Source organism: Lepisosteus platostomus, chromosome 13 (genome assembly GCF_059453375.1).
Source record: "Lepisosteus platostomus isolate fLepPlt1 chromosome 13, fLepPlt1.hap1, whole genome shotgun sequence".
NCBI classification, from domain to species: Eukaryota; Metazoa; Chordata; class Actinopteri; order Semionotiformes; family Lepisosteidae; genus Lepisosteus; species Lepisosteus platostomus.
Window position 1 is genome coordinate 674,903 of NC_142623.1, and position 125,221 is coordinate 800,123.

At 53.0% G+C, this 125,221-nt stretch overlaps 3 protein-coding genes across 8 annotated transcripts; all 3 read right to left on the bottom strand.

The window, feature by feature from the left end:
* Window positions 1-17,098: 17,098 nt before the first annotated feature.
* tinagl1 (tubulointerstitial nephritis antigen-like 1) lies at window positions 17,099-37,864 on the bottom strand. 2 transcript variants are annotated; one of them, XR_015925867.1, is made up of 13 exons: window positions 37,415-37,864; window positions 31,607-31,930; window positions 30,519-30,585; window positions 27,886-27,978; window positions 27,311-27,425; window positions 26,775-26,898; window positions 26,532-26,682; window positions 26,269-26,449; window positions 25,293-25,338; window positions 23,607-23,730; window positions 20,795-20,840; window positions 18,474-20,574; window positions 17,099-18,441 (listed from the first exon to the last, which is right to left on the bottom strand). XR_015925867.1 is itself a non-coding variant. In XM_088602436.1 (12 exons), the coding sequence occupies exons 2-12, from the start codon at window positions 31,902-31,904 to the stop codon at window positions 20,425-20,427; spliced, it is 1,395 nt and encodes a 464-aa protein (XP_088458562.1). In that variant the 5' UTR covers window positions 31,905-31,930; window positions 37,415-37,864; the 3' UTR covers window positions 17,099-20,424. The 2 variants fall into 2 exon arrangements, 1 of the variants encoding a protein (XP_088458562.1); XM_088602436.1 differs by having other exon boundaries at window positions 17,099-20,574.
* Window positions 37,865-53,567: 15,703 nt separating this feature from the next.
* kcnq4 (potassium voltage-gated channel, KQT-like subfamily, member 4) lies at window positions 53,568-92,209 on the bottom strand. 2 transcript variants are annotated; one of them, XM_088602437.1, is made up of 15 exons: window positions 90,919-92,209; window positions 73,749-73,839; window positions 72,709-72,835; window positions 72,355-72,530; window positions 71,575-71,700; window positions 71,346-71,456; window positions 71,134-71,229; window positions 70,485-70,573; window positions 69,449-69,574; window positions 68,795-68,815; window positions 65,233-65,474; window positions 65,039-65,141; window positions 55,158-55,289; window positions 54,626-54,764; window positions 53,568-53,913 (listed from the first exon to the last, which is right to left on the bottom strand). In XM_088602437.1, the coding sequence occupies exons 1-15, from the start codon at window positions 91,218-91,220 to the stop codon at window positions 53,701-53,703; spliced, it is 2,094 nt and encodes a 697-aa protein (XP_088458563.1). In that variant the 5' UTR covers window positions 91,221-92,209; the 3' UTR covers window positions 53,568-53,700. The 2 variants fall into 2 exon arrangements, with proteins under 2 accessions (XP_088458563.1, XP_088458564.1); XM_088602438.1 differs by lacking the exon at window positions 68,795-68,815 and having other exon boundaries at window positions 90,919-92,207.
* Window positions 92,210-98,571: 6,362 nt separating this feature from the next.
* nfyc (nuclear transcription factor Y, gamma) lies at window positions 98,572-120,518 on the bottom strand. 4 transcript variants are annotated; one of them, XM_088602442.1, is made up of 11 exons: window positions 113,220-113,413; window positions 107,688-107,797; window positions 106,719-106,790; window positions 106,171-106,284; window positions 104,199-104,294; window positions 103,088-103,264; window positions 101,445-101,522; window positions 99,675-99,833; window positions 99,411-99,518; window positions 99,165-99,224; window positions 98,572-99,019 (listed from the first exon to the last, which is right to left on the bottom strand). In XM_088602442.1, the coding sequence occupies exons 2-11, from the start codon at window positions 107,787-107,789 to the stop codon at window positions 98,897-98,899; spliced, it is 1,089 nt and encodes a 362-aa protein (XP_088458568.1). In that variant the 5' UTR covers window positions 107,790-107,797; window positions 113,220-113,413; the 3' UTR covers window positions 98,572-98,896. The 4 variants fall into 4 exon arrangements, with proteins under 4 accessions (XP_088458568.1, XP_088458565.1, XP_088458566.1 ...); XM_088602439.1 differs by lacking the exons at window positions 101,445-101,522; window positions 113,220-113,413 and adding an exon at window positions 120,403-120,518; XM_088602440.1 differs by lacking the exons at window positions 101,445-101,522; window positions 113,220-113,413 and adding an exon at window positions 114,268-114,691.
* Between the last annotated feature and the right edge of the window lie 4,703 nt (window positions 120,519-125,221).

Consider the following 125,221-nt stretch of genomic DNA (forward strand, 5'->3'; position numbering starts at 1 on the left):
TGGGCCGAGTTTGCTCCAGCTTCCTCCCTGCGGTCCAGGCTGCCTGGCGTCTCTACATTTTCTCGTGTGTGTGAACGTCCTGCAACAGAGTGGCGCCCCCCACAGGGACTGTCCCGCTTGGCGGCCTGTGGTGTCTCACCAGGATGAGGCAGCTGACGATGGGTCGTGGTGCGAGTGAGACACAGACCCTGCAGCCCGTGAGAGAGATGGAGGGCGGCGAGGTGGGCTCTGTGTTGGTGTGTCTGTTTGGGCTGCTTCTCATTTCGAGGTTTAATCTCGCGCTCCCAGGCAGCGCTTGCATTGATCTGTTCCAGATCGAGCTCCTGCTGCTGTCAGCTCCTGGCTGTCCAGCAGTGCTGCCTGGGAGATTTCCCTGGGGGCTCAACTCCAGCAGGGGGGGGCTAGCGGTGATTGAATTGGCTGGCCAGTCTGATGGACCTCCTCTGTGTGGACAGACACTGTCCCTGCCCTGGCCTGCGCAGGCCTGGCTCAGGGAGCTCCAGGGCACCTGCGGTGTGAGAGGAGCATCGGCAGTTTCCTCAAGAGCTCATGAAGGGTACAAACGAGACCAGCTACCCTGCCCATCTAGCTTGCTTGGTAGTTAGCAGTTCATTGAAAGGGATCTCATCCAGCTCTTTCTTGAAAGAAACCAGGGAATTGTCTTCAACGTGGCCAGGCATCTTGTTCCAGACCCCCACCACTGTTAGCGTAAACAAGTGCTTCCTGTTCTCAGATTTAAATGCTCTTCTGCGTAGTTTTCTGAAGATATCAGCTGGATTGACTTTGAGTGTCTTGAGTATCTTTGAGGATTTTGAGAGTATGTGATGTGATCAGTGTCCATGTGATTGGCGTGTTTAGTATGTGATCAGTGTCCATGTGGTTGGTGTCTGCGTGGTTGGTGTTCGTGTGGTTGATGTGTATGTAATCGCTCTCTCCCAGTGCTGGGGACAAATCTGGGAAACAGGGAATTCATCTGGAAAACGGGAAGGACTCCTTTACACAAAGAGTTGTGGGTGTCTGGAAAAGGCTCCCACCCAGGTGTTTGAAGCCAAAACTCTGAGCTGACTGATGCCTCTCCTTTCTTCTTAAGTGTTCTGGCATTTTAACAAGAGACAGGAAAAGCAGTTCTGCCTGTTACAGCCATTCCGGAACACATTATTCTATATATATATGAAATATAGATTTATATTTTATTACGTTCACAAATTATTTGCAATTTTTCTCCTTTCAGCGTTATTGCTTCTATTAGGATGTCAGAGTAAATGGAGGGAAGCCAGCCATAATCGCTGCCTGTTCCAGCTCCTGCTCTTTTTTCCTCAGTCCTGATCTTCTTGTCCTCTGACGGCCACCTGCAGATCGGATGAAAGAGATCTACGGGCCAATTAGCGCAGTTTTACTTCGCCCTGAGCAGCAGAGCCATTATCGGCAGGAGAAGCCGAGCAGTTAGATCTCTGCTTCACAAAGCCGGGCAGGTGTGAGCCCTGCAGCCCAAGAGTGCCCCATCCTCGCTGGTCATCTGCCCAGGGTCCGGTCCGTCCCCTCCGGTCCATGACCCCTCCCGGGACCCTCCATTACTGCATTAACCCCATCAAGGCTTGAAGCACCAGCGTTGAAAATGAAAAGAAAAGAAGCTGTTTTCAGCTCTTGCTGTCCCTGTTGATTAAAAGGCTCAAAGGCCCTTTTGTGTGAAGATTCAGGTTCTTCAGCAGCTCGGGCTGATCTGCTCGTGCTTGACAACGGCCCCGGTCCCGCAGACGCGCTCCATTCCGTGTCTGTTCTCTCGGAGGAGATGACAGCGCCGGATCAGCAGGGATGGAGAATTCTGGAAGCAGCTCCATTATGTAGCTCTTGACAAAGAAGTGACAGCTCTTTCATAAGACAGGCAAATGCATAAGAAAAAAATAACTCAATGAAAAGAAATTCAGAAGGGTCCTTAAAAGCGAAATTGACAAGTTTCTAATTTTTCACAGTCCTATAGTGCTTCTTGACATTTGGCCGCCAGTGTGATGCTGGCATGAGTCACAATGAAAATTGATGTGCAATCACTTCCCTGATGGACAAACCTTACTCGGGACCTAGTATTCCTTAAGCTTCCTGTCTCCTACGTTAAACTAGAGGTGGAGTTTTAAAATGGGAGCTGTCGATGGATCTTGCTATAGGTGTTCAAAGCTGCTCTGCACATGTTTCTGTGGGTGGGGTGGTAATTGAGCACTAGAGAAATTCTCCATGTGTTTTTCTGTTGTGCTCCAAACAAGTTACCTTGGAAAGTCTATCTTCATAACGCATGATTAACAATCAGGATGCAAGTCGCTCCCAGCATGGTGACACCCTTACTGTATCTGGTGAAGCAGGTCTGAGTCTAGTATCCGTCTCTGTGAACCGATCCAGCTCGCATTCCTCGAGCACTCCTGCTCAAGACCGGAGAGGCTGGAGAGGGGTGCTCAGACAGACGCAGCTCCGTCGGGGCAAGTGCAGCCTCCTAAAGTGTCCCATTCCCTGGGATGCTCTTCCCCAACAGTTATGGACCCCAGCTGGATGAGGACTGACAGGGCGCCACAAGCACTGCAGTCACAGCAGTGGAGTGTCCAGGTCCCCACAGCCACCAAGCAGCAGCCCGACGAGCTCCACACAAGCCCAGGAAAAAGAACAACGAGATCAGACTGATTTCTCGACACACATAGTGAAGTGATTGCAGACCTGACCTTTTACATCTCTGCATGTCCAAATCCTCCTGTAACAGATGGTTTCTTTAATCGATCTAGCCTTGTGTACAACAGAAATATTGCCTTTTTAAGCCTTTTGTTGTTGCTCGCTCTCCTCTGAAACCCAAGTGTGTTATGCGCATACAGATTGGGATTAGAGCAAGATCTGGCCTATACTTTGCAGCAGGATATTCTCTTTGTGTGGAGGCTCAGTGGAGTGAAGGAAGTTATTACAAAATAAAGTGTAATGAGACACACTTCCACTGCAGACAACACGAAGGTGGGGAATTTGGGTGGGATGTTATTCTCCCCTGGGAGACACTCAGTAACAGTGTAAAAGCAGACAGTAGGCTCTCTTAGAGGAAAGTGACAAACATCGGATGTCTGCTCTTTGTATTCTTGAAAGGTAGTAAGAGCAGTGAGGCTGCTCAGCACTTAACAGATTCTAATTCAAGTGTCACTGTCGAGCCCATTAAGGAACTGTTGACAATCACAGCAGATATCACTGTCAAACTAGTTTAGCCTTAGGCAATCAGACCACCACTCCTTTGTCAAGAGCAAAAAAACATGCAAAATCCCAGATAGTGATCAGCTAAGGAAAGAAAGCTGTTCTCTCTTTCACTAGGCCAGTCTCTTCCAGTTTAATTTACAATATCAGGTAATCACACAATATCACTCACTTTTAATCAAAGTTTTAGAGCCTCGACATAAAATGGTCTTCATTCTCGAGAATTCTGATTGTGGAAGAGAGGAATCACAAAAAATGTAACTATTCTCTACAGAAATCTGCTTAGAGCTGGGTTTCAGAAAACCTTCAAACAGTTTGAAATCGGCGAATCTGCTTTCTGTGACCCCCTTCATTTCTCATGCACAGCGTGTGCCCTTCAAACATGGGCAATTAGCATTTGCCAATTACCAGCAGCAGCGATTAGTCCCTTTAATTAAGAAGGCTTTGTGACCTTACCTTCAGAACTGCGCTCGTTTCCTGGCTGTTTGTTTTGCTCTTTGCTGAAACCCAGGGCGCTCGACAGTGACTCGGGAGCCACGTCTCTGTTAATCCATCTGGCTCTCTGGTTCTTGGTTCTTGCTGAGGAGTCTGATCAGGTTCATCAGGGATGTCAAGTTTATCCCTCTCATGAGTGAAGCAATGAACAGCTCTGTAACAGCAGCATACTAATCGACTGTAGAACCAACAACAGGCAGAGATATTGGCCTATAATTAGACCCCAGGAAATTACACAATTATTTATACATAGGGAAGCACAAAGATAATGAAAATTGGACTCAACATATTTGAACAAGATTTTCATAAAACCAATATAAATCAGGAAATTTTATTTTGAATTTGTATGAAAAATAACAGCATTACATACAGTAGCAAAACATCCATAAGAAGAAAGTTTCTTTCAATCCTTTTAACACAGACAGCTTGTTTGATTGCAGTCCAGGTGTCTCATCCAGCTGACTGCAGAAAGAAGGCAGAGAATCATCTTGGCCAACGTGGCTGGGCAGATTGTTTCACACTCCTTCAGTCCTCTGTGAGAGGAAGTGCCTCCTGTTCTGAGTTCAAAACGCACTGTTGATTCTTAACAAGTCTGCTTCAGGGCCTTTGAGGATTTTGACTGCTTGAATTGGGTCTCCTCATTGTCTTCTCTGTTCAAGACTGAAAAGGTTCAGTTCCTTCAGCCTGTCAGAGCAGGACTCTCCTTTAAGCCCCAGAACAAATCTGGTTGCTCTTCACTGAACTGATTCCAGAGCAGCAATGTCTTTTTTATAACACAGTGGCTAAAATTGTACATTGTTCTGAAAGAGGGCTAGTACAAGTTCCACATAACATCCATTGATTTAAATGCTATACTTTTTTAATATACAGTATGCAGTATTTCTCTGAGGTGTATCTAACTGTCAAAAAACAAGATTAATCTCAATTACATTATATTCCATTTATTCACTTTCCCCCTTTTCTGCTCCTACGTATGTGCATAATTATAGTAGCATTTGGGTTATTCAAAATTAATTCTTATATACTGTATGGGTGATAAAAAGCCTTTATTTTTAATGCATAGTGTCATGTGCATTTCAAATGGTTCCTTTATTATGTGAATCACATTAGTGCTTTTTAAATGTGCGCTGAAAGCACTGATTACACAGCAGTATTGCCTGAAAGAGGCTCTTTCACAGAGCAGCTCCTGCAGCACCAGTCCTGCTATCTGCAGGTGGGCCACGTCTTCAGCTCATTACCTCCCTGTTATTGTGCGATTAGAGCGGGTGACCGAGTGGTCCAGATCTCAGTGCAGACAGCACTTTGATGAGGAGGCTCAATAATCAAGTACTCTCTTCATTAATTTTAGCCCACATCATGACTCTCTCGATGAGCCACATGAAGTGATATTTTCAAAAACAGGCTTTGATTACTGAAGGACAATAAAATGAAAAGGGCAGTCTGCAGAAATCACAAATGAAAAAAATGTTCTATTGTCTTATATAGGTTCATGCATGACTTCTGAAAAATGACTTCTGGTGTCGAGATGCTGCGTTGTGCCGGCTCTCAGTGGTCTGCACAAACACCCCTGCGATGATCTAGATCTCTCATCTTTCTCTTTCCTCTTCTTGAGTTCTGTGTTGGGTGTGGGTGGTGGGGAGAGTAAAATGCGACCCTACTCTGAGCTCTAATTAATCCTCAGCAGACAGATTGTTTCACCGGGATGATCCAATAAGGATCACTAGTTTGCTTTAGACACCCAACTGCCTTCCCACCATCTGTAATGTTTCGGATGTTCATGTGTCCTTAAAGCTGGAGACTGTTCAGGAGATAGAAAATGCACTCAAATCCCTCAGCCTCCGAGTTTCAAAGATTTAATCTTCAGCTAAGGAGTTTCAACAGTGCCAATTGTTGTTGCTGTTTTCCCTAATTTGGAATCACCAGTTGTGCGTTTGTCAGCTAGGACCCCTGTGATCACACCCAGGCAGAATGAGGTGAAAGTGTGTCAGGATTCCTCCACCTCCCCAGTGTCATGAGTGACCCACTGAAGAAACAGGAAGATGGACCCTATGCGGTACCTTAGGGGGCTAGATGAGAGGTGAAGTCCGAGTCGAGTTCCAAGGTTCGTAGAAAGAGGCAGGAGAGAAGGTTTCCAATCCTGAATAGGGCAAGGCTGAAGTCGCAGTCGAAGCATGGTTAGTAACAAAGAGCAAGCAGAATCTAAGGTAAGGTAGGTGAACAGACAAACAACCCATACCAGGCAAAGAACTGGGGCTTCTGGAGGGTTGAAGTAGTGTGCAAGGGAGGAGGTGCGCTGATTGCTGGGGGGTCGTGGTTGGCTGATTGGCAGGAGCGGTGTCCTTTAGCAGGAGTGCTCAGGGCTGGAGTGTGATAAGTGCGAGTGCGCTTCCGTGTGAGAATGTGGTGGGGTGAAGGCGTGACACCCAGGGTGGCACAGAGACTGAAACCAGTGCTATTCTAGTGCAAAGACTGAAATCTGGAGGTTCTTTGCACAAAGCAGTGTTCATATCCTGCAAGAATGGACTAGACTCGATATTTCGATCCAATAACTACTAGAAACCCAATGAGCAAGCTGGATGACATGACCTCCTATCATTTGTAACCCTTTGTATATAATACTACAGACATCTCTGTGCACTTTGGGAGTCCAGGAATGCTACACAACAGTAATACAATAAAAATGCTGTAAACCAGATATCCAGGCTGGCACTGCGCACACAGTCCTGTTATTGTAGTGTTATTCTCACTTCATCAGCCTCTCTGCCAGCAGTAAAACCCAATTACCAGCAGCTTAGCTGCTAATTACCCTCTGAATCGGCCCACTTCCCAGCTCATCAGCCTGCAGGCTTCATCTGGGGGATCCGGCCAGGTTCTGTGCCCATTACTCGGAGAGAGCTGAAGAGCCCCAGCCTTCAAAGACTAAAGAACACATTAGTATAAGCGCAGTACGCCGAGCTCTCAAGTCTCACAGCACATTAGAGTACAAGGCACAGGCCAGGGGTGAAGAGAAGGGTCCCCTCCCTTTATAGTCCCCTCTCTTACCTGCGACCGGCGCAGAACATCGTCGGACTGTGACACACGCTCGTGACATTTTCAGTCACACCCTGTCCAGAACATTCTAACAGGGAGTACGTCGTCATTTCAGATCCCATAATTGCACTGTAAGGCCTGCTCTGTTTTTGAGTCATTTCCACTCTGATGGCCACGCTGGGTCAGAACCGGACTGTGTGATTGGGTCCATGCTGTGTAGCCCTGAAGCCTGGTGTAGCGGAGGTCGCTGTTGTCATGGCAGCCTGAGAGCGCCTGGGATCCAATCTGTGGCCGTGGAGCAGACGCCGATTTCACAGATTCTTTTGGGCCCTCTTGATCCAGGTGGCACAACGACACCGCCTGGGCACACACTCGCACACCCGCGCACAGACTCACACACCCGTGCACAGACTCACACTCGCACAACCGCGCACAGACTCACACACTCACACACCCGCGCACAGACTCACACTCGCACACCCGCGCACAGACTCACACACTCGCACACCTGCGCACAGACTCACACTCGCACACCCGCGCACAGACTCACACTCGCACGACCGCGCACAGACTCACACACTCGCACACCTGCGCACAGACTCACACACTCGCACACCTGCGCACAGACTCACACTCGCACGACCGCGCACAGACTCACACACTCGCACACCCGCGCACAGACTCACCCGCGCACAGATTCACACACTCGCACACCCGCGCACAGACTCACACTCGCACACCCGCGCACAGATTCACACTCTCGCACACCTGCGCACAGATTCACACACTCGCACACCTGCGCACAGACTCACACACTCGCACACAGACTCACACTCGCACACCTGCGCACAGACTCACACACTCGCACACCCCCGCACAGATTCACACACTCACACACCTGCGCACAGACTCACACACCTGCGCACAGAGACAAGCACCTCCGCAGGCAACATCCGCTCAGTCAGAGCGCAGCAGGACTTGATAATGACTGCAGGGGCAGGCAGAGAGTTGACTCTGGAGTTGACCCCTGGCTCCTCTCTCTACCCCCACTGCCGTTGAAAAGTGAGGAATTGTGCATCCGGAGAAATCCCAGAGGCCAGGAATGGCTGGTGTGCGCTCTCGCTCCTATTATCCCCCTCTCCTTCCGTTTCTGCTGAGACCTCATCACTGGCGCCAGGTCCTCTCAATCCTCCACAAGTCACTGTAGCAAGAAAGACGTCTCTTCAGAAGCACAGAAGAGCGTCTCATGGCTGGCAGAGGCTTATCTGCAGCTCCGCAGGTCTGTCGCTGCCCTGGGGACCCTGCTGTTTACACACCAGGCTCTGCCCATAGCAACGTCACCAGCGCTCGCTGGCCGCTTTCCTGGCACTGAGACCAGCGAGCCCAGCAGGTCCCAGAGACAGCAGGTGCTTTGAGAAGTCTCTCTCAGCAGGTGTGCGGATATCTGGAGAAGGCTGAACAGCAAGCATGCTGGTGTCAGTGATGTAGAATATATGTAATGTACTGTAGAGTGTGAGGCTACTGGAATAAACGCCCAGTTTTAAGCCTCTGTAAAGGCTTTGAGTGCTGCTCCTCACTGCAGCCAGCATGGGCTGCTCCAGCACACAGGCAAGAGCTCCGCAGACACCGGGATGGAGGAGCGCTGGGCTAGCGGTCCCTCGGGACACCTGGTGATCACGAGCACGCTGAGCAGGAGAGGCACCGCGCACGCCTCTGCCAGGACCCCTGGGCGAGGATCACAGCAGAAAGAGCGACCGCAGACTGAACTCAGAATATCCCCCAGCGGCACAGAGGGAGTCGAGCCCCTCCAGACCCCTCCAGACACAGGGACAGGAGCGCAGAACACTGCTGCCAGGCCCAGGCTGGGAGAGGAGCTGGGAGAGGCGTGGGCGGACTTCCCAGAACCAGGGTATTCCGTTTCCAAAGCCTCAGAGCTGCAGAGATGATGGCCGTGACCGTGACACAGGTTCGATGCAGCGTAGGACAGGGGGTCACCGGTCACCCCACACTCCCTGTGCAGGACAGGGGGTCACCGGTCACCCCACACCGCGACTGGCGACTGGCTCCCCTGAATTATCCCCTGGACTCACTTCCAGGACATTTCCCGGAGCATCCCGGAAAACATGAGGAAGAGTAGGAGCATGAGGAAGAGGAGACAGGTTCATATTACATTAAATCTGTGCGGTCTGTTTTTCCGCTTGGCATTTTTTTTAATTAAAGGGATTAGAATCTCATTATGGTGTGTAAAAAGCTCTCTCTTGCCGTAAGAGACTCCTCAGGATCATTCAGTTTTGGTGCTGAGAGTGGAGAGCTGGATATTTATTGTGACAGGAGTCACTAGCTAACGAGCTCCATCGCTCTTAGAGCTTGGGGCCCCTGAGATCTGCTCTCCCTCTGTGCACTGTTTCAGCACTGGCCTTGGTGACACACATAAGATGATCAGATCAGATAAGATCAATTTATTGGCCATATACAATTTCTTGCATTAGGAATCTGTCTTTTCTCATACCCCGGCTTGCTCTCCATGAGACACAGACAGGGAGAGAAGCTGGGGGTCAGAGCGCAGCGTCAGGCATTTATACAGCGCCCCTGGAGCAGCTGGGGTGACGGGCCTGGCTCAGGGGCCCAACGGAGCAGGATTCCTCTGCCACAGTGCCACCACTCTCCAGCCTTTCTAAGGAGAAAAAGGAGCTGTGAGGAAGATGAAATCCTGGCTCAGAGCTCACAGCCTGCAAGAACGTGAGACATCTTGAGACGTGCAGGGAGGGGCACAGCACCCTGATCCAGTAAGACACCCGCGACAGGCCAGGGCGGGCCTGGGACCCAGCAGGACCAGCACCAACCATAAGCCTCAGCAAGCATCACAGTCAGGGTTCGAGGGAATTTGCTTCCTGCTCCCAGGGGTGATGATGACGGAGGCGGCGAGGCTGGGAAATATCGGGGGCACTTCAGAAAAACAGCTTTCCAGCCGGAATCGAACGGCTGTCATGAGAGCAGCGATCCAGAGGGAATTATTGATCTCTGTATTATTTGCTTGCTTGTTAAAACAAACAGAAGGCGCAGGAGCGGAGAAGGCAGCCCCCGTTTCTGCTTGAACTGGCGGATTTAGAGATGGCCGGTCAGGGGGAAACTCGCTGAGCGACGCGCTCCCTGTGAAGCCAAGCTCACTGCTCACACGCCAGGCTGCCCACGGGCGGTCTGGACACGACGCGGGAGCCCACCACCTGCAGGAGCAGTGCCTGATCAGACCTCTTCTCTCCCAGAAACCTGCAGACATTTTCACCAGTTGACACAGCTGGGAGTTTTACTCGTGCAATTCAAGTGTGTTATCTCACCCGGGCTTCGGACCCACCACCTTCCAGTCCAGGGCCAGCGGCACCGCTGCCTGTGAAGGACACCAGTCGGTGGGTGGTGGCTAGCACTGCCGCCCCACAGCCCCCCAGCTCTGGTCAGCAAATGCAAACGGGCGTCTGTGAGGAGCGTGCGCGGTCTTCCTGTGGCCACAGTTCTAAGACTTGCCGCACGATACTGCACCAGTGTGTGGCTAATTGGGCAGAACAATGGTGATGCTCCTGCGCAGGAAGGCAGCTGTTTGATGTATAATGGATGTGTCTCGGCTTTGACAGGTCTCAGCATCTTCTGTGTCTTCCTCCTGCGTGATGCTTTCATCTCCCGAGCTGGGGATCCCCCCGCCCCCCCCTGCGGCTCAGTTCAAGGCCCCCATGGGACTCCCAGACGCCTGGTTTGTACGGGTACAGGGAATCCAGGAGCCTCCGAAGATGACATTTTCCCAGGCGAGGAAATGAACACCTACAGTATCTGCAGAGCCAGAAATGACCTTCACAGGCAGTGAGTGCGGCTCAGAGCTCCGACACCACGCTTCCCAGCAGGCTTGAGCAGCGGCACAGAGGCACACGGCCCTGACGGCTTGATTAGCCGCTGTCTCCCGCGCTGCGGGCTGGGGCAGGCCTGGGGAATTCGCTGCACGACAGGCAGGGGCGCGGCGCGGCCAACCAGAGGAAGCGCAGGGGCTGTCGGCACAGCAGGCCTGAGAGACCTACAGACTCGCACCCCCGGCCGCTTAGCGCATGGAGGGGTTATAAACATCTTACCCCCGACCCTCCCAACCTGCAGGGGGACTGGAGCTCAACTGTGCCTTTAGAGATTCAGCAGCCGGTCACCTGCAGCAGGCAGAGTCCACCCCTACATCTCAGCAAACAGCCCCTCTGCATGGAGGCTGCGAGCGTCTCCCCGCCAGGAGCCACACACTGTCTAGACTCCTGCAGATACTTCCTAGTCCGCTCCGGCTGTAACAGTATATTTCACATCAGGAAGCTGAGGGCCACTAGAGTGAGTCAGTGTTTTAGAGAGGGTTTACAGAATGCTGGTAGAAAGCATCCTTACTTTTGATATCACGGTGTGGTCTGGTAGCCTGAGTATTTAGAGTAAAGAGAACTTTGCCAGAGTTGTTGATCCTGGTAGTAAAATAATTGGCCAAGGGCAGGAACAGCTTAAAGAGCTGTATTATACTGCGGCTCAACGGAAAGCTCAGCTTATTGTTAATGATCCTCCCACCTTCTTCACTCACATTTCAGGGAGTCTTTTCGAATGCCCGAGGGCAAGAAAAAAATGTATTAGAGAAATCTTTTGTTCTCTTTACAGTCGGTATTTTAAACTCAGATAAGTGCCCGTTACCTGTATGGGGCTATGGGCTTATGGGTAAGGACAGTCTAATTTGGGCAGAGTGAGATGCGTGTTTTTGTGTGAGCAAAGGCTGTTGTTTGTAATCTGTATTTATTTTATTTTGAGTGTTATTTGTTTGTTGTAGTTATTTCTAGGGTGACGCAAAGGGCAAATTCCACTCCTTCAGATGGACAATGAAGGAGGACAACCTGAACACTGGGCTTTCAACAAATAAGCCCATCTAAAAGAAAGGAAAAATATACAGCTGTGACTAGGTGAGGCTTGAGGAACAGGGTGGGTGTCCTGGGTGAGAGATCACTGACATCACACCATCAGATTCAGTTCCTATTCCAGAGGAGCGGAGTCTGGCTGCAGCGCAGGCTCCCTCTAGTGGACCCCTGTGGAAACACTCTTTCCCCCATCCAGTTTGCAGTCCAGCTGAGATTTAAATGCCCAGTGCTAACGGACTAACTGATCTGCTCTCTTGTTTAGATTTCCTTTTACCCGTATCTGCATGCAGCCTGCAGCTTCAGAAATACTCAGACTTCAGGGATATTGCTTTCAGCTTCAGCACACACAACAGTTAGGTGCGAGGAAGAGTGAAAACAAATAACCTTAAAAAAATAAACCAGAAGAGCGCAGCTACTGTAACAGCTCTGGGCTCTACCGAGCGCAGACTCACTGTGACGCACTGGAAAACTGAGCAGTGTCTGAGTCCCTGTGTGGCTCTAGTGACAGGCTTGGAAATTACAGTCCTTCCAATGGACACTGGGACTGTTCCACCAGCTCACCCTTACTTCTGACGGAACAGCTCTCGATGGGTGCTCCGTTCCTGATGGACATTCACAGGCGGGAGTGGTAGTACAGCGTCCAGGTCTCCCTCCTGCAGAGGCTCAGAGACACATTTCACACAGGCCAGGAGCTCAGGAACTGTATTTTTCCACAAGTACAGCAGCTTCATTTGTGTTGCTGGGAACATAAAAAAACACGTCCTTCAAACATACATATAAACATATGAAAAAAACACCCCTCATATGTGCAGCAATTCGACAGATCACACAATTTTAAAAGAACAAGGCCAGCAGTCCAGTGTTTTATATATATTTGACGTTCCCTCTGATATATGAAATTATAAAACAGGCAAATTAATTATAAGGAAGCTGTAAAAAGAGGGAAGCAGGTGAGGCGATGTATCCATGCATCTCCTTTGTTATGGTGGAGGGTGGGACACAGGGAGACCCTCAGAATTCAGCAGCCTGAGACTGAGAGACCCCGCTGTCTTCACAGGAAGGGGCTGTATCCTGCAGTCAGGTGGTGAAGCAGCAGCCTGGATCCAGGGGGGCTGAGCAGGATCCAGGAGGTGTCAGCCCTCACAGGCTGCGACAGGGCTGGGCCCAGGTCCACATCCCATTCAAGGCCTTTAGATCTGTTGTGCTCCAGAGTTGAAGTCAGTCAGTCTGTGGTTAGGATCTGGACAGGGGCAACTCCAAGAGACGCTGGGGTACCCCTGGGGCTGGCTTGGGGTCCCCTGCTCACCTCTCCTCCAGGGATCAAAGGGACCCTCTGTTCACTGAAGACTCACATCTGCAGCACTCTGAGGATAAATAACATCAGCAAACAAGCACATGAATGTAGCAGGCAGCCGAAACACACACACACACCGCCTTCATTTTTCATACATTTGACTGGAGTTGCTTATGCTTAGAGTCTTCATTTTTTACATGAAAATGCAACAAAAAGGAACAGAAACACAAAATGAAAAAAAGGGGGCATAAAAAACACAAAATAAGCATTCAATTACGCTTTTATACAATTTCTAATTGCCTACTGCACCTCTGTTACTATAACACTCCTGAGAACATCTCTCTGTACAATCTCCATTTTTGTCCATCTTTTTACAAATATGTGCTGTTAATCTCTAATTCTGTTGGTAATATTTTCTGTCAGATATATTTCATTCATAGATGCCATCCACTTGTGAACACTAGAACTGTCATTACCTAATTGTTTAGAGTACTAAAATCTCCCAAAGGTGGGCACAGATGCTGGATGCTGGAGTACAGCTGAGCTGGGGACCCCTGACCTCACAGTGAAGTGTTATGAATGAAACGCTTGCTCTGTACAAGAGGAACAATACCCCACTTGGCCACAGGAGGGCAGCGCTCAGTAGCATTTTGGAGTCTCTGAGTACAAACATCAGGGCTAAACCATGGCCTACAGAGAGTACGACAAACACCTCCAGGAGCTCTTTATCACACAGAACCTCTAGTTTATGGAGGGAAACTCCAGCTCCAGCTCAGTGGGTGGATAGGAAGCTTTTAATTATCAGCTGTAAAAAGTCATGGTGACCCGACCCTGATGACCTCTCTAGATTAAGACACTGCACAGAGTAGAGAGACTCCTTATTCCTCATCCTAATCTGCTCAGTGCAAACTCGTTATCAACCACATTCCTGATCCACTGCACTGTCCTAGTCTGCACAGTGCAAACTCGTTATCAACCACATTCCTGATGCACTGCTCTGTCCTTATCTGCACAGTGCAAATTTATATCTACCATAATGCTGATCCACTGCACTGTCCTAGTCTGCACAGTGCAAACTCGTTATCAACCACACTGCTGATCCACTGCACTGTCCTAGTCTGCACAGTGCAAACTCGTTATCTACCACATTCCTGATGCACTGCTCTGTCCTAATCTGCACAGTGCAAATTTATATCTACCATACTGCTGATCCACTGCACTGTCCTAGTCTGCACAGTGCAAACTCGTTATCAACCACACTGATGATCCACTGCTCTGTCCTAATCTGCACAGTGCAAACTCGTTATCTACCACACTGCTGATACATTGCACCGTCCTAATCTGCACAGTGCAAACTCGTTATCAACCACATTCCTGATGCACTGCTCTGTCTTAATCTGCACAGTGCAAATTTATATCTACCATACTGCTGATCCACTGCACTGTCCTAGTCTGCACAGTGCAAACTCGTTATCAACCACACTGCTGATCCACTGCACTGTCCTAGTCTGCACAGTGCAAACTCGTTATCTACCACATTCCTGATGCACTGCTCTGTCCTAATCTGCACAGTGCAAACTCGTTATCTACCACACTGCTGATCCACTGCACTGTCCTAATCTGCACAGTGCAAACTCGTTATCTACCACATTCCTGATGCACTGCTCTGTCCTAATCTGCACAGTGCAAACTCGTTATCTACCACACTGCTGATCCACTGCACTGTCCTAATCTGCACAGTGCAAACTCGTTATCTACCACATTCCTGATCCACTGCTCTATCCTAATCTGCACAGTGCAAACTCATCAACCACACTGCTGATCCACTGCACCGTCCTAATCCCCAAAGTACTTTCATACTTTTCTTAATGTAAATTCTGTTTTCAGAACTCTCTTAATAAGGATAGGGTGCGAGAGTGCTGGTTTTGCACAAGCCCTGTGGCCAGGCAGTTTCTCTTCAGGGACACTGCAGGTAAGCACAGCACTGAGACACGCTCACACACCACGCCTCACACCCAGCAGAGCCCTGAGTTTGATCAAATTATGTACAGTAACAGCAGTAGGGATTAAATGACATAATTGCATCTGAGAAACTAAACTTTTGGTTAAATGGACTTTATTTTGCTTTCCTTAAACATGACATGAATTGTTTTCTAAACGTATTTTTTTGTAATTATGCAAAAGCACTTTGAGATGATTTCACACAACGAGACGCTGGGAGCCTGCCAGATTGCTGTTGTTGTACTCTAGGAAGTACAGCGCCTTCACCTTCCAGCATGGCAGCAGGCGAGAGCGAGGCTAATCAAGGAGCAGAGCAGTAAAGGGCTTTCGAGCGATCCCCGAGGTCCCACCGCCGCGGAACGGGCGAGCCGCGCACGGCGATGAGAATCCCAGCTGTGCGGCGGCACACCTCACTTCCACAGCCAATCACAGGCCGGATAGCCCATTGTCCACACCACCAGTGTTTACGGAATGCCTCGGCATTCCGGATTTCTGGAGGGGAAGTGGGTGATCATTCCAGAAAATCCCGAGACAATAGCCATGGAATAGCAAGAGAGCACAGAGCACAAATTGTTTTTGTGTTTAGGGTCTCAATAATTTTTTCCTCTTTTTTTATTTTAAGGTTAAAACTTTGGCAGTTGGGGACATTTTTTCAGAGTGACTCAGTTTCAGTTGAGGTAATGGGTACACCAGAGCGTTTCTTTTCAGTGTTCGTTTGTTTGGTTTTGCTTTGGATAATGGAAAACGGATCAGGGCTCTAGGCTGAAAGTCAAGTTGTTTATCTGCAGCTTCCCAGAGGGCACAGAAAGCTGTAACATCATACACACACTTCACAGCAGGGTGCACGGCTCCAGTCTCTGGGTTTTCAATCCTACCTGCCTCTTAATGATCTCATTGATCAGCTGATCTTCATCCTCACTGGGCTCTTGAACACTTGTCAGAGGGCTTCAGCTGCTGATGTCTTAAGGAGAGCAGAAGGACCCGCTGGATCCAAATCTTGGAGGACTGGAGCTGTCTCAAGCCAAAGGGTATTTTGGTTCCAAATGCTCAATAAATTATTGAAGTTAAATCAATTACTTAAGTTGATTATTATTAAAATGGCACTAGATCTAATGGTTACGTATAAAACTTGAACTTGAACACACACACACACACAACAGTCTGAGACACAAGCACACAGCTCTCACAGTCACGCAGTGACACACACACACACACACACACACACACACACACACACACCCACCTCTCACAGTCACGCAGTGGTGTCCTCCTAGACAGACACGTACTGCTCACCAGCTGCTCTGTGAGCAGTCCCACAAGCCCCACAGACAGGAATTTCCCCTTGAGCAGACCTGACCGGAGCGTGGCTCCGGCTTTAATCCTGCGCTAAACCTCAGTTCGGCTCTCTGCGCCGGAGTCCTGTCAGCCCCAGGGCAGCAGGCTGTGGTGTGAAAGGCACAATGGCCAGTGCAGTGCTGACACAGCTGTCCTGTCAGGATGGACACACAGACGCACACGGGCGCAACGACCCATCCCAGGCCCGTCCAGTGTGCTGCCAGACCCCCAGCTCTGTGTGTGTGATCTGGGCGCTCTCTCACAGTGCTCCCAGTTTAGGATCTCTGACCTTTTGACTGGACTGTACTGGTGAGCATTGAATGAGCCAGGAGAAAGTCAGCCTGAGCAGGGCCTGCCGTTCCCTCCTGACACACCTCCAGTTGTAACCCCACAGGGATTTACAAGCTACTGGAAATGTTTCTAGAGGAGGTTTCACTGTAGTGTACAAAGACACGAGTGACTGAAAAAGAAAGAGGACGTTTTCAAGCAGTACACAAGGTTAAAATGATTGAATTATTTGGAACAGGACATTTCAGACAAAAGTCCTTCAGCTGTTCAGAAAGAAATGACAGCTGATGAAACAGCTGAACAAGGACTTTTGTCTGAAACATCCCAAAGAAAATGTCCTGCCTGCCTGTCGGATTTTATAGCAGAATCTACGAGCAGACAGAAAATCAGGTTATGCTGAGAATCTTAGTGAATAAACACACTGTCACTGTAGTTTGTTTGGAAACCTGGTTTTTGGTTTGGAAGAAGGAAGTGAATCTTTTATCTTCAGAAACGAAGTGCTCTCAGGAGAGTCACAGAGAGGACGACAGGAGGGGGTTTAGGGTCTTTATTGGATAAAAAGGAAGAGCTTCAAAGTTTTACAGAGTTTGAAATAAAGGCACAGAAGCTGTTGTGTGTCTGTGGTTTGAATGAATAACTTTCCGAACGGGAGCTGTAACAGCTGACCCTGACCAGAGGCTCTCAAGGCTGGAATGTGTGTGAGGTCAGGGTGCCCCTCGGGTCAGCCAGAATCAGCCTCTCCACCTCCTGAAACCTCCCCACGCTGCCCACTGCTCAACCCCCACTGAAGAAGAGCTCACACCCCTTCCACCCCTCCAGAGCTCTCGCCACTGTGCTGCAACACTTCAAAAAGAACAAACATACAGTACAGCCGATATTAATGCTCCTCTATTTAAGACTGTATCTTGACACAGGTACTGGCAGCCATCAATTTAGATGATTTGGCCATTCTACACAATTAAAAGAAACATTGTTGACCTAATAGGACACTTTCAACCCAAGTATGCATTACAGCTATGAATCAGTGCCTCTCTCTGCTTCTGTTACAGGGGGTCTTCAGCTGCACAGATACAGGGAAATTAGACCGTTGAGAAACAAGAGCAGACCATCCAGCCTGCCTCCGTATTGAGCTGCCAGGAGCTTTCTGAATGTACAGCCTCAGGTCTTTTCTGAAGCTCCCCCTGCAGGAATGTCCTCTGCAGAAGAACACTTGTCCTGTTTGATAGGAAAGGTTGCAAATGACAGGAGGCCATTCACCCCAACTTGATAGACATCTTTTATATATATATACGTATATAGTGTATCTTTATATATTTAAATAGTGCATAGAAATATATTTGTCTTATTCTCTTTTAGACATAAAAAGTTAAAAACAGGGTGAAAACAGGTTCAATATCGACATCATAAATTAAACATAAAAAGCCTCATGTTTAGTTTTTTAAATCTGCATAAAATAAGCACAACCAACAAGCTGCACAATGCCCTGCACATTGTCTGTAATGTTGTTTGTGATGTGATGTTTCATGTGCATCATTTCACGTTTTGACTGGTCATTTATTTTCCACATCCTGAAGCAACAGGAAAGAAGCATTAATCAAATGACATCACATGACTGAAGGACTCTGTTGCCAGTATTGTGCACAACACTCTCTCTGCCCAAGGCTATTCCTCAGAGAGGCCCAGGGCCTCGCTCAGATGTTTCCAGTCGGCGTTCCAGGAGACTCAGAGAGAAACAGTACTGCCACCAGGGCTGTGCGTTCCAGACCCCCACCTCTCTCTGGGCACAGGAGCGCAGAGGACACTGTGCTACTCCAGTGTTGGAGACAAGCTGTCTGCTGCATTTCAGACATTTCAGACTCTGAGACCTGAGCACACCTCTGAAACTGCACACCTCTGAGGCTGCACACCTCTGAGACTGCACACCTCTGAGCGCACCTCTGAGACTGCGCACCTCTGTGTCCCCAGGCTGCTCATGCCTGTGGCGATGTCAGCCTGGAGATCCCCTTGGGCAGCACCACCACAGCCAAGCTGAGGACCAGGGTGCGGTCCTTCCCTGACAGACACATGAAACTTGGCACAGAAGTAGTCACCACAGGGATAAGCTTTAAAGATCTAACGATCCCAGAGCAGACAGACCAGTTCCATAGAAGAGTAATGCAAGTGCCCGGAGAGAGTGGAGATGACAAACAGCACTGGTTTGATGGGAGTGTTTCTCTGCACAGATGGGATGACGAGGACACTGAACAGACTGAGGCAGAAGAGCTCCCCACCAGCACCCGCTGGCTCCCCCACAGACAGCTGCTTGGATTTCCTTCCTTGGAAGAATAAAGCAGCGTCAGGGCTCAGGTGTAACAGGATGCAAGAGCAGGCTCTGTTCTCACTGAAGGCCACTCAGCAGCATCACAGTCAATGAGAAGACCTCTAGAGCACCAATAAGAGCAATGGCTCTGCACAGGTCATCACCACACTACAGAATGCAAACTCCAGTAAAATAAGACTAAATTCTAACTCAGAACTGTCTTCACATATATGAACTAAAGGGATGTTAGCTGGCCTTAACAAGAAGTGTGGTGTGTTTCTGGCAGTGGAGAGCTCTCTGAGCTCCTCTATGAGGTGCTGTGTATGGGAGGGGTCTACAGCACAAGACTGATGCAGAGGGAAGACCTCAGACCCATCCCCTGGCAGGGGGCCTCTTCCAGGTTTTATCAGATACAGGGCTGTCTTATAGAGGCCTATAACTGCTGCTCGTTCCAGACCTATAACATTATGTTAAGTTTGCTCAGGCTCAAATTTAAAATTACACAGAGTAATTTTGCCCTTTCAGTTCAGCCATACAAGTTGCATGAGAACCTATTTTGGGCAAAAAGCTGATTAATAAGCAACAGGAGACTGGTTGGCTAACCGTGCTGTTTAGCCCAGAGACTTTGTCTCAAAGCTGCATGAGACAAGCATGTGACCACTCCTGATCGTGTTTTCTGGGAGGGGTTTGGAGTGATCCTGATTGATGCAGCTCACACTTGGAACTGAAGAACATTTGAGAGGATTAGTACTGACTAAAAGAGTAGATTCAGCTAGTGGGAGAGACGGAAAGAGTTCTCCCCATAGCTACAGTTCTCAGCTGGAATGTAGGAGGCTCTGGATTAATGAGATGACCACCTAGTGCTCAACAAGAGGGCTGGAGTTATGTGTGACAGACTGAAACTCCTCACAAAGACCAGCTCATACAGTAAATGCACTGCCACTGACACTAAGCTACTTTCAGTCCTACAAAGGAACAAGTAATAGGTTTATTCGATGCTGAAAAGAGAAGAAAGAAAACACAATGTTTCGGCTGTGGAGCCTTCTTCAGGTGTGAGCAAATGAGAAGAAGGCTCCATGGAGTAAACCTGAACTTGTTCCTTTGCAGCCTACGCATGCTGATGCAGCTCCCCACCTGAACTACTATCAGTCCTGGCGGACTACAGTATGCACCATGGTCTGATCTCCTCCAGCCCCCTGTGAAAACGGTCTAGAGCTTGTAAAAGCATTAAAAAGCAGGAAGACTGAGTCCCAGACTGCTTGTCTCTTCCGCTGTTAGTGAAGCAAACAAACTAACACAGAAAATGTCCAAACTCTGATCCCATAAAAGAAAGTTGAGTCCTTATCAGATCCAGAGACGGAGTGGAATAAAAGTGGCTAAGGCATTGGAATCTTTGGAATGGAGTCCTGAGATATTTAGCGGTGAGTCCTGAACCCAGCTGCAGGCTGGCCAGTTGGAGCACGGGCAGCCGGGGTGAGACTGTGTGTATTTGGTTGATGAAAGTGAATCATCACGTGTCCTAATCCGTCTCGGATTTCGCCACCTCCTGCCTCTCGGCCTCACTTCCTGTGGTGGTGGTGCATGTCCTCCATGGTGACACGCCCCCAGACGCCGATGATAAAGGTCTCGATCTGGCACTCATTCTCCCCCCGGGCGATCTTGAAGTAGCCGTCCTCTCCCCAGTTCCTCCCCCATGAATTGGCAGCAATCTGCAGGGGGAGAAGTGAGCAGAGCTGCTATGTACAGTATACACCTCCATACACACACACACGCACAGGACACGCACACAGTCCAGGGCAGAGATAGAGAACCAGAAAGTTGAGTGGTCTGCTAACTAGAGACTGATTGTGCTGCCTGTTGTTGATTCTAAAATTTTAAATGCAGTGTTACAGGAAGATAGGGAGGAACGGTGAATTTGTGTGCCCTTACCCAGTACTTCCGTGTCTGGCCATTATAATCCCTTTCCTCTCCCCATCTGTAACAACGGCAGAGAAAGCAATGCATCATTATTAATAATACCAGCAGTAGAAGATGTTTCTGTGAGGAGTACGAGCACCTGCATGTCCAGTGCTCTGACAGGCAGGTGCAAAGCGCTGGCTCTTAATTCGCAGGCAGACAGACTGAAAGCCCAGATGCCAGCGACAGAGCTGAAGACCTCAGTTCTAAGCAGTTGTTTTCATGAAAAAAATAAAAGAAAAAAGAATGGAAGTAGGCAAGTTGAGAGCACCAGATCACAAGTCAGTACATGTGCTGCAGCTCTCCAGCCAACGAGAGCTTCAGAGCTCCTGTGTGAAAGCACTGTGGTGAAAACCTGACCCTGGGAAAAACAGCCCAGTATTGACAGCACTGCTGATGCAGACAGAGTGGTGAAGCATGGTATGATCCTCAGGAGTCCACTTCTGTGGAAAGGAAATTCCTGGTGAATTCCTGGGTGGAAATATAGGAAAAGGACAAAAATACCCTGCGGATTTCTTATGGCAAACTGACTATATCTTTGTAAATCCAAGAAATTAATAGGGATAAAGAACCCTGCCTCTTTGGCTGTGATGAGAGGTGACTCTGTACGCATGATGGCACCGTGTTGCAGGGCATCCCTGTACCCTGGTGCTCCTTGGGGCGCCTGATCGACTTCCAGACGAGGCCGTGCATCAGAGAGGCACTCCTCGTCTCCCCTGAAGGCTAAAGTACGACAGAAATCCTCTGGTCACTTCCTGTCACAGGCCGAGGAAGGAAACTCCCCCTGCCCCAGCCCATCCTCCCTCGCCAGGAACACCCCGACCCAGAACACCGTCTCGCCCTGGCGCCGCAGACAAAGGCTCTTCCACCAGGGCGCACAGCAATGTGCTTTCTGCAGCCTTTCCCAGGCGCGGCTGGGGCCGGGGCCTAATGGGGCGTGATGGAGAGGGATTGTCTCCCCACCATCACCCCCCGCATCCTGAAAATACACGGATTCTGGCGGCTATTGCTGCAGCCCAGAGCAGCGAAAGAAGTGCAGTGTCAGCCCCCGAGTGACCGGGCGCAGACCCGTTCTGGGCAACAGCTCCAGCTGTCTTCAGGCCCGGCTCCAACAGCACCCCGGGAGTCACACAGCGGCCCTTTTACCCCAGCAAGGTGTTGGCGTCGCAGTTAGCGCAGGCATCATTCTCCCTTCTCCTTCCCCACACCTTTTCAGCTTGAGGGCACTTTGTCTGTGTGCTAGGGTGTTCATGCTAGCAAAGTGAGCTGGTGTCAGTGAAACTCCTGATCCACATTTCATAAAGATGACCTCTTCCAATTCCACCTGAATTCCGATTCAAGTTGCAGCCCACAGCTGGAGAAGCCGAGTCCCAGCCTCCTGGTCACATGTCCCCTCCTGCTGGGAATGGTGAGCAGCCCAGCTGCAGGGACTCATGGGAGAGGGAGTGCTCAGCCATGCTCTGTCACTCTCCTGGTCACCTGCCTCATCAATCCAGCAGGCACCTTGACCCAGGGAGAGTGCATTGTTCCAGCTAACAAAGGGCAAAGTCTTAAAAATAACAGCAGGGGTGAGACTGCAATCTAACAGAACTGTTAGCAGACAGATTTCTCTGAACTTAAAGAAATTCGTTGAGATGACAGGATCTGTCAGACAGGGGCTTGGGAGTCACGTCAGCCGGTGTCAGTGTTCCTTCTCCTGCTCTCAGCAAAGTTTCCAAAAGCATTTCCACTTTCTTCTTTTAGCCATGTCATGGGGATGGTAGCGTGAGCGGGCAGACGGGCTGGCGGGATAGCGGGATAGCGACCCGCATGCCCGTCGCGGCACACAGGGGCCGGAGCAGAGCGGCAGGGATGCGCCTTGGCCGCAGCGTGGGCCCCCTTGACAATAACACAGGACAACAGGGAGGGAACAGGAGGAGCTGCAGGAGCACAGCGGCAGAGCGGGACACCTCCTGAGGTGGGTCTGCCCCAGGGGGCTGTGGGATGGCAAGAGTCAACTGGCTTTCATTCCCACAAGGCAAACCTGTCTGTCTTGGCTTGTTTGGTCGGGCTGGAATTATATATGGCAATTAGTGTAATTAACACGTGGCAGCCCCGTAGTAAGCAGTGTTGCTGTGCCAGCTCGTTTGGCAACTCCAGACTGCGAGCCGGCTGGCAGATTCTACAACTGGCCCTCAGCTGCCAGCAGAGACAGGATCTCTAAACAGCAGCCAGTCACGAAGAGCGGTCCCGCCGCAGGACGAGGCCGGCTGGGACCCGGGACCCTGCCCTCCTGGCAGCTGTTCCAGGAGCTGCTGGGGAGGTGCTGAGGAGGAGGAGGCGCCGGTGGGGGGGTCAGACGGTCCAGGTGTGCTGTCTGCATTCCTGTGGCAGCCCCCTCTCCCAGGCGCGGAGAGCCCTGTCACCCCTGATCTAATCTCTGAAGTGTGGCGAAACAGTCAGGCACTCCAGGAAACCAGGGCTGTGACGAGGGGCGGCTGCAATTACATTCACACGGTGGGGAAAGCGGGCGTTTCTAGGAACGAGCCCCGTTCTGCTGAGGCAGGGCTTGTCAGAATGACACTGCAGGAGAGCGAGACATCCCGCTTCGTCTCGAGCCCTGGGAAGCTAAATTTGTCCAGTTAAGACCATTATGAGTCGACCAGGTCGATAAGAAAACCTGAGTCCAGCGAAACACTCCAGAACCACAGCAGGCTCTGGGATGGATTCCTGCAGCTTGCGTGACCCCTATCGCACTGGATGAGATTCCCTGGATCTGAGCCACCCGGAGCCCGGCTGTCCTCACCCTGTGATCCTGACGGAGTGCGTGCCGTGCTTCCGGTACTGCGGGGCCTTGCGGCTGCTGACGGGCGTGTGCCGGTAGATCCCACTCCGGTATACGAAGAAATCCTCATGCACCTCCATGATGGCTGCGTGGGGAATAGGGGAGAGCCCGTCAGGGAATCGCGCCCGCTCGGCCAGGGGAGCCGAGACCAGCGGGCAGGCGCACCGAACTGGGACCAGTGTGTGTGGGCTTTTCCCCAGTCACAGAGCCACGGTGCTCTGCAGGGCCACACGTGTACAGCCAGGCGTGATTAGAGTAAAACTGCCCTCGTCAAACCCCAGAACTAACAGAGCCTAGTCCTGCACCCCTGTAACCCCAGAACAAACAGAGCCTGATCCTGCACCCCTGTAACCCCAGAACAAACAGAGCCTGATCCTGCACCCCTGTAACCCCAGAACAAACAGAGCCTGATTCTGCACCCCTGTAACCCCAGAACAAACAGAGCCTGATCCTGCACCCCTGTAACCCCAGAACAAACAGAGCCTGATCCTGCACCCCTGTAACCCCTGAACAAACAGAGCCTGATCCCAGTTTGTAAAACTGTCAGGAATGAGCAGCGAAGCCAAGAAGTAAAAAACAAGTCGAAATAAGAGGAGATTCCAGGAGTGACAGACATTCCTGGAAAATGCTTTAACATGATGGATCACGGGTCAGCAGGACGTGACGGGATGATTAAAGACGCAGAGCCCCATGTCTAACTCCAGGCTGGGTGGCACAGTGCAAAGGTGAAGGGTCACAGTGAGTCATGGCAGCTCATTATACCTGACGAGAATGCTCTGCTCTCAGGGACCTGTGGCTCGTGCAAGGGGTCAAGAAGGTCAGAGGTCAGGCCCGTTCTTTGAGAGGGCCGATGGCTGTATCGCAGAGCTTGTGTTCCCTGCTGCAGGGAAGGGTACAGCCTGAACACCGTCACTGACCGTGTGGCAGCCTTGAGACAATGAGGGAGAGTGTGTACGTGGCCACAGGTACTGAACGTATTTATCAGGTCCGAAGGGTCGGCCTGCGATCACCTGCCGACTGATACCTCAGTGCCCAGGGCCCACTGGGGGTCAGGTGTCACGACCCCTGCTGACCCTTCTGGTGAAAGACTGAAAGGGAGGAGAGCTGACACTGAGGCCAGGAGCTGGTGATGTGATTTGGTCACTTGTCACAATATCAGAAAGAAACCTGTGCAGTACACAGGCTCTCTATACGGAGTGGAGTGGCTCTTTCTCCATGTTTACAGCCTCATTCCAGGTTAATTTTCAAATGGATTGACCTCGTTAACTCTTCGACGACCAGCATTGATTTGGTGACACAATCTGTAAATCTAATTAATCATTTTTCTCTGTTTCTGCATCTTCATGTCTGTACAGTCCTAAAACCAGTATGTGTTTGAAAATGTCTGAATAAAAACAAGTCAGAACGCTTTCTTTGAGTAGTGAGGAAGGAACGCAGGGATCGCTGGAGAGTCCAGCTCACCTCTCCGGTCAGCTCCTGAGTGACACCACTGCCCTAACTGGGAGGGTCAGGAGGTCACCCACAGGCCAGCCACTCTGCAAATGCCCCTGTGACTTCAGTGTCGTTTGCCTCTTTCACATGCTTTTCTTCTCTGGTCAGTATCCCTGTCAGTGTTATAGCACATTATATATACAGACATTCAGGTACCTTGCACTGGGCCATTGTCCATGATCTCCTTCATGATTTCTTTCTCCTGTGCAAAGAAACAGAAGAGAGACCACAGTGGTGAATCACCCATCTGTCCACGTGCAGTAAAATAAGGGACAGACAGACAGACAGTGGAATCAAGCAGGGACAGACAGACAGACAGTAGAATCAAGCAGGGACAGAGAGACAGAGGCAGTGGAATCAAGCAGGGACAGACAGACAGACAGTGGAATCAAGCAGGGACAGAGAGACAGAGACAGTGGAATCAAGCAGGGACAGAGAGACAGAGACAGTGGAATCAAACAGGGACAGCGTGACAGAGACAGTGGAATCAAGCAGGGACAGCGTGACAGAGGCAGTGGAATCAAGCAGGGACAGAGAGACAGAGGCAGTGGAATCAAGCAGGGACAGAGAGACAGAGACAGTGGAATCAAGCAGGGACAGACAGACAGACAGTGGAATCAAGCAGGGACAGAGAGACAGAGACAGTGGAATCAAGCAGGGACAGACAGACAGACAGTGGAATCAAGCAGGGACAGAGAGACAGAGGCAGTGGAATCAAGCAGGGACAGAGAGACAGAGGCAGTGGAATCAAGCAGGGACAGAGAGACAGGGGCAGTGGAATCAAGCAGGGACAGACAGACAGACAGACAGTGGAATCAAGCAGGGACAGAGAGACAGAGGCAGTGGAATCAAGCAGGGACAGAGAGACAGAGGCAGTGGAATCAAGCAGGGACAGACAGACAGAGGCAGTGGAATCAAGCAGGGACAGAGAGACAGAGGCAGTGGAATCAAGCAGGGACAGAGAGACAGAGGCAGTGGAATCAAGCAGGGACAGACAGACAGAGGCAGTGGAATCAAGCAGGGACAGAGAGACAGAGGCAGTGGAATCAAGCAGGGACAGACAGACAGAGGCAGTGGAATCAAGCAGGGACAGCGTGACGTCAGTCTCCCGTCTTCCCAGTGCGGTGCTTACGTTGGAAGACAGTCTGTAGGGCGGGGTGGACTGGTAGATCTCGTTCTGGTAGCTCTCGGCGCTGGGGCAGCGGGCCGTGGCCTGCCTCTTGCCCCTGCCCACCGGCCGGCTGTGCATCATGCAGTGGGGGGTTTCTCCGGGCTGCGGGGCCGAGAAGGGGTAGCACTCCTGCGTCACCACGCTGCGGAGAGATATGCGCCCGTCAGTGCGGAGCTCCACATGCCCGGCGCGGGGGACTGGCGCGGCCGGGAGGGCAGTCCTACCCCTTCCTGCGCAGGAACCACCAGGCTCCATCGACGCGGCCCCAGGTGCAGCCCCCCTGGTTGCGCGTGTCGCAGGAAATGATGTTCTGGGGCGACAGCTGGGGGGTCATGTGGCCCATGGACTGGATGGCGATGCGGTCTGACGCCACCGCTGCAGGGAGCAGAGACAAGAGACGGGAAAGGGCTTTCAGGCAGAGCCGGGCACGTCCGAGCCTCGGCAGCGGACAGGAGCAGGGCGCTCACCTGCGGTGGAAAAGGCCCAGGACGCAGCGCAGTTGCCCTGGTCCAGCGGCTCGTGGATCTTCCCCGGCCACTTCTCCTCCGCGCGGAAATACGGCGGCAGGCGCTCCGAGCTGTCCATGTTCATCTGGCAGACGGGCGGACAGACAGAGAGTCAGCGGACAGAAGCAGCAGCACAGCCCCGACCTCCGGTGTGCTGATCTTTCCACTTACTGAGCCTGTCTGCAGGGGAGAGGCCAGAGACCAGGACGACGCACTGGAAGACTGACAGAGGGACTAAAGACGGCCACTCCTGCACTGAGGGTGTGAGGGACTGACACACAGGTGGACAGACAGGTGGACAGACACACAGACACACATAGACTGAAAGACACACAGATGGACAGACACATGGACAGACACACACAGACTGAAAGACACACAGATGGACAGACTGGCAGACACACAGACTGGTAGACACACAGATGGACAGACTGGCAGACACACAGACTGGTAGACACACAGATGGACAGACTGAGAGACACACAGGGTGCCCTCACCTTCAGCTCATTCATGGACAGGATGCTCCGGGATGGCAGCTGGGTGCCCAGCCGGTACCGGATGCCCTCATCCAGAGTCATTCCCCAGAACTGGCTGTAGTTCCCTGCATGCCAGCTGACAGCACAGAGAGAATAATGGTAGCCTGTGCTCACCTCACACATATAGGGACAACTGTGTGATGACCATGGAAACAGTGTGCGTAGTGTGTGTGTATTATCATTCTCTCTTATCTCTGTCACTCTCTCCTGTCCCTGTGACTCTGTCTTCTGTCCCTGTGTCTCTCCTGTCCCTGTGACTCTCCTGTCCCTGTGACTCTGTCTCCTGACCCTGTAACTCTCTCCTGTAACTATGATGCTCTCCTGTCCCTGTGTCTCTCCTATCTCTGTGACTTTCTCCTGTCTCAGTGATTCTCTCCTGACCCTGTGACTCCGTCTCCTGTCCCTGTGACTATGTCTCCTGTCTTTGTGACTCTCTCCTGTTCTTGTGACTCTGTGTCCTGTCCCTGTGACTCTCTCCTGTCCCTGTGACTCTGTTTCCTGTCCCTGTGACTCTCCCCTGCCCTGTGTGCTCTTACCCGTAGTTCCCCCTGTTGATAGCGTGGATCATGTCTGGCTCCACCAGGCAGACGTGCTGCTCGCAATCCCACTGTCCGGTTCTGGAGCAGGTGCTGAAAAATGGGAGGAAGAATTTGAGGGAGCGAACAGAGGCAGAGAAGGAGTCTGGGAGAAGGGGGGTGCAGACTGACTCGAAATAAAGCCAGAATCCTGAAGCCCCAGGACAAGAGCCCAGCAGCTGGCAAACTCTGGAGCGGATCAGCCTGCTGTGCATCAGAAGCACGTGTTTGTGTTGACTGAAGTCATTGACTGAACTGAATGTGTTTTTGTACGTTGTGATTGTTTTTAAACTGTACTGAGCACGGCGCTCAGGGAGAGCCACAGACTTGGCAGTCAGACCGAGGCAGAGGAGGACAGGGGGCAGCAGAGCCAGCTCTCCTGAGAGGCCAGGGTCATGCAAACTGCTCCTCAAGCAGCGGCAGGAGTTTGGCGGGGAGATTCCATGAGGGAATGAGTCTCCGCGGGGAGCTGGGAAGATCACAAGCCTTTTAAGGATGCAAAGAGCAGAAAATTCCATTTTTAGTCAAAGATTAAGGCAGTTTGTAGGAGTCGGCTGACAAAACCGATAGGGACCCATTTCACAGTGCTGGTTGTGCTTTTTTATCTGGGCAGGAAAAGAAAAGGCAGGAAAGATAATTTCTGTTGTTTTTGCCAGATGAATCATCTGATTTCCAGCAGCCTGACAGCCTGCAGTCACAGGGAGATCAGAGGAAGCAGCCATGACAGTACAGAGTGTCGTCTCAGGCGATCTCCCCCTCTCTCTCACACACTGCTGCTCCTGCACGGAGCTCTGAGAGGGGCTTCGACACTGCAGCCCCTGTCCTGTCTGCATGTTACAGAGAGGGTAGTGAAAATCATAGTTGTTGACTGAAATCCACTTTTTTCACAGGACAAGGCTGAATGTCCCTTGAGCCACTGAAGGTGTATTTCCTCTGGAACAAAGCAAATTTGCTTGCGTGTTTCATGTGCTCAAGAAGTGGTTTGCATTTCATGTGCAGAAACAAGAAAAAACACATTTTGATACATTCCCGAGGAAGCTGTTCTGATAATGGTGAAGTCTCACACAGTTGCTCATAAGCACTTGCAGATATGTCCACACAGCTGTTTGTGTGTCTGTACAGCTCTTTAATTCTCTTTCCTTCACCCTCTTTTACCCTTTCCTCCTTGTCCAAATTCAAATTGAATGATTTTTTATTGGCATGACCAATAGCAATTATCAAACTTTAATCCTCATGTAGAACAATAAGATATCACTCTCTGACTGGCTCACAAGAGGATTGTGCTGAGCTGTGAGTAGAGTTTGAAATGAGCACAGACAGACTTGTGCAGGGTGAACAGTTCAGTGCAGAGAAAAACAATGGTGTTATAAACAACAGCTTGCGCAATGCAGGAGTTGTGCAATTGCACCTGTGTTATAATGAGGATACACAAACACAGATGCATGTCCTGGCCTGAGACCAGGTCATCACCAGTGGGCAGTGGTCATCTCTCTCTTGCTCGCTCTCGCTGGGTCCCCCAGAGACCACTCTCAGCCCCTGTGCTGCGACAACCGAATACCTAAACACTGCGTCTCTTCCAGAAACTCAACTACATTACTTCTGCATTGCAGTAGACAGCTTGCAGCGACTCCTGTGTGTCATTCCTTTAAACAAGGCGAACAGAACTGAAGGAAATCTTGTCAAGTTTTAACATTTCATTACTGTTTTTTTCAGTATAAGAACCTATCAAAGCATTCAGTTTTGGAACTTTATTTGATGTTTTTATTCAAAGCCACTTATATTTGCACCCATTCAGACTGCCAGACAAGTGACTTAAGTTACCCGTGCGCTGCAGTTTATTTGAATTTCCAACAGCTGTGCCCTACATGGGATCTGAACTCTTAACCTCCCCATTACAAGCCCTGAGCACAGCTCTACTCTGCTGTGGGCTGTTCGCCACAGTGTACTGTAGGGAAGTGCTGCACAACTGAGCAGTGAATTTGCAAGGAGTCGTCACAGCTGCTCTCCTGGTTTCCGCGGTCGCAGTATGTCTCCCGCTGGCCTGCACCTCTCCTGCGGCTCAGCATGGCTTCGCTGTGCCCAGACTCGCTCCTGTCCTTCTGCGCAGCACACGGGTGACAATGGGAGAGAGCTGCTCCCAGTGTGTAATCGAGGGCCACAGCCTCGCACCCTGACGATGGAGAGCAACTGCTGTGTACTGGGACCCCAGCATGTGCCTGTCTGCAGAAAAGCCCTTGTCTTTAACAGACTCAGGGACCTACAGGGTGAGCCAATGAAATTCTGCACCTCGGTGCGAAGGCTCTGTGTCCCCGCAGAAGAATCTAGGAGCGCTTTCTCGCAACGCACGCCTCTTCCTGTTTCCTGTGGCACTTGCCCAGACCCTGTGCTAAAAATAGCCCTGCCCGCGTGAAAGGTCTCAGACCGGAACAGCCCTTCAAGCTCCAAGTGCCCCAGTGAAAGCTGACAACAAGCAGCAAAAACAGAGAAACAGATAAGAAGCGGTCGACCACGAATGTGCAGGCCACTGATACCACCTGCCTTCCCCAGGCCTGCCGCGCCTGTGGCCTCGTGGCCACGAGAGAGAGGACGCTCACCAGAGGTTGCAGTTCTGTCTGTGCGTCGCCCCGGGGTGGAATCTGTGTCCGTTGCGCTCACAGCTCTCTGGAGGTGAAAGACAAAGCGTGGGTGTGAAAGCAGGGCCGGGTCTGCGGGGAGACCCTGGGCGCAGGTCTGCTGCAGGCTGGCCCTTAGTGACGGCACAGCCGCCGGCAGCTTCAGGGCCAGCTAGAATCCCAGGGTGCAATGCTCCACCCTAGCCCCACATAGCAGCTGCAAGGTCTGCCCATTACGGGCCCGGCACAGACTCGGCAGGGGCCCTGCACAGACCCGGGCCACCAAGCCCGCTCCCTCCACAGGGCCCACGCGTGCCAGCTCTGCTGCGGCAGGACAAGCCTGGCGCTGCAGTGCCAGCATTCCCAGCCGCACCCAGACCACCCCTGTGGGTCAGCCCCGCGCGCCTCTCGGGACCTGCAGGGTGACCTGGCTCTCCACTGGCTCTGCTCCTGGCTGCCATTCTACACCACCTGGGCCCCAAGCCAGACTCCTCTGGCAAATAACTGAGGCCTTTAATGAGCACATACCTGCGGTGACCTCTGTGTGACCTGACACACATTAATACACCACCCTCCAGCACCCCCATCCAGCACATTCTTTCACTCAGACTCCATTCACTCCATTCATCTCCTCTTCTCAGCCCTCTGCTTCTCTCTTCCTCTTTCTCCTTCTTTCTTTCCATCTCCCTGTCTCCCTCTCTGCCTCTCTCCATTTTCCTCTCTCTCCCTGTCTCCCTCTCCCTGTCTCTGTCTCCCTCTGCTTCTCTTTCTCTTCTTCCTCTCTCTCTCTGTCTCACTCTCTCCCACTGTGTCTCTCCCTGTCTCCCTCTGTCTCTGTCTTCCTCTGCTTCTCTTTCTCTTCTCCCTCTCTCTCTCCCTCTCTCTCACTCTCTCCCACCGTGTCTCTCCCTGTCTCCCTCCCTCTCCCTCTCCCTCTCTCAGCACATCTCAGCTCAGAGCCCTGTTCAGAGGTTGAAAAGGAAGAGGCACAGAGGAATGTTTCTTTAGGGCATCAGTATACAGCCCACCCACGTTTCGGGTTCAGGCTCCCCGGTCTCCTCCTTACTTACTAAAGATTATGGGGGGTGGGATACCCAGGCAGTGACCCCAGAAGTCCGGGCAGCAGTCCGACACAGTGCGGTTGCAGAAGAGGTCGCAGTAGCAGATGGTGTCCAGATAGGGAACTGTGCACTGGTCATCGCGGCCTGGACAGCAGCCCCCCCTCCGCTCGCAGTACGAGCCATAGGGGTCCCGGATCCCCCCTTGGTGAAGAGGGTTGTTCAGCTGCCGGCGGGTCCGAACCTGGTGCTTCGCAATGCCAACCTCCACCATCAGGAGGAGCCCCACGGTTATCAAGAGCAGTTGCATTTTCTAGGAGGAGGAGTTCAGTGTGTCTGTAGGAATGACATAGAGTGGATATAGTCAAAATACAGGAGTTCCGCACACAGTCTGCCTAAAGTAATCACACACACAGTCTGCCTGTAGGAATCACACACACAGCCTGCCTGTAGGAATCACACACACAGCCTGCCTGTAGAAATCACACACAGCCTTGCCTGTAGGAATCACACACACAGTCTGCCTGTAGGAATCACACACACAGTCTGCCTGTAGGAATCACACACACAGTCTGCCTGCAGTAATCACACACACAGTCTGCCTGTAGGAATCACACACACAGCCTGCCTAAAGTAATCACACACACAGTCTGCCTGTAGGAATCACATACACAGTCTGCCTGTAGGAATCACACACACAGTCTGCCTAAAGTAATCACACACACAGTCTGCCTGTAGGAATCACACACACAGTCTGCCTGTAGGAATCACACACACAGTCTGTCTGTAGGAATCACACACACAGCCTGCCTGTAGGAATCACACACACAGTCTGCCTGTAGGAATCACACACACAGTCTGCCCGCAGTAATCACACACACAGTCTGCCTGTAGGAATCACACACACAGCCTGCCTGTAGGAATCACACACACAGTCTGCCTGTAGGAATCACACACACAGTCTGCCCACAGTAATCACACACACAGTCTGTCTGTAGGAATCACACACACAGTCTGCCTGTAGGAATCACACACACAGTCTGCCTGTAGGAATCACACACACAGTCTGTCATTCAAAATAAGCAAATAACAAGTGAAAATACTCAGAGTGCATTAACAGATCACTTCTAAAACTGATACTGAAGGGCCCTTGGCAATATAGTCAAATGAATTAATTAAACATGTTGTAGTGCTATCTGTGAAAAAAAAATGCTGAGGGGTGTCATTTGAAGAATCTTGTCTGAGGACAAAAGGACGTGAGCTCCAGTAGGACTCGAAAAGAGAGCAGGATGGTCTCTGTGTGAATTTAGATTCAATGTAATTACAGGTTTGATACATGTACTGTACAGTGCCATGGTTACACACAGAGCAGTAGTAACTGGAGAGCACAGGGTTACAGGGCAGAGCTGCTGTTCAGTAGCTACTGTACTTTGACAGAGAGCTGGAATGTGGCAGCCTTGTGTGTTTTGTGATAAAAGGCCTGTCAGGATTGCTCTGTCATTGTGGCAATTATATCACACACTCTCTCATGCACATTGCCCTGCTCAACTCACACTCGTGTTCAACACACACTCTCACTGAACACACAGTCCTGCTCAACTCACATTCATGTTCAACACACACTCGGAACACTCACTCTCACTCACACACACTCATGTTCAACACACACTCTGAACACTCACTCACACACACACTCGCTCAGATGACTCTCCTGTGGGCGTTGGTTGCACAGCCTGGCTTTCATGCTCAGAGCAGGAGGAGAAAGGAGAGGAAGAGGCCGGTTATATAAATAGGAGCTGGCTCAAACCCTGCAGGGCCATCGGACGCAAGATTAAACCAATCTTTCTGCGTGATTGGACCTGTACACACCCCTGAACTGATAGACCGCAGGGATTTGATCACTTAATGCACAGTAAAGTGCAGTTCAGTCAGTAAAGCCCCGTGAGAACAGGGTAAAAACACAATACAGACAGTAAAGCCCCGTGAGATCAGGATGAAAACACAGTACAGCGCAGTAAAGTCCACTGTGATTATGGTGAAAACAGAGTACAGACATAAAAGCCCAGAGATCAGGGTGAAAACACAATACAGTGCAGTAAAGTCCACTGTGATTATGGTGAAAACAGAGTACAGACATAAAAGCCCAGAGATCAGGGTGAAAACACAATACAGTGCAGTAAAGTCCACTGTGATTATGGTGAAAACACAGTACAGACATAAAAGCCCAGAGATCAGGATGAAAACACAATACAGTGCAGTAAAGTCCACTGTGATTATGGTGAAAACACAGTACAGACAGTAAAGCCCCGTGAGATCAGGGTGAAAACACAATACAGTGCAGTAAAGTCCACTGTGATTATGGTGAAAACACAGTACAGACATAAAAGCCCAGAGATCAGGGTGAAAACACAATACAGTGCAGTAAAGTCCACTGTGATTATGGTGAAAACACAGTACAGACATTAAAGCCCAGAGATCAGGATGAAAACACAATACAGTGCAGTAAAGTCCACTGTGATTATGGTGAAAACACAGTACAGACAGTAAAGCCCCGTGAGATCAGGGTGAAAACACAATACAGTGCAGTAAAGTCCACTGTGATTATGGTGAAAACACAGTACAGACATAAAAGCCCAGAGATCAGGGTGAAAACACAATACAGTGCAGTAAAGTCCACTGTGATTATGGTGAAAACACAGTACAGACAGTAAAGCCCCGTGAGATCAGGGTGAAAACACAATACAGTGCAGTAAAGTCCACTGTGATTATGGTGAAAACACAGTACAGACATAAAAGCCCAGAGATCAGGGTGAAAACACAATACAGTGCAGTAAAGTCCACTGTGATTATGGTGAAAACACAGTACAGACAGTAAAGCCCCGTGAGATCAGGGTGAAAACACAATACAGTGCAGTAAAGTCCACTGTGATTATGGTGAAATCACAGTACAGACATAAAAGCCCAGAGATCAGGGTGAAAACACAATACAGTGCAGTAAAGTCCACTGTGATTATGGTGAAAACACAGTACAGACATAAAAGCCCAGAGATCAGGATGAAAACACAATACAGTGCAGTAAAGTCCACTGTGATTATGGTGAAAACACAGTACAGACAGTAGAGCCCCGTGAGATCAGGGTGAAAACACAATACAGTGCAGTAAAGTCCACTGTGATTAGGGTGAAAACACAGTACAGACATAAAAGCCCAGAGATCAGGGTGAAAACACAATACAGTGCAGTAAAGTCCACTGTGATTATGGTGAAAACACAGTACAGACAGTAAAGCCCAGAGATCAGGGTGAAAACACAATACAGTGCAGTAAAGTCCACTGTGATTATGGTGAAAACAGTACAGACAGTAAAGCCCAGAGATCAGGGTGAAAACACAGTACAGCGCAGTAAAGCCCGATGTGATTAGGGTGAAAACACAGTACAGACAGTAAAGCCTAGAGAGATCCAGGTAAAATCACAGTACGGTTGGTAAAGCCTAGTGAGATCAGGGTAAATGTACAGTACAGGCCAATAATGTCTAGCGAAATAAGGGTACAATCACGATACGGTGTAGTAAAGCCCAGGAAGATCAGGATAAAATCACAGTACAGCGCAGTAGAGTCCAGTGAGATCAGGGTACAATTGAATTACAGTGCAGTAGAGCCAACTGTCATCAGGGTACAATCGCAGTACAGTGCTGTAGAGCTCAGTGAGATCAGGGTAAAATCACAGTACAGTGCTGTAGAGCTCAGTGAGATCAGGGTAAAAGCACAATACAGTGCATTAGAGCTCAGTGAGATCAGGGTAAAATCACAGTACAGTGAGGTCATGGTAAAAGGATAAGAAAACTGGAAATACCACCTCTCATAAAGCTTCTCAATAGCCACCTGTCCAAACGCAACTGTTTGCTGACTGCAATGCTCACAGATTAGCCACTGACACCAGCCACCCTGCCTGCCAGACTCCCATCGACTCCCAGTGCTTCTCTGTGACTCTCGCTCCTAACTTCTGCTCCACCCAAAGGAAACTCACAGGAGGTGACAGAAGACCTGAAGTGAACAGTTCTGATGCTGTACCTCCTCATTCTAAAGATGCCGTCAGGTTTATTAAACCAGTCTTTTGTTTTGTGAATTACCTTCATAAAAGGAGGCAGGAGGCAGGAGGCCATGAGACCCGACTGGCTCTCTGGACTTTAACAGCTAATTCATCCCAGGGTCTCACCCAGCTGCTTCTTGAAAGAAGCCGGGATATCTGAACAGTTTTAAACTAGAAGGGGGCAGCGTAAGGCAAGGGAAGAGTCTCATTAATTTCAGCAATCCGAGGCTTTCCCAGACAGCAGCAAGTGGAAATAGGATCTACAGTATGTAAGACAGGGAATATTTAGGCATCAAAGCCGAGTGAAGGAAGACAAGCGAGGCTGACTCCGAGGTGAGAGAGAAAGGAGAGGAGGCGGGGGAGTCAGGCGTGTTGTGCTCTGCTCCTGGAGTTTCTGATTTAAACATTTGCTGGAATTTATCTGAAGGTTAGGAACAAAGCAGGACTTGTTTGGTTTGGAGCAAAGTGTTTTGAAATGGGTCAAATAAGAGCAGAGACAAAGTGCACACCCACGGCCACCTATACACACACACACACCTACACACATCCACCTTTACACACACAGGCACCTATACACACACACAGCTATACACATACAGACACATGTACACACACATAAACACACAGACACATCGACACACACACCTGTACACACAGGTACACATGTGCGTGCAGGCTCAGAGCAAGAGTGACAAATGAGGAGGACATTCCCCCAGCGTGCGCGATGGGCTCTGGCCATGTGTCGCAGGACCGCAGGGTGTCGGGTTTGACAGCACGGCTGGGCGGTTTGAGACTATCCAAAGAGAAGGACAGCCCTGTGCTGGAGCAGGAGTGGGGCGAGAGCCGAGGGACAGACTCTCGGCCAACGGTCCTCTCTGGGACCCCCCGTTTGTCTCTGTGCAGTTCAGAAACCCCTCTTCTCCTGGCCAGGACTGCGCCCCGTCCAGGTGTCTGAGATTTCCGGACAGTAACTCAACGAGCCTTGGAGCCCCAGACAGGAAACAGACCACATCAGTTTAGTGTATCTGCGTGCGTGAGAGGCACCTGCCCTCCACGCCTTTCGGAGAAAATCAACGAAGCGACCAAAGACAGAGACACGCCACATCCTCCTCGGAGGAGTTCCTGCTCCTGCCGAAGCTCCGCACCGCGAGAGGTGCTGGAATTCCGTGAGTCCTGGAACAGCTGGCGCAGGCTGCTATGATGTGCCTCCAGAGCAAAACTGCCACCACATGGCACCAGGTCTAAAAGATCTAGATCACGATCTGAACTACCCCACAGCTCCAGATCTAAAAGATCTAGATCAATATCTAAACTAACCCACAGCTCCAGGTCTAAAAGATCTCGATCAATATCTAAACTACCCCACAGCCCCAGGTCTAAAAGATCTAGATCACGATCTAAACTACCCCACAGCCCCAGGCCTAAAAGATCTAGATCACGATCTAAACTACCCCACAGCTCCAGGTCTAAAAGATCTAGATCAATATCTAAAGTACCCCACAGCCCCAGGCCTAAAAGATCTAGATCAATAGGTGAAGATCCACAATCTTACAAAATGCTCATTAGCATAAACATGACTCTAGGCCTTTCCCGGAAAAAGAATAATAAACATGAAAGAAGTACAAACGCCCCAGAAGGTGAAACTAATTCACTATGAATGAAACAAGTGTCACAAATTACACACACGCATAGGTAAATAATATTCAGGAGTGTTGGAGGAAGCTCCTCTGTACCTCTTGGAGGAGGGTGCAGTGAAGCTTGCGGTCTCGTTCCCGAGTCCAGCCACGTGCAGAGCAGCGATCCAGCGCGGAGCCCGTGTGCAGGTGAGTGTGAGGCAGCGCGCTGTCTCAGGCTCTCGGTCTCTCAGGCTCTCAGTCCAGCCTCTCTCTCTCTCCCCCCCGCGCTTGGCTGCACTATATACTGCAGCAGGGCGGCTGGAAGAGGGGTGTGCTGCTCAGGACAGGCCCCTCCCCTCTCCGTTCCAGACCACAGCTCCCTCCCTCGGGGCTGAAGTCCTGCTCCCGCTCCGTCCTGCCCTGATCCTTTTTGATCCCAGTTTTAAGCTCCCAGCCTCCCTGGTCCCCCTGCACCTGGCTGCCCCGCCCCCCTGCACAGCTCTGTGGCCTTTGCCCACCTCTGCCAGGCTGTAACGCGCTGGGAGAACATTCCTCGGCTGCCTGGAATAATCCGCCTCTGCAACCAGTTCAGGAGCCTCTCTGCTGAACTTTCGCAAGCAGCCTCCCTGTCTGAGTGAAACAATAGCTCCCCCCTCCTCCCCCCAACACCTGTGACACGCTGCCCCCAAGTGGGCAGACGGTGTCATGACACTGCTTTACACCTGCAGTGCTCGACGGAACTGAACGCTCGTGTCCTCTTCTGAAGCCAGCTGCGGAAGTCATTTGCTCGAGCAGCAGGTGGAACACCTGTGCGGTAGCTCTGGATTTCCTTTGGATTATTGCCTGTATATCCTCTGCTGCTGTCAGGCACTGAGCAAGATCAGAGGTGCTGCAGTTTCTATACAAAGCAAAGACCCTCACACCCTGCTCTTCCTCACTCCCTGCTCTTCCTCACACCCTGCCCACCCTCACTCCCTGCTCTTCCTCACGCCCTGCCCACCCTCACACACTGCTCTTCCTCACACTCTGCACATCCTCGCACTCTGCTCTTCTAAAAATCCTGCAGCAGGATTCTGGACAGTGGGACTGTGGTACAGTGGGCCTCTCTGGTTCCCCCAGTGCCCCCAGTTTGGAGTGGAGACGCCAGTACACACATATCTTCTGCAAATACAGCTGTGGGCAGACAATAACACCTTGAGCATCTCGTAACTCAAAACAGGGAATGTTGATGAAGACATCAGCACAGTGAAAGGTAACATTAGGAACCACAGTTTGTCAGTCTTTACCCATCAGAGCCTCAGCACCTGGCTACCCGAAAGTAAGGCATTGACTTACTCTTTATTTCTCAGATTTCTGTGACTAAAATTCCATCCACCCGCAACGGCAACAACAGCAAGTGAGCTCAGCGAGGGCAGGAATCGAGGTCTGCTCGTGCGAGTGCCTGATGGCTCAGCCACTCCGAAACAAGACCCCATCACAGACACCAGACAGCCAGCCAGCTCGCCCCCAGAAGGTCCCTCCAGGGTCACCGACAATGGGCTGATTCAGCAGGACACCCCAATATCATGAGGCCCGCCACATGACTCCAGTGACTCACAGGATGTATATGATCACCTACTGGCAGGGCAGGCTGAGTCACGGCTGCACATACGCTGCGCTGGTATAGAGCTCCGTGCAGCGGTTGTGCAAGGGCCAGCTCACACCAGTGGAATCTGTGTTGAGCAAGATGCTGTGGCAGTAATGTGCAGAGAAAAAGGTCACCTGGAGTGTCAGATGTCCAGGGCAGGACAGAGAGACTCGGGCACACAGACCCACCACGTGGCCCTGCCATGCCATATGAAAATGAGCAGGGACAATGCTACAGCAGACAAATCGCCTGGCACAAACTGGAGGTGGCACAAACACGGCCCTATCCTGCACTGCCCGGCCTTCCAAGCGCCCCACTCCTATGCAAGCGAACATGCAGAAGGCAGGAAAAGAGTGTGCTCTGTCCACCAACCAAGATGGTGTGAAAACAGCTACTGTATGTCTCCAGTGTGTGCGCACGCACTGATCCTCCGCAGGTCATATTCAACAAGCGAACCCCTGTTGACAGTGCCTGTTGGGAGTACACGCAAGCGCGCACACCGAAGATATCCCTTTCCCCAGACACCATAGCCCGTAGACACAATAAACTGTGGCTGGAGGAGACACGCAGACAGAATGTTGTCAACAGCGAGTGCTGATGTTAGGAATGGTATGTGATGTTTTGACACCCACACAGAACTTCTAAAGTAAAGATCCATTGAGCTAAACCTCAGTTCTGACCATTACATGATTTTTTTTGCAAGCAAAACCCCACCCTTACACAATTGTCCAGTGTCAGTGTGAGTACATTTTCAACTTGCTCACTAATTAACACACTGCTTCATTTTAATCTGGGCAATCCACTGTGTTACAGTCCCACAGCACTATGTTCTGTGTGTTACGCACTCTGTGCAATGTTCTGTATTACAGGCTCTCTGCTCTCTTGCTCCAGAGCCCCAGTTCATGCTCATTTCGGAATGACAAAGCCCCTGTCAGACAGGAGAAGTGAAAAGCAGCAACATCATCAGAAAAAATTGTCTCAGCTTCTCTTTTCCCATCAAGCAGTTGCGTCACGGCCACTGTCCTCCAACAGCTCAGCAAACACCAGTCATCCTTCCTGCAGGAGCTGTGCTGAGTCCAGAGACAGGCTACAGAGAGCAGGAGGCCGAAGGGAGAGAGGTACACCTGTCCCACAGGCTGAGCTAGGGGAGCCTCCATTTCTACACACCTGTGCACAAACGCAGTGAACACACTGTGCAGCCTCTCGGCATTTGGACATTCACACGAGCGATACAGCTGTGTGAATCTCGTCTTCCTGCCACCTGCCCTGCTGGCCGGGGTGTCACTGTGCAGGGGAAGGTCTTGTCAAATAAAGGATTATTGATCCACAAGACAGAGCCAAGCCCTGGAAATCTCCGTGTCAACACAGCTGGAGCTCGTGATGTTCTTATATCCCCCTGTCGTGCTCCACACAGCTTCCGGCTGTTTGCTCAGGGCTGCACTACCTGTGCGTGTGGTAGGAGGAGCTGGGTGCTCCTGTCTGGCTGCTTGGGACAGGCTGAGTCTTGACCTCCCTGCCTCAGGTCTGATGACAGGGAAGAGGGGATCTCCAGCCAGGAAGCAGACAGGGCTGCGCCCACACTCTGAGCCCCCCGATCCATGTCCGCACAAACAACGCATTACTAATATAATAAGCATTTCATGTAGAGCCTTAAAAAGTGTCCTCTCAAAGCGCTTTACAGAAAGCAAATATACAATGAGAGAAGACAGCAAAATTACATTTAGGATTTGGAATACTGTTAAGGGAATTATAAGAATTGTATTTTGGAATTATGAGATATTTAGATTCTTATTTATATACTGAGAAGCATTACAAATGCAACAGATGAAGACAGAACCTATACCTTATTTAGGACAAGCTCACCGCTGAGCCACAGCTCAGTCTGCAACCCCAGTGGATGACCACCAATGCTTCCAAAAGCCCAGAAGTAACACAAGTGAAATTCTTACTAATGTACCAGAACACAAGATTACAAATGAGAGAGCGTTTGTCAGATCTAGCCTGTTGGATTGCTCTGTATCTGATTATTCTGAGGGTCTCATCCAGCTATTTCACAAAGGAAACCAGGGTGTCAGTTTCAACAACATGGCTGAGTAGCTTGTTCCAGGCTCCCACCACGCTTTGTGTAAAGACATACTTCCTGCCATTAGTTGCAAATACACTTCCCAGAAGTTTTTATGTAACTGCTGAAGAATAGCAGCATATTCTTACCACCGTTCCAAACTAAAATGTGCTCCTTGTTGGGGGTTTTTGCAGATCCTGCAGGACAACTTTTACCACTCCAAGGCAAAATCGCAGATCCAAAAATAACAGCCACTTCCTCTCCAGATTGAAAGAGCAACTTTGAAATGCAAATTACTAAGAAAACAAGCTAGCTACAGAATCTGGATGTCATGCCAGGTTTTGTTATTCTTTTATTAAACATTAGAAGACTGACAAACACACACACTCCTGGCAGAACATCTCTGAGGCTGGGCTGTTAAAACACCAGGAGCCTCGGGGTCCTGCAGTCAGCACCACACTAACCCCTTTAATTCAGGGACCCACTCCTGTCAGGCACGTGAGCCTTGAGCCACAGAACCGGGAGGTCCAGGGCAGTAGCACCTGTTAGAGTGCTGGGGATCACAAACGGTCCTTCAGTTGTGACGAAACAAAGCTCTTGCCCCGGAGCTCTTCAGAAAGATGCCCTGATGCCCCAGTGCTGAAGTGCAGGCAGTGCTGCTCCCTCCAGATGAGAATCAGAACTTCACAAGGCAGCAGGTGAGACGACGCTGTTTGGCTGCAGCTGTTCATCAGCTCAAGGACCCTCCTGAAGGATTCAGCCAGAAGCCCCGGAGCTCTGCAGCCCTGTCTTCAGTCTCTTCTCTCTTGATACAACCCGTGGGCACAGTGTGGCCTGGCTCCTTCAACTACAGTGTGCGGAGAACTGCAGGCTCGCTGGTCCGGCTCTCTCCAGGACCTGAGCTGCACACAGCACTAACTGGGCCCACGAGGTCAATGAGGAGGAGAACCTGCTGCTCTGCCTGTCTGGAAGGCATGTGTTTATGTGGGAATGTGTGGGAATGATCGGGGCAGTCAGCGCTACAGCACGCTGGGAATGTCTGTCCTGAGGTGCACAGCCCGGTTTGGTCAAGATGTTTTTATAACAACGTTTTATCCAGTTCAAAGAGTTCTCAGGGGAATCTGCTCTTATTGTTCTGTGACAGATACAACGTTTTGTGCGTTCCACTGTGTTTTTGCCCTCCCTCTGGAGCTCTGTTCTCTTATCAAAGGGGTACGATCTGTGAGTCTGCTTTTCCAGAGCAGCTGGCCCGGCGGGGTCTGTGACAAACGCAGGAGTGAGATTTTCCTGGCTGGGCCCTGGACAAAGCCTTCTTTGAGGTCATCAGAGAATCTGTTGCTCCATTGTCTCGGCTCGGGTCTCGCACTGCAGCCTTCGTGACACTGGGAGCCCGTTTCCGCGGTGACTGCATGAGCGCAGCGCCATGGCAACCTCAGGAGAAACAGAACAACACGGCATCGACAAGGAGCTGCGGACCACCCACCCGAATTCCACAGGGTCCCAGGACGCTTTCCCTGAGGAAGGGCCGCAGGTGAATCTCATCTCAGGCAGGAGTCCGACGCAAAGGAACGACTCAAAAACACTTCCCTGTCCGTTTCCTGGGAAGACTACAGAGGGACCAGTCAGGAGCATATACATCCAGTGTCAAAGACAGATCACAGGACTCCTGTGAACCCAGGGCCCCGGGAGCAAGGGGGAAATTGCATTGAAGAGAGCACATCCTTACACAGAGAGCAGTGGGGGTCTGAAACAGGCCGCTGAAGTCGGGTCCTCAGGATTCTTCAACGAGCAGCTGAATGAAAACCCTTGAGTCCTCTGGCGAGTGCGAGGGTCCGAACAGCCTGCTCTTTCCTCACCCCTGCCCCGCCCTGCAGAAAGTGTTGGGGTACAGTTGCCTTGCGCTATATTGGGCTGGTCTATCACTGATATAGCATCTATGTCTAAAAACAAAATCCAATACTGAACAGCCACTGTAAAGTACAGTTCTCCACGTCACACACTGGCAATAACAGTGCCATTTCTGCAGTTATTCTGTTAATATTTACAGTATACTGCACCTAGACCATGTACCTCACAGTCTGGCTCTCTGGATCGTAATGGAGGGCAGGAATAAACAAACAAAGGAACATTACTTTATATGGAAAGCAGCTCCACACAGGGAAACTGTGACTCTGCTTTATCGCTGCATTCCTGGTGTCCCGCCTCTCAGACAGCCCCAGAGGGAAGGAGAGAGGGAGAGACTGACGAGAGGGGGCGAGGGGGAGGAAGAGGGACATGGCGAAACCGGGCAAGAGAAGAAGGGAGACAGAAATAAAGGAGTGAGAGAGACAGAGAGGGGGAGCTGAACTCCTCTGGGGTTCAGAGGTCCAGGCTACCTTGTATTGCACTGACCCCCAGCTAAAGTAACCCATCTCCAGGCCAGTCTCAGACCAGTCCCAGGCCTCAACTGGGCCAGAGCCAGGTCAGTCCCCTGTTGCTCTGGGCCAGCTGGGAGTCACACAGCCTGCTGTGTCTCTGCATGTGCATTCCCAGAATTCCACAGATACTCTATCTCTGCGGTGAAAACAGAGAAGAGCAAAAAGAATGGAAAAAAAGCTCAAACCAGACATAATAATCTCGATACGGCGAGCTTCGGCCAGCCCTCCCAGCCCGGGACACAGAGGGGTGGCCTTGGCTGTCTGCGGTCGGCACCTGGCAGGGATCCTCACAGCGCGGAGAGCCATGAGGTCCCCCTTTTCCCAGCCTCCTCCCATGTCCGGGGTTGTTTAGGATTGTGATTCCCTGCAAGGCCTGCGGGACTGTGGCTTTCCAGCACCGGGAGCCAGGACGCTTAGCCCGACTGCATGGACACGAGTCTGTAAAGGGATCAGCGGGCATGTGCCCGAGCCCTGTGCCCCCTGTGAGAGACCTGGGTGCCACCGCAGCAGGGGAGGCTTGGAAACAGAGCCGAGCCGCCAGCGGGCTCCAGCACAGACACCGCCCGTGCCGACAAGCCTGCTGACGAAGCTCAGGCCAGAGGGCACACGAGCAAATGCAGAAGAAGTCAATTACGAGACGCTTTACACCCAGAGTGGCAGGTGTTTGGAACAGACAGCACAGCCATGCTGCTGGATCCGTCCTGGAACAGCTGGATGAAATCTTTACACCACACAGCTGTCAAACAAGCTGGGTGACGGGAATGGCCTCCTCTCGTTTATTAACGTTCTCATGTTGACTATCGGTGCCCAAGAGAACGCAGGAGACAAGTGGCCTCTCGCACACGGACGTGTCTGTGCTGAACTGGGCCGACGGGCCTGGCTGGGCAGACTGCGGACTGCTGTGTTCCCGCACCGGTCACCCCGACGTGGGAGCACAGCTCTCAGCTGCTCCGGCTGCACACGCGGTTTGGGTGGAGACGAGGCAGGAGACACCCTGTACCTGTCTTATCTAGGGAGACTGTGGCTTTTCCAGCGTTCTTCCCTGCATTCCGGCTGCGTTGCCAAACCTCTGGAATTCGGAAGGCAGGATTATTTTCCACAATTTCGCACTTCTCAATACATCTCTCCCAGGCGCCTCTGCTCTGAATCCTACATATTCCAGAGTCTCAGAGAGGCCCGAGTTTCTCATTCATCCCGTTCCATCTCCAACCAGCCTGTCCAGGTGTCTGAACCCCCCTGTCTGGACAATGGAGTGGGCTGGTCAGGGCCGAGACACCTGGGACACACGCATGACCAGACTCCAGGTCCTCAACAAGCAACTCGGACAAACCCCTTTGTGCAGAATGGGCACACACAGCACACAGCACACAGATCACAGCGCACAACACACAACACACAACACACAGAGCACAGCGCACAGCGCACAGCGCACAGCGCACAAGCCAGCGAGTTAAATGCTGCAGGGGATTTTCAAACCGCAGATCCTGCCTGAAAGAGCTTGTGTGCATCAGGAGTGGGCGTTCGGCACAAGGCCAGCTGTGCTGCTCCTTGAGAAGAGTCTACTGCGCACGGTTCGGGCGAGAAGGAGCTCTGCAGTGCCAGCTGTATTGTGTTGGACTACACAGGCCATCACTAATGCTGCTGCCCTCAGTATATTGTTTCCTCTGACCTCTCAGGCTTAGTCAAAATTAGAATCCATTTCATTTTCCTCATTTCATTCTGAAAGAGTGCTTGTCTTCCGGCATCAGGGAGAGCCAGGGCTGAGAGAGGGGCAGCCTTTCCCAGAATAACTCATCAGCCCTGGTTTCACTGGAACTGTGTCTCACCACACAAAGGACACAACCAGCTCACTGCCCCACAGTCAAACCATATCTCTAGCTTTCTGGTTTCGCCAGCCCTTTCATTAATTAGCAATTTACTGCACTTTTCAGTCCTAGGATCCTACACACAAGGCTCCTTGTTTATTGATGAGCCTCTGTTATCTTCTCCCCAGTCTGTGTCGTATTATTCCATCACACCCTCCCTCCAGAAACACGAGCACAGTCCCCTGGCCTCAATCAAGCAGTGATGGTCCCCTTAATCGATCAGGCCTGAAGATTCATTTCATCTCCTTAAATGCTTCTGCTCTTGAAGTGTTAAATTGTTGGCCCTGTCTGCAAGTGGTCAGCTGGAAATCTGTGGCCCTGGGATTCTGACCGCTCTGTCCCGGAGCCTCAGCCGAATCCAGGAGTTTCTGGACACACCTGTTCTGCTCCTCTTGCAAGAAACCGACACGAAGATGCAGGCATGTGCTCAGCAGACTCCCCCCGTCTGTCTGCAGTCCTTCAGCCTGGGTGCAGACGTGTGCACAGCCACTGTGCTGGAGGGCCTACTTACCAGAAGATGAAGACACAGTTATGGCAGGGTCTTCTTTGATAGGAATGAAGGGCAAAGCTAAAAGGTGAGCGTTACAGAATAGAGAGCAATTAGAGACTCACAGGAGCAACGGCTGCTGCAGGACATGGATGTGCTGAGCCCAGACAGGCAACAAGCAAAATGAACACGTACAGAGTGAGAATGTGGAGTCCAGCACACTGACACAGCCCAGTCACAGGGCTCTAGACTCTTCTAGTCCCTGTGGAGTCCAGTACACTGACACAGCCCAGTCACAGGCTCTGGACTCTTCTAGTCCCTGCGGAGTCCAGGACACTGACACAGCCCAGTCACAGGATCTAGACTCTTCTAGTCCCCGTGGAGTCCAGTATACTGACACAGCCCAGTCACAGGCTCTAGACTCTTCTAGTCCCCGTGGAGTCCAGTACACTGACACAGCCCAGTCACATGGCTCTAGACTCTTCTAGTCCCTGTGGAGTCCAGCACACTGACACAGCCCAGTCACAGGGCTCTAGACTCTTCTAGTCCCTGTGGAGTCCAGCACACTGACACAGCCCAGTCACAGGGCTCTAGACTCTTCTAGTCCCTGTGGAGTCCAGCACACTGACACAGCCCAGTCACAGGGCTCTAGACTCTTCTAGTCCCTGTGGAGTCCAGCACACTGACACAGCCCAGTCACAGGGCTCTGGACTCTTCTAGTCCCTGTGGAGTCCAGGACACTGACACAGCCCAGTCACAGGGCTCTGGACTCTTCTAGTCCCTGTGGAGTCCAGGACACTGACGCAGCCCAGTCACAGGCTCTAGACTCTTCTAGTCCCTGTGGAGTCCAGTATACTGACACAGCCCAGTCACAGGCTCTAGACTCTTCTAGTCCCCGTGGAGTCCAGTACACTGACACAGCCCAGTCACATGGCTCTAGACTCTTCTACTCCCTGTGGAGTCCAGCACACTGACACAGCCCAGTCACAGGCTCTAGACTCTTCTAGTCCCTGTGGAGTCCAGCACACTGACACAGCCCAGTCACAGGGCTCTAGACTCTTCTAGTCCCTGTGGAGTCCAGCACACTGACACAGCCCAGTCACAGGGCTCTAGACTCTTCTAGTCCCTGTGGAGTCCAGTACACTGACACAGCCCAGTCACAGGCTCTGGACTCTTCTAGTCCCTGCGGAGTCCAGGACACTGACACAGCCCAGTCACAGGATCTAGACTCTTCTAGTCCCTGTGGAGTCCAGTATACTGACACAGCCCAGTCACAGCGCTCTGGACTCTTCTAGTCCCTGTGGAGTCCAGGACAGTAACACAGCCCAGTCACAGGCTCTGGACTCTTCTAGTCCCTGTGGAGTCCAGCACACTGACACAGCCCAGTCACAGGCTCTAGACTCTTCTAGTCCCTGTGGAGTCCAGCACACTGACACAGCCCAGTCACAGGGCTCTAGACTCTTCTAGTCCCTGTGGAGTCCAGCACACTGACACAGCCCAGTCACAGGGCTCTGGACTCTTCTAGTCCCTGTGGAGTCCAGGACACTGACACAGCCCAGTCACAGGCTCTAGACTCTTCTAGTCCCTGCGGAGTCCAGGACACTGATACAGCCCAGTCACAGGGCTCCAGTCTCTTCTAGTCCCTGTGCAGTCCAGGACACTGACACAGCCCAGTCACAGGCTCTAGACTCTTCTAGTCCCTGTGGAGACCAGCACACTGACATGGCCCAGTCACAGACCTTTACCTTTTTCATGTTAGTTTTTTTACAAGCAGATCAAAAGATATATATGTTATATATATGTCAATATATTTTCAAATAATCAAGCTTCATTCTATCATTTTTTTGGTGGATGATTTTAATAAAGTGCAAAGAAGAGGTTAGAGGGAAGGAGACATACTGTAGTTAGACAAACAGGAAGAGAGAGGGAGAGATAGACCCACACCGCCACATGTGCCTGTCTGGTACAGTACATACCTGAGCTTTGTAAATGAACAAAGTGGTGATCGAGAAAAGCAATGCAATCCTCCCTCTAGTGACAGAATGAGCTGCAGGCAGTCCATTTTTAGAGCACAGTGCTGTGAAGAGAGAACCTCTGTTATAGAAGATGTGCTATGCGAAAACCCTTCACTGAGATGGATGCAAATGTTTGCTGTGTGACTACCCCTCATCACTTTATTGTAGTATAAGTATGGGGAGATCCAACTCTGAGAATAGTAACACAGTAGGGGTTTGTGAATAATTTAGTAAAGCTCAGTCAAAATCAAACTCAGCTCAGGCCCTGGCATCGTTTTGCTATGCAAGCAAAATTCTAAAATTTTACAATTATTCAAGTCCCATCATAAAGAAATACTGAGCATCACACAGCACAGCATAATAGCAAAATAACAACAAGGCAGCAAAACTTAAAAAGTAAACAAAAAGATGCTTACAATAACTCACAGATTTACTGCAGCTCTGTAAGGATAATTATAAATCTGTATCCGTCTCCTGCCTCTTACAGACACAGAAGCAAAACCCACCCTGTAGCTAAGGCACAAATAAAGCAAAGAAAAGAGAGGACCTTGCTTCATCCAAGAAAAGATCCCCATCAGGACTAAATTACATTCTAAAACAGGCGCCAAACAAATGGAAATCTTTTCTCTTTCCAGATAGACTCCAAGCAGGGACATTTCTCTAGCCTGGTGGATACCATAAACTGGAAATCAGAAGTTCTACAAATCTAAAACCACACTCCTTTACTTAAGACCAAAATTCGGTCTCAGTAGTGCTCAGACTTCCTGTAAGTTCTGGATTCCTGCATTATGACAGAGAGAACTTTCTAGTAGCGCTAACTGCTTCTTATCTTCTATCATCCCTCTGTGTCTTGCTTCTCAACTGCCTCATCCCACATGAAAGCTGACAATGATTAACTGGAGTTCGTTTAGCTCAAGTAAAGAATTAATTAGTTTGGTCATGTTTACTGCTTGAAGGTTATGATCAGACATAGCAGTTCACACGCTTTCCATTGTTTACTGTACTTTGGTAATATGGCAATATAGATCAGTACATCCACAGCAACATCACACTCTGCACAGTAACTCAGCCGTGTCGTAAGCACGGCCCCAACCATTTACAACAGTCACCTCAATTAAAGAAAGCGTCCAGAACCGCACAGAATGTGTAGCAGCGGAACTGCAGCAGCACCAGTGAACTCTGCTTCTGCAGACATCAGAGAATTTAAATAAGAGACAAGTGCAATAATGTTACGGGTTAAATCTCCATAAAAGTTTATTGAAACAAATAAATTAATAAGTTAATAAGTTAATCAAGTGAGGTACTATATTCAGTCATGACACTTTTTTCATGTTTCGGTTCAAAGCGATCCGCCTTCTTTTTGAAATCCGAGACACCGGCGGCGCAATCTCTGCGAGCCGCCAGCTGGAAGACTTCCATCGCTTTTACTGCGTTATTTACTCCGCCATTTTTATCACTGGATACAAGATGCCGGGGAACGGGGAGGGTGCGTGGAGGGTGGGGCAGACATGCCGGGCATGCAGGCGGTGTGGGGGGCATGCAGGCATGGCGGGCAGCGTGCAGGGGCGCGTGGGGACATGCGACGGTGCTCAGGGCCTGGCTCTGCTCGGCTCGAGAGCCGGAAGACCTGCGTGGAGGGAGAGTCGCAACAGGGGAGGAGGACTCCTGCTTCACAGCCGACAGGACCACTCCCGGTCCAACAGGACCCACCCTGGGGCTTCAGGTCTACTACCTTGCTGTGAAGGAATGTGGAAATTTAAAGCCAGCCCTCTGCTTCATCAGTGCAATCTGCACCAAAGCCCCGCTGCTGGTAAGACCAGGACTGGATCAGCCTGCTGCGGCCCGGGAGTCTGACTCCTCCACCCCTGCTCTGCGATGGAGGTTCACACACTCTTTGACTGGCCCACTGCAATCCCTCCTGTCCCATGCAGCGAGTCCAGCCTTTGGCCCGGGGACAGGGAAATGAACGTGAAACACTGGAACACTATTTTAAGGACCCACTGCGAATTATCTACAACCCGGGGCACAACACCCACCTAACTAGCAACTAACGGCAACCTCCGAGCATAGATCCTATTAATTAGGCATTAATTGTTAATCACCGAGTCATTAAAAAGATGTTTATACTAATTTCAGTGTTGTACATATTTATTAAATCCATACATTTCACATATCTAGGTATAAAAACAATATACAGTAATTACTAGAATTATTTTTCAAGTTCTATTGGACCTAAACTATATCCATAACCTTTTATTTCTCTCTATTCTATTGGCTCCAGATTGCATGCTGTATGGTGCAGATTAGTCATCAGGGCTCCAGGAGCGTCTTATAGTGGATCCTTAAAACGATTCGTCCTGAGACATTGCAGCAGGCAGGTGCTGAGCGACATGCTGGGGAATTCGGCCAGCCGGTGCCCAAAACCCAACCCGGAGTTAACAATGAGGCTCCTGAAGGCACAGCATGACATCTGTGGCATTCAACTTCAAAACTAAAGCAACAGCCTTAGGGCTGAGGACAAGATCAGGTCTCTTCCAGCCTGCAGTCTCCATCTCACAACCATGGGAGAGCAGAGCTGGGAGAGCTGGGAGAGCTGGGAGCGCAGAGCAGGCGGGGTCATGAACTGTGCCCCACCACACAAAAATGATATTGCCATGAGCACAGAGCAGTCAAAAGTCGAACTGTGCCCCACCACACAAAAATGGTAGAGCCGTGAACACAGAGCAGTCAAAGGTCATGAATTGTGACCCACCATGCGAAAATGGTAGAGCCATGAGCACAGAGCAGTCAAAGGTCATGAACTGTGCCCCACCATGCGAAAATGGTAGACCCGTGAACACAGAGCAGTCAAAGGTCATGAACTGTGACCCACCATGCGAAAATGGTAGAGCCTTGAGCACAGAGCAGTCCAAAGTCATGAACTGTGACCCACCATGCGAAAATGGTAGAGCCATGAGCACAGAGCAGTCAAAAGTCATGAACTGTGCCCCACCATGCGAAAATGGTAGAGCCATGAACACAGAGCAGTCAAAGGTCATGAACTGTGCCCCATCATGCGAAAATGGTAGAGCCGTGAACACAGAGCAGTCAAAGGTCATGAATTGTGACCCACCATGCGAAAATGGTAGAGCCATGAGCACAGAGCAGTCAAAGGTCATGAACTGTGACCCACCATGCGAAAATGGTAGAGCCATGAGCACAGAGCAGTCAAAGGTCATGAACTGTGACCTGCCACACTACCACGGGCAACTCAGCAACACCAGGTGTGGTGAAGTCCGGTTGTGTGGCTGGGCTGGTGACGTTCTGAACAGAGACTGTTGCCACAGCAGGAACTGTGACTCTGTGTCTCTGCAGCACAGACACAGTTTCCTGAGACCTGGCACGCCTGGCTCTCAGCCAGCAGGAGGCACGCGCTCAGGGACATGCTGAGCCCAGTCAGGGCTGGTGCGTCTCGCCACAGCTCCTCAGTCCAAGAACCGCTGAGCGCTCTGTGCCCCACCACAGCTCGAACAGAACCCCCTGCTCTGTACCCAGATAATTGAAAAATAACTATGTGTAGGCAGGTGAGTCAAATACACTCAGAGCCGCCCTCTGATGAGCTCCTGCAAGCCCAGGAGATGACACATACATCAGCACTGGGCACCGCGGCCTGCTACGATCACACTGCCCCAGGCTGCCACAAGGCCAGCACTGCTCACAAGCCCTGCAGCATCAAGTCTCCTCTTGGCTTTGTGTGCATGAGATCAGGAGCACTGGGGTTTCCCTCATTTACCAGACGCAGAGCAGACTTGCAAAGCTTTCTGGTGACTTTGATTGATTTCTGTTTTTGCCAAATTAAACAAGAAATATTTTCCAGGCAATTACCCCGAAAATCACAGTCACCTCGAAAGTCACAGTATTCCCAGCACTGCAGCAGGAATATATGTTTGCGTCTAAACACTGGAAAATACTTCTCAAGCTCATTTTTGTTCCAGAGCAGAAAGCTTTGAAAATCGTCTCCACAGAGGCTGAAGCCCACAGGCACAGTCAACGTGGATACATTTTAGAATAAAGGAACAACATCGCCCCCTGGTGTCTTTCAGATGCAACGCAATCACAACCAATGTAAACCCATCCCCATCAGTGTCTATATCAAAAACCAACACAAAGATCACAAGGTCATATTTTTAATGTGTACAATGCCCTTCATCGTGTGAGATTGATTGCATAGCCTGGCTCTATTGCTTCAGACTCTTTCCCGGCACGCCTGGGAGTCTCCGCTCTCTGGCCATCTTCACAGACGTGGGAGCGCAGGGAGAACAGCGAGAGAGCAGAGCAGGAGCGGGACAGAGGCGCCCGGTCGGACCCTGAGCTGTCGGGGGGAAGGGGGCTGTGGGGGTTCTGCACACCCAGCCGGCCGACACCAGCTGAAGTAGCGGGGGGGAGCTCAGTAAGAGGGTGCAGTCCAGCCAAGGTGTGGGTGTGTGCTAACAGATACCTGGTTTCGCTCAATAACAGAGCTACGGTGGGCGTGTCCGTGTGCGTTTGTGTTTGTGTTTGCGCGCACAAGTGAAGGCTGACCCCTGCTGGGGACTGTGTGCATTTACCAGAAACAAAAATGGAAAAATTTCAATCAGTGGGGTTCAGTTCCTTCTTAGTTTCACTTTCATGGAACGTGCATGCCTCAACAGAAATCAACATCAGTAAGATTCTGCTCGAACAGCTCAGGCGCTCAGTCCCGAGGGGTGAGCGGGGTGCGAGGGAGGTGGGGTGGCGTGGAGGGTGGAGCTGGAGGGACTTCAGGGACAGCAGCGCGTGAGCTGAGCAGTGAGCGGGGAGCGGAACGAGCCCGGAGAAAGAGCGTGGAGGAGGGGAAGTGCAGGGCTCCGGTCGAGGGCAGAACTGGGCCGTGCCAGCAGATCGTGGAGGCTGGGCCACTGTGCCAGGCTGGAGCCCCCATGAGCTCCAGGCTGCCCACAGGAGGGCAAGAACCTGGTGCAGCTCTGTGCTACTGGCACAACGTCCACCCTGACCTCCAGCAGCCTAGAAACGGTGATGATGGGAGAACCAGTGCTGTCCATCAGCCGACAGAACCAGATCCGGGAGGGCTTCAAGAGTCCTGCACCCTACCCCCGTAACACTGACACAGGGCACCAGAACAGAGCTTATTCTGGGTCAGTGCTGGAGCAAGGACACTATGGAAACCAAGCCAAACAAAGAAAACTCTTCGGACCAGCATGTCTGACACACAGAACCCCCCCCCCACCCCACAGTGCTGCTGTGAAACCTTCCTCCGCGGCTGTCGTTTCCCTGGGTGCAGCGGGAAGCTGTGGTGGCGGGAGGAGGTCAGACAGGGGTCACATGGCGTTGGCGGTGGTGGAAGAGGAAGAGGGGTCCGGCTGTCCGTCTGGCCTCTCGGGAAAATGGGGCTGTTTTGTGCATTTTAAATATTTCTTTTCCTTATAAAAAAGACAGAAGACATTCATAGGAAGCCCAGTAAGATCAGGCAGGATGTCCCGAGTTTGTCCTGGTAGGAAGACTATTAAAGACAGGTGCCTTTGGCAGCAATCTCGAAAGAGCCAAGGGGAACTGAATCTCCTGATTAAAAAAGCACTAGAACATTATTCTCGACTGGGTGGACACCAACAGTGGCCCAGTGGCCGGTCCTGTCCAGTAACCAGCACAGGGAGAACCAGTGAGACACAGAATCCAGTGTTGCATAGTCGGCGTGCATCGGTCTCTGTCTGTCCCGCAGGACCCCGGCGCCTCTCCCTGGGGTCTGTCAGCCACTGGCCGTGTCCACAGTGCTGCAGCCGTGCGGCAAGAGGGGCAGGGGGAGGGAGAGAGAGAGGAGGAGCAGGGAGAGGGAGAGGAGAGAGGGGAGGAAGGGAGGAAGGAGAGAGAGGAGAGAGAGGACGAGGGTGCGGGACAGGTCTGGGCAGTGCGTCCCCTCAGTCCAGCGTGCTGCTCTCCGAGCGGGAGATGTTGAGGGTGTTGGCCGAGGGGAAGAGCTCCTGGTGGTCGGTGGGGCTGTGGTAGTCAGAGGTCAGGTCGGGCTCCAGCAGGGTCAGGGGCATGGTGGCCAGCGAGAGGGCAGAGCCCTTCTTCAGGCACTGCGTGTAGAAGTTGAGCAGGAGGTCCAGCTTGTGCTCGATGGACTGCACCTGCGGCCAGGGACAGAGTCTCAGTCAGGCCCTCACTGCCAGACCGTCAGACAGCGCAACTCCACACAACCCCGGAGCTGAGCTCTGAGCCGAGCCCGAGGCAAACAGGACAACCCGCCCAAGACCCTTCCAAAATAACCAGGCCCAATACTAGTGCACGAAGCCAGACGGGACAGTATGGTCCCATTGAGATTGCATTCTAACACACAGGAAACAAGCGACAGGAGGTAGAAACCGCCAGGGGAGGGAGGAGGTAAACGACGGAGACCAGCGGAGGTGCTCTCCGGAAACCTTATCCTGTGAATCGACGGGTTTTACCCCTATCGCCTCTGAGCTGCGGTGCTGAGCAGGAGCTCTGAAACCCCACCCTGTGGCGCTCAACCGGAAGCTCTCGTGTAGAAGACGCCACCACAGGAGCCTCTTGTGATTCAAGCTCAGTTAGAAACATCGGGACAGGGCTGGCTTGGCTTCAGCACGAAAGCAGGTCTCAGAGTAGCAGCCGTAGAGCGGACCCAATTTTGTCCCTGATCGTTAAAGGGATCTTCTGCTCTGCAAGTAGCTGATGTACTTATTACTTAATGAGTTGCCAGATGAAATTCACCGACGCAGCTGAAGTGTCAGTTTGAGCTTCGCAGCTGAATTACAGCAACTCAGCTCTTTTCCTCTTACCTGCAAATGTCACTGGTATGTGCACATTCACCCCACATCTCACCTGTTTCTCCACCTTGACCACCCTTCCCATCATGCTCAGCTCATCCAGGGGGTCCAGCTCGGGGGGGGTCTTCTCCCCCTTCTCGCTCCGAACCTTCCTGTCGGGCTGGATGGCGCCCCGACCCACGATCTGGTCCACCCTGTGGGAGGAGACGTGTGGGTTTTTGCCGAGCACGGCCCAGAGCTGGCAGGGGGTCAGGACCCTGCGTTCTGAGGTGTGTCGCCCATGTTGGCCACAGCAAGACACATGGAGGCCGTATCTCGTTCAGGAATTCCTCACAAGCCTCTAGGTCATCGCTCTAAACCATCCCACACAGGACAAAGGAGCATGGGCAAGGTCCCACTCCTGCCACTCTGCTCCCAGGACACTGTGGGTGGACGGGCAGAAGGCCAGTGGTTCAGACATGGGCAGAGGTCAGAGGTCAGAGGGTGGGTGGAAAGGTCAGAGGAGGCCAAAGACCTGAATGTGACCATGTCAGCTGGCTCTTGTGTGAGGTGTGCGGTCGTGTTTATCATGCGATATTGTGCTGTACCGTGTCTGCAGGCTCTTGATCCTGCCCAGCATGTCCAGGTGTCCGGCGGAGTACTGCTCGATCACGTCCTTCACATCGTACGGCCGCAGGGTCTCCTTGAACTTCCGCTTCGCCACCAGGAACTTGAGGATCCTGCGGTGAGAGAAGAGCCGCGAGGTCAGCTCTGCGGAGGCCTGCCTGCCGCCGGCCGCCTCCCCCCCCCGCCAGCCGGCGCCCAGGATGTGCTGAGCTCATCTCCCGCAGACAGGCAGCCTGCTGACATGGACAGCCCACAGCCACTTCCTCCTGGCAGACTGGGCTGCTGCTGTCGACAGCAGACAGGGGTACCGGTGACGGGCACAGCTCACCAGCGCCACGCTCAGCACTGCTGTCCAGCACGCAGATCAATCACCAGCCAGTCCCCCACACCGCTGTCCAGCACGCAGATCAATCACCAGCCAGTCCCCCACACCGCTGTCCAGCACGCAGATCAATCACCAGCCAGTCCCCCACACCGCTGTCCAGCACGCAGATCAATCACCAGCCAGTCCCCCACACCGCTGTCCAGCACGCAGATCAATCACCAGCCAGTCCCCCACACCGCTGTCCAGCACGCAGATCAATCACCAGCCAGTCCCCCACACCGCTGTCCAGCACGCAGATCAATCACCACCCAGTCTTCCCACACCGCTGTCCAGCACGCAGATCAATCACCGCCAGTCCCCCACACCGCTGTCCAGCACGCAGATCAATCACCAGCCAGTCTTCCCACACCGCTGTCCAGCACGCAGATCAATCACCAGCCAGTCCCCCACACCGCTGTCCAGCACGCAGATCAATCACCGCCAGTCTTCCCACACCGCTGTCCAGCACGCAGATCAATCACCAGCCAGTCCCCCACACCGCTGTCCAGCACGCAGATCAATCACCAGCCAGTCCCCCACACCGCTGTCCAGCACGCAGATCAATCACCAGCCAGTCCCCCACACCGCTGTCCAGCACGCAGATCAATCACCAGCCAGTCCCCCACACCGCTGTCCAGCACGCAGATCAATCACCGCCAGTCTTCCCACACCGCTGTCCAGCACGCAGATCAATCACCAGCCAGTCTTCCCACACCGCTGTCCAGCACGCAGATCAATCACCAGCCAGTCCCCCACACCGCTGTCCAGCACGCAGATCAATCACCAGCCAGTCCCCCACACCGCTGTCCAGCACGCAGATCAATCACCAGCCAGTCCCCCACACCGCTGTCCAGCACGCAGATCAATCACCAGCCAGTCCCCCACACCGCTGTCCAGCACGCAGATCAATCACCACCCAGTCTTCCCACACCGCTGTCCAGCACGCAGATCAATCACCAGCCAGTCCCCCACACCGCTGTCCAGCACGCAGATCAATCACCGCCAGTCTTCCCACACCGCTGTCCAGCACGCAGATCAATCACCAGCCAGTCTTCCCACACCGCTGTCCAGCACGCAGATCAATCACCAGCCAGTCCCCCACACCGCTGTCCAGCACGCAGATCAATCACCACCCAGTCTTCCCACACCGCTGTCCAGCACGCAGATCAATCACCAGCCAGTCCCCCACACCGCTGTCCAGCACGCAGATCAATCACCAGCCAGTCTTCCCACACCGCTGTCCAGCACGCAGATCAATCACCAGCCAGTCTTCCCACACCGCTGTCCAGCACGCAGATCAATCACCAGCCAGTCCCCCACACCGCTGTGCAGCACGCAGATCAATCACCAGCCAGTCCCCCACACCGCTGTCCAGCACGCAGATCAATCACCAGCCAGTCTTCCCACACCGCTGTCCAGCACGCAGATCAATCACCAGCCAGTCCCCCACACCGCTGTCCAGCACGCAGATCAATCACCAGCCAGTCCCCCACACCGCTGTCCAGCACGCAGATCAATCACCACCCAGTCTTCCCACACCGCTGTCCAGCACGCAGATCAATCACCAGCCAGTCCCCCACACCGCTGTCCAGCACGCAGATCAATCACCAGCCAGTCCCCCACACCGCTGTCCAGCACGCAGATCAATCACCAGCCAGTCCCCCACACCGCTGTCCAGCACGCAGATCAATCACCAGCCAGTCTTCCCACACCGCTGTCCAGCACGCAGATCAATCACCAGCCAGTCCCCCACACCGCTGTCCAGCACGCAGATCAATCACCGCCAGTCTTCCCACACCGCTGTCCAGCACGCAGATCAATCACCAGCCAGTCCCCCACACCGCTGTCCAGCACGCAGATCAATCACCAGCCAGTCCCCCACACCGCTGTCCAGCACGCAGATCAATCACCAGCCAGTCCCCCACACCGCTGTCCAGCACGCAGATCAATCACCGCCAGTCTTCCCACACCGCTGTCCAGCACGCAGATCAATCACCGCCAGTCTTCCCACACCGCTGTCCAGCTCACAGATCAATCACCAGCCAGTCCCCCACACCGCTGTCCAGCACGCAGATCAATCACCAGCCAGTCCCCCACACCGCTGTCCAGCACGCAGATCAATCACCAGCCAGTCCCCCACACCGCTGTCCAGCACGCAGATCAATCACCAGCCAGTCCCCCACACCGCTGTCCAGCACGCAGATCAATCACCGCCAGTCTTCCCACACCGCTGTCCAGCACGCAGATCAATCACCAGCCAGTCCCCCACACCGCTGTCCAGCACGCAGATCAATCACCGCCAGTCTTCCCACACCGCTGTCCAGCACGCAGATCAATCACCAGCCAGTCCCCCACACCGCTGTCCAGCACGCAGATCAATCACCAGCCAGTCCCCCACACCGCTGTCCAGCACGCAGATCAATCACCAGCCAGTCTTCCCACACCGCTGTCCAGCACGCAGATCAATCACCAGCCAGTCTTCCCACACCGCTGTCCAGCACGCAGATCAATCACCGCCAGTCTTCCCACACCGCTGTCCAGCACGCAGATCAATCACCGCCAGTCTTCCCACACCGCTGTCCAGCTCACAGATCAATCACCAGCCAGTCCCCCACACCGCTGTCCAGCACGCAGATCAATCACCAGCCAGTCCCCCACACCGCTGTCCAGCACGCAGATCAATCACCAGCCAGTCCCCCACACCGCTGTCCAGCACGCAGATCAATCACCAGCCAGTCCCCCACACCGCTGTCCAGCACGCAGATCAATCACCAGCCAGTCCCCCACACCGCTGTCCAGCACGCAGATCAATCACCAGCCAGTCCCCCACACCGCTGTCCAGCACGCAGATCAATCACCGCCAGTCTTCCCACACCGCTGTCCAGCACGCAGATCAATCACCAGCCAGTCCCCCACACCGCTGTCCAGCACGCAGATCAATCACCAGCCAGTCCCCCACACCGCTGTCCAGCACGCAGATCAATCACCAGCCAGTCTTCCCACACCGCTGTCCAGCACGCAGATCAATCACCAGCCAGTCTTCCCACACCGCTGTCCAGCACGCAGATCAATCACCGCCAGTCTTCCCACACCGCTGTCCAGCACGCAGATCAATCACCGCCAGTCTTCCCACACCGCTGTCCAGCTCACAGATCAATCACCAGCCAGTCCCCCACACCGCTGTCCAGCACGCAGATCAATCACCAGCCAGTCCCCCACACCGCTGTCCAGCACGCAGATCAATCACCAGCCAGTCCCCCACACCGCTGTCCAGCACGCAGATCAATCACCAGCCAGTCCCCCACACCGCTGTCCAGCACGCAGATCAATCACCAGCCAGTCCCCCACACCGCTGTCCAGCTCACAGATCAATCACCAGCCAGTCCCCCACACCGCTGTCCAGCTCACAGATCAATCACCAGCCAGTCCCCCACACCGCTGTCCAGCACGCAGATCAATCACCAGCCAGTCCCCCACACCGCTGTCCAGCACGCAGATCAATCACCAGCCAGTCTTCCCACACCGCTGTCCAGCACGCAGATCAATCACCAGCCAGTCCCCCACACCGCTGTCCAGCACGCAGATCAATCACCAGCCAGTCTTCCCACACCGCTGTCCAGCACGCAGATCAATCACCAGCCAGTCCCCCACACCGCTGTCCAGCACGCAGATCAATCACCAGCCAGTCCCCCACACCGCTGTCCAGCACGCAGATCAATCACCGCCAGTCTTCCCACACCGCTGTCCAGCACGCAGATCAATCACCAGCCAGTCTTCCCACACCGCTGTCCAGCACGCAGATCAATCACCAGCCAGTCCCCCACACCGCTGTCCAGCACGCAGATCAATCACCAGCCAGTCCCCCACACCGCTGTCCAGCACGCAGATCAATCACCAGCCAGTCTTCCCACACCGCTGTCCAGCACGCAGATCAATCACCAGCCAGTCCCCCACACCGCTGTCCAGCACGCAGATCAATCACCAGCCAGTCTTCCCACACCGCTGTCCAGCATGCAGATCAATCACCAGCCAGTCCCCCACACCGCTGTCCAGCACGCAGATCAATCACCAGCCAGTCTTCCCACACCGCTGTCCAGCACGCAGATCAATCACCAGCCAGTCCCCCACACCGCTGTCCAGCACGCAGATCAATCACCGCCAGTCTTCCCACACCGCTGTCCAGCACGCAGATCAATCACCAGCCAGTCCCCCACACCGCTGTCCAGCACGCAGATCAATCACCAGCCAGTCCCCCACACCGCTGTCCAGCACGCAGATCAATCACCAGCCAGTCTTCCCACACCGCTGTCCAGCACGCAGATCAATCACCAGCCAGTCCCCCACACCGCTGTCCAGCACGCAGATCAATCACCACCCAGTCTTCCCACACCGCTGTCCAGCACGCAGATCAATCACCACCCAGTCTTCCCACACCGCTGTCCAGCTCACAGATCGGTCCCCAGTTTCCCCACACCGCTGTCCAGCACGCAGATCAATCACCAGCCAGTCCCCCACACCGCTGTCCAGCACGCAGATCAATCACCAGCCAGTCCCCCACACCGCTGTCCAGCTCACAGATCGGTCCCCAGTTTCCCCACACCGCTGTCCAGCACGCAGATCAATCACCAGCCAGTCCCCCACACCGCTGTCCAGCTCACAAATCGGTCCCCAGTTTCCCCACACCGCTGTCCAGCTCACAGATTGGTCACCAGTCTCTCCACACCACTGTCCAGCTCACAGATTGGTCCCCAGTTTCCCCACACCGCTGTCCAGCTCACAGATTGGTCACCAGTCTCTCCACACCGCTGTCCAGCTCACAGATCGGTCACCAGTTTCCCCACACCACTGTCCAGCTCACAGATCGGTCACCAGTCTCTCCACACCACTGTCCAGCTCACAGATCGGTCACCAGTCTCTCCACACCACTGTCCAGCTCACAGATCGGTCCCCAGTTTCCCCACACCGGAGCAGCCTGTGCAAGAACTGTCTGGCCCGTCTCGGACCTGAGTCCAGTTTATCTCCAACTTGTCTCTGACCCAGCTCTCCCCCCTCTGACCTGACCCTGACCCGACCCCTGTCCTGCTGGAGCGAACGGCTCTGCTCTGGCAGGTCACAGACTGGGGGCTCCCCCCCCGTCCGACCCGGCTGCAGTCTTTATCCTCCCCACGCGAGGTGTAAGGCTTTGACATATCCTGGCTGAGGGGACCTGACAGGAGACACCCGGCTCCCAGTGGTGACTTGGGGTGACCGGGGGACAGACGCAGAGCAGGCGACGAGAGAGGGATCCGCCGCCCGCACCGCCCCCCGACGAGAGCTCGTTCCTCTTATCGCACCGAGCACGCCGCGGGACGCCGGCACTTCAGCTGCCAGCGCGCGCTGATGGACGGCCTCGCGGCTCGCGGCCGGGGGAGCGCTCAGGCCCTATCTCTCACGGGCAGGCGGGCCGCCGCGCAGAGATAGCGCCTTGCTACCCACATCCATCCTCCGGGGAAAAGACACAACCCGCCGCGTCAGCGAAACCTTCTTCCTTCTTCCATTCCCAAACCTCTTTCTTTCATCATGACGCACTTCATTTAAACAAAGAAAGCTTCACCATTATTGTTGACTAAATTATTCATGTATTTGTCCGACGCACATGAGGACACACTGTCATCTGGGGACGCAGGGTCACTGAAGCTACAAAGAAGGCACAACAGCGCCTTTACTACCTCAGACGGTTGAAAACGTTTGGTCTTACACTGTCCTCACCACACGTTCCCGCTGAGCTGCTGAGATGGCTCACGTGTGGGAGGACAGTGGGGTTCGGCAGCAGCTCGCTGTCTGACCAGAAGGCATTACAGGGGGTGATCAGGCCAGCCCCATCACTGGGGTACAGCTCCCCTCTAATGTGGACATGTTTACACCTTGTTGTCTCAGGAAGGGTGGAAGTATCGCTAAGGACACCAGTCATCCTGGTTTCTCATTTTTCTCCCCCCTTCCCTCTGGTAAGAGTTACAGAAGCATAAAGACACAAATTTCCAGATTCAGAGACAGTTTCCTCCCACAAGCTGTCAGATTACTGAACTCTACCCCTGCCACTGGCTCAGACACACTTCTTTAAGTTGTAGGTTATTTAACTTGTTGTTGCTGCTGTTGTCCTGTGTTAATGTTTCTTTAATTTCTTTGTGTTGGAGCGCACACGCAAATAAGCATTTCACTGCACTTGTGCACATGACAATAAACTGGACTGAGCCGGAGCTATCTGACAATCTGACAGGGGGACGACTGGATTCCTGCTTTACTAGTTGAACAGGAAACAGTCCAAAATCCCCCACAGGCAAGAAAGACTGAAGGTGTGGCAAAGCATCTCAAAGGAACAAATCAAGGGTCTGGTGATGCAGGCAGTGGGCTGCAGACTTCAAGCAGTCACACCACATAAGGGGTTTACACCCAAATACCAAAGAATGACAGAATACTCACCTGAAACTGGACCTTGAACACAACAAATGACATTGCTCTAACATGGCAAAAAACATGCCTGCAAAACATTACAACCAGATGCTGAAATTCTATACTACTACCTCATATTAAGGGGATGGAGGAGGTAGCGCTCATCACTGCAGCATGTTCAGCTGCCCCCTGAGCACCACTGTGACCATGAGATCCCCGATGACCAGGAGCGCGAGATCCCCCGATCTCCACTGTGCTCAGGAGCGCGAAATCCCCCGATCTCCACTGTGCTCAGGAGTGCGAGATTCCCCGATCTCCACTGTGATCAGGAGCGCGAGATCCCCCAATCTCCAGATCACTGCAAGTCTGGCTCTGGTGTTAGTACAGAGGTTTGAGATCGCCCACCCCCCCACACACACCCCAGTGCGTGAGCCCTCATCTGGGCCGGGCACACCAGCTCTCCCTCTGGCACGAGCACAGCGACATACAGAGCCCACAGATGCTCAGACAGCAGCCAGGCCCTCTGAGGTGGAACTGAGACTTTGTTTTTCTTGGTGACTCGTACTAATTTGCTTTGTTGCGTATTTAGTTTTTTCATGCACGCATTTTGCAGATACCTGCACATTTCATTATGACACGCTCTCAGGTGCAGGAAAAAAATACAAAAATAAAAACAGCCCAGGTAGGGAAAAAAGGAAAGAGATCAAATTCCCATTTATTTCTGTCAGCAGTGGGTTTGTACAAAGTGCTGACTGGCAAAGCAGGTCTTGTGATTGTAGACAGCAAGCACTGAGCCCCAGGGCTGCTGAACAGCAGAAGGGTCCCGTTTCAGGTGCCTCCCAGCACCCCAGTAGAAACAGATCTGTCTGCAGCTGCTCGCTTGGTGAGCTAGGTCAGTTATCGTCAGCTATCATGTGATGAGCAGTGGAGGTCAATACGTCCATTAAAACTCATGGTTACTGTGTTTAACGCATTGTTCACAATCAGCATTGTTCACAATCAGGTGTAAAGCACATTCTGGGAAGAGTTCAGTGCCAGGACAAGGGTGTGGTGTAGCCAGGGCTCGAACCCAAGGCACCTAGGCAGTGCAGCCTCTCGTGAAGCCCCAGGTAGAGACTTTCCTGGGGCCCTGTACAGCCCTCTCGCTGTGCAGGTTTGTAGGACAGTGTGAAAGGTAAGACTGTTATGTGCGTCACCCCGAACTGCAGGTGCCCCCGCACAGGCTGACAGTCATCTGCAGGAGCCCCAGGGACATGTGCAGCTGCTCTGGGGACCCCCGCGGGAAACGGGACGCGCCGCTGACGGAGCTGCTATCCTAAATCGGTCAAATCGCCCGCAATGCATTAACGAAGTGCCTTCACGCAGAGCGGTTCTCCCGACTGGGGACTGGGAGTGCATGAAGAGGAACCGCTTAGGACCTGGTCCAGAAGGGGTTTGTGGCTCCGGGTAAGAGAGTGAACAGCCTTGCCCAGGGCCAGGAGCCAGTCAGGCCTGCCTGGCCCTGCTGCTGCTCTCTCCTCCTGCCCCGGCTCCCTCGAACAGCACACTCTGCATTCCTGAGCGCGACTTTGATAAACTAGAAGGCTCCATTGGAACTGAAGGCTCAGCAGTTTAGCAGTTACTAATTTTACCTTCTCGCTCTCACAGACATCCATCTTAATTGAGGAGGCAGTGTAAATAAGGCTCGTCCCTCTGCTGGTGACGCAGCCCAGCCCCGACACGCGGTGCACAGAGGAGATCACGCCCCAGCCCTCAGAGCTCAGGTCTGCAGTGGCAGAAAGCAACACAGCGGCCTCTCCTTTCAAGACAACAGTCACTCTCTACTGCCCCTGCGTAACTCCAGCTACCGGCTGAACCTGAGAGGAGAGTATCGGCACAAGGGTACGGGCCAGCGCAGGGCACACACACACACCCTCAGCGCAGGGCAGGCACGCACACACCCTGAGCGCAGGGCTCTCACGCACACAGACCCTGAGCGCAGGGCACCTATACACTGTGTATGTGGGAGATACAGACAGGCACCTATACACTGTGTGTGGGAGATACAGACAGGCGCCTATACACTGTGTGTGTGGGAGATACAGACAGGCGCCTATACACTGTGTGTGTGGGAGATACAGACAGGCGCCTATACACTGTGTGTGGGAGATACAGACAGGCGCCTATACACTGTGTGTGGGAGATACAGACAGAGGCGCCTATACACTGTGTGTGGGAGATATAGACAGAGGCGCCTATACGCCGTGTGTGTGGGAGATACAGACAGGCAAAACTATTCATTGTGTGTGGGAATGTCCAGCTGAACACACACATGATTCTATCTGTACCTGCAGGGACTCCCAGTCACTCTCAGTCTAATTTTATTTCCTTTCTCTTCTCCCCCTGAATGAAACTCCACTGGGATCGACAGCAGTCCGGGAACAAACAATTCTGGGACTTTCTCATTTTCAAGACGACAGCTCCTGACAGGTCCTCAAGAGCTGCGGTCTTTAACCATGAGGAAGCCTCCTCAGGCCCCAACACACACACCCGCCCGTGTTCATGAGAGAAGCACAAGCACAGGCTGTCAGGCTCCCAGTCCCAGCAGGTTTGAGCGAGGACAGCTGTGCCCAGATGTTCCTGCATTTTGCTGCCGTCAGGAGAAAATTCACCCCATTTATTTTTCAGAAAGAGCAGCGTTCATTCTTTCTGTGGAGGGGGTGGGGGGAGATGTTTATTTTCTAAAACAATCTCCTTCCTGGAGAAGGAATCTTGAGTCTCTGGAAAGAGGGAAAGGAGTGCAGGAAAGGGCACAGCACAGCCGGCACCCCAACGCTCTGTCTGGGACAGAGTCTGGGCTCCCCACCAGCGCCCCACGGTCTCCACCTGCTCAACTCTCCCTCTCACCCCACTTCCCCGCCACCCACGGGCCCAGACGGGGTGTGACTGACCGGCCAGCGCCGCAATCGGAAGGCTCAAGTCACCTCAGCAGGGCTGGTGGGCGCACTGCCACTCTGGGCTGCACTGAGACCCCCCAGGCTCTTTCAAAGTTTCCCACCCCCCCCGCCGGGACCCCAGCCCCCCACTCACCGCACGGCCCTGATGAGCGTCTTCACCGCGGGGATCACCTCCTCCATGGTGACGTCGCAGTGGGGCGCCTTGTCCTCGGCCCCATCCTCAGCGGGCGCCTCCACTGCAGGGGCACAGAGAGGGGGGGGGCTCAGGGTTTTGGGAAGCTGTGCAAGCTGTCCGGGCGGTCCCGGCGGCGCCGGCGGGGGGCTGACCGTCGGCCGAGGGGCGGGGCTTGAGCCTCAGCGAGGTGCGGAAGCGCGTGCGATCGTTGAAACTCCAGCTCTTCTGCACTCTGCCGGGGCTGGTGGCCTCGGGCACGCTCTCGGAGCTGGGGGAGCGCCGGCCCCCCGCGGGCACCGCCGGGCCTGTGGGCGCTGCCGGGGACGCCTTGCTGCGCAGCGCCTGGCTCCGGGAGTTGTTCATCCGGATCCGGTCCCGGAAGCCCATCTTCCCACTGCGCCGCGGGCAGGAGAAGCAGGAGAGCTCTTTCAGCAGGGGTCGCCCAGCTGCCAGGCCAGAAGCCGGGGAAAACAGCTCCCACAAGTCCCGGCCCCAGAGATCTGCTGTGTCGGTACTATTTCACAAATCAACCTCATCCAAACCATCTTTTAAAGGCCATTTCCCCCAACTTCCTAATTAAGAAATATGATCCAATTGGGAAAGTAACTTACTCCAACACTACTTTTAGAAAATATCATAAAACCAGGATGTGTGGCACGGTTAGAGAGTGAAAATATTGTACCCACACAGCTCCTGCTTCTGGGGAGCCACAGGGCCCTGCAGTTATTGTTCCAGCTGGGGTCCGAGACACAGTTTGCTGTCCAGCCCTCTGTTCAACTGTTGAACTATTTTCTTTAGCCTTGGCAGGCCTGTGGCTCCCCAGGAGCAGAGCTACGGATGATGGCTATAGAGAGGAAAGGAGACCTGGGCGATGCACAACACGCAGGGTCTGGAATGGAGATGTGTTGACCCAAGGCACTTGTACCCTCAGCAACATGCAGGCCAGACACTTGTATTCTGTCGTTGTGCATTGTGTAGAATAACCTTCAAGGGCTCTGAAATACAGTGCAACACCTAACATGCCTACTGCACTGTGAAAGCATTGCTTAGAGGATTCCTAGTGACTCGCAGTAGGGGGCACTCTGATGTGTAAAGTATTAAAGACTAAATCAAGAGTAAATTATTCAAAATCACACCCTGGAACACAGAATTTTGCAAAACTTCTGGAAAAAATTGCATGGACAAAAAAAGTGCATTTTATTTTAGCCGTGATGAAAACTTCTCATAGTGTATAGATAGTATAGACAAATCTTAAGGGAAATCTTAAGGGACTGGTTCTTTTGCAAGGAAAATACTTTGTTTGCATTTTTTTAAACGAATTGAGCCATCAAACCTGGAGACCTGGAGAACCAGGTAGCTCTTACAATTGCAACACTTGAAACTGCAGAGCAGCTGGTTCGCTGGTTCGCACAGAGAAAAGGCGCAGGTGGCCGCAGAGGAGGTAGCCAGGGAGTCTCACTCTTCCCAAGAGACATCACGGGTTTTGAAACCCATCCTCCGGGGCTGAAGGGACGTGGCCCTTCACCAGACCCCACCTGCGGGCCCTGTGTCTTTCCCGCCACACGAGGTGGTTCTGCTGGTCATCCCAGAAGTCCGACACTCAGCCCCTGCTGGGCTCCCTCCTGCACAGACCCCCGCAGAGCCCCTGTCCCACCTGGAGACAGGAGGAGGGGCAGCAGGGCGCCACACACACAAACAGCTTTAGAGCCTTTCAAGCAGGTTGTTAAGAGGAGCGCGAATCCAGGTCTCTGGAGGTTACGGGTGTTTTCCGTGTCCTGTCTCTGACACCTCACATGCTGATCAAACACGTCCCAGAAGGGAGAGTCACAGCTGATTCTTGTATCAAGCGTGCAAAGCTGCTCTGGCTCGTTAGGAAGAGGTGATTGATTACTGCTGTAGCAAACCACTTGCCAATAAATAATTGGTTTAACTTGCCGTCATACTCAGAGCTGACAGCTGGCAAGAACGTTACAAGCAAGAGACACAGAGGCTCCAGCCGGGCTGCTCCTGGGGAGGGATTGCGAGTCGGACTGAGGGGTCCAACACCCCGCCAGTCCCCCTGAAAATCCCGGCCCTCAGAGGGGCCGACGGCTCATGCAGCATTCCCTCGGTACCAGCGCAGGCTCAGGGCAACATTCTGGACTCAGTCTGGCTGCGCAGCTGGGGAGAGTCGCTGTGCTCCTAAAGAGCTGGGAAAGGGCACTCCACTCACAGACGCATCACGGATATTCTCAAACCTGTCGCCCATAATCACACTGGAACTAACATTGTGCAAGCTCTGCAACATTCATTACGTTTCAAATAAACAACACACTACAAATATTTTGCAGTCTGGTTTTGTTCTCTGGATTGCTTCATAAGCTTACTGTTGATTTACGGCTATAGTAACAATCCCTGTCCCAACCTGAGCCCATGCAGGGAGATATCAACCCACCTGCTTGTTCCAGCTCCTCATAAAGTGCCAAAATAAGACAAGACCCTGAGGTACCACCTGTCTAAACTGGCACAGTGGTGTCCTTCCTATAAGATCAGATCAGATCACTTTATTGGCCCTATACAATTTCTTGTATGAGGAATTTGTCTTTTCTCATATCCCAGCTTGCTCTCCATGAGACACCCAGACAGGGAGAGAAGCTGGGGGTCAGAGCGCAGGGTCAGCCATTGTACAGCACCCCTGGAGCAGCTGGGGTTAAGGGCCTTGCTCAGGGGCCCAATGGAGTAGGATTCCTCTGCCGGCCGCAGGATTTGAACCGGCAACCTTCCAGCCACAGGCACAGATCCTGAGCCACAGAGCCACCACTCTGCCCTGAAGTACCACCTGTCTAAACTGGCACAGCAGTGACCTTCCTGAAGTACCACCTGTCTAAACTGGCACAGCGGGACACCATTCTGTACCAGCTGCCAAGCTTCTGGCAGTGTGGCGTAGAGAGTATCAGAAGAATCGCAGCAGAGCTGAGTTCAGAATATTGCCATGCTGGTAGTACTTCGCTTTATTTCATTCAGAAGTGAGGAGGAGGGAGGGATGAGGGGTGAGAGGCGAAGGGTTAGGGGTTGCCGTGGATACCTCTGCTTGCGGCCGGCGTGAATCCGGAAGAAACTCCGCTTATTATTAAAGAGCTGACTGTTGAGACAGACACAACGGAGAGCGAGAGAGGTAAGGGGCCAGGCGGAGATACAGAGAGCAGAGGAAACGAGGGAGAGAGACGGAGGGAAGGGAGGCAGACTGGAGAGGGAAGAGAGCGCAGGGCGAGTGGAGAGCCCCCAAGAGTGAGAGAGCAGCACAGGGACAGAGGGGGGAGCCGCGGGATGTCCCCCACTCTTCACTCGGGCCCCCTGAAGCCTCTTCAGCAGAAGATGCACTAAAGGAATGGAGGGGGTTCAGGAATCGCTCGATTCCATACCTCAGGCGCGCCCCCACTTTCATTTCAAAAATGAAACCCCATAACTAGCATCGCAAGCCACATCCAGCTCTTCAGCCACTATGGACGTGTGACACCCCAGAACCCCTGTGGTGTGTAAGAGCGCCCGCGTGACTCTGAGCATTACAGCAGACAAATACATGAACCCGCGGCCCTCCTGCTCCAAACCGCCCATCTTTGTCTATCCCACAGAAACAAGGACAACGGCAAAGAGCACAACTCCAGCAGGTCAGCTGGGAGACGGCTGTGCCGAGACCCCCCTCCCCCTTCACGAGCCCTGGGACTCCTCACAAACCTGCACTGGGTCTCCTCCTTCCTGTGAGTCAGCGTGGGGAGGGGATGGAGAGAGGAGGGAGAGAGACAGCATGAGGAATGGGCTGTCAGCTGCGAATGAGAACACATCGGCACAAAGACACAGACAACACATCGCACAGCAGCCCGTCAGGCCACAGGGCGTGAGGGCAGAGGGAGAGAGAGAGGGAATGAGTGAGGAAGAGTGAGAGTGAGAGAGTGAGAGAGGAAGAGTGCTGGAAACACAAAGTTTCAACAGGAAGGACAAACTTGGAGAACAGTTTTACGTAGTGTCCTTATGCCATGGCAACAGCTGGACAGAGCTGCTGCTGCACCTGTACTGGACACTGGACACTGGACACTGGACACTGGACACTGGACACTGGACACTGGACACTGGACACTGGACACTGGAGTCTCAGACCACCAGTGCCTTTGTGAGACGCACATCCTGGCTGAGGAACCCAGTCCTTATGGACACCCGCAAGCATCCTTTATTTTTCCTGAAAGGAGTCCTGTAGGATACTTTCAACGAAGCAGAGAGTGTGATTCCTGGCAAAGGCACCCTGGTGAGGCGCTGGACCACCCAGCAACTGAAGCGAACGGCCTCCTCTCTCCCAACCCTGTGCTGTGTGAGGTGTGCAGGGCGGCTGCGTACCTGTCCCCCGGCAGGCAGGGGGAGCCATAGGGCCGGAGCCCGGACAGCAGGGTGTGGTGCGAGATCGGCAGGACCTTCTTGGCACTGCGCTGTCTCTGCAGGTGGCTGAACAGCACCGTGAGCTCCCTGCGCACAGACACGATCGCGCCAACAGCCGCCACACAGCGGAGCAAAGCAACAAAAAGTCAAATTAAACAGCAGGCACAACTGAACCCAGACCTGAAAGGACAAAGACAGGGTTTCCACTGCCAGGGAGGGAAATCATGAGCTCACTTCTCAATGAAAAGGGCTCTGTGCTTTCAGACTCTGTAGACTTCAGTGCTCAGTGCCCTAGGGGCTGAGTCACACCGGACTTCCCTTCAGGGCTAGAAACCCAGTCTTTTTAAACAAGCTCGACAGAAATAAAGAGAATCAGAAAAAAGCCAGCTGAACAGAATACAAATAATAACAAAATAATAATGATAACAATAATCATAATGATGATGGTGATGCTGATGATTAGGAACACAATGATGATGAAGGTGATGGCAATGAAGATGATATAAGGTGTTCGTGTGTTGCTGTTTGCGATCTTGATCGTGTCAGGCAGCGGGTGGCCTGCACCGTGTCAGGCTGCTCAACAGAGGGCGCTGGCGCGCAGCACACATGGCTGTAACAGGAGAGCCTTTGTACCTCTGTGTGCCTGGAAACGTACCCTGTGCTCAGAGCTGCTGCCAGGGGCTGCAGGGAGAAGTAAGAGGGACCCATTGTGTGGGTGCTCCTCAGCCTCGTGAGCTCACACGAGTGACGCCCTGCGGGCTGCAGTCCCGCGGCACAGCCACCGAGAGCCACACCGAGCCCGTCTCACTGGCCTCTCTGACCTGCAGGTGTCCCGAGACGACCCTCTGACTCCTGCACCGGCGGGTACAGGCCGGGCGTCTGTGGCTGAGGCTGGGCTGAACCTGTGATCTCTCCCTCTGTCGTCCGCCTCCCGTTTCTGCGGGGTCTCTCAGACAGGGGCGGGCGAGCAGGGCGGCTCTGGGCGCTGGGTACCCACCTGAAGGAGGGCAGCATGCTGTCGTAGAAGTACCAGGTGGCGGTGAGGTAGGAGTGGTTGACATCGGTGGAGTAGAGCCGCCACGCTGCCTGCGGACACAGAGCACGCTCCGTTTACAGGAGCTCGTTAACAATTACTCCTCGCAGAGCAGGAAGCAGACGCCAGCACCACACAGCTCACAATCAGAGAGCAGGAAGCAGACGCCAGCACTGTGGAGGTTATTATTACCTCCCGAGAGGTGAAGGGGAGAGACTGGGGCAGCACAGAGGGGCTCGGGCTCTGTTCCTGGGGCACCCAGCTACACAGCTGGTTGAACTAATTAACTGCAATATGTCTGACCTACCTGGAGGTGTTTCTTAGGTAAACCTCCCTGCAATGAAGTGAGGATTTTTGAGCAGTCAACTGGAAAAGACCTTGACAAAAATTCTGTTTGTAATTTAACTCAACATCCAGGTCGGGACAGAAACCAGACTCCAGGCCCTCCAGGAGTTCAAGAGCCCTGTTGGGGCAGAAGAAAGACCAGGGTGGACGTGCAAGGGCAGCTGACCACATCTTTGACCTTACTGACCCGCAGCGTCCCCCTGTCTCCTGGGCTCAATATTCTGGCCAGCATGCCTTACACTGAGCTTCAGCGCCAGCAGGCCCATACCTGGATGAGGTTGGCAGCTGGCATGCGTCTCTTCTCGAAGTGCTTCTGCCGGTGCTGCTCCTGCACCTTCAGGGCGAAGCCGGAGCCCAGGATGCCCTAGCAGAGAGAGGGGCAGGAGACCGTGAGGACCCCACTGCCAGCCCCCAGTGGGCATAACGGCGCTCAGGTCACCAGGACGACCGGCCACGGCAGAGCAGGGCGCCAACACTCACCGCTGGCAGAGCGAAGAACGACACTCCCAGCAGGGCGAAGCCAGCTGCCAGCACCCTGCCCAGCCACGTCCGCGGGGTCTTGTCGCCGTAGCCGATGGTGGTGAGCGTGATCTGAGCGCAGGTGGAGGGAGGGAGGGAGAGAGAGGCAGTTAGGCAGAGGCACGTGATCAGACAGCTCAGCCCAGTCACATCAGGAGAGGACGGAGTCTCTCTGGGGCGCAGGACTCACCGTCCCCCACCAGAGGGAGTCGGCGTAGGTGGAGAACTCGGTGTTGCTGTCCTTCTCTGCCAGGTAGACTAAGAAGGAGGCGAAGATGAGCACCAGGAAGCCGATGTACCAGGCGGTGATGAGCTCCTGGCCAGGGCAGGGGGTTAATATTATCAACAGCGAGCCAGTGTCACACTGTCACAACACCGCACAGCAGAGCTAGAAAACTCGTCATCAGTCAAGAAGTCAGCAGTGTGTTCCTGTCTCTCAGATGACGCAGGGAGGTAAGCTAACGGTCAGCAGTGTGTTCCTGTCTCTCAGATGACGAGGGGAGGTAAGCTAACGGTCAGCAGTGTGTTCCTGTCTCTCAGATGACGAGGGGAGGTAAGCTAACGGTCAGCAGTGTGTCCCTGTCTCTCAGATGACGAGGGGAGGTAAGCTAACGGTCAGCAGTGTGTCCCTGTCTCTCAGATGACGAGGGGAGGTAAGCTAACGGTCAGCAGTGTGTTCCTGTCTCTCAGATGACGAGGGGAGGTAAGCTAACGGTCAGCAGTGTGTCCCTGTCTCTCAGATGACGAGGGGAGGTAAGCTAACGGTCAGCAGTGTGTCCCTGTCTCTCAGATGACGAGGGGAGGTAAGCTAACGGTCAGCAGTGTGTCCCTGTCTCTCAGATGACGAGGGGAGGTAAGCTAACGGTCAGCAGTGTGTTCCTGTCTCTCAGATGACGAGGGGAGGTAAGCGAACGGTCAGCAGTGTGTAACGGTGTGAAACAGCGGCGGTGCTGTGTTCTCGCCTCGTCACCTTGCTGTGCGCGTACACCACGGAGCCCAGCAGCTTCCAGGTGCCCCCCCGCCGGTCCATTCGCACCATGCGCAGGATCTGCAGGAAGCGCATGCTGCGCAGCGCCGAGGTGGCGAAGATATTCCCCTGCGTGCCGGCCGCGATCACCGCCACCGACGCCACGAACACGATGAAGTCTGACACGTCGCACGCAGGAAGGACAGGACAGAACAGCATTAGTGCAGAGTGAGTGAGTGCACACGTACACACACACACACACACACACACACACACACACACACACACACACAGAGCCACACTTCACAGACACACACACACACGTGCACCACTGGCCCAGAAGGGGGAGGGGCTGACCTATGACACAGAAGGGCTTCCTGGCGAATCGCAGACGGCCCTGCCAGCCCCGGTAACGACAGCAACACCCCGCCGACCACACCCTGATGATGTACTCCAGCCCGAACACCACGATCATCACAAACTCCTGCAGATTCCAGGAGGGACAGCGGAGAGAAACAGCTCATGACAACGCACCCCTGACCCCGGCGCCATGGTTACAGACATCTGGGGAGAGGGGACAGGCTGTACCACACAACTCTGACCCCGGCGCCATGGTTACAGACATCTGGGGAGAGGGGACAGGCTGTACCACACAACTCTGACCCCGGCGCCATGGTTACAGACATCTGGGGAGAGGGGACAGGCTGTACCACGCACCCCTGACCCAGGCGCCATGGTGACAGACCAACAAAGGACATGAATTCGAGGGAGAGCAGGAATGTGTAAATGCTCTCTCGATTAAGCTCCATTACCACTAATCCCCGAGAAGGATATCTGACAGAAGAGATACTGTAAGTGGAGGCCTCTCTCTAGCTCTGTGGATCTGCGGAGGTCGGAGGGGACTCCTCTGGGACTCCAGCTGGCCTGTCTAACGGACCTGGCTGGAGCTGGACAACACTGCTGGTCCGAGTGGACCTCCCACCCTGGGCCTGCAGCGTGGCGGGACAGAGCCAGAACTGCAGCAGGACGCTGTCCCGGAGCAGCTGTCTCCCGGGCCCAACCCAGCGGGCCCCCTGAAATACGGAACCAAATTCCAGAATCGCAAGCAGAGGATGGTGGCTACACTTCCTGTCCACACAGCTGAAACAGAGGAGGTGCAGGGGTACAGGCCAAAGGGTCTGCTAAGCTCTGCAGAGCCTTGCTGACCAACAGGAGGCGCTCTTTCACTCAGAGGGGCGATGATCCTGGGAGAATCCACTGGACAAGGGAGGATCTGGGCTTGGTTTCCTTCAGCAACTAAGTGAGGAGGACGGACCCAGAGGAACTATTCTGTGTTTCTAATTTTTGACCCCTTCCATGTTCTCAATGTTCTCAGTTTTCAAACGTGGCTCTCTCACCAGGATGAAGAGCCCCTCGTTGGCGAACTTCTGGTGCTCGGGGATGGTGGAGAAGACGGAGAGCACCAGACAGCCGAACACCAGCAGGAAACTGGGGAAACACATGGAGAATTCAGACGTAAGGATCTGCGGTACACACACCCTACACACCCCACACAGGCAATCACCCGTCACAGAGACAGGGGTGCAGACTCACCCCATCAGTTCCCCATGAGTTCTGATTACAGATAACCAGGACATTCTCTCCAGCTGCTGCACACTCTCCTGCTCACAGAGCTCCCAAGAATCCTGTGCAGCGAAAAAGACCCGACTCCCAGTGCAGAGCACTCGGATGTTCTTCAGGATTTACAGTGCTGTCCATCGGACGTGCATGGCACAGTAGACTGCACAGACAGATGAATCATGCAAAATTAATTGTCTCAGCAGTCGGCAGCTGATAATACTTTAAACGCATCACAGTGCTGTTCAATGGGAGTCTGATTGGTTATCCCACATGCTGTACCCAGAGGCTGAGGACAGGGGAAAGACTTCACCCACTGCAAACCCATCCCCTCTACTTTTCACACCTGTACTTGGAATCCTGGGGCTGGCTGCTCTGAATAATGGGAAAAGACAGGCGCCTTCGAACGACCCCATGAGACTGACCCACCTAACAAGCCGTTAAGAGAAGAGCTCGCGGAGGAGTGAAGATTGGGTTTGAAAGTATGTCTGGGCAGCGGCAGGAAGAGTGATCTTTTACTAGTCTGCAGACATGCTGTCTCGTCAATGCCCTGGAATTAAAATCCATCAATATTTAAGGCAATTATGTTGGTCCGGAGAAAAGCGCCTTCTCAGCATCTATAAGCAGCATGAGGGCATCAGACAGCAGCATGAATCAGACACTTGTTTTCAAACAAGTGCCACTCAGTGGGGATGTGAACCAGTGCAACAGTAGGCCAGTAGACCACACCATTAATCTACTACTATTATCATTATTAGAACGATTAGCAATAATGACAGCAGAAATATAACTGCGTCGACGTTTGACAGCAAGTTCGTCATAATAATAATCCAATACCAGCTTCCTGTTAACACTGCAGAATTTGTCAGGGCTAACAGGTCTGTTGTTGTGTTAATGTGAAAAGCCAAACACTCCAACATGTAATGAAACCTTCAGGCAGCTAAATCAATAAGAGCCGTTTCTTGTGCAAAAGAGTTCAGTGGGTTGGTAGCTGTCCCACACCAGGACTCCCATGATCCCTGGTTTGGTCAGACACTGGCAGCAGCTCTATTCCTTTCCCCATGGCTGCCCATCACACTAGACTGTCAGTCTGTGTGCTCACTGGACAGTACTGACCATTACACTGGACTGACATTCTGAGTGTGTGTGCTCACTGGACAGTACTGACCATCACACTGACAGGGTTGGGACACTCCTCTGAGTCCTGTCAGTGTTCGGGACACTCCTCTGAGTCCTGTCGGGGGTGGGACACTCCTTTGATCCCAACAACGTACATAGTCATTCTTCTCGGAACTGATCCCAGAGCAAGTCTATCCTCATTGGAGTATAGTGACCAATATCTTACACAATACTCCACATGAGGCCTTATTAGTAAAATATACAATTTGTACCACAACATTCTTTCATTTACATTCTTTCCTTTCAACTAAATATCTTCAACTAAATAATACATTCTGTTTGCCTAAATGGCTTCTGCCAGGTGCTTGTCCAGTTTTTGTCTTAAACTTTTGGAACTTCCTTTGCAGATTCTCAGCTGCGTGTGTGCGTGGGTGCGTGCATGCTGGGAGTCTGGTACAAACTCAGACCGGAGCAATCAGGAAATTAAGATCTTGTGTGTTGATCGTGAGTTTCAGCTGGGAAGCTACTTGCTTAGGTGAGACCCTCAGCTTTACTCAGCCACTTGACCCACTTGGTCAAAAAAGTCAATCGAATGAGCCAAACAACAACATCAGCAACATTCCCTCCGGGGGTGAAGCACATTATTGCAGCTTTCTGGTCTCTGGACGCAGCATTAGAGACATTGAAAACACACAGAAGTCTGGTGAGTGACTGCCTAGCGAAGAGCAGCAAATACCCCCAGGGATTTTCTCAAGGGAACAGGACCAATTCACTGATGATAAACATGTAACACAAGCCTTGACAGAGTCTGAGTGTCAAGAAGAACAGAAGTACATTCCTCCTACAGACCAGGGTGGGAGACAGAAGAGAATCCGCTCTGTGTCTGCTCTAGACCCCGTGTCTTCTCTCTCCCTGCGCCACAGGCAGCAGGCTGGACAGCACGTGAAAGATCGGGATCAGCAGATCCTAGAAGCCCAGAGTTCGATCCTCTGCTGTGCAAACGTTTTAGACAAAAGCAGGAAGTGCAATAGGAGTTTGGAGCATCAACGATTTACTCAAAACCCCCACGAGAATGTTATTTGTGCCGTCGTGCCAGCTGGAGCTAATACAGCTCAGGCTGGTGAGAAGACTCCAGGCCTGGCATTTAACGTCTGCAGCTCTCAAACAGCCCGCAGGTACAGTAAACTCCACAGCAGCAGCCTGTATGAATGTTGTAGCGGATGCAACATGTTTACCACTCAGGTCCAGCTGCCTTACGACCAAATGTTTCTCATCAGCAGCATCGTCCATTCCCCTCTATATAAAAGACCACCTTGTGATCCAAAATACAGATAATGGGGATTAACTGGCACCTCAAATCCAAATGCCTACAATTTCAATAGCGGCTCACTGTGGAATTGTGTTGCTGTATAAGGAAGGAAAAGCTCTCACAGCCTGGACCTGAGCTGCGCGGCCCCTGTCTCACCCTGCTGCACAGCGGTGTGCGTGTCATGCGCAGCGGAGAGTCATGTGCACCTGTTCCCCATGGCGTGAGGCTGAGGTCACACGGCTTTTCTGGCTCCTGCCCCTCTCTCTGTCCGCTGGTACCCTGTCACCGCGGCAACCTCAGCGCAGCTCCAGGTGTCGAGCGTGCCAGCCCCATCCCGTGGGGCCCGGTGAGTCTCGGTGCCCACTAGCCCACTCCGCTTCGTGCGCCAGCAACACCGGCGCCAATGAGGCCTCTGTCTCATTGACCTACGGTCAGACCGCTCCACGGCAGGGGTGGGGCTGGGCAGTCTGCCCCACAGATCCCGGCAGCAGGGCAGGAGCGATGCCGCAGCGCTCAGGTGCACAGCGGCTCAGAGGCACGAGCCACTTCCATCAACATTCCGGGAGCCTGCCGTCCCCCCCCACTCCTCGCACCCCTGGGGTCCGCGCCCGGCGCTCGGCACGGTGCAGAGCGGCCGGTGATTGATGTCCCTCACCTCTGCTCACACTGCAGGTGGAACACGAGAGAGAGACAAACACAGCGGACTTGAAGGAAGGGGGGGGAACCCTGACGTCTCAGCTTAGGAAAAGAAAGAGCAGAATCCTGCTGACGCTCGGGAACAGGAGAGCGCAAGGAGGGAGCGGGATGCTGTGGCAGCAGATGGAGAGGAAAGCCAGAGACGGAAAAGCGCTGTCCCACACTCCCTGCCTGCTTCCGACCACGGCCTCTCCCACACGGCAGGACTCTGGAGAGGGTGCGGACTGTGACAGCGCAGCACCAGGGCGAGTGTGGGAGTGACGGCCTGTAGGTGGTCCACTCCCAGAGAGTGGGGCCACTCAAGACGCAGGGATCCACTCCCAGAGAGTGGGGCCACTCGAGACGCAGGGATCCACTCCCAGAGAGTGGGGCCACTCGAGACGCAGGGATCCACTCCCAGAGAGTGGGGCCACTCGAGACGCAGGGATCCACTCCCAGAGAGTGGGGCCACTCGAGACGCAGGGATCCACTCCCAGAGAGTGGGGCCACTCGAGACGCTGGGATCCACTCCCAGAGAGTGGGGTCGCTCGAGACGCAGGGATCCACTCCCAGAGAGCGGGGGTGCTCGAGACGCAGGGATCCACTCCCAGAGAGTGGGGTCGCTCGAGAAGCAGGGATCCACTCCCAGAGAGCGGGGGCGCTCGAGACGCAGGGATCCACTCCCAGAGAGTGGGGTCGCTCGAGAAGCAGGGATCCACTCCCAGAGAGCGGGGCCACTCGAGACGTAGGGATCCACTCCCAGAGAGTGGGGCCACTCGAGACGTAGGGATCCACTCCCAGAGAGTGGGGCCACTCGAGACGCAGGGATCCACTCCCAGAGAGTGGGGTCGCTCGAGACGCAGGGATCCACTCCCAGAGAGTGGGGCCACTCGAGACGTAGGGATCCACTCCCAGAGAGTGGGGCCACTCGAGACGCAGGGATCCACTCCCAGAGAGTGGGGTCGCTCGAGACGCAGGGATCCACTCCCAGAGAGTGGGGCCACTCGAGACGTAGGGATCCACTCCCAGAGAGTGGGGTCGCTCGAGACGCAGGGATCCACTCCCAGAGAGCGGGGGCGCTCGAGACGCAGGGATCTGCTCTGACACGGAGACCTACTCTGAGAGAGCAGGGCCGCTCACAATGTGGGGATCCACTCCAAAAAAAAAGCAAGGCCGCTCCAGATCTGGGGATCCAGTTCGAGAGAGCAGCAATGCTAGGGCAAGACCTCTGTGATACAGCACGGGCCTGAAAACACATCTACAGCTTCGTTTCTGAACCCGTCCAGGCCCCGGTACTGTACTAACTCAAACCTGGAAAGGCTCAGCCTGCTCCGCAAAGCGAGTCTCTGTTAAAGATACAATCTGCTGGAGCTCTTCCTGGAAGGAAGGCGGGACATGTGGGGATTTTTTAATGTAATCATCAAAAAAATAAATAAAACGGGAATCTGGGACGAACTATTGAGCGGGTTGGAAATAGTTCTTACTGATTTTGCAAATCTAAAGTTAGACTGTCACAACAAGGTGGTATCAACTGACCAACACAGCAGAAATGTGCCTGCAGCAGCTAAGGTTACACACGCACATACGCAATCATGCACACACGTGCACACCAGCCCTCAGCTCCGGGACGAGTGCAGGCAGCAGCAACATGAACATGAGCCAGCACCTCCTGCTGCACATCCAGGCAGGAATGACCCATCCCGCCCCTGCAGGCCCACAGTCGGGTCATCTCATTAGCCGTCTCACAGATACAGGCATTGCACTTCGAAGATGAGCAGAAGCTGGTTCAAAGCCTCGTTCAAGAAATCTTAATTCCAGTTACTGGTGCACTGCTAGAAGACGAGCATCGTCGCGGGTGAAGGGCAGACAGTCGGGGCCCGGGGGCAGGTGTGTCTCATCAGCAGAACCTGACACCTCCCGCAGACCCGCGGGACAGCGCCGGCTCCCTTCAGCTCGTCTCGGCCGGCCCTTCCCATCCCCATCCCGCGACACGCGTCCCAATCCCTCCCTGTCGAACCCCTCGGAACGCAGCCCAGAAAGCGAGTTCGTACAGGCCTGGTAGTCAGTGGCTTGGGACCAATCGTGTCAATTAAAGATTTAATTAAGCCGTTAAGAGGTTGGGGAGGAGTGAATTCCTCTTGGGAATCCAATTTTCCCAGGTTTCTTCCAGACTGTTATCTCATCATCGGAAATGATCCAATTACCCTCACATAAAATATAAAACAAGCTACTACTGTTCACAAGGCACAACATCTTCCCACTCTTTGCACCCAGGCAAAAATAGTTCTTACTACGACATTATTTCACAGTATCCTATTGCATGCAGGCTGTAAATAATTTATTGTCTTAAACGGGAAGCAATTAGAGGTGAATGGATTAGTTGGAATTAATTGGGGTTAATTAGCTAATGTGGTTTAAAGGAGATTTTTATTCAGCTTTAATTCCTGACATGTTGTGTACTCTTGTACATTTGGAGAAGAACAACATCGGAGCACTTGCCTTCCTGCTGAGCCTGGGACAGGCTGTGTAGGCAGTAATGGGCATTTTGGCTCCAAATCAGCTTTGCAAATTGAGTGTATTAATTGTTCAGTAGAAGAGGAAAGACTTGTACAACATCTTAAAAACATCTGAGCATTTTATTAAAAGAACAAGGACAATCAGTTTCTCTCCTCTCTCCCACAGACTGACCGCTCTCCAACGGACTGACCACATTCCTCTACACAGACTGACCGCTGTCCTCTCCCACAGACTGACCACATTCCTCTACACAGACTGAGCGCTGTCCTCTCTCACAGACTGAGCCTCTCCCACAGACTGACCCTTTCCCACAGACTGACCGCTGTCCTCTCCCACAGACTGAGCCTCTCCCACAGACTGACCGCTGTCCTCTCCCACAGACTGACCCTTTCCCACAGACTGACCGCTGTCCTCTCCCACAGACTGACCGCTGTCCTCTCCCACAGACTGACCGCTGTCCTCTCCCACAGACTGACCGCTGTCCTCTCCCACAGACTGCCATCACTTTCTAAGACAGAAGCTATCAGCTATCCTCCAGGCTGCTGTCCAGCTCCAGCACAAGTGTGCAGGCAGGAGACTGACTGGCTGCTGTCCAGCTAGACTGCGACCAGCTCGAACGAACACAAAAACTGACCAGTTCGATAAAAATAAAGAAAAGGGAGACATAACTCAAGTTTAAGAATCGTCAATTTGAATTAACTTATTTTATAAAACTCTGAAGATGAGAAAGAAGCGATTTAAAATTTTTGCTTTTGATGACAGGGGTGACCTCGGTCAGAGCACCCCGATATTATAAGAATAATACAGCTACCAACATGCAGCTAATTTGCTGTTTAAAAATATACTTACTGTAGCAGATTTAAAATGCCGATGGTATTGCTTTTATATCTGAATGTAGTAGAAAAAAAGGGCAACATGGCCTAAAAAAACATCTGGTGAGGCACTATAACAGACATGACCTAGGGAAATATTCCAAAAACACTCTCTATTCACACAGATATAGGTGTGTGTGTGAACAGGTAATAGGTATGTATACAAGAGTGTGTGTAAATACGTTATAGGTGTATACTGTATATAAGTGTGCGAGTAAATCTAATATCTATATCTAGATGCATGTGTAAATAGGTTATTGGTGTATATATAACTATTTATGTGTGCTAATAGGTTCTAGGTGTGTATGCAAGACTGTGTGTAAATAGGGTACAGGTACACATGTGTGTGTTAATAGATCTGTATCTAGAAGGGTGTGTAAAATAGGTCACGGGTGTGTACAAACGTGTGCGTAAATAAAAACACTGTCAGGTCTGATGTTAGTGAACTGGAATAGATCATCGCCTCACCATTATGAAGATGCAGTGACTGAGCTGGGCACACAGCTGCATGATGGGAAGCAGGACTGAACCCTCCAACCACACCAGCCAGCACTGTGCCAACCACACCAGCCAGCACTGCACTCTCACACTCCCGCCAGACCCTGCCCGGCTGCCCCCAGCTGCTCTCCTGACACCCCACCCCCACACCTCTTCCACACCAATTAGAGACAAAGTGCAGCATGAAGGCCAGAAGTGGGAGATAATACCCTCTCTCCTCAATTATTAATACGCTTCCATTCACTGCTGTCAGCACATCCCTCTCTCTCTCCACTCCTCCTCAGTGTACCCCCCTCTCTCTCTCTCCACTCCTCCTCGGCGTACCCCCCTCCCTCTCTCTCCACTCCTCCTCGGTGTACCCCCCTCCCTCTCTCTCCACTCCTCCTCGGTGTACCCCCCTCTCTCTCTCCACTCCTCCTCAGTGTACCCCCTCCCTCTCTCTGTCCACTCCTCCTCAGTGTACCCCTCTCTCTGTCCACTCCTCCTCAGCGTACCCCCCTCTCTCTCTCCACTCCTCCTCAGTGTACCCCTCTCTCTGTCCACTCCTCCTCAGCGTACCCCCCTCTCTCTCTCCACTCCTCCTCAGTGTACCCCTCTCTCTGTCCACTCCTCCTCAGTGTACCCCCCTCTCTCTCTCTCTCTCTCCACTCCTCCTCAGTGTACCCCCCTCTCTCTCTGTCCACTCCTCCTCAGCGTACCCCCCTCTCTCTCTGTCCACTCCTCCTCAGTGTACCCCCCTCTCTCTCTCTCTCTCCACTCCTCCTCAGTGTACCCCCCCTCTCTCTCTGTCCACTCCTCCTCAGCGTACCCCCCTCCCTCTCTCTCCACTCCTCCTCAGTGTACCCCTCTCTCTGTCCACTCCTCCTCAGTGTGCCCCTCTCTCTGTCCACTCCTCCTCAGTGTGCCCCTCTCTCTGTCCACTCCTCCTCAGTGTACCCCTCTCTCTGTCCACTCCTCCTCAGTGTGCCCCCCTCCCTCTCTCTCCACTCCTCCTCAGTGTACCCCTCTCTCTGTCCACTCCTCCTCAGTGTGCCCCTCTCTCTCAGCGCAGGAGAGAGTAACAGGGCAAGAGGGAAGGAGACTGAAGCGCATGAAGGAAGCTTAGGAAAGAGAATTGAAAGTTTAAATTCTTAAATTCTATAATAACACTTTCTAAAATTGTTACCTTCCTGTTACAAGTGATCTTTTTAAAAATAAGATCAAAGCTTAGATTCAACTGCCCAAGATCAAAGCTCTGCTCACAGAGAGGTTACTGACATCTGGACAGACTCCCTCACACCCTGCGACAGCCTCGCTTAGCGACTCCAGATAACCACATTAGGAGGTCCTGTGCGCGCAGATAACGTCAGTTTGGGACCACCATGTTGAGCAAAACGGTGCCCAGAGCCACGAATCTCTGCCACACAATCTGGGACACGTCAGCGCGCGCGGCGGCGCGGCGCGATCTCAGGTGCGCATTGAGAGCCGAGCGCCCGTCTCTGCGCTCACTGACGGGAGATCCACGAGGCTGGAGCCCACTCCCACCATCCTCCAAGAACAGGTCAGACAAGGGTCATGGGAAACATCTGTATCAGTGAAAACAATACTGAACACGCCCGAGGGCTGACTGGCTTCTCGACTGCCAGCCCCTTACTTTCGCCGCACGGGCAGGACTTCGGGAGAAAGCGCTCCCCCACTGGGGGACCACTGGGCCTCGCGAGACCGGTCCACCAGCACCAACAGGACTGGCTGCCCGCTAGGAAAATATCAGCTGCCCTCTGCCTACACCTCAGTTTACCCCTTAGTCTTAATACCCCACAGCACTTTCTGACAGAACATCGCTCTCCGCACCACAGTCTCTGGTGTCACCCCATCAGTCAGCCGGCCTGTCGATCGGTCAGTCTGTCGATCAATCAACCTGCCGGCCTGTCAGTTATTGTGTCACCCTGTCCGTCAGCCGGCCTGTCAATCAATCTGCTGGCCCGTCCGTTATGTCACCCAGTCCATCATCGTGCCGGTCAGTCAGGACCGCGCTGTGTTCGGAGCTTCAGCTCTTCCGGTGGGAAGGTACTGCCACAGAGGCCAGATAAGGCCGTCAGGCCTGCTTGTAGAGGAATAACAGCTGACCGCCAGGACAAGTCCCCTCAGAGAGCCTCCTTCCACCACCCCAAACTGCAAAAGAAGAGTCTGTGAATAATCTCTCCTCCAGGAGCTGGTGTCCCAGGTCACTCAGAGGCGAGGCAGCAACTGGAATTGTGGAGTCATTGACCGGAGCATAGACACGTCCAGTCAGAAGGCCAGTAACTCAGAACCACAGGTCAGAGGTCCAGTTGGGGGGCTGGTACCTCTGAACCACAGGTCAGATGTCCAGTCGGAGGGCCAGTATCTCTGAACCACGGGTCCGAGGTCCAGTCAGGGGGCCAATACCTCTGAACCACGGGTCAGATGTCCAGCTGGGGGCTGGTACCTCTGAACCATGAGCCTGGTCCGAGAGCAGCAGACCCAGCAGAGCAGTTGTCCGTCCGTCTGCAGTGGTTTTTGGATACAGGGGCGATCTGGGGTCCTGTCCCACTCCCCTGAGCTTCCCCACCCCGTTACTGAAGCCAGCTCGAGAGACGCACAGGGTTTCGCAGCGCATTAGCGATCAAGACACACACAGAAACTCACTGGGTAACAATTGTCAGATTATTTTTAGAATGACCTTTATTCATTTGCTGTTTTTAATCTTTCTTTTTTTTCCCACTCTCAGAACACAGCAAGTTGGCTGGTTTTGCAGCGTCAGCGATTAGAGAACAAGAGGAAGAGAAAGAGAGAGAGGGGGTGAAGGAGGGAGAGGAAGGCTGTAGCGTGACATCAGGCCAGGTAGGATTACGAAGCGTGGCCAGTGTTCATGGGGGCTGTGTGTCTAAGCCTAACCCATCACTCACAGGCGGAGATGCTCCCGCAGCTGGGCTGTCACAGAGTTAACGGGCGGTGCTTATAAACAACGCTCTATATTATGAGTTTGTTTTCTCCGTGTCGCTATGGTGAGGTTCCCACGTTGTTTATACTGCTGGCTATTATAAATTAAAATGGCTCTAACTGCACTTGAGCTGGGACTTTCATGTCAGAGCTGCTCTGCCAAGGCCTGGAGAGAGAGACCCCCTGAACCTGACAGAGACCGGGGGGAGAGAGAGAGAGACTGAGGGGAGAGACAGAGACTGGGGGGAGAGACGAGGGGGAAGAGGAGACAGAGACAGAGACTGGGGGGAAAAGGGAGACAGAAACAGAGACTGGGGGGAGAGACAAAGACGAGGGGGAAGAGGGAGACGGAGACAGAGACTGGGGGGAAAAGGGAGACAGAGACAGAGACTGGGGGGAAAGACAGAGACGAGGGGGAAGAGGGAGACAGAGACAGAGACCAGGGGGAGAGACAGAGACAGAGACAGAGACTGGGGGGAGAGACAGAGACGAGGGGGAAGAGGGAGACAGAGACAGAGACAGAGACAGAGACTGGGGGGAGAATCAGAGACCGAGACAGAGACCAAAGGAATCTGTGGAGAATTGGGAGAGAAGCTCTGAGCTCCCAGCATGCTGCTGGCTTCCCTTGGTCTCAACTAAAACCGTTGCTCAAGAAATCGTTTCCTTCTGAAAAGGATTCCAACACCCTGCTATACTTTTAAAACAAGTTTATTCAAGGCCCAGCAGAACTAGGGAAGTGGGCATTGAAAAACGCTTATCGTATTGTTTCCCTTGATTGGATCTCTCAGGCTGGACAGCCGATCGATTTCCTGTGGTTCTGAGAGCTGACTCATTCTGATGCCCCAGCGGTCCAGACTGACTCAGGGCTTGAGCTGATGATTCCTGAACTTCTTCACTGCATTGCATCAGGGAAACATTTCCACCCAGGCCTGCCACACTCACAGTGTCACCAGAGGGGTACTGTCCCATCACTGCACCAGCGCTGGTCCTGTCTCATGTGGCTGGAGTGGGGCTGTCCCATCGCTGCACCAGCGCTGGTCCTGTCTCATGTGGCTGGAGTGGGGCTGTCCCATCACTGCCCCAGCGCTGGTCCTGTCTCATGTGGCTGGAGTGGGGCTGTCCCATCGCTGCCCCAGCGCTGGTCCTGTCTCATGTGGCTGGAGTGGGGCTGTCCCATCGCTGCCCCAGCGCTGGTCCTGTCTCATGTGGCTGGAGTGGGGCTGTCCCATCGCTGCCCCAGCGCTGGTCCTGTCTCATGTGGCTGGAGTGGGGCTGTCCCATCGCTGCACCAGCGCTGGTCCTGTCTCATGTGGCTGGAGTGGGGCTGTCCCATCGCTGCACCAGCGCTGGTCCTGTCTCATGTGGCTGGAGTGGGGCTGTCCCATCGCTGCACCAGCGCTGGTCCTGTCTCATGTGGCTGGAGTGGGGCTGTCCCATCGCTGCCCCAGCGCTGGTCCTGTCTCATGTGGCTGGAGTGGGGCTGTCCCATCGCTGCCCCAGCGCTGGTCCTGTCTCATGTGGCTGGAGTGGGGCTGTCCCATCGCTGCCCCAGCGCTGGTCCTGTCTCATGTGGCTGGAGTGGGGCTGTCCCATCGCTGCACCAGCGCTGGTCCTGTCTCATGTGGCTGGAGTGGGGCTGTCCCATCACTGCCCCAGCGCTGGTCCTGTCTCATGTGGCTGGAGTGGGGCTGTCCCATCACTGCACCAGCACTGGTCCTGTCTCATGTGGCTGGAGTGGGGCTGTCCCATCACTGCCCCTGTTCTGCTCCATTCCTGAGAGGCTCTGTTACAGCTCAGCCGGATCCGGAGCCGGGCTGATGCCCAGGCTGTGCCTCTCTCTTCCTGCTGGGAGGATGGCTCCTGCAGTGAGCCCTTAGTGTCTGTGTTAAGAGTGGAGGCAGAGGGAACAGTGACACATTAGGGCACTAATACTTCCAGGTAATTAGTCATTTCCACTTGGGATCACTGCAGCAGTGACTGGAGAAGCCTTTCAGAACTGGTCAACACCAAACTGCACTGCACCGGTCGATAGTCCCCGACTGCACGGATACAGCACTCCTGATCCCAGCTCTCCGGCAGGGATTACAAATGGAGGGAGAAGGGAGTGTGGACAAACACAGGCTTGAAATATCAGATCCTGATCTCCATGCTCCCACTTCCAGAGGCCTGGCTGATCTCTCTCTCCTCCTTCATCCTTTGGCCAGGAGAGGGGACCCCCATCACAGGCAGCCTGCAGGGGGACCCCATCACAGGGTATAGAGTGGCAATCCAGGCTGAATAATCCCATAAAGTAGAGTTAATCCTGCATTTTAAATCACATCAAAGGTGCCTTCACAGCCCGAGATCTCTCTCTGCTCGTCTTCCATGTGCTGAGAAGAGGAGAAACGGAGCTGTGCGGGGGGGCCTGTTGTCGCTCCCCTCTCTGGCACACTGGGTCAGAGGTCACTCTGCCAACAGCAGGCGCTGGTGCTAAACTCCTCTCTGGCCGCAGCCCTCCCTCTCCCAAGGCACGCGGAGCAGAGGAATCACAAGTGGGGCACGGGGGGACACCTCCCCTCTGGAGGAGCCCAAGGAAAGCGGGGAGACAGTTTCTGCAGCTCCAGCTTCAGACCCGACTGGCCAAGCAGCAGTGCAGGGGCACCTCTCTTTATACTGCCCAGCAGGCCAGTCTGTCTGTCTGTCCGGCGCAGATGGGCCTGGTCTTTCCACTTCACCCCCACAGATCCCACACAGCCCTTCCGACAGACATACAACTTCTTCTCCGGTGCTAAATTATTAAACCTGGTGGGGTTCCAGCGCGCACTAAACCGATTTCCATCATGTGCAATCCCTGTGCATTTATTCCCCGCTCCTCGGTTGTGTATCAGTGCTATTAAGGAGAAGCGATGCCAATTCCCGAGAAGTGACCTGGTACAGAACCAGCATTCCAGCGTTTCTCGGAGCTCCGCGAGCCCAGGAGGCCGCTTCCCCGCAGCAGGAGAGGGTTGACTGCAACAGCAGCTTCGTTTGTCCGCACTGCACCCGAACACGGGGCGAGATTCCCCGGCCCGGCTCCGCGGGCTCCCTTGCAGTTAACGCAGGAGTTTGCTTCACCGTTCCTTCAGTAACGTCTCTCTGCCTCGGAGTGGCAGAAACTGGCCCACGCGGCAGGGAGGGAGGAGGTGTATTTATCTCAAGCTGTTTGAGCTGAAGAGGCTCTTCAGAATTGAAAACATCTCCATTTCAGCAGCCCCTTCAAACAGCAGCAGCTCTCAAGCAGACATGGCACACTGACACTCTCTTGCTCAATTTCCAGACTGTCTTGGGTCAATTCACCGAGCCGGACATTTTTAGGTAGCAGCCCAGCGCGTCCCGGCCCAGAGAGTCCCCGACAAGGGTCTGACGTCAGACCCTCCAGTCCTGCAGAAACCAAGGACCATGGGACCGCTTCTCACAACAACACAGTTCCAACAACCTGCCCTGCGATCAAGTCCAGCACGGTCCATCCCAGCCCAGCCTTGTCCAGCTCTGTCCAGGCCAGGCCAGCCCGGCCCCTGCTGCAGCTGGTCCGTGCTGCAGTGGCAGGATTAGCACCTCTGCCAGTGACAGCACTGCGGCGCTGTCAGTAATGTGGGGGGCTTTACTGCTTCTCGAGCTGTTTGCAGCCCAACAGCTGAGGAACAAGTCCAGGGACAGCTGCCGGATAGCTCCGCCTCCCGGCCCCACTCCGCGCCCTGACCGGGATTACAGGCCCCCTCCGGGCAGGATCCAGAGGCTCGGCTCAGTCTCTCCGCTCAAGACTGGGGTTCTGGGGTACATCCAACCGCCCGCGGTAGCAGCAGTGCTGCTGCCCCAGTGCCAGTAACATTAGGAATAGTAGCACCACAGCCACTACTAATAAGGACAGAACCCGTTACATTAGGGGTCACAAAACACAAGTAATGTATCCAGCTATTATTAGCCTGTGAGTACTCTGGGAGTAAGCACCACTAATGATCAACTGCACAAGGAGGACACTTCTCATGTAGAATTAAGCCATTGACATACTGTAGCAGTGAATGAGGCAGCTGGACCCAGTATTCCCGATGCACAGTAATGACTGGGCCTCTCCTCCTTCTCCCAGAACCACTGGACTCAGACCGGGCCTTACTCCCCTCCAACGGAATCAGCACACTCAGACTGGGACCCACCACTGCCTGAACTGCTTACAGATCTCAGACGGGCCAACAGAAAAACAAACAAACTGCTGTTACTTACTTCAGATTATTTATTTTACCTTGACGCATGTTTTTTTCCTTTCAGAAATATAAAGCTGCAACAAAAATGAATAGAACTGCACTGAACGTGCAGGAGAAACCCCTGGGAAAGTGCCGTTTGGCTGAGAGGCCCCAGAGACAGGTGACTGCGAGTCACAAGGCCCTGCTGTGCAAGCTGGCACAGAGCTCTCCGCTGGGTTCTGAGCCTGCTGAGCCCCGGTTCACTCCCGGGCCTCTGAGCAGGGGCCAGTACCATTTCCAAACCTGAGCCGAAGACAAACTTGCATCACCATTCACAGTAATATAAAAAAAGAGTCTTTATTTTCAAGTTGCAAGCTGAACAAGAAACCCTCATCCTATTGCCCTTATTAGCTGGTCACAAGCAAGTTCTTGTTTTCAATCTGCACCCGGTAAGCTGCTGTTGTGTGGCCGAGATGAATTACGTGTCACACAGTACATGATTCAGATAAGCGTTTAAGCCCTGCCCGGCTGCAGCACATTCAGCTAATGTACAGAGTTGGCGCGTGCTCTGTCTTGTTTTCGTTCGGGCCTGTGCGTGTGTTTATATGGCTTTAATTATTAGACATGCAATGCTTATAAACAACCCCAAAGAACAGACATTGACTTTTTTTCAGAGGGGAAAATATTTTTCACGCAATCGTTTACAGCACTTGAAAGCCTATTATTATTAAGCTCTGCTGAGGTGTCCCAGCGCAGTACAGTGAGCTCCAGCATCCGAGGCTCGGCTCACACAGATCGACAGCAGCATGGCTCCTGGCAAATTGTCTGATGGAGGTAATTAAGTGCTTAATTAGTGGTACTTCCCTTAGTTCTGATCAAAAGAAACCTGTTAAGGAAGTGGTCTCTCACCACTGGTCCCACAGAGCACTAGTGTGATTAGAGCTGAGTGATTATGGGCTAAATTAGACAACACAATAGTGACCTTCAGCCCCTGACCGAAGACACTGCTGCCACCTTAGAGCCCAGCAGGGCAGCGCTGGTCACCTCTGACTTCAGCTCCCTGACCAGTCGACTAAAGCCGTGTGGAGTCCAGTGGAATCACACAGGGTCTCCAGGTTTCCACTGAGCTCAGATAACGACAGCAACTTGATCCAGCTCTTCAGGCGCTAAAGACAAAGAGATGAGACCTTCAAGGATGTGAGAGGCACATCGCTGGTCTCAGTGGCTCATCAGCGGTACTAGGTACACCCTCCTAATCAAAGTCAGCGACTACAGACGGCTGTCTCGCCCTTATAAGGCCCTATCGGCGTGACACAGCGCCGAGACTGGATGAAGGGCTAGCTGATCACTGATCACCGCAGCTGCCGAGCTGAACTCCCACCACCCGCTGGAAGAGTGAAATGCAGAAACTTGTCCAGTATACAGGTAGGGCCTGTGATGAGGTGCTTGTGCTTCAAGTCCAGTGTTCTCATCATGGTGTTATGAATCTGCCCAATATGTATCCTTAGAGGGATATGTACAGTACATAAGGATGCTAAGATTTCAGTTTGGGTCAGGTCAGTTCAGTGTCATGTGCACGGGTGGAATGAAATGCTTATTTGCACGTCTGCCCAATACAAAGACATTTTCATTGAACTGAAATTCTTAACCAGGGTTAATCGAAAGACCGATATCTTCATAACAAACCAATAAAACAGTCGCAGATCTGGCGAAGGCAGCCGTGTAGCGGAATGCGTCCATTAAGAGCTCCTGCTAGCGGAAGAGACACCCGCCCGCCTGTCAGAGACCCGGGGTTCAAGCGCTCTTCCCTCACCGGGCGGTCCTCCCCCCGCAGGAGAGTGTCTCGCACTGCGACTCTCGGCTCGCCTCTGAACACAAAGGGCTGTTCTGTTGGTTTACCGGGGCTACTTAAAGCTAATTAAAACAATTATGCAACACAGCACACTGAGCGCGCCGCCTTTAAAATTCCCGGCCGGATTAATCTTTTCCTCGCCCGCGGGCTCTTCCTGCGCCTGGCTCTGAAGAAGGGATCAGGGATCAATAAACCTGCTTATTACAGTCTAAACTATTCAACAAAAGTTACTTCAGAATTCTTTCGCAGTTTTTATTATTGGAGATGATAACATATAATTATGTTATATATAACATTGTATCGCTTGGCAGAAAGTCACAGGTTCGTGGCGCGTCTGCCCGGATCCCGGCTCGGCTGCGTCCCGTCCCGTGAACTTGACACAACTGGAGGACCGGGGACCGAACCCTGCCCCAGGGAGAACTGTCAATACTTCACCTGGGGGAGGGCCACGCTGTCTGCGATGCGGACCTGCTAATTCGAGGTCATTAAATCACCGTGTCGTGCTGTACATGCGCCTATATATAGAGTCCAGGCTGCTCCAGCACACGGCCCGGGTGGGCACTGTGGGCGCAGTCTGACCTTTTCAGGACTGGACTGGCGCTCCACAGCCCAGCCCGACTCGCCTGCGCAGAACGATCGCCCCGGAACTTGCTCGTAAAAAAACCCAGCTCTTCTGACAACCGTATATCCGAGCCGCTCCGCAAGACGGACCCGGCGGCGGTCCGAGGACGGGTGTCGCTCACTTCGTGCTGTCCGGACGGGGTGCTCAGAAGTGTTTGCACCGCTGAGTGCAACGACACCCCCTCAACTTCAGGAGATCACATACTGCTCTTACTCCACTGTAGTGCTCTTTACAGATACAAACACAGCAAGGTGCAGTTCTCGTCTAACACACCCGGAACCCACCGACAACAACAACTACAACAACAACAACAATAATAAGAATAAGAAGAATACCAATAATAAACTCACATGAAGGCGTGGTAGATGAACGCCCATCCTCTCGGTCTCTCCAGCACGTTGTACAGGCAGTTCTGCAGTTTCCTGTAGCGCTTGCTGCTGGAGGAGCCGTTCGGCCTTGACCCGGGGGGCACCGGCAGAGGGGTCCCCAGCAGTCCGGTGCGGTGGGAGAGGGGGCCCCGCTCCGGCGTGGACGGCTCGCTCCTCTCCGTGTGCACGGCCGTGAGAGCCACGAACTCCAGCTTCCTGTCGCCCGCGGCCGCCGGCGGAGACAGCACCCGCATGCCGCCGTTGTTAGAAGGACTTCCGACCATCGCTGCTCAATGACCGCAATCACGATATCCCTCTTTAGGGAAACTGAGTATTTCTAAGTAAGGTCTGTTTCTTTTCCGCTTCAACCCCAGTTTTGCCTCAGCCACATTGTACACTTGTTTATTTTCTACCTTTAACGAGCGGTAAGTGTGTTTCTGTCCTGAAACTGGAACTAATTCTATCAGTTTTAGCGAACATACTGTAGAGAGAGTCTGTTTTCTCCTACTAAGTAGCTCCCATGCCTGACAAGTGATTAATTTCTCAAACAATCCGTATCACACCAAATCGCTGTTGTTACCATGTCTCAGTCCGGCTGTAAGAACGCTGTGACAAATTAAACACGTTGCCGACGCTTGCCTTTTCTTCCGAAGTTACCGTACAACACAGATGTGTCGTATCTGCAGGTCACAGTCGTAGCCCGTTAAATACAAACAACGATATTAACGAGGACACCCGCAAACAGTTTAGTGTACGACAGAAGTAATATCATCCACAACTTCCGACCTCGTATTGAGGCACAATGGATAAGTTCGTACGTATTACGCTCAGTATTTGAAAACATCTAAGGCGTGCGTATCGGTTTAAAAAAGTTCGGAACTGATCGGGGTTTTCCTGCAACCCCGAAACTGCTCATCAGCCGCAAGCGCGGCACGTGAGAGCCGCCTTTCCCCTGGCTGCCGCGCGCCGGCTGGCTCGGCCGGTCCCGGGACCGAGGGAGGACCGGCGGAGGAAGAGGCGCTCCGTGTCGGCGGGCGGACGACAGCGCACACCGAACCCCAGCGAGGCGAGAGCAGCGCAGGACGGGAGTTGAGAGTCCGGAGACTTTCTCTCTCGCTCGGAAACTGCGCTGCGCTGCGTTTCTCGGTAAGCAGGAGGGAGGCGGAGGAGGAGGAGGAGAAGGAGGAGGGGGAAGAGGTGTGTAGTCCCCCTCTCTGCCTCTACCCCCGTCAGGAGAGAGCGGAGTCCCTCACGCCGGCGCGCCCGGACACCAGCCCCCTGCCCAGGCCGGGCGGAGCGCTGCGGGTCGCGGTCCGGTGGGCTTGCCTGAGGTCACAGAGGTCACTCTCGCACCCCCCCCCCCGCCAGGGACAGCGGAGCTGCGCCGCTGGCCGCTGCTTCGCATCATGACGTTAGTTTACAGGGCGAGCAGCTGTTCAGTGTCAGGCGCGCTCTCTCTCCTGACGGCTCCCCGCTCTTCCGCCGCCCTCCCCGGAACCGCGCCGAGCTCAGGACTCCCGGGCTGGTCCCGCGGGCCTGGTGTGGCTACAGGTCTTCCGCCCAGCCTATTACTGGCCTACCGTGCCTGGAGCAGTTGAACAGCTTCTCCCAGCCCAGTTCTAGTGCTGCTGCTGTAAAGAAACTTGGACCCCCTGTACAGACACACTGACCCTCCAGAACCAGGACTGGACCCCCCAAGACCAGGACCGGACCCCCTGCACAGACACACTGACCCCCCAGGACCAGGACTGGACCCCCTGCACAGACACTGACCCCCCAGGACCAGAACTGGACCCCCCAAGACCAGGACCGGACCCCCTGCACGGACACACTGACCCTCCAGAACCAGGACTGGACCCCCTGCACGGACACTGACCCCCCAGGACCGGACCCCCTGCACGGACACACTGGCCCTCCAGAACCAGGAGTGGACCCCCCAAGACCAGGACCGGACCCCCTGCACGGACACACTGACCCCCCAGGACCAGGACTGGACCCCCTGCACGGACACTGCTCAGTACTCATCACAGGACCAGTAAGATGACCTCTGACCCCTGCTGGGCCAGGGAGGGGCTTTCCTCAGCACTGCGGATTCGGCTGTACAGCGGACAGACGGTCTCCTAGTGACGCACTGGGATGGCTGCAGCTCTGTCTGGGCCGAAGTGCTCAAGAAACAGTCCTGGCGAATTGCTGTAGTTTAACAAACAGTATTTATTGCGCTTCATGACTTGAATTTGAATGTATTGCACTTTGTGGTTTGCTGGCGCTAGCTGTAACTCAGGTGTGCAGTGGGCACCGTGCTGATGCACTGCCTGGGCTCTCCTCCGCTAGCTGTCCAAGCAGAGGGCAGACTCTGGACCTGCAGCGCGAACAGTCTGGCCAAGTCCGAGGCCTTTGACAGTGAAACCAACCTGTGAGCCTGCGTTCTGTGTGATGAAGATCGAGCAGGGAGCTGCATCAGCATGCGTTGGCTGGAAAAGAGCAAGTAAAGGGTTATTCCTGCTGAAAAGGGGAAAAAAAGAGACGCAGCGTTGCAGCTCTGGAGGTTCCTCCGGTGAAGAACGGACACAGGGAATAAACCTGCACCTGCTGCTTCGTGTGCAGGGTGGGGTGGGGTGGGGTAGGGTGGGGTAGAGTGCTGTGTGGGAGCGGGAGCTGTGAGGTTAAACTGTCCTGGAGCTCCTCTCCGAACCGCTCTGGGTCGGGCCAGCGAGGCGGAGTCCTGCCGGGCCCGGGACCGCTCTCGGCTGGGGGTGGAACCGTGGAGAGCCGCCGGGGACGAGCAGAGCTGTGGCCCTCGCCCTCCTGCACTGCCGGCGCTCGGTGTCCAGTCCTGCTGCTGCGAGCAGCTCACAGACCTCTGAATCCCGCGGGACCCCTCCTGCAGAGCCCCCACCAGCTCGGGGGACCTGACGACCTGAACGATGTGACGAGGCTGAAATCCGCCGAGGGTCGATTTGTTTTTAAAACACCAGCCGCATTTCCCACTGCTGTCAACCAGGAGAGGAATCTCAGCGTTTTAAAAACAAAAACAAAACTGCAGTGCAATTTACGAGTCCGTATCATTAATATTCTTTCAGCCCTCCCTTGTTAGAGAGCGCAGAGCTCGTCATCACTCTTGCGGAGCGAGAGCCACGCTGGGCGGCAGCGGGCCGGGGCCGTTAGTTACCGTCTCCGCGGCAGGAGCGCCGGGCCCGAGGCCCGGTGACAGCCCCCCGCTCGGCTCCGCGCAGGACGTCGTACTGCTCTCGCCCAGGGAGGAGATGGGTAAGTCATCACGCGCCCGCACAGACTCTGCTGCGCTTTAAAGATTTCTTTTTTTTTTTTTTTTTTTAGATGAATCGCCCGTCTCCAGCAGTCCTCTCCGTTCAGAGCCCCTCGGCTTTACAGGGCAGGTGCAGGCGCAGCTCGGCCCTCGGTCACGGGCGGGGGGGCAGGAGGACCGCCCCCCCCCGCCCCCCGCAGCTCTGTTTCGGGTAACTGTGGGCTTGGCGACTCGTCTACAAGACTGGGTGGTCACTGATCAATAAACACCTTTCTGTCCCCGTCCTGTTTTCACACTTGCAGTGTCGTTCCTCGATACGCATACCGCTTGCCGGGTCACAGTGGGTCCCGGGCAGCACCGATCGCAGCTGTCAATGTGCCGGCCCGTCTCAGTCTGGCGTGTCCCAGTATCTCCGTGTCCTGCTGTCCTCTCCTCTCCCCAGCGGCCCGGCTGTTTAAACCTCGGTGGCTCACACAGGGGTACCGCTGGACTGAAGGAATAGTCACTGAAGTCTTACAGAGCTTCTTTTTTCCCCGATTTCGTTTATAAGGTACACTGATTTTGTGTTTTTGTGCCTGTGGGAACTGCAACTTTTTACACTGACAACAGGGGGCACCCTGGGGGACACAGGTCAGCTCGTCTGCTCTGCCCGAGTTAGCAAGGCCCGCTTGAGGGTTAGGGGGAGGGGAACTCATCCGCCCCGTTTGAGTTCGGGGCTCAGGGCTGGCAAGAGCCCCAGGGCTGCACCCCGGCTTCCTGAACCCCCAAATACCGGAGGATCAAATCAGTCCTGCTCATTACTGGATTTGGCAAAACATTTCTCTGCGTCCAGGGATCTCCTTATTAGGCCAGCTGAGTCCCTCTCAGTCCTCATTAATGGACTGATTGTTGCTCAACGTCTTTACGCAACAGTGTGGGCTTTCAGCGCCGGTCTGGTCCTCATCCACACGGCGGTTTTCGTGAAAAGCCAGCTTTGTGTTGCTGGTTTCCCCTGCACTGCCAAGTGCACAAGCGACAGCAGATTTACTGCTGCTAAACAAGCCTGTTGCGCACCGAAGCCCAGCGAAGTCTGAAAGTCCTCTCTGTCAGACAGAAAAATAAACAAACCAACACTCGCTGCCACCCCCCAAAAATATGAAAACACACCCAGGCGAGGGAACTGCGACCAGCTGAGAGGGACCGGCCCCAGACTCCCTCCTGCGGCAGTGCTGCTGGAGCCCGTTGTGGCTCGGCTCACATGCTTGAAGGCAACCCACCCCTTCTGAAGCCTTAAAGCAGGCGACTGAACCCCCACTGTACAAGCTGCTCTGTGCAAAACCAGTCACTAAAGAGAACAAGGGAGAATCCATCTAAGACACCTTTATGACCGTGTCACTGATTTCAATGGAATTGCCGCTTCAGTCAAGTTCCAACAACAGGGCTGGTGGAGTAAAAATAGGCAAGACTCCAGAGAAACAGGGAATAGAGGGGTCATTTCACGTGTTCTGTACTGCTTTGTAAAGAAGGAAGCCTGGCAGACTGCAGTCAATCTCATCGTCTCAGATGAGTATAAAATATATAAACAGCTGCCTTGCCTGCACAGCTTGTGGTCTGCTAGTACCTGGAACAGGAATGTAGGGAATAAATTAACAGAAATACTAACCTTACCACGAGGACAGTTGTGTGCTGCCACCCAGTGGTGTGAAGGCAGTAGTGCGGCACAGGTGATGTCAGAGCCCGAGAAACTGCAGTCTTCCCAGTTCATCCGACAGCCCCAGCTTATTTTACCTCCCTGAACTCAATTATGGACGTCGCTGGGCCCATACCGTTTTTCTTTCAAGGTATCTTAAAGCTGGTGGTTTAAAAAGACACTGGATTCTAGACGAGTCAAGCCTGAAGAGCTCTGTGATCCCAGGGAGGGAGCAGGACGACTACAGCTCATCCGGGATCTTCCAGTGGCCGAGGTACAGGTTGCAGACGCCACTGCCCTGCTGTTTAACTAGAATTCAGCAAAACTTCCTCTATCCCCTTCACACACACACTCATGCGAGTTATTTTCAAAATTAATTTCTGCATTCCTGCAAGAAAGAAGCCACCTCTGAAACACTCGCTGGTAATAAATGTAGATTCAATCTTGGCTCAGCACCACGTGATGAGTTAATGAGTTCTGCACTAAAGTCCTTGTAATACGAATATAAACATTTTAATAGTAAGGCTGAGGTTCACGGCTAATAGGCAGATGCAGATACACAGAACGATATTTGTTCCTCCTACTGCAGGTCAGAAAAGGTCACTCCTCCAATGTGGTTTTCTGGGTGTGAGTAAAAAACAATCACTACAGAAAAAGAAGCTGCATACACAAGTCTCATTGTTTCCTTCTTTTATTTTCTCCCAAACCAAAAGTAAAAAAAAAAAAAAAAAGCACAACACTTAATAGACAGAAAAAAATATTTATAAATGTCTGTTGCTTTTCATGCTGGCAGCTTTAACTACATGCGAAAACAACACTAAAAGTACAAAAAGAGGGAGAATAAATGGAAAATATACTGTATATATCCAAAATACCAAAATCTACATGACTATTACAAAGAGTGGCGCTATATTACAGTGCTGGCGAGCCCTGGTGCTGGGAGCCACAGCCCGGCGGCCGTTCTGGCCCACAGAGACGGACAGGGGGGCGGGGCCTCGCCGTCACACCTCGGGCGGAGCTTCCCTTTAACCCCTCCCTTCAGGGGTCGAGCTGACGGAGGTCAGCACCCTTGTGAAGAACACAAGTCACCCACATTTAATACTGAAGTCGACGCCCCTGGCCAAGGGAAGGGACACCCACACTTTAAAAGGATGTGCCTGTAATTACTAATTACAGTATAGTAATTAAAGGCCCAGGTGTGGGAGAACGAACAGAAGACCAGTGGCCCTGAGCGCCAGGACTGACCATTTCTGCTATAAAACAGGGATTCGAGAGGAAGAAGGGGAGGCAGTTTCCTGATCAGAGACTGGTCCAGACAGGCAGAGAAGGGGGGGGGCGACTATTTACAGAACATTCAACAGCGACAATAAAAGCGTGGAGACTTTCTTCTCTGCAGGCAACCCTTGAACTCCACTTCCCCGTCTTCCTCACACACGCACACACTACTTCACAGCCCAGACGCACTGCCCACCAGGAGCCCCGGCACAGCCCTGGACACCCCGTAGGGCACAGGGGTCGGCACGCATTGCCAGCCCTCTCCCAGTCCTGCACGCAGACGTCACAGCACATCACCAGATCACAAACATCACAAAGGTTCCCAGCAGGGCCACAGATACAATTTCCAATTCCTCTTTTTTTTTGCCAGCATCAGGTTTCACGTATGTCCACATTTTACAAAGGTCGCTATCAAATAGTGCTTCTTCAGCTAAAACAAAGAAAACGAAAGAACGCTTGAAATGCAGAGCTTCCAGTTCAGTACATTTTCCTACCAACCTCGTCATGTCATGAAGTTTTCCTAGGATGCCTCTCATGAGTCCCTGTTTTATACTGCTGCTTTTAAACAGCAACAGTTGCAATAACAATAATTCTGAAAGATTTGTTAGAATGAACTTTTACCACCCAGTCAGGGACCACAAAGAACTGCTGCTTACAAACCAAACAGAAGCTGAAACAAGACCCTTCTCCTGTGGTTGTAAAGCTCAGGACTGCCACTGAACCCCAGAGCCCCTTACATTGTCTGACAGGGTCTTTGACACTAAGGACTAACCTCTTTTTACAACAGCCAAAGACAAGGTTCAAGAGACACTGAAAACAGAGGTATATATATATACACACACACACATCTGCAACAGAAACACTGCCACAGACACTAAGATGACACTAAGCTTCCTACAGCATTTCGCAAAGAATCAGAAATAAAGATTTAATTCAATTTACTGGCACTAACTCCGAAGCAGGGTGGGGGGGGTGTTTCAAGTCCATTAATCTCTGCCTGATCCAAGCACCAGCACTGGGATTTGTCAGCACCAGGATGGGCTTTGATGACGTAAGCTTACAAAAAGCCCAAACGAGTTGTTCTCTTCATCCTGGAGAGTCCCTGGTCTCCGACTCCCAGTCTCAGGCAACGTCAGGCAGAGTGGAAGGGGCTTAGAAACTACAGGGCGAAATGGGCCACTTAAACCACGCAACACACGACAACACCCATCACAGCTGGGAGGCAGGCAGGCTGAGCCCAGGAGAAACGTAGAGGGATAAGGTCAAATTCAGAACAGGACTCCTTATCTTGCTCTTCACCTTCAGCTTAACAGGATTCCGAGTTCTCAAAACCCTTCGTATTCCCTTTAATACAACACAACCAGCTGCTCCTGAAGGCAGCAAATGACACTGGGACAAGTACCACTCACTGTATTGTTTTTATGTAAAAAAAAAAAAACAGGAAAAAAAGACAGTTCCAGCGCTCAAGAAGATCTTTCAGATGAAACAAAAGTTGAAATTGTGATGTTTTATATGTTTAGCTCCCCAAAGCTGGATCCTCTCTGCCCTCAGCGAACGTGTCCAGAGGGGGCTTTGGCACAGAAGTTGCACTCTCTCACACACACACACACTCACGCGCAGCAGACTTCACCAAAGTCGGAGAGCTCGGGGAGGGCGGAAGACAGGGGGGGCGGGAGGGAGAGGCGCAGCTCTGTTTCTGGACCAGTGTGTTATTGCGAGTTCCTGGTGCACCTGGGGGGGCCCTGGGGGTCTCAGTCCGCAGTGACCTGCGTGGTGACCTGGCCGTCCGCACTCTGGCTGGTGGACTGGATGAACATGGGCTGGGCCAGCTCCTGCCCTGCCGGCATGGTCACCTGCTGGATCTGATAGAGCTGCTGGAAACACAGGACGCGCAACAACAGCGGCGTTAGGGCCCCGCCACGCGGGCAGTGCGGGAAACACGCGCGAAAAAAAACTTTTTACGCACGAAAAAGGAATAAACAGGAAAGCAAAAGCTAGAGCAAAGGCCATCTGTCTCACCTGGCCGTCTGTGAACTGGTTGAACTGCTGCTGTCCCTGCTGCACCTCCGTCTGCGATATCTACACGCAGGAAGAACAGGAGAAACGTTACGTTGTGCTCTTAGACACTTGGACTTACACTCCTCTCACGGCAGCTGTTACACTGTGAGAGTTGCTACGCACGATTCACCAGCCAAGCCACATGTGCCTTCTCACATCTTAAGGAAGGATACTGCTGGCTCAGAAAGCAGTTGAGAGACGCGGTACCTGCTGAGTGTTTGTGGTTAGAGTCTGGATCTGCCCCTGCACCACCTGGGTCCCGGAGACGGGCTGAGCCAGCCGGATATACTGGAGCTGGCCGGTGTTCAGCTGCACCTGCACAGAGCCACCACAAGGGGGAGACAAAGCCACACATTTCAGCAGAAGTCACTCAGAAATCACTTCGGCAAAAAAAAAAAAGACAAACCAAAATACGTCGTCATCTGGCTTGTAACTTTTACAACCGGCATCAATATGGAGTCTCAAACTCACTGGTATCTGCTGTATCTCCCCAGTGTTGGTGATGATCTGCTGCATGACTTGCATGGTCTGCCCTGCTGCCGGCTGCGCTGCCTGCGTCTGCCCCTGCGCAGCTGCCTGCACGATCTGCACTTGCTGCCCTTCCCCGACCTGCATCGTCACAGGTGCACTCTAGGACAGAGAAGCAAAAATAAAAACCGTAAAGAGGAATGCACCACTTCTCACCGCCACTCCCCCCACCTCCCCGAACCAGCAACTGCAGCGTCAACATTCCCTGCCAGGATTTAGCAAAATGATCTGTACTGAGTATTACATATTTTGAGATGACTGACAGTGACACAGCAAAGGAAGCACGATTTCAGACAGCTGTGAGTGTAAACAAATAAAGTCTGGGAAAAGAAGACCTTCTGAGGCGCAAACCTTACATTAACAGTCACTATGCACTAACAGAGCAAAGTTCATTTGGAGTATGAAAGACTTCCAATTAAAATGTCAATTTAGCCCCGACGTTCAACATTCACAGCCAACATGGTAGCTGAACGTAATCCAAAGTATTTGCAACTTTCCAGCATTACTTACCGACAGGATGTTGTACAAGTGCTAGACTTGAAATACTTCATACCACTAAATGGTTAATATATACACCTTTATCTACTAGGAAGCTCTCCTGAGATATCTGTGGAGAGAGTGTGGGTGGGGCAGAATTTCTAATGACAGCAGTCGGATGTTGGTCAGGTTAACTTCTACAAGATCTGGGCTCAGACGCCTGATGTCTGCTCTCTTAACGTTATGTAGGGCGTCCTGGGATCTCGAACATCCACAGTGTGGACAGCACAGTGCCTGCCTGTCAACAACTTGCTTGGGCATAGGTCAGGAAGCTCTGGCCCAGAGACAGTCACCTGCTGGTCAACCACTAACAGCACTGAGACAATCGAGCTGTCTCTTGGTGGGAGGGGTCCCACTGCAGTCCTGACATGACCCAGCAGAACCAGCAGAGCTGCTGCCAACTAAATACAATCTCCAAGGTCAAAAGGCAGCAGTTACATGTGCTGCACTCCTGTATTCTGTAGAGCCCAGACATGTCAAAATTGGACGCCATCTAAAAACAGCAGCACGTCCACAGCTTTGTTATAAGCATGGTGAACATGGCCAGGCTAGCCCAGATACTGCTGCGTTTACTGGTTTTAGGCTTGGCGTTTTGTCACAGTTGCATTAGGCCCCGCAGCGTCCAAACTCCTCCTCTTCCTCTCCTGCACCTTTCCCCCCACCCCGAGATCAGTACCATGATGGGGGAGGCTCTGCTCTTCAACTATGCAACCTGCCCTTGTACAGCTGCTGCACAGTGGCTTCTTGTTACACCTACAAACGGCACTCCGGCAGGAGAGAGCTTTACTGCAAGAGCAAGCGAGAAGGGCAGAAGACATGTATGCACACGAACGCACTGTTACAGCACGGCTGCGCGAGAGCCTCCAGCCTTCACCTCGCACGCTGCAGCTGAAGTGGTCTTCACGTTCCGTACCAGAGACCTCAGCTCAATCTCCCCGCAAGGGCAAGCAGTTGAGATGCAGAAAGTTGGACTGAATTGCTACCGATTTCAGCTGTACAAACAGACATTAATTGTACAGCAAGTTCGAAAAACACAGAAGCAAAAGGCACTAGAAAATGTCTATCTTTTTATTTCACTACAAAGAGAACAATTTCGGTGCTTTATATATTTGCAGGGCATTACAGAATTTTCAACTGCAGCAAAATAGGGATTAGGAGGGGACCCAACCCACCTACCGCTAGAAGTGCCTCTTCTACACCTGCAGCCCCCCAACACAGCAGGGTAGAGGGAGGGGTGGGAAACGGCTTCACCAGCTGAATTAAGAGGGAGATTCAGGGAGGACATACTGTATAAGCACCGAGTTAAATTTCACCAGGACGCCAGAGTAACACCCCTACTCTTACAAACATGATCCTGGGTTGTTTAATAACCAGTCAGGAGCTCCGTTTTACAGCTCACCTGGAGGACAGGCCCACCATACTGGGGCACTGGCTTGGAAACTCTGGTCCAGAGACAAGAGCGCCACCTGCTGGCTCACCAGCAGCATGGCTTTCCCTCGAGGGACACAACCCCATCCCCGCACTTGTTGGGCCCAGCCTTGCTTAGCTTCTTGACATGAGAACTCTGCTGAAACCGAACATTTCGATCCAGGTCTGAAAATACAGATTTCTACTATATCATCCATTTCCTAACCGCTTCTCCCAATCCAGGATTGTGGGGGAGGCAGAGCCTATCTCAGCAAGCAATGGGAGCCAGGCTGGATACACCCTGGACAGGACACTAGCCACTGCAGGGCACACAGACAAACACACCAGGGCCAATCCTCCCACAAACTAATTAACGTACCAATATGTCTTGGGACTGTGGGAGGAAAACAGAGCAGCCAGAGGAAACCTCTATTCTATCACTTCACCATAAAGCAACATTCACTTTCAATTATCAAATTTAAAAATCCACCCATACACTACTTAAAAATAGAATCAGCAGAGCACTGAAGTTCTATAAGGACTTTGCTGTAATGACAACCTGTCGAGAAGACACCTCTATATTCACTGGAAGTGTTTCCAGCTTCTGACAAGTACACAGAAGAGAGAAGTGTGGCCTGGCCCAGAACTGACCAACGGCAAATCTAAGCACAAGCACACTGGAGTATTCACCCCTTACTGGCTGCTTCTTGATAAATTAAGCGCAGAAAAACAGAGCAATGAATGACACACAATGGCCAGTCCTGCGTGGACATGAGGTGTAAGCAGTAAGTATGGCTAATGAGGAGGAGAAATCTGCACTGAAGTACTGGAGTGATTCAGTTATCAACCTGAAGCACAACTTAACAGATACCAAGGGCCCTCAGCAACACACGAGACAGGGGGCACAGCCTGGTCACTTCTACCACCGCCACCAGCACTGAAGCGAACCCATGATGGAGAGACAGAAGTGGTGCTGCAGAAGTCATTGTCACGCTGTGCACATGGAACACAAAGGGGTCATGACCTGACTTACTGGACCCAGGATAAGTAACACTGGATAAATTCAGCACTTCTTCTATACATCACGGGTTACAGGTTGGTCTCGGGGCTGGTGGCGGCAAAATGGCGTAGGTTCTGCCTTAGTGATAGAAGTTCTTATGTCACAGCGCGGACCCTGCAGGGTGGTCAAGCAGCAACACAAGGCCCAGGAACCTCAAACCTTTTTGCAATGTGCTGCTTCAGCAGCCTAGCTGCACTGCTGAAGGGAGACCCCCTAGGGGTAAACTCCAACCTAATTAAACAGGCCAAGGTCTGTCTGAATGGGGCCACAACCACAGAGGTCTGCAGGGTGTCGTAGTGAACCCCGAGCCGAGTTCTCAGCCCCGGGGGGGTGGGGCTCCCCCGAGCCTCACCTGGCCCTGCTGCGGCTGGGCGATGATGATCTGGCCAGGCTGCAGCGCGGTGGTGGCCGGGGCCGCGGCCTGCTGTCCCTGCTGCTGCCCCTGGACCTGCACCGGCCCCGGCTGCTGCGCCAGAGTGAAGTAATACTGCACGGGCTCCGCCGGCGCCACTGACTGGCGGACTTCCTCCTGTGCAAGAGACAGGCACACACACACACACAACACGAGCAGAAGTCAGAGGCAGCTCAAATACGGCATTTCAACACTGGAAGGCGACACACAACAAACAAATACATGTTAAAAGATACAGAGAGCTACGATCAAGCACCGCCTTGCGAAACCACGAAGGAAGCTGACCACACACTCCGCAGTCCTGGACGTGCAGCGCCCGGCTGGAGCTCCTTAAGGCTACAGCAGCGATCCTCACGCCTGATCCTGGTCCCGGAGAGACGCAAGCGCGTCTGTTCTCGCCAGCTGGGCTCTTAGCGACCGTACCGGATCGATACAAAGCCACCCCCAGGCCTCCTGGTCCCTGTGCCGCCTGCGCTCCCGTGACCCGGCGGGACCGGAAGTGAAGACCTCACCCTCTGGCCCTGCAGCTGCACCGCCTTCTGTGGCAAAGAGCGTAAACACCCCTCTCCCAGCTCCCTGTTGTCACAGCTGAGAGTGTAGGATGTTTACACCCCTTACACACAGCCCTGGCCACGGCTCACGCCCGGCTCTCTCAGCCCCTCTCAGCCGGGGAGCCCCCGGGAAAAATTCAAGACCCCCCGACGGAAACTTCACAACAAGGCTCGTGGGCAAAGTGGCAGCCGGCCGCTGCAAACATCCGACTGAAAGCCCATCCGGTCTCCACACAGCTTCCAGTCAAGGATGTTTACAGCGCCCCCAGCTGTCAGAGACAAGATCAGCCTCCTCACTACCACAGAGGTCAGAGAACTTGCTCACGAAGGCGGAAGAGACTCAACTTCCTCTTGTTCAATTTCCACTCTCGACCCTGTGCACCTACACTATCTTTGTGAGGGTTTTTTCAATTCCCCCCCCCCCACACACAAAAGTCTTCATTCCCTCCCTGGACAGGACCGAAATGCTGGAATACGGCCGAGCGATTATTATCTCGTACCTGCCGTTTGGGGGGCTTGAGCTCGTCTCGGGGAACAATGTCAATCAGGAAGTCGAACTGGTCGAACTTGGTGATGGCCATCGCGATGTCGTTCCTCTGCAGAGCCAGTCACAAAAAGAAACTGGTTTGAAATGGCTCTTGACAAGGGAGGGGGGTTAAAAACAAAACAAGCGAGGGCACGAGAACAAAATCAAACGAGCAAAACACAGGCAGAGCCTCGAGGGCGCCGCATCTCAGCCGACACCGGGCTGCATCAGGCTCGTGCCGGCACCAGCGCGCTCAAAATAGAAACCCCTCGTCCCGCGTGGTATTTTCCACAGGATATTTCATCTAAAGACTCCCCATTGTCATCCCCAAATACACAGCCCATGCTTTTATATTTAGAAGCATGAATAACGCTGGGTGACCACGGGCCGCCTTCGCAGCTGCTCCGCTGACGAGGAGGCGCGGCCCCTGCCCCCATCGCGGCCGCCCCGCCCCACTCCTTCCCCCGCTGCCCCGGTCCGAACCGCAGCAGGCAGGGACGGGCCGGGCCTGGCGCCGAACCGAACAGGAATTGAGACCGGGGGGGGGGTGCGTGAAAACGAGCCGCGCCGACGGGACAGAGGTCAAGGCGGGTTTCTTGCGGGGGTCTGTTTAAGGAGCACTTTGCCCCCTGCAGGTCCACACAGATTTAAACACTGGCCTCAGGCACAGGCTAACCTCTAGGCAAAGCAGACAGCGCCACCTCCAACAGACTGCACTGCTCCCAGCACGGCAGCCCGTCAAACCGCGCAGGGCCCCCCAGCCACCCCGAGGACCTATGCTCACGCTCGGCAAGATGAAAACAATGCTGATGACCGCAAATGCAATCCCCCGTTCTTCAGCCAGCAAGCCGGAGCCTTTTGAACTCGGCCGCAAGCTTTCAAGAAAGCCCCATCCCGTCCATCAAATACCCCCACAGTCCGAGAGCTGGCCTGGATTTTTGGGGGGGGGGGGGGGGAATGGCGCATTAAAAGTGATCCCTTCTCCCAGGACTCCCCCATCCCCCCCAGAAATCATAGATAAGGTAGCCTGTTCTCAACTACCACCACAGGTCTGAACAGTGGAAGACTGAAGATGGACAAATACACCCACAGACTAGCCTCCAGGGCCCAGGATCTGTTTCTAACAATTATTTATTTATGGCTTTGGGCGTGCAACAAGCTTTGGTAATGTTTTGATGTGTACAACAGAATGGAGCTGGTTTTTTTATAAGACCCTCACGAGGGAAATCTCCATACTGATCAAGCCAGTTAAAAAAAGAAAAATCTGACGCATTAGATGCCATCGTACTGTTGCATATGCAAGAGCCAGGCTGTTAGGCTCATCTTGCTTGTTCAGTTGTTTGCAGCTTCCTGATTGGAGGATGAGCGCCCAGCCAGACCTTGAGAGTTTATCTAGCTGAAATCCCACTGACAGGTTGTTCCCAGGAACTGAGCTTCAACATTGTGTTCCAGACCCCCCTCACACAAGTGCTTGGGTGAATTAGTGCCAACTGACTGAACCCCAGAGGTTAGCTGCCTGAACCCTCTGCTTAATTTCCGTTTGTGTCCCCATTTCACAGGTGAATGTGAAGTGGCCTATTCAAAATACTCGAAGGCCCCGACAGTCAACCCAGCCGACTTCTTCAGAATGGACCACGACACACCCAGAAACTGCATTTAAGACCAGGAACAGGAGGAACGTCCTCACCCTGCAGGTTGTGGGGAGAGAGTGGAACAAGTCTCCCAACTACGTGAGTAAATGCCTTCCAGAAGCCACTGCAGGAGATCCCATTGGCTAGTTAACTGCCAAACAAGACAGGTTCTTATGCAGAGTGCAGAGCTCCAGCCCTCGACTCAAGCTCCCTGAGCTGTCCAGGACGGTGCTTCTCCAGGCACGGCGGAACTGGCGGCCGGTGCGCGATGGGTGCAACCCCCCCAGCCAGGGGCCCACGCGAGGTGCAGTTTACCTGCAGTGTCCTGCGCTTGTTGTCCTCGGTGTGGATCCACGCCCGCAGGGTCAGCTCCGTGATGAAGATCTGAGCCGCTTTGGCGAACAACACTGGGGCCTCGGCGCTGATCATCTGCACACAGACAGAGGCCGGAGAGCCCTAAAGAGCCTGTAACCTTGACACAAGCCAACTTCCCTGCAGCCAGTATGCATTCCAGTCACAAAAGGAAAGAAATTCTGGAATGCTAAACCAACACAAGAAAATCCGCTCATCACTTTGTGGGACGTGACAAAGTTCTTTACCGCAACAAGGTAACCAGATTAGAAAAAAAAACACTGGGTAGACTATGCAATGATGGGATTTCAGGCTCCAGGCAGAAGCCTGCTCGCTGTGAAGTGCATCATGTTCCTGAAGAGGGGAACTGTGAGGAACTGGGAGAAACTACAAAGGGTTTCAACTGCTTGCGATGGGAAATAAGGCAGACTGGTTGAAATGGAACTCATGGTCTACAGCCAAAGGAAGAAAAACACAGGGAGCAAGGCCCACAGGCTCCTCCAGGCTCCTACCTTCACATCCTCATCCAGCTTCATGATCTTCTTGATGCGAGCCAGGGGGAGCTCCTGTACCCGGAAATCCTTCTGAAAGGCAAGGGAAGCAGCGCTGGTGACCTCTGCCATCACCCAGAACCGCTGCTTACTCGGGCATTTCGACATCTTTACCACTGAACCGGCTGACCCAGGGGAGTCCTAGGGCTCGACCGTCAGGGACTGAAGATCATAATGACCTCCAATGTTTAAAACCATAACCGGTTCGATGAACTGAGAGAGGCCTGGGCTGGACAGGAAGACAGAGGAGGAGAGGGGCGGACAGGCGTCTGGAAGGATCCCTCAGTGTGCAGTCCAGTTAGTCAGGTACAGTGAAGAGGGGGAATACTGGGGGACACTAGTGTTCTTCATGCTTACAGTATGGCCTATTGCCAGAGTACAGCCACGAAGGGTGCAGAGCTTTGTAAAAAAAATAGGCTGTATAAGATCACCCTCCGTGTTATAAAGCCTTTTTTTTAAAGTACAGCCAGAATCTCCCAAGATTGGGCGGCAGCCTGCAGAAGACATCTTTTTTCCTGCATTACAGGAAAACAAACTGAAAGCATCACAGAAACAATGGATTTAATATTTTTTCAGATTTAAATAAGATCTTATAAGAGTTTAATTCACTAATAAATGTAGGGACTGCGTTCACTGCTGCCCCAAGAATCTCCGTACACAGACTGGGGGGGTGGCTGGCCTGCTCATCAGGGATTAAAGAGGGAAACGAGGAGCAGGAGCAGACTGACCAGGCACAGTGCACAGAGCAGAAGGGAGGCTTGCTGACTCAAGGCATGGTCCTGCCCCAGACTGCAACACTACTACTTCGGGGTCAGGGGTGAAAACAGAGCTCCCTTTGTACAAAACCCTCTCCAGGTTTACAGACCCCCCACCAGAAAGAGGGAGCAGAGACGCAGGGAAGGTGCGATATCCGCTGGGGCAGCTACGCACCACTGTGAGATTCCGGATCTCCTCCATCACCCGCGGCCAGAAGGACTGGAGGCTCTGCTGGGCGTCGCTGCCAGCTGCTCCAAACCCACTCTCCGCAGACATCCTGGCTCCTGGAGGGAGGAGAGAGACGGAGCAGGAGTGTGGAGGGCAGGAGAGAGAACAGGAGAAGGAGAAAAGAAAGAGAGAGGGTCAGAAATGAAGAGGAGGAAGAACGATTAAGGATGAAAAAGCAGTAATGAGTGTTATGAACCACAATAAAAACAAATCCCTGGGAGTAATCCAGATACAGTACTGCAGCCAGCAGTCAGCACTAAATTTACAAGCACCGCTGTGCATTCCTGACTGCGGCCACTACAGCCGTGCCATTCTTCCCTCCTCTTTCATCAGCCCGGAATTAACTAGCACAGGCTGAGCATACCTGACTGTGTGCAAGACCAACCCCTCACCCCGCGCCAGCGCAAGCATGCCGAGACCCACCTACACTACCCTTAAAAGGCCAGAATATTTCCGCTTTCTAGGCCCGAAGGCAGGGGATCTTGGAAACCCCTTGTTAAACACCAGGACAGAAGGTCGCTTGTCAAAAATCCTCATGGTTTTGCTTTAAATTTTACCTGAAAACCAAAACTTTCTTCCATGGTCCTATATTTTCCAGTTAAAATAAAAACCCTTAAAAACCATATCCGATTCCTTGAAGCGGAGTCCCACTCAAGTTACTACAGCGCGCAAGAAATTCTGCATTCGCTACTCACGGACGTGTCTGAGCTTGCGGCTGCAGCAGGCGCCCGCAGAGCTCTTTCTTTGTGGAGTTTTACTTGCAAAAAACCCAGAAGTTTGAATTACAGGGGGAGTGTCATCTCTACAAAGATAGCTGTGCCAAGAAGAGAGGCGCTTGACTGATAAAGAGTGCACAGCAGGGCAGGAATCACACTCCTCTCAATCTGCACATGGAGCAAAAACCATGACCACGCTTAAAAGGGAGATGAAGACTGATTTTTATTTGATATACGAGAAAGCTTCTGTACCAGTCTCACATTACTGCTTAACAGTCATATACTGGGGATTTATCATTTCCAAGTGAATGATTCTCAAATCAAGTGAAGATTTCTATACTGTGCTACACAGACGCCCGACAAGTCAGAAGAACATGGAGCAGCAGCCTGCTGGATTACACCATGTGTTCTGTGTCTGTTAATCGCCGGCAGTTGAAGCCTGGAAGAGCAGTGTCAAGTGTCACCCTCCGGTTCAGCAAGCACAACCACCAGAGCGAAGTCCCCGTCAGACTCCAACTGTGGGGCTTCTGCCTTTTTTGGGACTCCCTGTGTGCCATTCCGACTCGCGCCCTTGTGCTGCCGAGGCAGCGAGGGCATGGGAAAAGAACGGAAAACCCAGGAAGTGAACAGCACAGACCTTTCCTCTCCCCAGTTCCCTCCAGGAACGCTATCCCTACGGCTTCTAGGCGTTTTCCACAACGTAGCGCTGTGCTGTCGCTGGCCCTCCCAGCCACAGTTCTCAAACTGCACAGCGCAATCAGTCACTGAACACCCATCCTGACCGCTCCAGATCGACACGGCCCACCGTACCAGCAGCCCCATTCGAATGGTGATGGATTAAAACAATCTTCCTCAAGTTATGCTTACAAAACACTGGATTCACTTCCGCGAAGGCTCCATGGCTGGGGACGCAGCCTGGAATTTCCCAGGTTTTCCATAATGAGCCTGACCCCAGTCAAAATGACAGCAGTTAAATATAGCTCTTCGCTAAATATCCAAGGTCCCGAATCACAAGAATAATGTGGAATTAAACATTATTCACTGCACAAGGTTAGTTTCTTTTCAAAAACAGCAGTGCGTTAAAATTTTACATGAATGTACACTCTTATATTTTCACCAACATCTTAAACTTGACTAGGGAAGCCTAAGCAGCTTGAGGCAGCACAGGCGCGATAGAAGAGTACAGGCTGGCTGCTTGACTGACAAATGGCTTTCGAGCAGCCTTGACTCGCAAGCGTCAAGACGGCACCTTGTCAAAGCCGCGCAGCTCCCATGCGGGCGCGTGCTCAGGTTTGTGTGCCAAAGATAAGGCCGATAATTAAATGATTCAGCGAGCAACATTAAAAAACAATCTGTCTAATTACCAGTCCAATGAGGCCGACGCGATGCTGTGATTTCTGCCGCTACCGAGAGGGGACATGATGAAAGAGGAGGTGGAGGAAGAGGAAAACAAATGAGACACAGACACACACGAGCTGCTGCCCTGAGTGGCGACTTGACCGTTTCCTGTGGAGATTAAAATTATCACTTAAAGCCCAGACGACTTCCTGCTCTCTTTCCTCTTAAACTGGGAGTGTCTCCAAGAGCTGGGGAACAGCAAAGGAACCTGCGCCGTTTCTGTGCCTCCCCCGGTCTCTGTACAGAGATTCCTTACAAACCCTTGCAGGTCTCAAGTCTTTCTCCATCAACCACGATCAGACCACAGGCAGAGGGTTCCACAAGCTCAGCTCAGTCCAAGCTTGACCAGTTTAAGCCTCCTGCAGACGTCTGAAGCTGCTGATAGTTTAGGGACACCAACAAGGCCTGCTGGACAAACGAATGTCCACAAAGAGACAAGAGACCAGGACTGTCAGTCTCACAAAACGTACTCTACCGTCCTGGAAGAAGCTATGAAGAACAGCGACTGGGATGATTCAAGGTCTAAATGGGATGCAGCCTACTGACAGAAAAACGACCTCAAGTGTCACTTCAAGGGGACATGATAGGAGTTTTAAAAACCCCCAAGGGAACAGTCAAGTCCAACCGAGCGAGCCGCCCCTGGATCAACAGCGAAATGAGCACCTGAAGACTCAAAGTCCAGCCCAGGTTCTCGACAGCAGCTTCTTTTTTGCCTACGACCATCTTCCACCTTCTACACTCGGCATTTGGATTTGCAATTGGCAGGTCATTGGCCACCAGCTGTGAACTTCACACACAGCGAGAGCCGGTGTGCAACGCTCCTCATTCCCCAGCGCGGGCAGCACTGCGTGTGAGGCCCAACACACCGGCGTGCAGGCCCAGGCGATTTTGTTGCGTCACATGTGAGGGCACCCTGGGGCAGACCTGGACATGCCCTGAATCCTTTGTAACCAACCCTCCCCGAGACTCAAAGACTCCGCAGGTCACGGGCACACGCAGGCATACGGCCAGCTTGCCGTACGACAACAGGCTGCTTCCTCTGCCTGGCTCGGCACAAGGGGTCTCCCGCCTGACTCGACCAAGCTACATCTGTCAACGATCATGACACGGTAAGAAAAAGATCATTCTGTCCGCTTAACGGCAATCGCCTCACACAGGGCCGCAACAACTGCTGCTGCAGTGACGGCAGCTCTGCAACTCCTCCGGGGACTGAAGAAGGCTCACCGGGAGAGCTTGAGGGAAAGAGTCACTGGGGCAAAAATCTCCCGTCTTCAAGCCTGAGAGATGCAGCTCTCTTCCCTGAAAGAAACAGTCAGGCTGCATGTTCTCTTCCCACAACCCCGAGTCCATCAGGGATGTAAAAAAACCTGCGAGAGGAGGAGCAGCACCCGAGGGGCCCTGCGTGGTCCCCAGGTGAGCGTGCAGGAGACACTGTGCACCAGGACACAGTGTGCCGGTCACACGACTGAGCGACACAGCGGCACCTCTAGTCCTGACGGAGGGACCAGGCACCACGGTAATTACTGCAGCAGGGGGGGCACAGGTGGGCCGCTGCTTTGAAAACCCTCACCTTGAAGGATCACAGCACTTGATGACAGCCCAGGCAGAAACCCAGAGCCTGGAAGAGGAACTCCTGGGTCTCTCTGCACGCCACGATCACACAAGAGCGCTTTCACCGAAAACCTGGCTCTTCCAGGCACGTGGTCAAAAATAGGACTCCGATTTCGATCGGCCTGACTTGGTAATATGTACAGTTAATCGACATTAAAAACAAAACGCTGGTTCCTTTAAAGTTTGATTGCCAGCAAGATTAAAAAAAACAAACTAGGACTAGTGACCGCAAGCCTGGCTTTGGAAAAGAAACTCCAACTTTCCCTTGAACTGTGGAAAGGGGACGGTGTGTGCGCATGTAGGCCAGGTGGGGGTGGGAGGTATCCTCTCTCCCTGCCTTCCCCTCAGTCGGTTGTTGCTCCAGCCAAAGCATCGCCCCACTGAAGGGGACCTCCACCCCTCGTGAAGATGACCCCCTCAGTCCAGCTCTCCACTGCCTGCACTTCCTCACCTTCCTCTGCGAGGGGCAGAGAGGTCCACACTCAGCCAGGGCCTTGTAAGAAAATGGGAGGACTCTTTGCTGCAGAAAGCCAAAGCATTCCAGGCAGATGTGTATCTCCAGAATAATTATGTTTTTAGTTAAGAAGCAGGTGGCACCATGCCAGCTGACGAAGGGCATTCAAGGGTGACGGTGCTGTGATCCAAACTTCAATTTCTACCCCATAATTCCAAGACGAGTTGCAAAGCACGACCTGAATTCTTCTTTTTGAAAAAAACAGAAGTGCTTTACCTTGAACAAACTACTCTATACATTGAAAGCTTACATAAGAACTGGATTAAACAAAAAAGATACCACATTATGGTGGCTCAATCCCAGTCACCCCACAGAAATAACTCATCTGGGCACGGCAGCGAAGGGTCTAACAAACCAAGCCACGTGGGAGAAGAACAAGCACAAACGCAAACTGACCTAGTGGATGCACTAAAATTGCCAACTTCAAATGAGCTCAATGATCTAAACCTGGGATCCGACATGTGCTGGTCTCTCCTGTTCAGCAGTGTTGCAAAGTCACCTGAGACGCCCCCATCCCTCCACTACCTTCATCCGTTTACGCTCAAGTGCAACTGTGCTGGGATCTCAACAGCAAACGCTGCCCTTGGTTCTGCTTACCCCTGGAACTCCAGGAAGCAGTTGCGATCTCTCAAGGTCACTCATTAGTACTGGAGAGAGGGAGGGAGGGGAAAGGAGAGGCCTGGCTTTTTCCCAACTTTCGCTGCAGCACCTACCGGCCCCCCAGTAATCCCCAGACTGCTCTGTGAAACCCCAAGATACACACACAGGCCATATCACAACATCACAGCGAGGCAGCGGATGTCTCCTCCTAAGCTCACCTGCTGGCCGGCCCTCAGGGGGAGGAGGGACAGTCGCAGGACCTGCTCCCTCTCGCTCACCACCGGCCGCCTGCAGAACCCTTAACATTCCAGTGACCTTCACACCTCCGGCTCGAGAAAGATCACGGCAAGCACAACAAACACCACTTAGGACTTTAAAACAAAGGCCCCGCAAAAGGACAGCAGGACCGAAAACTTGACTATTTCCCTACACTCCTGGTCTGGGCTTTTTTTTCTTTTTTTTTTTTTAAGTCTCAGCCAAACACTACAGAAAGGGTTTCATTTCACAATCGAACATGGAAGCCAAAAATAGCCAACAAACAGCCATCCCAGTTCCACTATTCTAACCACACTACAGTACTACGCACAGCTGAATAGGACATTCAAATAACATGCAAAACTTCCCCTGAGCTCCACTGACCAGCTCCGTGCACCGGCAGCACACAGCGCCTGGCTATTTTTAGGCGGCTTGCCGTCCTCCTCTGTGCTCCGACTCCATATTGTCGCTGCTGTACTGACACAAGAGGTGAACTTCCAGCAGCTGAGGAAGCTCTGGGAGCCGAAGCCGGGAGAGGCACCCGGGACAGGAACAGCCCCAGCGCCCGTCCTGCTCCAGACCCTGCAGTTTGTCAAGCGTGGTTCACAAACAGTCGTGACCCCTCCGCATCACGAGCTGGGAGCGAGTTTTATCGCACTGGCTAACTGACTGCACACCCATCTCAAATTCCTCACTCTGTCACTGTCAAACTCGCAGGATAACCGACACCCCCACCCACCCAAAGATAAAAGCAAGAAAACAATTTACTCTTGAGGCCTCTTTGTCTGAGCACAATGGCAAAAAGGTGAGTGAACTGTGCAACAGTGAGAGGGAGCTTTCTCCAACACCAGTGCTGCAACAACACAAACCAGAATTATGTGCTTCAGTGCCAGGACTCAACTCTGTCCACTCAGGAGAAAAAAATAAAATATTGAAGTTTCCCCAGTGTGTGGTCAATCAATACTTCAGCACCTCGTTTTGACATTTTCTTTTACTGCACTGACTATAATAAAAGATGCAAACACAAAGTTAATTTAATCATGGCAATCCCAGACAAGCTACAGGACGCACACATCTAAACCATTCATGTCTTTCATTCCGTGTGTGCTGTCAGATTTGCGATAGCCCAGTTTGGTCAAGAAACAAGGACACCAGCAGCTCGAACTGACAGGTCAGTTCTCTTCTGTAAAAAAAAACTCAAGCAAACAAAACCCACAAACTGAGCGAGCAAACTGGAATGTAAGGGAGAGGAGAGTTACGGATTAAAAGGTGTTCTATATCCGTACGGGAGAGAAGTGCAAGAGAAATTAACTACCGCTTAAGGAAAGAAAAAAGAAGAAAAAAAATCACAAACATACATCTTCTTTCACGTTGGATATTTCGTACCCAGAACTGCATCAGCTGCCGTCTCTGGGCCGCAGTGCAAACTTACCGGCCGTCCTGCTGGGGCTGCTGCCTGCGCTGGGAGCACATTGACACGGTCTCCTTGGGCTGAGAGCGAGAAAGCAGGAGGCAGGCTTCCCAAGGCCCCATCCAGGAACGAACAAAAGGCAGAATAAAGCAGCGAGCAAGCCGCTTGGAACGAGAAGCCTGCAGCCGAGCAATCACCCCCCCCTCCCTGCACACAACCCCCCCTCGCACTCCCCTCGTCTCCTGCCTCCCCTACAACTCCTCTACAGAGCCCCCGTTCCCCCTGACAAAAGAAATCAAGGCTCATAATCTGCATGTCTTTCACTTGACCCCTGTTTCTCAGAAGACGAGCAAAGAAAAAAACAGAAACAGTAGCAGAGAAGTACAGCACAGACTCCAGACAAGATCTCTTCTGCCTTCTCTCCCTTTAACATTCAAAAGTAATCAATCTAGCGTGCTACTTGATACCCCAGCCCTGCCTCCCAACCTCAGCTTCCCCTCCCAGACCATCAAGGCCCAATCAGACAACAGAGCCCTCCCCCTCCGTTGGCTGCAATGCCTGACAGTCATTCTGGCACCTCCCTCCTCCTCCTTCTCCACCCAACCCCCTTTCACCAGCAGCCAACTTCCTGTTTTAAGTTACCTTGAGCTGTAAGATAGGGGTCAGGGGAAGAAAAGAGGAAAAGGGAAAAAAAAAAAAGGGAGACGAGATCAGGAAATTAAATAATCAAAAAGAGCTTGATTGTGGAGAATGAAGAACTCCACTTCACTGCTTACCACTAAGCTTACACACGCCTGTTTTCAAAGACAGGAAATCTGGAACATTTCTGACAACAGTTCCCCTATTATTTACAATGTCAAACTAAATGTCTTTCCGAAGCCCGCCCCACTATGCTTCCGATTGGCTGCCGGACTGCCGACGCACACGGCTCAACCTCGCGTGACTGGTTGCCGGTGATGTCCGTCTCAGGCAGCCCGCAGCAGCCCCATGATTTAAAGAGAGAAGGCTCTATCCGACGTGGGAACTGGCTCGCACTGCAACACGCGCTGTCGCTCAGACACTGACCGGCGTTTCATGTGCGCACAGATCCTCCCTCACACGACACAGACCTGCAGACCCGGACTTGGAAAAGGGATGTTCATTCCTTTACTGTTAAACTGCACTTTCATGTCCCTGAGGCCTCTGGCTTTACCAGTAACTTCCCCAGCAAGCAGGAAATAAAATGTTCTCTTGAATTGAGCGATTTAAACACAAAGTGCAAACAACTCAAGAACGTTCCGCACTTAATTAATTTTTGGGATGAGCGTCTCCAGGAGGCCGGGAAAGTGCTGAAAGGGGAAGAATCGGCAGTATCGCCCGGGCTCCTGCCCGAGGCGGCTCAGCGCGAAGCCAGCTGGGGTGGGAAAGTCCGGACGAGCGGGCGGGGCGGCAGGTCGATGAAACCACAGTGGAGCAGCTTTCCCCGGAGTCCAGCGCCGGGGACGGGCGAGCAGCCCCTGCGCCTCCTTCGCCAGCGACCCCGCGGCACGTTCGTCCAGGCGGCAAGGCGGCCCGGAGCCAGGGAGCGTTCCCAGTTCCTCCAGCCAGGGCAGCCAGCAGCAGGTGAGAAGGCGGCGGACCTGAACTAGCTCCAGGTGTACGATTCAGGCCGCTGTTGGACATCCTGTTATTTCCCCACTCAAGACTGCCCCTCAGCACACGGCCGTCTCGCGCTCAGGCTCAGCACTCCTTCCCAGATGAGCCGCGGGACAGGAAGGAGCTTCGCAAGGGCGGGAAGGTCGAGCTTATCCAGCGCGCGGGGCGGGGGGCGGGGGGCGGGGGGCGGGGGGGGGGGCCAAGCTGCCAGGAGCGCCACAGAGCATCTCGGAGAACCGGAGTTACAGGGCGCCGACGGCTGGAGCAGAGGCCGCGGAGAGCGACGGCGTGTGGCCCCTGGCTGAGGTGGGGAGAGCACAGAGAGCAGGAGGAAGACCAAGCTGGCCAAGAGGGGGTACGCTGGGCTGGGCAGGCACCCGGGCTAGTGGAGGAAGGGGGCCCTATCGCTGGCCCCCGCATTATGCGCTGACAGTTCACTCCAGGCGGCTGCGACGCTAACGGGTGCGCCAGACAGGGGCCAGCAGAGGCCGACCATCCTGGTGGGGGGGGGGGGGCATCGCACTCCTGGCGCAGGGGGCACATGGAATGACTTTGCACGATGATGCAGGAGTTCCTCCTGGCTCACTCCTGCATTACAGCGAATCCCTACTGTGCCAAAAGGCCTTCAGAAACCAAATTAAACTTCCCACAGCAAACACCACACGGGAGAGAGGAAGACAAGAGAGGCGAGAAATATCTGTCCCCGTCTTTGGAACGCAGCTCGCGGGTTCAGAGGCAGGCAGTGGACTCAATAACCGTACAGAAAACACATCCACTCAGCCACACCAGTCCAGGCTCGGGCTGCCTGTGGAATTATTAACGTTTGCAGTGGGCGAGAGTACAGTGTGAGTTTCAGGGACGCAGCACAAGGTCACTCTCCCATGCGATATTGAAACATAAACCAACTCAGCTCTACCTGTGTGATGTAAGACATTGCTGCACTGCTCTAATTCAATGAGAGGGCCCAAGAAGCACAGCCCAGCACAAAAATAATTGCATTACAAACTCATTTCAATGGGAGCAGCCTTCATTCATCACACTTTACAGGCAGATGGTTCTGTGGTGCTCTGCTTTCATCAATACTAAAAATAAGTTTAGTCCGAGTACTGTTTTAATTGTTGGTAGAAGGACCAGAAGGCCTTGGTTCTACACACCTGGATCTCTGGGAGATGTCAGAACATCACTTAATTACACAAGAAGGGCATGGGTGGAGAACCCTCAGTGGCACCGGTATATCAGAGAAGAAACAGCTTTTAAACACCAGCACTGCAATGAGATTTAATCCAGAGGACTGAACTACTGCAAGGAACAGGGCACGGGCCAAAACCAAGAACCAGCGCAGCCTTGACTTAAATGCACAACGCAAACGTGTATCACACATGGCCTGCGTTTCACTGGGACATTAAGACATCCCATACCCAAACTGCTGATAAACGGAGCCCAAGCGCTCTGACAGTGCAGGAAGCTTAACGCGGGTCCTCTTAGGACCCTGTGGCCTCATCGAGAGGAGGCTGTGCCTTGACCAGCGAGCTCTGGGAGTACAGCGAGGAGCGGCTCCTGCGCAGGCACTTACGCAATCACATGACCTGACCTGAGCCTGAAATACCTTCTGCAGAGCGATACAGGAACGTCAGCTCCACCAAACACACATATAACAGAAACACAATAAATCACTGCAAGCTCTGGTCTCCTTTCTGCCCTAACAAAAAGCATTACAGTCCATAAAACTTTACAAACCTTCAAGAGTGGCAGACTAAGATAACCAGCCTGCTTATAAAACTTTACAACTCTACCCCTCTGCTATCCTGCAGAGATCACACAGAGGTCGAGTGACCTGCTACCCCACAGCACTCGGATTAATAAGGCAGCACAAACACAGTTAAAGAGGAGCTGCAGTCTCAATTTCTCAGGCCGGTTATTAAATCTCCGTAACAAAATAAATTAATTGATGGTATCACAAAATTTTACAAACTCAGAATTAAGCACAAAAATTGTGAACTTGGCGAAAGGACTGTAGGTCCTGTCAGGGCAAGAGGAGAGTTTGTGAGAACCGAGACGCTGGCTGCTGTAATGACGAATATGACTAATGTAACACAATATACGAGCAAATAAGTACAGCTCATGCAGCAGACATTCCACTGCAGAAATGTTCCAACGTCATCCGCATGCAGAGTTAATAAAAGGATTATTTGTTATCAAAACGGTTTTGAAGTCAAGAGCAATACGTTTGGTCTAAGGCCTGCTTCTTTACAATTTCATAAGGCCGCATCACGTCAGGGGACACTTCATTGCCTCCTCCTGAATCGCAGAACATGGTGCTGCGCGTGCCTGGAAATGTCACCTGCTGTGCGTTTAAAACCTCCAGTTCGCATCACGACTGTGTAAACTGAACTTTCATTGTGGAGCGAAATGCACTCGCCAATGCCGTTGTCTCTCCTGTACCAGCCTCGGTTCAGCTCAGCGGGCAGCAGGAGGGCCAGGAGGATGGTGGACACTGGACCTCAGCGTACCCTTGCCCAAGCTCGTGGGTGCCCAGAGGGCCGGCCAGCCACCGACAGGGCGCGACACGGCTCTCGCTCCCCACGGCTGCACCCGCGTGGCAAGCCGAGGACGCCACGAGCCGATCCAGCGCACCCCTCCTGCTCGCCAGCGCCCGGGGCGCCCCGAGCACGGGCGGGACCTCGGCCGACGCCGCGCGCGAGCACGTGTGCCCCTGCAGCCCAGCTCTGCCCGGTCTCGTGTCTGGTCTCCCGCGGCGAACTCACAGCGCCGCACCCCACGAGGAGGGCGGAAACACCCACAGGGGCCCGTCTTTGAGACGCAGACCCTGCAGAAAGTGCGTGACGGCTCCTTCTGCTGCAGACAGTCTCTCTTCGCTGCGCCAAAACAGTGGCGACAGCAGAGCCCTCGCCTGACCCCTTGCTACAGTGAGCAGAAACAGATGGCTTCCCAACTGGTACCCACGGGCAAGAAACCCACAATTAACTTGTTTCGCTCTTTTCTCTTTATAAGGCTGACAAAGGAGGGCGGCACCGCAGATGGATTTCTTTAAAAAACAGGTTCACTTTTCCTGGCTCCCACCTCAAGCCTGTCGGGGGAAGAGCAGGGAAAGTGGAGCTCGAGCACAGCAGCAGCAGGAGGGAGAGAAGTGGGGCGCCCGCCAGGCTGCACCCCAGCGAAGACCAGAAACAAGCCAGCAGCAGTAACCACACAGGGTCGGACAGGCAGACTCCACACAACTCCACACATCAGCCCGCCAAAGACCCCAGGCTGCGAGCACACTGGCGAGAAAATCTCAATCAGCCTGACGCTTCCTCCTGTGGATCACACTGTATTCTAACACATCATCGCTCCCTGCACAGCTGTGGCACTGGACGGCCCACGTTTGGACAGAATGCCCTCTCGGTGCGTTTTCAGACGCCGCAGAAACACTGTGCTCTGCCGCCTGTGCCGATCCTCTCCGTCTCGGAGGAAAGGCCTTGTGCTGCGTGTTCCCAGCCAGCACAGGGCCGGGGGAGCGACAGGAGCAGCACGGCTCATGCCTGCGGGGGAGCCGGCCGGACCAGGCTCATGCTTTGTGGATTGTGGGAGACGAGCCCCACGCTGAGGCAGTCTCCATCTGTCAGCAGCACCCCGAGGTGTGCCGGCGCCAGACCGCACCAGGAGCGCCCGGGTGGGACGCGCCGGACAGAGGTGACCACACGCCGGGACTGGGCGCTACGTCACTGTCCGGGGAAACGGGCGGCGGGGAAGATCTGCATCCTCCAGGCGCAGGGGAGGACAGGCGGCAGGAATCAGTTTCTACAGATCTGGTCACCCATCGCCCGACACCGCTGAGCGGCAGAAAAGCGCCCGGCTCGGCTGGACGGGGTCACGGCTGACTTGATCGCCAGCTCAGCCGGGCCTGCGCGTCCCGGCCCGTCTCAGACTTCCCGAACCTGCACCGGGCGTGTGGGTTTTGTGAAGCTCTTTGCCCGCGGCAGGCGAGGACGCCCCGGCGGGGGAAAGGGACAAGCGACGAGGGACCCCCGGCACCAGAGCCGCGCAAAAAACGCGCCGCTCGGCTATCAAAGGCGACTTTCCCTAAAAACGCTCGCAAAACCTGTGGAAAGCGGCTCTAACCAATAAAGATTAAGTTTGGATATGTCCCTCAGACCAATCAAACCTCGGACCCGATTCCACCAATCAAGGTTTCTAGGGTTGAGGCGCCTGTGAAACGGACGTCATTCCGGCTCCGCCATGGAAAAGGCCACTCCGTGCCAGAGAAGCGCACCCCGGAGCCAAAATGGCGGGCACAGTGACGCAGTTTCACCAATGCCTATCCGCTCCGTAAAGCGTTGCCACCAATAAGCGCCTCAGAGAGCGCGGAGGGAAATGGCGCCTCTGTTCATCTGAGAAACAATCAACAACAGCGGAGAGTGTCTCGGCGCTTCAAATAACCCCCGCAATAAATCCCACAACCCCAGAAACCCATTCATCTTTCTCGAAAACAACCATAATCAGTGCCACTGTCCTACTCACCGGCTGCTTTTTTCAGAATTTCGCGCTGAAGTCCAGCTCTGCCTATTATTTATTTTATTTTAACGGCGATGGGAAACAAGATGGCCGCGCAGCGAGCGCTCTGACGACTTCTCCCCTCGAGCGGAAGCTGGGCACGACCCCGTTGGAGTTAACCAATCAGACCTGCGAATAGCCGTCACGTGAGAGAAAGCCTGAAGGCAGCCGCCATGATGGGTTACGGCACAACAGGATAAACGCCGCCATTGCTGTTACCCTAACGTTTTGTACGTAAAAACAGAATTCTATTTCACAAAAAAGATAGCAACTTATTAAAATTGTGAGATTGATATGTCGTTTTAATATGCCTTCTTAAAAAGCTAGCAATTTCATAATTTTCCAGTACTATCGTACCACTCGAAATTAGGAGATTTGAAATGTTTTGCTCGATATTCAACACTAGGCGGCGCTGCAACGCTAAAACAAAACGATCCTGTCCGGCGTAGTAGGACAGACGCTGAGAACATGTAAACCAAAGCACTATCACCGCCGGATACGGGCAGCCTCAAATATATTATTAAATCTCCTTCAGGTGAGACACAAACAGTTAACCTGGTTCAGCCTATTGTTGCTGCCTGTCAATTGTGTAGAAACCCAACCTCAATGAAGAGATAGTTTGAGTGAAAAGTCATCTTCCCTTGACAAATAGCTTCTTTAATTCACATCGATCACAATCAGCGACTGGAGGTAAACTGCGCTGGAGCAGCTGGTGTGAAGTGCTGTAGCTGCTGATCCAGCACAGCTCCCAGTCAGGTCTAATTGACTCGTTGTCAGGGGCTCCTCGTCAGGAACATCACCCGTTCCCCTCTGCACAGCCAGCAGGCTGAAAGAGCTCTTCTTGGGCTACAACACACACATCTAGCAGGATCACCTGGCAGCTTAAAGCAAAAAACCTACAATCTCAGTAGAAAGACACACGCAATTGTGTTTTTACATTTTGAATGACCACCTACTGTATCTCAAAAACAGAACAGTATAAAAATACCTAAAGCAGCAAAATTCATTTCTGGTCCTGAAGGCCTGCAGTATATTAGGTTTCGCTGGTAATTTATAATCCTCACTGGATGCAGAGCTGGAAACAATGGTCATTAACCTATTAAGGGAGCAACTGATCCCAATCAGGTCATTAAGCGTCCAGTGGCCCTCCACTGCACCTGCTGCTGGAAGGTTGCCAGTTTGTATCCCGCAGCCAGCAGAGGAATCCTACTCCATTGGCTGACCCTGCACTCTGACCCCCAGCTTCTCTCCCTGTCTGGGTGTCTCATGGAGAGCAAGCTGGGGACTGAGAAAAGACAGATTCCTCATACAAGAAATTGTACATGGCCAATAAAGTGATCTTATCTTATCTAAGTTCATTTTACCCATTGTCCTTCTGTGGCTCGTGATTCAAACACCACCCTTCTGAATGAGCGCGTACATCAGGCCCTGCACGGCGGCCTGCTCAGGCTGCACCGATGTCTGTCTGCTCAGTTTGTGGCTGGTGCTGCGCTGCAGAAATGTCATCCCAGCCATGGCGGCTCAGTTCATTAAGACGCACCGTCTCCGAGCATGCGTGTCGGTGTCAGTGCAGGCACACAAACACCGTCTCTGAGCGTGCGTGTGTATACGTGAGTGTACGTGTGTGTATTTGTGTGTGTACGTGTGTTTACGTGTGTGTATACCTGTGTGTGTGTAAGTGTGTGTATTTGTGTGTGTACATGTGTATACCTGTGTGTGTACGTGTGTATACGTGTGTGTATTTGTGTGTATATGTGTGTGTACGTGTGTGTATTTGTGTGTGTACGTGTGTATACGTGTGTGTATACCTGTGTGTGTACGTGTGTATACCTGTGTGTATACCTGTGTGTGTACCTGTGTGTGTATTTGTGTGTAAGTGTGTATATGTGTGTGTACGTGTGTGTACGTGTGTGTATACCTGTGTGTGTACCTGTGTGTATATGTGTGTGTACGTGTGTGTACCTGTGTGTATTTGTGTGTATATGTGTGTGTGTGTGTGTATACCTGTGTGTGTACCTGTGTGTGTATTTGTGTGTATGTGTGTGTGTACGTGTGTGTACGTGTGTGTATACCTGTGTGTGTACCTGTGTGTATACCTGTGTGTGTATTTGTGTGTAAGTGTGTATATGTGTGTGTATGTGTGTGTACGTGTGTGTATACCTGTGTGTGTACGTGTGTGTATACCTGTGTGTGTACGTGTGTGTACGTGTGTGTATACCTGTGTGTGTACCTGTGTGTATACGTGTGTATATGTGTGTGTACGTGTCCCCATGTGAGTGTCTGTACAGCCTGTGCTTCTCCTCTCTGCAGGGGTGGGTCTGAAGAGCTCTGCTCGCTCAGCCAGGCCCCAGGCCCCCTCCTCAGAATGGACTTCACCAGACTGTCACTGCTATATGAATGGGTTCTGGAACTAATTAGCGAGCCGTCGCCCTCGCTCTCTGGCTGACCGCTATTTATAGATCCGCTGGTTGTCATCAACATCCTTGAAAAACAAAAAAATCAAATGAAAATGATTAAGAAATTCAGCAGGCTTGGAAAAAAAACTCACTCCAGGAACAGAAGTGCATCAGATGGACCCTGTCTTGTGCTTGAGTGGTGCCCTGATCAAAGGATCTCAAGACTTTCAAACATGCAGGCGTGTCATCCTCATCCTCTTCTGCTCTCCTCTCCCTCTTTGCTTCCGAATGAAAAGCCTGCCAGCACCTTCTGAAACCTCCACTAAGGAGGGCCGGTGTTTAACGAGACTGGCAGGAGTGGGGTTGAGTTTCGCTGCCACCTTGCTGGACCCCCGATGGCCCGAGCGGCCCGGTTCTGTGTCTGCAGCACCGCCGCGCAGTGGGTCACCCAGCCCACCCAGCTTGTTCCACACTCCCGCCACCCTCTGCGTACAGAAGGTCCCGCGGTCCTCAGTTTGTAGTGCACTTCCGCGCAGTTTTATCTCCCTTGCATATTCGCCGCCCCGAGGGTAGGCAGAGCTGTCGTTTCCGTACGCCTTGACCCGCAAACACAAACACCAGGCAGATACTCGAGTTGGCACAGCCCAGCCTCATACACACAAGACACACAACACATACGTACACATTCACACACACAACACTGGGAGGCCGGAGGTCGCGGAGGGTGCAAGCTTTGGGCCGTGTGAGTCTGGAGGGAGCGCTCGCTCGCTGCTGGTTTCTTACACTCTGGGCTCACGTGTCTCTCCTAAGGAGCGGGGCGTCTCCGTCTCCTTCCCCCTGAACCCCAGACCAGCCTCCTCTTCCTGTCCGCTCCCATCACCTGCCCTGCAGACCCCAGCAGTCCCAGGACCCTCTGCCACCTCCATGGCCAGTGAACGCACTGGACCGCGGGGTACTGGGACCCCACCCCAGTCTTTGGACAACCGTGGCCCCGAGTCCCTAGGCTGTGGTGGACGGCATCCGAGAGAGGCGCGCCCCTCCTCTGTCAGGCCCTGGGGGGCTCGGACAGGGGACCCACAGGGTCCGGAGGCTCTAGTGACAGAGCCCAGTTCTTCAGCTAGCTCCTCCTTCCAGCTGGGGGACAGAGTGAGACTCCCTGAAGACTGAAACAGAACAACGTCTGTCTTGCAATCAAGATTGTGGGGTACGGTGAGGGAGCCCCAGGCGTCTCGCTCGGAGCACTCTCTGGAGTCTGCACTGGTCCTCAGATTCAGGGCTTTGGCACATTTTTACAGGAGCTGCTGTGCGCTGAAGAGATTATTTATAGATCATAAAGCAGCGAGGAGCCTGTAAATCGCTACAGGGGTCAAGACGAGGGCGAACCTGCGGCTCTTCTGAGTCACTTTTAGCATCTTGTCACAAAGACGGCTCCGTCTTCCTGGTTGTACAGGACTGCTGCGTTCCTGGGGTCACAATTGCATCTATTACATTTCTGTGCAGTTATTACACAGGAATGTGTGCTGACGAGGCGAAGCCCTCATCTTCCCCGTGAAAGAGGAACACTGGAAGGCACCAGAGTATCTGATTGGCAGAGATGCCAGCACTGCAGCCATCCCTGGGGTTCCTGGGGCACCGAGTGTCTCCTGGGGTTCCTGGAGGGGGGGGGATCTCTCGCGGTTCTTGGTGGGGTGTGTCTCCCGGGGTTCCTGGGGTACCCTATGTGTCTTCTGGGGTTCTGGAGGGTACCGAGTGTCTCCTGGGTCTCTTGAAACCTCCAGAGGCCCATGAGATGGGAGCAGCAGGAACACTGGTCCACCTCGGCCGAGAGTCATTCATTATTGACACAGGTCATTAAGAGGTGGGAGAACCTACAGACAGGCCAGCCCTCCAGGGGCAGAGATACACCACCGAACAGCAGCAGACTCCAGGACTCTCCGGAGCCTGGGCGCGTCTCTGCTGCAGCTGCAGCACCAGCGGTCAGGAGACTGTGTCTGCGGGTTCAGTCCTGCACACCACTGCGCTCAGGAGCTCTCTCTCCCAGAGCCCCCAGGCGCTGGTCCTGGAAAACCTTGCCCTGGTCGGGGACACACACATCTCAGGTGACGGTGGCACCAACATACACACAACATGCGCTCCTTATGAAAAAAAAAGCTCGTCAGCTAACCCACTGGGACGAGATCCTTCAGCCTGAATGTGTGATGTGATTCCCCCGATAAAGGGCTTTCTGCGGCGGAAGGGGGACGGACAGACCCGGCCGCTCTGGCGCTCGGACCGCCCGCAGCTGTGCCCCGGGTGTGCAGCCGGGAGGAGCCCCGACCCCGGTCTCGGCTCCGGTGCAGCACATCGCTGCGCTCAGACACACGCAGACGGGTTCCGACACGCAGCGCGGA

Bases quoted from the DNA above. Each gene is read 5' to 3' on its own strand.
- tinagl1 (XM_088602436.1), bottom strand. From the start codon at position 31,904: ATGCAACTGCTCTTGATAACCGTGGGGCTCCTCCTGATGGTGGAGGTT. The intron at 27,426-27,885 runs GTAAGAGCACAC...CTGTGCTGTCAG, and splicing joins ATCAACAGGGGGAACTACGG to CTGGCATGCAGGGAACTACA. The intron at 26,899-27,310 runs GTGAGGGCACCC...CCCGTCTGCCAG, and splicing joins TGTCCATGAATGAGCTGAAG to ATGAACATGGACAGCTCGGA.
- kcnq4 (XM_088602437.1), bottom strand. From the start codon at position 91,220: ATGGTCGGAAGTCCTTCTAACAACGGCGGCATGCGGGTGCTGTCTCCG. The intron at 71,457-71,574 runs GTGAGTCCTGCG...ACCTGCGCTCAG, and splicing joins ACTCCCTCTGGTGGGGGACG to ATCACGCTCACCACCATCGG. The intron at 65,142-65,232 runs GTCAGCCCCCCG...GTGCCCCTGCAG, and splicing joins GCCCCGCCCCTCGGCCGACG to TGGAGGCGCCCGCTGAGGAT.
- nfyc (XM_088602442.1), bottom strand. From the start codon at position 107,789: ATGTCTGCGGAGAGTGGGTTTGGAGCAGCTGGCAGCGACGCCCAGCAG. The intron at 101,523-103,087 runs GTGAGGCTCGGG...CTCTTAATTCAG, and splicing joins CCCAGCCGCAGCAGGGCCAG to CTGGTGAAGCCGTTTCCCAC. The intron at 99,519-99,674 runs GTGAGTTTGAGA...GGCTCTGTGCAG, and splicing joins GGGAGATACAGCAGATACCA to GTGCAGCTGAACACCGGCCA.